Source organism: Myotis yumanensis, unplaced genomic scaffold (assembly GCF_028538775.1).
Source record: "Myotis yumanensis isolate MYYU_CA2020_CCGP unplaced genomic scaffold, mMyoYum1.0.hap1 SCAF_12, whole genome shotgun sequence".
Classification (NCBI taxonomy): domain Eukaryota; kingdom Metazoa; phylum Chordata; class Mammalia; order Chiroptera; family Vespertilionidae; genus Myotis; species Myotis yumanensis.
This window is the reverse complement of record NW_027223763.1, coordinates 17,260,076-17,388,323: the sequence shown is the minus strand read 5'-3', so window position 1 is coordinate 17,388,323 and position 128,248 is coordinate 17,260,076. Positions and strand designations below refer to the sequence as shown.

The following is a 128,248-nucleotide window of genomic DNA, read 5'->3' as shown; positions in this document are numbered from 1 at the left end:
AAATTCTCCATGGGCAATATGGAAATCTCATTTCTATATTCTCAGTATTTGGGGATGAATTCCATTCTGATCCAGGAGCCCAGAGCTATTCTGCCTCGTCACCCATCTTGAACTTTGGTTCCAATCTGTGTTGATCTTTCTCTTTTGGATCCAAAGGTTTTTCTACTGGATGAAAATAGTAGAAGAAAAATAAGGATAAGGATTCTTTCTCCATGGCAGACCCTCTTTGTTGGCTAACTGTGATAGGCAGAATAAGGCCCCCCAAGATGTCTAACCCCTGGATTAGGGGTGATATATTATGTTACATGTAAATATGTTATATCATATGAAGGAGGAATTAAGGTTGCATGTGGAATTAAGCTTGCTAAACAAGTGCTTCCTCCCCCAACTGACCACCCCCCTCCCCCATGAAATCACCAGCAAAGCAAGGACTTTGCCTTATACTTGAGTCTTACAGGAATGAGAATTTGAGGAGAGGATGGGCAGCCTGCAGCTCTTCCCCACAACTTAAATACTTATTTCTTTCTTCCTTTTCATCCTTACCTATGTGCCCTCACTGAGTCTTTACTTTAAAGTAACTGGTTTACACCCCACCATTATGTTCCCTTGAGTAGCTCTGTGTTCTTCCATCTCCGTGTTTCCTTCTTAAGTTTCATGCCTCAGCGTCTCCAGCACGGTGTTCACTCAGTATATTCCTCATGCTCTGTCCTGCGCCGTCCTCGCTTCATGCCTCGTCAATGTATTCTAGGTGCTGTGGGAAATCAAAGACGCTTCATGTGACATGGACCCTGCCTCACAGCCCACAGTCCTGGTGGAAGGTTACTAGATAACTCTGCTGCAAGGTGGGAAGTGCTACGGCTTTAAGAAAAGAATGGACAGGCTACGATGGGAGCTCAGTAGAGGGTGAGAGCTCACTTCCCATTTACAGAGAGGCCTCAGGGAGGCGGGACTTGTAAGCTATGCCTTGGAAAGTATGAATGGTTTAGAGATGTGAAGAAGCGGGTGGGTGGCATTTCAGGCACAGGAGGCTGCCAAAAAGTCCAGAGGGGTGATAAGGCTGGGTGTGTCCATGGAGAAGAATGAAGTCCAGCTTGGAGGAGGGATAGCATCACAGGTGGGAGAGTGAAAGATGAGACTAGAAATGTGGGTGGAGAGTTGTAAAGTCAGCAAAGGATTTGACCTTCCAGCCATAGTCAGTGGGAATCCTAAAAGTTAGCTGAGCAAAGAGTAAAGTCACCTGTGTTTTAAAAAACGTATAATAACCACTAAATTATTTCTAAAAGTTGGTACTCAGTAATTTAACTAAACTGTATAGACTGTGATCTAACTTCTGATAGCTCCCCATTTTTTAATCTAGCAATATGAAATTAAAGGGTGAGTAACGATCTATAGTGATGGGGATCAGAATAGTGCTTACCTTTTGGGTATTTGATGAGGCCAAAGGAAACTTTCGAGGGTGTTGAAAACGTTCTGTATCTTTATCTTTATATATATATATTTTTTTAATTGATTTTTTTACAGAGAGGAAGGGAGAGGGATAGAGAGTTAGAAACATCGATGAGAGAGAAACACCGATCAGCTGCCTCCTGCACACTCCCCACTGGGGATGTGCCCGCAACCAAGGTACATGCCCTTGACCGGAATCGAACCTGGGACCCCTGAGTCCGCAGGCTGAGGCTCTATCTGCTGAGCCAAACCAGTTAGGGCTGTATCTTGATCTTGAGCTGCACATTTGAGATCCGTGCATTTGACAGTATATTTGTTACATTTCAATACCTTTTTTAAAAGGTTGCTCACAAAGCAATAGTAATAATAAAGTAAAAAATAAAAAGGGCAAGTAAAGAAAGTGCAACATAGGTCCTGAAAGGCCCGGCCTAGGCATATCCCAGAGATCAAGGCTGGAAACAAAAATGCTACCCGGACCCATAGGCGCTGGCCTTTCTAAGCCCTGTGGTTGGAGAGAGATGGAGGAGGAGGAGGCAGCTTCCAGATGTGATAAGGGCTGCAGTGGAAATGACCTGGAAATAACATTTGGGAAGCCAGGGTCGCCACTGGTTCACAGGTCTATTCCCTTCTTTGGGCCTTAATTTCCCATCTGAACACTGAGGGAATCTATCAAGGTTGCCCCTGGGCATGGGGAGTTCAGTGACTTCCGCCCAGTTACTTTCTTTCTTTTTTAATTTTTTTTCTTTATTGATTAAGGTATTACATATGTGCCCTTATCCCCCCATTGTTCCCCCCGCCCCCACTCATGCCCTCACCCCCCTGGTGTCTGTGTCCATTGGTTAGGTTTATATGCATGCATACAAGTCCTTTGGTTGATCTCTCCCCCTTACCCCCACCCTCTCCTACCTTCCCTCTGAGGTTTAATGGTCTGATCAATGCTTCTCTGTCTCCGGATCTGTTTTTGTTCATCAGTTTATGTTGTTCATTATATTCCACAAATGAGTGAGATCATGTGATATTTATCTTTCTCTGACTGGCTTATTTCACTTAGCATAATGCTCTCCAGTTCCATCCATGCTGTTGCAAATGGTAAGAATTCCTTCTTTTTTTACAGCAGCGTAGTATTCCATTGTGTAGCTGTACCACAGTTTTCTAATCCACTCATCTGCTGATGCCACCCTGTTACTTTCTTTCTACAGAGTCTCAACCCCTCTGCCCCCAGCATGGGCTTGAAATGAATGCGCACCACTCTCCTTGCCTCATCTCTGGGACTTCTCCTGTCCTAAAATGCTGCAACACAGATCCCTGGATTCGGGGAACATCAACTACAGTCTCCTTAATTCCATTCCCTTCCCAGATAGTTCTGGTCATGCACTGGAGAGAAATTGCAGGTGGAAGTGACGCTGGGCTAAGAAGATCCACTACAGCCCTTTCTCCGAGGGAGGCCTGCCCTGGAGTACTGTTTAGAAAGTAGCTTTTAGAAAAAGCGTGGCTCAATAGGGTCAAGTAGGTTGTGTAATGCTGTGGAGCACAGGCAGAGTGAGGATGACACTCATCTTCTTATGGAGTCAGGTCTCAGATGGAAAGTAGTATTGGCAAGTGGCCCTTTCATAGGGGTTCTGCTGATCGCAGAAGCACTGGTCCCAATGCCTGGAGTTGCAGGCATTTCAGCATCCGCTGTCACCAGGGCAGGACAGTGATGAGAAGTAGAGGCAAAAGTAGGGATGGGAAGGGAAGAGGGGGCAGGCAGGTTCCTAGAAGAACGCCGAGATCTTGCAGCGCAGCCTGGCCATGGAGGGGTCATACTCCTGGGCAGATATTGCAGAGGAGGCACCACAGTTTCCCTGGCAACTACTTCTACCCTCGGGAGAGAAGTGCCTTCTCGCAGCTAAGCCAAATCCTGTGCTGAAGCCAAGGCCGCATCTGTTGGTAAAGTCTTCCATGCAGGTTGCTCACCAAAATGATGGTGTGGGCCCAAGCCTGGCATGGCTACACTAGAGGCTGTCTTTGGAGGGCACCGAGGTGAAGCCCCTCTCTCTATCAAGGAGGAAAATTAGGCTCAGAGGCAGGAAACAATATCATTCGTCTAAGCAAGTAGCCACACTAGTACTTGAAGCCAGGCCTTCTTATGCAAGGTGTTGTGATTAAGAGAACATCAGTTTAGAGCCAGACAATATGGGTTCTTAACATCATTCAGGCTCAGCTGCCCCCTTTGTTAAATGAAGACTATATTAGAATGTACCTCACGGGGTAGTTGTAATGCTTCAATGAAATAATAAATGAAATTCACTTTTAACACAATTGACTCACATACTGTATAGTAAGTGCTCAGTCTATGTTAGGTAATAAAAAAAAAACCACACACACTCTTTTCTCTACACATCTCACCCTCAATTCTTACCCCCAGATCAAACTACTAGGGAGATGATGTGGAGTTTTCCTACAGCTGATCAGGGACAGAAGAAAGAAGAGGGTCCCACTCCATAAGGCTCGCCTCTATCCATGTTTACACTGGGGTCACAAATTTGTTGTTTTGTTGTTGTTGTTAATCCTCACCTGAGGATATTTTTTTTCCATTGCTTTCTCAGAGAGAGTGGGAGGAAAGGGAGGGAGAGGGAGAAAGAGAAACATCGGTGTGAGAGAGACACATAAACTGGTTGCCTCCCACACTTGTCTTGATCAGGGATGGGGAGCGAACCTGCAACCCATGTATGTGCTCTTGAACGGGAATCAAACCTGGGATCCTTTGGTGCGTGGTGGACCAATGCTCTAACCACTGAGCACACCGGCCAGGACTGGGATCACAAATTTAAACATCCACAGAGAGCAGACAGGAATGTAAACAAGTAAAGCAGGCCAGGTGATGTGTAACTAACTGGAGGGTACAATTTGATGCTGGCCCCATAAAAATGCCTTTGCTTGCACTTCCTGTGATACGGAGGGCTGGTAGAACAGCCATCACGGACCCAGACATACTTGGAGTGATAAGAATGCCTGCAATGTTGTCTCTGGGAGGACACGTGGAGATTCTTGACTGATACCAACTATCAACGTTAGGTGTATCCCTCTTAACCATTGATCGGGGCTTCAATCTCATGGACACGGTGAACTGTATAATCAACAAGACATAAGAGTTCATCATTGACAGCTCAGAGGCAGATTTGTGACCACATGCAGAGATGTGTTGGTTAGTATGCACTTTAACTTTTTTTTATTCTTTTACACTACCTGATTTTTCTTTTTCTTTCAGTCTCACGAAAATAGCTCTTCTAGTTATATCTAGTTTCAGAACACTAATATATATTCACAAACACATTACATATTGCATTATATTATTATTGACTATAACATTTTAGTTTTATAATACAGGAAGTCAAAAGCTGTATATTATATAAATGCTCCACTGATCTCCCCGCCCACTTAGACCTCATGCACAAGGTCTCGTCATAACCCTGACCTGACAGAGCACCGTGATATACCTCTCCTGCCCGTGGGTGGGCTAGGCTGCCTAGAGCCAGGCAAAGGACGTCTTGCTGGATCTCAAGAGTTGTCCGTTTGCCAGAAGCTATCAAATCTCCTTTTAACATAACATGAGAGGAAGGTCTAATATAGATATTTTTAATGATCTCAACAAGTGGCCTCCAAATTTATCTTAGGATGGAAGCACTCTTTGATTTAAAAAATATTTCATTGTCCATTTAGATAAATAAAGTTGGTTCTCAGGTTGTAAAACCTGGCCCTGAAGTGTAGAGCAAAGAGGGAGTTCAATTGCTTTATGAGAACAGAAGGAGATTATTTTAGACTCCTAAGAGGAGACGACAGAAGCAAGATAAAAAGAGAGCAAAGGTAGAGGCCAGTGATGCAGTAAAATCCCCAGTGGGGAGAGAGCTGAATAGACTTTAAGAGGATCTCCAATACTCACATTTGAGTTGTTAGTATTGTTTTGACATAAACTCCTCCATCTCTCCAAGTTCTCAGCATCATTTGCTCCTCAAATAAAGAGCACGTGTGTAAGGGGGGAGGGCGGGGGGAGGAAAGTAGCTGTGTCATGTCAGAGATGGTCCATAATCTAAACCTGCTCAGCAGAAATATGATCTTAGAGTAGAGATGACCATGAGCAGGTAGGTTCCCCAAACATTTGCAAAAATCTGGGGAAGGCCATTGATTTCTACAAGTTATACTGTCAAATGGGGACTTTAGAGTATACTAAGTCTTGCGAGTCCGGTGACCCCACCTGACATCTTACAGTTATCCAAAACTTCACTGGCTATGTCTGTTTTTGCCTTTAAAATGAACTGGCATCATTCCTGTCTTTGGGGAAATGAATCTCCACATTGCTTAACTTACTTCCCAGAAACTAGTGGGAAAAGAGAAGAAATAAACAAAATTTCAAAGCCTCTGTCAACTCTAATGGTTCATTTTAAACAGAGCAAATTAAATAGGATTCAGTTTTGGGTTTGTTTTTTTTATCTGTAAAGTGTGGCTAATAGTAATAGCTTCTTCACGGGATTGTGGTGAAGATGAAGTGATCGATATATGTAAAGTATTTTAGAGGTGCCTAGAACACAGTAAATTCTATTTATGTTTATTATAATGATTATTAATGTTGTTGCCATTATTATGCTCAGGAGAATAAACAGAAGTGGTCTGGGAGGGGATTCTAAGAAGAAAGGACCCAGGACCTTCAGAAGCAGGGAGAGGGATGGGTCCAGGAAGTTGACTATATAACTCCCTATCCCCCATCACCTCAAACCTTCATACACATGGACCATAAAAAAAAAAATGCCCGTAGGAAATTTTGTGGGGCAGTTGCTGGGCAAAGAACCGAAGAACAGGAGCTGAGCTATGGAGTTCAGAAGAGAAAACAGCTCCAGGAGGTGGGATGTGAGACCAAGAGTGTTTACGGAGCTGGAACTTGAACTAAGAGCCAGAAATGACCAGGAGTCAGTAAACTTCCCAGGAATCTGCAAACATATTGGAAAGAACATTGAACTTCCCATTGAATATGGGATTAAAGAAATCATGCGACTGGGGGAAAACAACACACAAGTGATGAGCTCAGCTGACCTAAGATCACTTTAAAAATAGAATGTTCCTCTACTCAGAAAACTACAGGACATTGAAAAAAGAGATAGAGGAAGACATAAACAGATGGAAGAACATACCATGTTCTTGGATTGGTAGAATCAACATCATTAAAATGTCCATACTACCCAAAGCAATCTATACATTCAACGCACTTCCCATTAAAATACCAATGGCCTTCTTCACAGATCTAGAACGAACTCTCCAAAAATTCATCTGGAATAAAAAAAGACCCCGAATAGCTGCAACGATCCTGAGAAAGAACAAAGTAGGTGGGATCTCAATGCCAGATATCAAGCTGTATTACAAAGCCACTGTTCTCAAAACTGCCTGGTACTGGCACAAGAACAGGCATATAGATCAGTGGAATAGAATAGAGAGTCCAGAAATTAGCCCAAACCAATATGCTCAATTAATTTTTGACAAAGGAGGCATGAACATACAATGGAGCCAAGATAGTCTCTTCAATAAATGGTGTTGGGAAAATTGGACAGACATATGCAAGAAAATGAAACTAGACCACCAACTTACACCATACACAAGAATAAACTCAAAATGGATAAAGGACTTAAATGTACGACAGGAAACCATAAAAATTCTAGAAGAATACAAAGGCAACAAAATCTCAGACATATGCCAAAACAATTTCTTCACTGATACAGCTCCTAGGGCAGTTGAAACTAAAGAGAAAATGAACAAATGGGACTACATCAAAATAAAAAGCTTCTGCACAGCAAAAGAAACCATCAACAAAACAACAAGAAAACCCACCTCGTGGGAAAACATATTTGCCAACGTCATATCTGATAAGGGCTTAATCTCCAAAATTTATAGGGAACTCATACAACTTAACAAAAAGAGGATAAACAATCCAATCAAAAAATGGGCAAAGGATCTAAATAGACACCTTTCAAAAGAGGACATTCAGAAAGCCAAGAGACATATGAAAACATGCTCAAAGTCACTAATCATCCGAGAGATGCAAATCAAAACAACAATGAGGTACCATCTCACACCTGTCAGAATGGCCATCATCAACAAATCAACAAACGACAAGTGCTGGAGAGGATGTGGAGAAAAAGGAACACTTGTGCACTGCTGGTGGGAATGCAGACTGGTGCAGCCACTATGGAAGGCAGTATGGAGGTTCCTCAAAAAATTGGAAATGGAACTCCCATTTGACCCTGTGATCCCACTCCTAGGAATATATCCCAAGAAAACAGAAACACCAATCAGAAAGGATATATGCACCCAGATGTTCATAGCAGCACAATTCACCATAGCTAAGATCTGGAAACAGCCTAAGTGCCCATCAGTAGATGAATGGATTAGAAAACTGTGGTACATCTACACGATGGAATACTATGCTGCTGTTAAAAAGAAGGAACTCCTACCATTTGCAACATCATGGATGGAACTGGAGAGCATTATGCTAAGTGAAACAAGCCAGTCAATGAAGGAAAAATACCACATGATCTCACTCATTCATGGATAATAAAGACCATTACAAACTTTTGAACAATAATAGATACAGAGGCAGAGCTGCCTCAAACTGATTGTCAAACTGCAGTGGGAAGGCCAGAGAGAGTTGGGGGGCAGGAGGGAGGGGAGTAAGAGATCAACCGAAGGACTTGTATGCATGCATATAAGCATAACTAATGGACATAAGACACTGGGGGGTAAGGGAGGGTAGGGGTTTGCCAAGGGGGGGGGGGGGGGGAAGGATACTTATGTAATACCCTTTGTAATACTTTAAGCGAAAAATTAAAAAAAAAAAAAAAAAAAAAAAAAAATAGAATGTTCAAGAAAGTTAAGAAATAAGTTAAAAATATATTACCCTTCTGGGAAAAGGGGTTGCTTAAACACACATTTACAAGGTCCCTTCCAGCCTATAACCATTGAAATAAACAAAAATAATACCCAAATATAGAGAAGGTCCCGATCTCATACGTATTTAACAAATGGACCAGATACGATTCATTTTGTACCAAATTGAAAACTGCTGCTGGGAGTTGAAGCATTAGCATTCCAGCTGGTGAGTATTATGGTTATTGGTAGGAGACAAAATCCCAAGGGTCCCACTATTACTACCCAATACAGAGATGGGGTGGGTTGTTGTTCCTTGGGAGCCCCTCGACTAAAGTGAGAGGCTGTGGCTGGAAGAGGGAAAAGCCGCCGGGAACGCTGCTTCATTGTTGATGAGAAACCTAGAGGGTGAGGGCTCGGCCGAGGCTGCACAACTCTTGCTCTGACCTGGCCAGTCACTGAACTAGCTGTGTCGTTGGGCAGGGCCTGGGGGTGGAGGGAGGACGGAGTATGTGCTATCCGACAAAGCAAAATTCCCACTGGCATCTCCCTAACCAGGTGCCCCCTGCAATGGCTACCTTTTCCCAAAGTTGGGGTCAAACAGAAATTTGGAGACTCACCCAAATTTGGAGACTCATCACTGTTCCCCCAGCCAGGAGGACAAGGCCCCAAGCCAGGGAAGCTGCTCACAGCTATAGGATTTGTAACAACTTCTGAAAGAAACTCTAGCTGCCCAGATGATTACAGCAGCAGCAGCAGCAGCAGCAGCAGCAGCAGCAGCAGCATCAAATACAAATAATAATAAACAAATGAAATACGAGAGTCCAGAAATAGAACTTCACATGTATGGTCAAGTGATTTTTTGTTAAGGTGCCAAGGTAACTCCAATAAGGAAAGAATAGTCTTTGTGATAAATTACGCTATTGAAACTCCTTCCCTCACACTGTATATACCGCAACCTTTATCTCACACTACACTCAAAAATTAACCCAAAATGGATCATAGAATTAATGTAAGAGCCAAACTATAAATGCAAAAGCCAAAGCTACAAATCCTCTAAAAGAAAATATAGGAGAAAAAATTTGCACCCATGAGTCTTGACAAAAATTTCTTAGAAACGACAAAAAAGTACAAACTACACGCAAAAAAAGATAAATTAGACTTTATCAAAATTTAAAACTTCTGTGTGTTAAAAGATGCTGTTAAGAAAGCAACAGGCAGGGAGAAAATATTCATAATATGTATATTTTATCGGCCTCTGGTCATTACCTTGCTTGTCCTCCTCCCCCTCACCCCCCACGTTTGTGACTAGGAAATTACAAGCTAGGATACCACCCCTGAAAAAAGCACTTACATCCAGAATATCGAAAGAACTCTTCTAGCTCAATAACAATGATACAAGCAACTCAATTTTTAAAATATGCAAAGGTTTTAGCAAACACATTACAAAGAATAAATATGCATGGCCATTAAGCACATGAAAAGATCTTCAATATCAATAGTCACCAGGGAAATAAAAATTAAAGTCACAATAACATAATATCACATACCTACCAGAATGGCTAAAATAAAAATGATGGACAACACCAACTGTTGGAGAGAACACAGGAGACTGAGGACTCTCAGACACTACTAATAGGAAGGTAAAAAGCTGCAGACAATTTGGAAAATAGTTTTGCTGGTTCCTTATAAAGTTAAAGTTACAATATGACACAGCAATTTCACTACTAGTTATTCACCCAAGAAAAATATGTCCACACAATGATTTGAATAGGAACGTTCATAAGTGCTTTATTCATACTAGCCAAAAATTGGAAATAACCCAAATGTCCATCAAAGGTCAATGAACAAATAAATTGTGACATAGCCATACAAATTGTGACATATCCCTATTACCCAGCATTAAAAGGGCACAAGCTATTGATTTAGGCAACAAAGTGAAGGAATCTCAATAACATCCTGAGTTAAGGAAGCCAGACACAATAGTCTACACACAGTCTGATTCTATTCATGACAATCTAGCAAAGACAAATCTAATAGCAATGTCAGGAAGCAGACCAGTGGTGCTTGGGCAGGTGGTGGGTGGGTGGGGATTGACAGGGAAGCAGAAAGGAACTATTTGGGATGAGGGAAATGTTCCATATCTTGCTCACGGTGGTGGTTACATGGGTGTGCACATTTGGCAAAACCCATTAAACCATACACTTCAAATGGGGGCCTTTCATCGTATGCAAATATGCTTCAGTAAAGTTGACTTAATGCAAAAAAGAATAAATTGTTTTTATTGAAAAAATGACATAATATAAAAATAATATCTTTATGATGCTTTAGGAACCTGGACCGGCCAACCAAAGGCATGGTATGCAGGGAGGTGGGATACATGTACAATCACCTCCTCTTCCTAAAAAAATCATGGATGGGTGGTTAGAGTTTCAGATTCTGGTCAAGGTAAGGAGTTTACTCAGCAGGAACTGCTTGTTCTCTCCCCTGAAGGTGCAACAGAAATGTGAAGCAGGTGTCAGTAAACTCTAGAACCTAACGTAGTCCTTGAAGAGACAGAAGGTGGTTGGGTCCTGGTGAGGGAGGAAGATGGGTTTTGGAAGCCTAATCGTCATAAAAATAATACAAATACAAAGGCACGCTTCCACGTGAGAGAAGACTGTACAAGCGTGGCTGAAGTTTAACCTCTAGGTCTGTTCGGTTGGTCCTTCAAACCCAGCAGAGCAAGTGGCCCTGTTTACTTGCCAGACTTGGGCACCGCTAGACACGCAGGATTAACTCAGTTAGCAGTGACGCCAAGAGATCCCCAGGCCACCCCACAGAGCCAGAGGCGACGAGGAGGCCAAGTCTTTCTAACGCCAGAGTTCTGCCTGTATTTTCAGATCTTCGTTTCCACCTAGGCTCGGCTTTCACCTAGGACTAAGCAATTTAACGGAAGCAAAGGATTTTTCTAGGTCAGAAAGGTTCTGGGAAACTTTAAATAACCTTGCCTCTGGAGAGTACATTCTTGGCCTCTTTCCCTTGGCACGCATGCCCCACTTCAGGCTGCAGGAGAAGAAAGCCCTTTATCTTTTCCTAGACCTTTAGGCCTGAGTCATGCTGGAAGCCCTGTGAACAACTGCTTTGGGGGAGGAGGGGCTGCTTACGATTAGAGCAAGGTAAGACTGAGCGGGAGGATCAGTTGCTAGAAGTCCCTTATGGATGTATCCACAGAGCCTGTGGTGCAGTTTGTAATCAGCCCACAGAAATATAGTTTATAGAGGCAGAAATGACAAAACACTTCTGGTCTTTCTAGACACCTGTGAAGCTATCCTTGGGAGGTGAGGGCAAGAAGCAGATGGGAATGGCTTGATTGAGGAGTTTAAGAAGTTGTTTGCCTGCTTCATAGGGACACACTCCTTGCTTTTGGTGCCCATCACAGACTTCTGGTCTACAGGTGGAACTGGAGCCACTCGTAGAAAACCAAAACCGTGCAGACTAACATGACACATAAAAGTAGAGTTGGCACAGGAAGCACGAAGAGAAAACGTCAGAAGGCTCGTGAAGGTCCCAGCCACGTCTCAGATTCTCTTTCCTGCAGACTGGCCATCCAGGGGCGGTGGGGTAAGCGTGAGCCCAGGGCTGGCCCCCCAGATGTGTGGGAAAGCCAGGAGCTGCCCTCGCCGTTACTGCACTTGGTCAGACTGCTGTCTGCTGAATACTTCCCAATAAGCCCTCTGCTTTTATGTCATACACTTTGACTTCCTTTCCCTTTAGAGATTTTTCTGGGCCTCAAGGTGAGAAAGATCATGAGTCTGGAAATAAGACCAGAACTCTGGGGTTGCGTGACTAAAAATACGTACCTTTTCCTTCTCTGAACCTCATGGCCATGTTTTAAGACAGGAGGCTTTAGATACCCTCTCCCCGCCCCCCACGTCCATCTGAGGACATTTACAGCGCCCCATACACCCTTCAGCATAGCAACTATAGTATAATCACTTCATCTGTCTCCTCGACTACATTGAGAGCTCAGTCTGAGACGGATCATGGCTGTCTTATTCCTTCTTGTGTCCCCAGTAGAGTGATGTGCATATAGGTACAGGTATTCAAACGACATATGTTAAAGGAGAGAGGAAGGAAGGGAAGAGGGAGTGAAGAAGGGTAAGATATTACAGCCAGCCCCTGGGGGCCTATTTGCAGGAGGAGCCCTGAAAGTTGCTGCAAATTAGGAAGGAAGAAAGCTGCTGCTCTGCCATCCCTGTGAAGGGGAAATAAATGAGGCAAAAGGCAAGTGGCAAAACGAGATGTGGCCTAGATCTCCCGCAGGAGCTTCTGTCAACCTGAAGAAGCTGTTGGGACCACAATGTTGTGAATACCCGAGGCTGGTCCTCAGAAGGGGTTGGCAGAGCGGGGATGGGCGGGGGAGGGGGGTTGGCAGAGCGGTGGGGGGAGGGGGGTTTCTTCCAATGGTATCAGAGAGGCCTGCACCTGGCAGATGAGACTTGGTCAGAGCTTTGCCGTTTATACACATTTTCTTAATCTCAAAAGAACCCTGTAGAATTGGGAGGTCTCGTGGGGGTTGGAGAACAAGGCTGACATTAGCATAGGGCTGTGACTGGCAGGAGGGGCCCCAGCTAGTTGGAGGCCCCAGCATTCTCCCCCTACTGCAGTGTTTTGGAGGAGATTCTGGTACATCTTGTGGACAAAGAAAGGGATTCTAAGGAAAATAACCTCACAGACTGATCTAATCATAAATTTCTAACTAGGTAGGTCATGGGGAGTAGTTATGCCCCAGGCATATAACTTTAGTAAAGGTTTATCTTTGCCTTAAGTAGCCCTGTCCATTGTTTCTGGGCATCTACGTTAACACACCTCTGAAAGGCCTCTTTTCTGACCCCTCAAGAGAAAATGTTAGGGGCAGAAATGGAATACTGGGGACGAGCTATTAGTTATAAAAAATATTAACCATGCTCTGTTAACCGTGATTGCTTTGTTCTGATTAAAGACAGCACATTCTAACCTGGCTGGGAGTTATACACCCCCTGGGACCTGAGAGTCAACCTTGGACCTGGAAGTCAACCTTGGACCTGGGAGTTAACCTTGGAATGCGGTCCATCCACATTCAAGAATTGCCCGGGAATCAAACTGTGACCTCCTGGTTCATGGGTTGACACTAAACCACAGAGTCACAGATGAGCTAATGCTCAAAGACTGGGCTCCCCAATGGCTTTCGGGGGATGGGTCATATAGGGGGAAAACATTAATCATGGCGACTAAGGCAGTTAGGGTCATGGTTAGGGACCTGGTCTCTACTGATTGGTTGGCACTGGGGTAGGGGGTAGTTGACCATTGCATCTGGTCCTGATGCCAGCTATGGTGTTGCTTCATCTGGTTTCACCAATTTTCTAAGTCTGGAGCTGAAACACAACTGAGGCCTAGATGCTATCTCTACTTTGATTGAAACACTGTATCTGTGGTCAAGAGAACCCAGCTTTTGTTCCTAAGATAAATTGATTCTGACCAGAACCTCATTGTCCTGAGGGCTTGGTGATTAAGGGAGTGGATATGAAGGGGAAGACTGGGCTCCCCAATCATATCCATTTGGGGATGGGTGATATAGGGGGGAAATCATTAATGGGAGTTAGGGTCATGAAACGCTGTCTCTGTGGTCAATAGATCTGAGGCTTTGTTCCTAAGATGATTTGATGCTGACCAGAACCTCATTGTCTTGAGGGCTGATGATTAAGGGCCATGACGTGGAGAAGGGAGCAGGTGAGTCAGGGTGCTGGATGAGGCCAGTTTGAATTAAAAGGGGAGAAAGGAGAAAAGTTCATATGAAAGAAATGAAGTTTCTGCATGGTTACAAGGGGAAGCTGATGAACTTGGAATCTCAGGGTGTCTGAGCTTATCTGGCAGACACCTAGGGGTATAATCTGGGCTCTTGATTTTTCCAAAAAGAGGAAAACTGAGAGAGATTTACGATTAGATTATTTTTGCAATAACCCTGACCTCACACTTAAAACACGGAATCACTTACTCATATGAGGCCTTGCCCATGGGCTCATCCCAATTCTTACAGAAAGTATCCCTAACAGTAACATCCACATCAATGGTGGCTAACATTTCATTCCACTTCTTTCTGCCCACAGGGCAGGGACTACAAGGTGTTAGGTGCAAAATTTAAGGGGTAACAAAACTCAGTGTTAAACAAAAATCACAGGCCCAAAATGGCATCCCTTGTGCTAAAAGCCATGATACCAGATGTAGGTTTAATACCTAATCTAATGCATTTCCAACCCCTCCCAGAAACATAATTTTAATTGACTGGTTGTATTTTCTGGCCAAGCACCAGTAGGTAATCTGTCTTTTGAGCTCTCTCCATTCCCCCAACCCCCAAAATAGAAAGAAGAGGATGATAAAACCCTTCACATTCTCTTCCCCCAAAGAAAAGATGTCGGGGTCCCCAAATAACCATTTGTTTTCTTTCCCTAATAGCTCCCTGGCCCCACCCTGCTTCCTCTAAAAACCTTCCTGTCTTCTATGGGAAATTAACTTCGCCTGAAATAATCCACTCCTAGTCCCACTCCCTTTCTGCCAATAAAACCTTCCATTATGTACAACTCCTTGAGAGTTCTAGTTGCTAGATGCCATGCTGCCCAATTCATGAGTTGCTTCATTAAAGCCAGTTAGATCTTCAAATTGACTTGATTGAATTTTATTTGTTTAACATTATTGCAATCAATAACATGTTGATGCAATACTTTAAAAAAATCAAAATTGCAAAAAAATGTAGCCATCTATGGTGATAGATGTTCACTAGACTTATATGGCGACCATTTTGCAATATATAGACAGCAAATCATTGAGTTGTAGTGAGTGACTGAGGAGCCACAGAAGACCCAGGACCAAGCAGGAGAGAGGCCTGCAGGGATTCCCCTCCTGTTGAGCAACCCCTGGTAAAAGACCTGCTCCTAAAGCAAATACAACGCCATATGGCAACTGTATCTCAACTAAAAATTCAAAATTGATGCCCAAAAAAAGTCCACGATGAATAAACTACCAAAATTTTAAATAAAGGCGGGCTCTACTCCTGCACTTGCTCCGCCCTGCATGTGAGGACTTCCCTCACCTCCCCCTAGTTCTGGCTCTGACCAAACTCTTTCTCATTTTAGGGCCCTTGTACTTGCTATGCTCTCTCTCTGGACTATTCCTGCCGGACCTCTGCATGGGTGGCTCCTTTCCTTGTTTGGGTTTCTGCTCTGATGTTATTCCTCAGAAAGGCCTTCTCTTTTCTGACGTTGCTATTTAAAATCACTCATCTCCCCCCCTGCCCCTCCCCTGCACAGTTACACGCTATTCCATTAGTTTTTACTCTTTTTCAGAGCTTTTATCCCTATGAAATTATGTTATTTGTTTATGCATTTGCCAATGTTGCTTTAATGCCTAACACATAATTTATACTAAGAAAATATTAGTTGAATGAAGTCCTGAACGAAGCACCTGCCTATCAGATATCATGCTAAGTGCTTCACATGATCTCATCTAATCCTCTCACGAAGCCTCCGGGATAGGTTAGGTCACCACCGTTTCACAGATGAGTGGCCTGCAGCTTAGAGAGGTTAAGAGGCGTTCTCATTTTATGAGACATCAGGTCGCATAGCTAGGAAATGAGTGAAAGCTAAAATCATCTGGAATCTACTTCTTTTCACCACCTCTACTGCTCTCACCCATCCTTTGGGTTTCTTATTTCCCTTCCAAGGAGATTTAACTCGTTCATTTCCCAAATCACCTCTGCCTTTTTCACTGTACCATGTGAAAACAGTAACATCCAATAAGATCTTTCCTCTATTAAGGGAACGCCAACTGAGGTGTTGCATTCCCAGGGGGGCTCTAGTGTGATGCCTCTGTGGGCGGGGCTGCTCTCCCCACAGTCTGGGGTTGGGTCTGCCTTCTTCCTGCAAGTCCTGCCTCTAAGGAAGACGGTAACCAAACTCACTGTCCTGTCCCAAGTTCTTTACTCCAAACCACTTTTGTGACTCTGAGACCATGAACTGGGCACCTGGCCACTCGAGTTTGATGAGGAAGTAGCCACTGTGGGAAACAGATCCTATCTGTGCTAGAGCTCATTTCCTCTTTGGCCTCGTATACAAGGTGCTATGCTCTGGCTTCCTCAAGGTGTGTGTGTGTGTGTGTGTGTGTGTGTGTGTTTAAACAAATTTAGAGACCCTAAAATAATTCACTAGTAATTTCGTGTAACTAACACCACACTCCAGTTATAAGCATTTCCACCACCCCAATAAGATCTCTCATACCCAGTTATTGTTTATCCCCCATTCTAGCCCCAACCCCAGGCAACCACTAATCTGCTTTCTGCCTCTATGAATTGGCCTTTTCAGGACATTTTCTATCAATGGAAGGATTCAGTATGTGACCTTTTGTGTCTGGCGTCTTTCACGTAGCATGTCTTTGAGGTCCATCCATGTAACATGTATATATTTTGTTCCTTTTTTATTACTGAATGGTATTCCAGGTGTGTGGATTTGAGTGGGACAAAATGAGCAGCTCTGGCCAATGGCTCCCCTCTAGGTCTCCCTTCTGGAGAAGAATTCCAGCAGCCCTACTCACAGGGCCTCCTCCAGGTCTGAGTAACCTGCTCCAATTCTTTGTGGGAGGGCAAATCCACGCCACCTCATCTTACACGTGGATACATATTGCTTTAGTTATGTCCTCAACCCAGTGTCCCCTGGAAGTCCTGGGTCTCCCCTATTAGCCTGAAAGCTCTTTGTAGGGAGAAATCGGGTCCCTAATTGCTTCTATATCGCCTGTTTTCCAAGCACAGTGTGGGGCAGAAAGCAAGTGTGTGGTAGATACGTGTGAGGGATGCTTGTGAGTGAAGCAAGGATGCGGCAGGGACTGTGGGAAATCCCTCTGCTCCTTCCATCCCTCGGCCCCAGCAGCCTAGTGCCCTGTGTACTGAGCCATGAAGCACTGAGCGAGTCTGCGGAGGCCTGAGCCACAGCTCCCCTGAGGCCAGGGGCACAGACGTCTCTCCGGGCAGTTCTACCGAATATGCTAGAAAGAGCACAGCCTTGGGGAGGCAGCCGGCTAATGAGAAGCCACCGAGGGCTGAGGCCCGAGGGCCAAGCAGGAGGGAGGCCTGCGGGGGGGGTCCCTCCTGTGGGCACGGCTGGTTTGAAAGACCGGCTCCACAGGTCCTAACCATGACTCAGTTCCCACCTCACTTCCCCCATTTACGGGAAAGTCAGGGCATGTGGCCTGCTCGGAGGTTATCAGAAGGTAAGATGTCTCATAACTGCAGCTGGTTATTAGCCTTGACGGTGCCAAACCAGCATCATCACCAGCCACAGCGCATGACCTTCCTCCTCCACGTCTGTTCGGTTTCTCTTCCTGTCTGCTTCCTCTCCTCGGTGGGCAGCGCAGGTGGCCCAGGTCTACCAAACCCCACATCGTGAGCCCAGAGGGGAACCTTCATACACACCCTGCGCCCCCCCCCCCCCAGACCCCCCACCAGCCTGTCTGTCCCATGGAGATGAGCCATCCACCGTTTTGGGAGGTGGGAGCCAAGATGAAAGAACCAGGCCCCCAGACCGGACCACAAGCTGCTACGTCTCTTTCTTCTGGCCACATGTCTCTCTCTTTGGGCCAAAGTTAATTTGAGCCAACCTCTAACCAACGTCCTGAGGTCGATTTTCTTTCACTTTGATTTTTCTGGAAGTTTGTGCTTCCCCATTTCTGGTGCACAGCAAACCTGGGGGCCCTGGAGGCTGGGATGGGGGCAGAGTGTGAGCAACTTTAGGTCCCCGGGATGCTGCCCCTTCAGCCTCATCCTGGGCACAGTTCCCTGCATCGTGCAGATGTCATAGTGGGGAGAGGGGGCACCAGGGAAAATCCTTTGCTGTCACGTGCACCAGCTTGGGACTCTTCCCTCTCACGTGTTCCTCAGGATCCAGAGCGACAACCCAGATCACCGCCTTGTGGGGTGATCCTCATGGCTAACATTTATTGAGCATTTATTTAGTTTGACCAGGCATTATACCAGCCACTTTATCATCTCCTTTGATGCTATAACAAATCTACAAGGCATGTAATATTATTGCCTTCATCTTTAAAATGAAACAAAACAAAAAACAAAACAAAACAAAAAAACAGTGTTAGAAAGGTTATGCAAGTTGCCCCAAGTCACCAGCTAATGAGCGGTAGAGCTGGAATTCGAACCGAGGAAATGAGACTCCAAAGACTTACAATGTAAATGGATTTCATTTCTTTTTTTTTTCTTAACTTTGAAGTTTTGACTATAATCACTATACTGGGCATTAGCTTTCCAGGACTTATTTATCTGAGTTGCAAGTTTTTACCGTTAAACAACATAGCCCCAATTCCCCCAGCCCCAAGCCCCTGGTAATAGGAGTTCAAAAAAGCCCCATGTCCTCACCTCCTTTTCCATATCCCTTCCTACGCGGAGGGGTTGAGGACGGAGGGGAGCTCTGTAGGAGGGTTTCCTTTAAGGTCTAACCACTTGGGAGTCCTCTGCATGGAACCCGAGGCAGCTGTCTGCCCCCCCAGCCCCCATCCCCGGCTGAGGGGGCATATGTTCCTCCCAGCTAGAACCTGGCACCTGGCACTTACCATATCAGGGCCCCTATCTGTGCCCCTAGAATGACCCCAGCCTTCGGACGAGAAAGAAAAGCCTTCTCATTGGACCCTCAAATGAGCCAGCCTCCACCCAGCTCCCAGGGGCTCACGGTCTTGTGGGCGTAACAACTCTTCTCCACCCCGCATCTCCTCTGTCCACACCTGCTCCCTCTGGGAAGGCCCCTCCTGGGCATGGTCTGAGAGAGACCCTACCCTGAAGGAGACCAACCCTCGAACTACAGCCCCAAGGAGCATGATCTCACCACCGTCAGTCTCCTGCCCTCTGGCCACCTCCAGGGGGGCTGCCAGGATACCGCCAGGTTATCAACACCACCTGGCAGACCGCTACCCTCCACCTATGGGCCTGTAGGAAGTCCGGGTCACCTGTGCTTTTAATCTAAAAGTGAGGTACATGTAGGCACGCGGCCTACACATGCCCTTCTCAGCAGCCTTTTTCTTGGGGCAGAGCAGGAGTGGAAAATATGGTGCTTTTTTCATCCCCCTTTCAAACCCTGAGACCTAAACTCTTGTTCCTACCCCGTTAAACCCTTACCTCCACTTCCCACGTTCTCTAAAACCCTTTCAACTAGAAAAACTGCCAACAAGCAAACCGCCTTGTGCGCACGAGCCTGCTTGCACACCAGAGCTTATTTTTTCTGGTTACAAGAGTAAAATGTGTCCATTGTGCTTTGAGACGCCTAATGAAGATGGAGCTGACAGGCCCTGCTGATGGGCTGGATGTGGAGGGTGGGAGGAAGGGAGGGGTCGGGAACAATGCTGAGATTTCTGGCCTGAGCAGATGGAAGTAATGGGAGGAGGTTTCTAGTAGGCAACTCACAATTCCACATCCCGAAAAGGGGGTTACACTATCCATGAACAAATGAAGAGGAGCCCTAGCCGTTTTGGCTCAGTGGATAGAGTGTCAGCCTGAGGACTGAAGGGCCCAGGGTTCGATTCTGGTCAAGGGCACATGCCTGGGTTGTGGGCTCGATCCCCAGTAGGGTGCATGCAGGAGGCAGCCAATCAATGATTCTCTCATCATTGATGTTTCTATCTCTCTCTCCCTCTCTCTTCCTCTCTGAAATCAATAAAAAATATATATTTTTTTAAAAAAATGAAGAGGAGGCTTGGGAAGTGTGCCCCATCCCCTAGTATGGAGGAGAGAGGTCAGGAGGCAAGGGCGGGCTATGGGGCTCATGGACCCACTGTGTTTGCATCATCTCTGTCACTGCAGATGCACAGTGGTCAGTGGTCAGTGGTCAGTGGCCGGGAGCAGCTTCCCCGATGACAGGGGACTTCTGTGCCACGCCAACACCGCCAAGGGTGACCCTGAGTGGGGGCGGTGAAAGATTTAGAAAAGACAGACGAGAGAAGAAAAGCTGGGTCTCGGTGGGACACTGCTTCTCTGATGGAGAGACAGCATCACGGCCTACAAGCCGAGTCTTTATTTTATAGCAGATTCCACGAGGCAAGGTAAGGGCATGGTCAAGATGCTTACAACATCCTCATGGGTTTCCATCCTACTCAATTACATGCACCTGAACTCTATCAAGCCCAAATCACTCAGGCACGTGGGGCTGCGTGTTCAGACCATAGGTGCACGCTTACAACTACAGCTGTTGGCTATAATTGTGCTGGGAGGGCCCTGCCCTCCAAGCTGGGACTTGCACGTGGCCATGAGAAGACTGTGCCCTCTCATCAGTCCAAGGCTTGAACCTGTCCAAACACTGTAGCCTCTCTCCACAACTCCAATGACAGGGCACTCTGGGCAGCAGGGAGGCGGCTGCACACCGGCCCCCAGTGGTGCTTGAGCCGGAGAGAAAATATATGAGACAACGGGCTCCTGGTGCAGCTCTGCCACCAAATACAGAGAAGAAACCACGAAAGGCAAAGTCACCCAATGAGGGCAGCCCTCGGCCCAGCTCCCTGTTGGACCAGTCAAGTGATGAGTGGTAATGGTTTCCTCTTCCCAAGGAAATACCTGAAAAACAGGAATAACGCTAAGTGACGAAAATGCCAGGCAGGGATGAGTGGCGGGGGAAGCATCTCCGGGGCAGTAGGAACCTTCCAGCAGGGCCTTGCAAATTCGACCACAAAGCAGCCTCTTCTGAGTACAGGCAGTTTTGGGGAACCAATACAGTTGATGTGAGTTTTTCTGCCTGATGCTGGCATTAAGAAATGTCACTTCTTCCTTTCTATAAATAAGATCTATTTGCTCCGGGCCCTCACCCATTTGGTGAGCGGAATATTCCGTCTAAGTCACAGTTCAGATGCTCTCTCTCATCCCCACAGCTCCCTGCCTCACACTCACTCTGCACACAGAGGAGGCTGCGGCAACCCCAGGATTCAGGGTGTGACAGTGCAGAGAGGGGGAGGCAGCCCAGGACATGCATTAATGAAATCCGTTGAGATGGGGGCTCCTGGCTGTGGACTAACCCCCTCGGAGCCACCAGGTGTGAAACAGATTGATTTCCACAAAGAAAGCAGCAAATGAACTGGTGAGAAGAGAGGCAGGGCTGGTCTAGGCGCCTTAGGCTGTAGTCAGAGAGAGAGAGAGAGAGAGAGAGAGAGAGAGAGAGAGAATTGATGTGGGCCCATTAGGCTGCAGGCATTCCCTGTGAGTCGAACTCAGGGGAGGGGGATGCAGAGGAGACCCCCAAAGGCTCGGTGGCCCCAGGAGCTCGCCTCCTACCCAGGGCTCTGCATGCAGGCCTCATACCGTGCTCCTTCCTCCTGCATTCTCCTCAGACGCTCCTCCCCCACCTGAGGGCCTGGTCCACATTCAGACCTTGGCCTTGTGTCTCATCTCAGTTCTCCCCTTGACCCCATGGACTTGCTGTTTAGGCTCTTGGCTCTGCAGGCTCCCTCCTGCAGGATTCAAGCGCTGGTTCTCTCTTTCCTCACACCACCACCACAGGTTCTTCTCTGGCGGCCTCCAGGGAGCACGGCCTGGGATAAAGGCATACTACTCTCTCAAAAACCAAGTTTCTACAGTTGTCCTTGTTGGCCCTGCGGTCCCAATTTATCCCAACTTCCAGCTCATGCTTGACATGACAGCTCTGGCTGGCTGGGTCTCTCCTGGCCTGGCCTCACCCTGCCCTTTCCCTGCACCGTGGCAGGTCAATTCTCCAACAATTACAGGTTCTTCTTATTTAAATGAGGGAGAGAACAGGGTTGTTGTTTTGTTTTGTTTTTTCCCCAGGGCTGAGTTCCCCAGCTCAGAACTCATGTACCTATTATTAAGGGGAACCATCACGCCCCTAAGGCTAACAGCTCCCTCTGGTGGCAATGATGCAACTACCACTGAGGGCACTGAGCCATAGCAAATATTTTTGTGTTTGTTTGTAGGCACTGTTTAAGGTATTCTACATATATCAGTAATTTAATATTCACACCAATCCATTGAGAGAGGCATTATTAGTATCACCATTTTACAGATAAGGAAAAAGGCACAGAGAGATTAAGTAACTAGCCCAAGGTCACACAGCTAGTTAGGAACAAAGCCAGACTCTAAACCCAGAAAGTTTGGTTCTAAAGTTGGTGATTTAACCTCTGTACTACCTTGCCTTTCAAAACAAAAGGCATCCCTGGCTGGTGTGGCTCAGTTGGTTGGACGTTGTCCTGTGCACCAAGAGGTTGCTAGTTCAATTCCCGGTCAGGGTACATGCACAGGTTGTGGACTAGATCCCTGAAAGTAGGGGGGGGGCGGGGGGGAGTGCATGTGGGAGGCAGCTGATTGATGTTGTGCTCTCACATTGATGTTTCGCTCTTTTCCCTTCCCCTCTCTCTAAGAAATCAATAAACTGTTCTTTAAAAACACACACACCATTTGTCAAGTTTGACTGCTCCTGCCCAGTAACAAAATGAAGTTTGCCAATGAGCGTTGCCCTCACCAAAGGAAAAATCCAGTGTTTTTCATAAGAATAAAGTAGGGATACGGTATTAGAGTACATGTTTATTCCTGCTGAGGCCTTAAAATATCAAAGAACCCCACAACAAGACATCAAAACTTCTTTAACTTAATAGTTCCCAAACTCAATTCACTGTAGCGCATTGAGTTATTTTAATCAAATCTAAGACATCGTTATGGCAAAACACAGCATCGTTTTACATATCGCCAAGAAGGAAAAAAATGCCGTCAATGAAACTAAACGTCCTATTTATTATAAGACCTTGGAGATGTTAAAATGTGAAAAATAATTCATATCTTAGAATCAGTGAAATATGGTTGTATCAGTGTTGAGAGGGTGAAACAGGTCACTCCTATAGAGTGCCTAGAGCAGTGTTCGACACACAGTAGGAGCTCAGTAACTGTTAGCTATGAACATTATTACTGAAATGTCTTGGCTATTCCTATATTTAGGATTTAATTCCAGTACAGGTTGGAAGCCCTCTTCGGGGCGAAGAATTCTCTCGGGGCAGAATGGAAAAGTACAGGTTGAGTTGGTGAGCTGAGTGGTCAGAAAGACAGGCTGCGTGGAGCTGAGGTGACCACACTCTGCCCGTGACTGAAGGAGGGCCTGTAGGTTTGTCGGCCACAGTGGTCACAGTGTAGAGACACGCAGGAAATGAAGCAGCCCTACCTTCTGAAGCAAAGTCACAGCAGGAACAGCCTGGGAAAGAAGGTTTAAGAAACCTGTATTATTATCTTTAAAATGAGGCCGAGAATTAAAAACTTACCTGGTGGGAAAGGGTCCCTCACCATCTAAGAGAGAGTGATGACGGTCCTGAGGGAGCTGGGCATTGATGGAGTGATGGCACCACCAGGGAAGGAGCAGTAAGGCTGCCTCCTGATACTTCTGTACCCACCTCCCAAAGTTCTGTGCGGGACCCGTGTGTCCTCCAAGCCTTCGTACCCTTCTCCTACATCCCCTTTGGTTTCACATACATTGTCGTCTAGGACTTACTGTTCAGAACAAGGAGTTGGAACCCCAAGGCTCTCATGAAGAAGGCATGCCATCAGTCAGAGCAGATGACATGAGCAGGTGACATGAGCAGGTGACACATGCTAGACCATCCGCTTTCTGTTTCTCAGAAACCCACATTCGAGGAAGTGGTACCCACGTTGAGGAGACTTGTTGAAGAAAGCAGCTTCCTCCCTGGTCCTTGGGCTCCTCTCTGGCCCATAAAGTGGAATCCATCCCTTGTGAACTAATCCCAGGCCTGCATATGGTGGCAGGCCTGTTGGGGAGGCATGCCGGGACAGGGGCCAGAGTCAGCTTCTGGGTAGCTCCCTGTTGAGCAGGGAGCATCATGGGAAGAGCCAGGGCTGTGGCTTCTGTTTCTACTCAGCCTTTGGCTATGAGGTTTCCCGTTGAGTGGGGCTCAGAAAGGAGACAGCCTATGCTTCCTGTCCACCGACAATCAGGGCTCACCCAGATTTCCCCACCATCTCCTAACAAGCAGCATACATGTTGCATGTACAGTTCTCTCCCCCAAAAGAGAAAGGTGTAGAAAACTATGAAAGAAGTTGCCCAGCCGGCATGACTCAGTGGTTGACCATCAACCTATGAACCAGAAGGTCAGGGTTTGATTCCTGGTCAGGGCACATGCCCGGGTTGCAGTTTGATCCTGGTGTGGGGCGTGCAGGAGGCTGCCAGTCAATGATTCTCTCTCATCTTTGATATTTCTATCTCTCTCTCCCTCTCCCTTCCTCTCTGAAATCAATAAAAAAATATATTTAAAAAAGAAAACTATGAAAGAAGGGTCACCTGTGAATCAAGAGTTTTACGTAGAGCCTTTGGTGTTCATAGCTGACTTTGGTTAAATCTATTTTAGAATAATATGAGTAAATAAAATACTCAAAGCAAATCATTTTAAGACAGAATATCCTGATTCAAACCAATCTTGGGAAATGTCAGAGAGTTTACGTTCTCTTCTGCACAAATACTCTTTTCACATCTTGAAGTTCAGATTTATGATTTTCAAGCCTAAGGTCACCTTTGAAGTCTGAAGGCTATACAACAATAACTTCCCATCTCTTAAGGTTTCTCGCGAACACTAGAATTTCCACACACTCTCTGGAAGCTGTTCAGCGCACATCAAAGGGAGACTTTGATCAACAACATGGTGCTTCGGCCAAGGCCCAGCACTGTGGTTCATTTTCTTTTTTTAATATATTTTTATTGATTTCAGAGAGGATGGGAGAGGGAGGAGAGAGAAACATCAATGATGAGAATTATTAGTCAGCTGCCTCTTGCACGCCCCCTACTGGGGATCAAACCCAAAACCCAGGCATATGCCCTTGACCAGAATCGAACCCAGGACCAAACCAGTTGGGCCATTTTCTTTTTGACCAGGACAAGTGGGCAGGTGTGTGCATGCATTGATTGCATTGATTTCTTGGAGGAAGCTTTAACCAGAGACAGAAATCTACTATTGTGATTTACTAAACGTTTATTTAAATGAAAAGACTGGTTCCCAGTAATTTCCACTGAATTCTTTATTCTAAGTAAAACACCGGCTGTCACCATCACATTTTGCCCAAGCAACAGCAGACAGGGCACTCTACCCCAAATTCTCTTCTTGCTTTAGCTTTCTCATTTTTCTTTCCTTAGCACCGATAACCGGAACAGCGAGCTGAGTTTTTTTTTCCTGGGGTCGTGTCTTGCGACGCCAAAGAATGAGCTCCACGGACCAGAAGATTTAAGCAAAAGTGTGGAAAGTTTATTACAAGCAGAGTCAGACTCCCTGCATGGGGAGGGGAAGCCCAGTAATGGGCTGCCCCCTCAGGCCTTGTAGTCCAGGGTTTATCTGTGCTACAAGCCTGCTCTATGTCTATCTGTGTCGTCACCTGATTGATCCCCTCACTGTTCTTACCCAGCAAAGGGCCTGAACTTTCTCTGTTTCTGTGTGTGCGTACACCTTGTTGCTCCAGGCCCTCCCTTGTTTTCCCACGCCTCCTGTTCTGAGTTCTGCTTGGTTGGTTTCTGTGGTTAGGCTGCTCAAACTGCCATGTCGGCCTCTCATATGTTCTACCTGCCTTTGTTTCCCCACCAGACCCCTGCCCTGCCTGCCCGCGTTTCAAGTTAACCCTCTCAGCACCATCTTCCTTAAAATACTAGGTGTCCAACATGCATTCACCAACTCCTCTCCACAGCAAGATCTCTAAGGAGGAGATCAGTACCAGGCTGCTTGGAATTCTTGCTGGAGGAAAGATATGTGAGACGTCCACGACTCAAAGGTCAGGACATTGTCCTTCCGACCCCTCAAAAAGAAACACTGAAGAGGGAAAGTAGGCATTACCTTTAAGGATCAAAGGAATGCTGTATGTATGATCTTTTAAAAAAAAAATTGTAATTAATGACTTTGTTGAGGTATAATTTACATACCAAAAAATTCACCCATTTAAGATGGATGGCTTTGGTACATTTACAGAATTGCGCTTCCATCACCACAATCTAACTTGAGAATACGTCCATCACCCCAAAAAGAAACCTTGTGCTCCTTTACAGGGACTCCCCACTCTCTTCGTCTTTTGGCTGTGATGAATAATGCTGCCGTGAATGTTTGTATACATGATTTGTGTAGATATACGTTCTATTTCTCCTAGGACCTAGGTAGATACCTACGAGTGACATAATGAGGGATATTAACTTCCTATTTCTACTGTATCACAAACCAGTGGCTTAAAACGACACAAATGTATCTTAAAATTCTGGAGGCCAGAAGTCAGAATGGGTCTTATGGGCTAAGATCAAGGTGTCAGCCGAGCTCTGCTCCTTCTGGGAACCGGGGGATAACGCATTCCTTGCCTTTGCAGCTGCCCACATTCCTTGGCTCACGGCTCTTGTGATTACACTGGGCCCACGCAGTTAATCCAGGATAATCCCTTTACCTCAAAATCCTTCAGTTAATGGCATCTGTGGAAGTCCCCTTGGCCGGGTCAGGCAGTGTGTTCACAGATTCTGAGAATGAGAATGTGGACTCCTTTGGGGAGACCCTGGTCCTGTCTACCATGTTGGGCCGCATGGTAATTCTACAGGAAACATTTTGTGAAATTGCCAAACCGTGTTCCCTAGTGGCCGCACCATTTTACATCCCTATCAGCAATACACGAGGGTTCCAATTTTGGTGCATCCTCACCATCAGCTGCTGTTGTCCTTATTTGTTATTGCAGCCATCTGCGTGGGAAGGAGCTGGTCTCTCGGTGTGCCTTTGATCTGCATTTCCCTGATGGTGATAACGTGGAGGGTCTTCTCACGTGCCTAGGATGGTCTGTACCCATTTGGTCTGTTTCAATCAGGGCTTAGGACTGTGAGAACACAGAGATAAAATGCATCTCTAGCCTTCCTCAGGGTGCAGTCTCTCACCTTTCTCATTCCTCTTTTTTTTTTTTTTTAAGACTTTTTAAAAATTGATTTTTAGAGAAGGAGAGGAAGGGGGAGGGACAGAGAAAAAGAAACATCAATGTGAGAGATACGTCAATGGGCTGCCTCCTGCACATGGAGGCCACAACCCAGGTATATGCCCTGACCAGGAATCAAACCGGGACCTTTCGGTGCATGGGGACGATGCCCAACCGACTGAGCCACACCAGCCAGGGCCTCACCCACCTCTCTTATAGCCCTTGCACAATTCAGTGACATCTGTAAGCCAGTCCTGGGGCCCAGAATATAGAACCCTGGAGTACAGAGGAGTTGGACTGCCACCCTCAGTGTCAGGCCCTGTGTTCATGATTAGGTTCCCTCCTGTAAGCCAAGTCCTTTCCCAGGTTCCCAGTTTGGAAAGGTTGAGAACCTGACTGTAGTGTGATGACATTTCTCCATAGCAATCCTCGGGGGTGGAGTGGTGAGACCGCCTAAACCAGTGGTTCTCAACCTGTGGGTCACGACCCCTTTGGGGGGCGAACGACCCTTTCACAGGGGTCACCTAAGACCATCGGAAAACACATATATAATTACATATTGTTTTTGTGATTAATCACTATGCTTTAATTTGTAACAATGAAATTGGGGGTCACCACAACATGAGGAACTGTATTAAAGTGTCTCGGCATTAGGAAGGTTGAGAACCACTGGCCTAAACACTATCCTGTCCTTGACTTCTCAGAGCCCCTACGAGCCAGACAGGGAGGAGTCTCTCTCCAGCAGTGATGAATCCTTTGTCATCGATAGAAACGCAAGGCCCCTCACAATCGAAGGCACAGCAGAAGCGCTCACCCACACAGCACGTGAGAAAGGCCCAGCTCAGAACAATCTCTCCCTGCCCCTTCGCAAGCCTAATTTGCAGGCCAGACACACTCAGAGGATTCAGGCCGTTCTGGCCCCAAAATGACTCGTGTCAGTGCTTGAGAGATGTCATGTCTAATCAGGCCTCTCAGGCCTCAGTCACGGGAGAGGCAAATTCTCCTATTCCCCCCCCCCTCCCCCCCCCCCCCCCCCCCCCCCCCGCCATCGCCCACCTTCCATCCCTTTCTTCCTACTCTGTACTCCCTGGTCCCTACCTCCTCTCAGGCCCCACCCCCTCTCACTCTTCCTAAGGTTTTTTAGGGAGCCCTGAGGACCTCATGCTCAGCAAGAAGTGTACCACCCCAGTCTTAGACTGACCATCTGTTCCAGTTATTTTGGGGGGGTGGGGGGGTGGGGGGGGGCGGAGGTGATGGCATAAGACCACAAGGAAAGGCCATCTGGCCCGGGCCTGCTTCCTCATTGACACCAGCTGCCCCACAGCTGCCAGTACCGATGTCTGTGAGAAGGGAAAAAGCCCAAACCACTGTCCCCAGTTGAGTTCTGTTAAGTCTGAGTGATTTTTTAATATCTATCTATTGGGAACTAGAAAAGACTTTTGCCCCTTCGAACATTAGACTAGTGTTGCAAACTATTTAGGAAATCTATAATAATAAAAGTGTAATATGCTAATTAGACCAGAAGTCCTTCTGGATGACCTTCCGGACGAAGCCAGGGCTGTGAGGGAAGCCCGGGTCCTGGGTGCCAGAGGGAAGCCAGTGCCGGCAGCCAGGGGAAGGAAGGCCTACTCTTGCACGAATTTTGTGCATCGGGCCTCTAGTAGAACTAATAAGATGCTGCCATTAAATAATGCTTTTTATCACCAAAGAATAACAATAATGTGTTAACGTTTAATGACAGAGATTTAAACAAAATCTACCCTAAAGCAATCACGATGAACAAAACGGGATGAAACAGATAAGAAACCCAAGAGCTGTTTCTTTGGGAAAACAAAAAACAAACAAATTTCTGGCAAATCTAGTTATTAAAAAAAATAAGGCAACACAAATAATTACATTTATCCTAAGTTTAAAGGACTTAATTACTGACGTGAAGATTTAGAAATCATTAACAAAGACCATAAACTGCTGTGTGCTCAGGAATATGAAAGTCTCAATGAAATACACAATTCTTGCCTCTGCCAAGCTCCCCCTACCGCCCCCCCCCCCCACCGTGACACTCCCCCTCACGCCCCCAAAGCTTCACTCCTCACTTCAGCAGCCCCGAAGCAGGAAAGGTCTCTTAGAGCAAGGCCGTTGGCCTACACTTCCAGCTTGGCAGAGCTCTTTGACCCCTTTCTCCATCTAAAAATGCAAAAAGTTCAGGTTACCCTACAAACCTGAGGGCACAGTGCCGGTTCCTTTCAAGTATTGTTGACCTTGTCTCTATTCAAGCTGAACTGCAGCCCCGCTTCTAGCCCTAGTAGAAAGCCTAACTGAAAGGAAACGCTTGGGGAATGTGGAGACTAGAGGGCATAGAGCCCAGTGTTTAACCGGGAAAATAGTGGACTCTGTTACAGGAGAAAGTGAAGGGGTGAGGAGTGGGAAGGGTGGAAGTTGGGGAGAAGATAATAAATGCTCCATGGGAAAAGGTTCAACAACTTTGCACAGGCTAATCTGCTAATATTTTTTAAATATAGTCCCATCTTTTCTAAGTTTTAGTTGTATAACTTCTGGCTTTATATTTTCTGTAAATTAGAGATAATCACCACTTAGCCCACAGAATTATTAGGAGGAAGTAAGGTAACACATATGGAAGTGTTTTTGCAAAGAGCAAACCTTGATACCACGGTAGTGCAATAGAGGGTCTCACTGCTTATTTGGGGGTGAGAATGGACAATACACGACATTCAGCTTTCAAATGCAGCCATCACCCCTCACCTGTCACCATCCTCCTGTGTCGGTTCAGACACCCCTGAAGCTACCAGTGGGCTGCTGTGGGGTGAAGACCCGTCATAAGTCAGAAGGTCCGGGTTGTCCCAGCCAAGTTGGGGGAACACACTTTCAGTGCCCAGTAATCTCACAAGGACGTAAATAAAGGCAACAACGAGACCCTGTGTTTCCTTCAGGTACCCAGATTTTTAAAAAATATTTGTATTGATTTCAGAGAGAGGATGGGAGAGAGAGATAGAAACATTAATGATGGGAGAGAATCATTGACCGGCTGCCTCCTGCACACCCCACACTGGGGGATTGAGCCCGCCATCCGGGCATGTGGCCTGACTGGGAATCCAACTGTGACCTCCTGGTTCATAGGTCGACACTCAACCACTGAGCCACGCCAGCTGGGCTGCATCCCACATTCGTAATGACATGCCACACTTATCCCACCCGCTCCACTGTGAGCACCGCAACATACAGGGACTATTTCATGCTCAAATGCTTAGTCTGAATTTAGTGCCAGAAATGAAACCCTTGGGGAGAGAGTGGAGGCTGGGAAAGGAAGAACTAGACTTTCTTGAGTGCCTACTAACAGTCAGGAGAAGAGCTGGCCCCTTTCCCATGATCTCATGTGGCCCTCAGACGTGACTACGAGTTCAGTATTTTCATTTACTTCCAGGTAAAACAGGAAACTGAAGTTCGGTATTAGAATTGGAATTCCAACCCAGTGCTGGTACCAAGCTCATGATTTTCTGAGTAGGTGCAACCCAGGCTCTTCCCCTAAAAATACAAACGTAGAGCTCCATTCATCCAATCTCCCCTGACCACGGGCCAGAAAAGGGAAGGACTGTAGGACAGCAGATGTTGGAGCAGGACTCAGGATTCACAATAACAGGATGTGCTGGTGTGGCAGAGTTCTCTGTCCCCCTCCCGCCAGGCAGCTGCTCTTCTCTTGCCTGTTTACAGCTCAGGAAATGAAGTGGGGGAGGGGAAGGGGAGGAGACGAGGGGAAAATTGACAAGCAAGCAAACTCTAGGGCAGCGGTTCTCAACCTGTGGGTCGCGACCCCTTTGGCGGTCGAATGACCCTTTCACAGGGGTCGCCTAAGACCATCCTGCATATCAGATATTTACATTACGATTCACAACAGTAGCAACATTACAGTTATGAAGTAGCAACGAAAATAATTTTATGGTTGGGTCACAACATGAGGAACTGTATTTAAAGGGCCAAAAGGTTGAGAACCACTGCTCTAGGGGTTTCACTCAGCAGTGAGGTTCTCTCACATTTTGTTATCAGCAGGATAGAGACAATGTCAAGGTTGCGGCCAAGACGAGTGTGTAGATCAGGTCTCCCAGGGCCACACAAGGCTGCGCCATAGTAAGAACAGAACAGTCACGGGTGTTGGCTGAGCAACTTAAACAGAGCCTGAGGCACCAGCAGCGCTCCCTCACCCGCCCCCACCCCCCAGCTGCCGGTCCCCCGGCCCTCATTCCTCCATTTTTGATCCAAGGGACAGACTTCCGAGGTAGACATGCTTGGTTTAAATCCTGGTTCCACTGTGTCCCCTTAGAGAGTCGTGAGAAAAGTGTACATGAAGGACCAGCACTGGGTGGGGCCTACTCGCTTTCCTTGTCAGGGTAACGCTGACTTCAAATGCTTACAGCCTCCTTCCCCAGCCTCTGTTCAGGCTACCAGGATGTTCCACCAAAACATCCCATCTGACTTTTCCATAATCACAGAAATACAGATTTGAAAGAAAAAAAACAAGTGTATCATTGGACTTTAAACCTGTATTCTCCAGTCGCACCACACACCGATGGTGCACTGTTACTTAAAATGGTTTTGAAAGCCTCCAGTCCTTCTTGTGAGGTAGTTACCTTGCGGAATAGCACTTCGTGTACTACCGTAGGGGAAGGCGTGGGTTTCACTCACTTCAGTGTGAAGAGTCATTTCTCGCTTAGAGTTCCCCATCTTCTTGTCACAGCTGACTTTATTGCAGCCTTGGTCTGGGTGGCTTGGTTCAGTAAAAGTGGTTCCGCTTCTAGGGTAAACCCCAGATACATATTTTTTTTGACCATTGGTGACACTTAGCTCATTTACAATGTTGTGTAACCATCACCAGCGTCTACTTGCTGAATATTTTTCTCACCTCATACCCATCAAGCAGTCACTCCCTGTTCTCCTCCCCCTAGAGCAGTGGTTCTCAACCTTCTGGCCCTTTAAATACAGTTCCTCATGTTGTGACCCAACCATAAAATTATTTTCGTTGCTACTTCATAACTGTAATGTTGCTACTGTTATGAATCGTAATGTAAATATCTGATATGCAGGATGGTCTTAGGCGACCCCTGTGAAAGGGTCGTTCGACCGCCAAAGGGGTTGCGACCCACAGGTTGAGAACCGCTGACCCTGGCAGCCACTAATCTGCTTTCTGTACCTATGGATTGCCTATTCTGGGTATTTTATATAAATGGAATCATACAGATAGTGTATTGGGGTTTTTTTGTTGTTTTTTAAAAAATATATTTTATTGATTTTTCAGAGAGGAAGGGAGAGGGATAGAGAGTTAGAAACATCGATCAGTTGCCTCCTGCACACCCCCTATTGGTGATGTGCCCACAGCCAAGGTACATGCCCTTGACCAGAATTGAACCTGGGACCCTTCAGTCCACAGGCCGATGCTCTATCCACTGAGCCAAACCGGTTAGGGCCAGATAATGTATTGTTAAGAGCTAAGGATAACCATCTGACTGAGTGGTCCTGGCCTGGGCGGCCCCAGGCCAATCAAGATTGCCCAGGCCGCCCTAGCTGGTTTGCATCCTGGGTTCAATCCCCATCAAGGGCACGTTGCAGACTCAATTCCTGGCCCTGGTCAGGGCGTGTGCGGGAGGCAACCAATCGATGTGTCTCTCTCACATCGATGTTTCTTTTTTTTTTTTTAATATAATTTTATTGATTTCAGAGAGGAAGGGAGAGGGAAAGAGAGATAGAAACATCAATGATGAGAGAGAATCATTGATTGGCTGCCTCATATGCCCTGACCAGGGATTGAACTGAGGCACCTGGGTCATAGGTCAACACTCAACCACTGAGCCACATCAGCCAGACAAGAGCTTGTGTGAGGTGGAGAGGGAATCTCCCGTGGAGGAGAGATTTAAGCCGCAGGAGGAAGAATAACCACAAATGGTGGTGTCTCAGAAGGCAGAGGATGGAGCTGGGACAGGGATTCTCTGAGAGTGGATCGGCCCCAGCAGAAGAGTCTGGGGAGAAACCACCAGGCCCACCATCTGTCAAAGACATCTGGAAGGAGGGAGAGTCCTGGCAATGACGGTGGGGAGGAGAACATGGCAGGCGGAGGGCTCCTTGCCCACTGGCCTGGCCTCATATCACAATGACCTCCCAGAAGTGTCTTAGACAAGAAATTGGTGCAGAGCCAATGTCCCTCCCGGACTCCCTCACAGCTGTCCTAGAGGCAGACAACGCCTCTATGTGAGCGTTGTGTAAAGGGACAGTCCTGAGTGGAAAAGAGAGATTGGAGCAAGAGCCAGAAAACAGGATTCCGGACTCCCAAACTCTGGTTCCTACCCCTCCTAACAGGGCGACATCCCTCAGATGGAGCAGGCGCTAAGAGGCCGACCAAGTCAGCAGACAGAGGCAGTAACTAAAGTAAGTACATAGAGCATGTTTCTCAGGAAGAACAAACAATATCTCGTCATTTAAAATAAATAAATCTGCAGGCTTTGGGGTCATTAATTAGCCTGTCTCTGCAGGATATGCTTGCTGAGATTTGTTTGGCATCTCCAGGATCCTTGGCTCCATTTCCAATGAGGTTGCTCAAAAGCCAAGGCCAAGCCCCAGCAGAGAGGGAACTGTCACATCTCCTCTTGCAGAGTCACATGACACTGGTGACCAGGCACCCAAGGCTGGAGGACTCAGCAGGGCACAGGGACGGCTCCTCCTCAGCCTGCAGCATCAACTGAAGCCTCCATGGGCTCTGCCCGTCCTCCTCCGCCTCTGCCTCTCCAGGCCTCCGCTCGCCCGGCATTTACAGTCTAGCCTGATTCAATGCAAACTCTCCCCTCCTCTTCTATTGGGTCTCCTCACCCCAGCCCTGGTCATGTGACTCTGATGTGATTATGAGGATGGAGGTATAGGTCAAGGGAACGCTGCTAGTTCTCAGGGCTAATCACAGCCCTCGGGAGAATGAGAAAATGTGGGGCCACGTGCTTGTTTTCAAAGCCAGGGCCTTCTCTTGCCCCCCACAGTGCAAGCTTACAAGGAAAGGCTGTCCCTCCACACCTCAGAGGGTATTGCGTTGGGCGTTCTCAGAAAACTCGGAAGGGAAGCCAGGTTCTGGTGACAAAGAGGGGAAGTACACAATTTGGCCTTCCTCAGGACACCTGGCTCTACGAAAGGTGACTCACTGTCTTGGCGTACAAGCAAATTTGCTGGTTATTTTGTGCAACCACTGGTCCCTACCAGCTGCCACTCCAGGAGGACTCCCAGCACATCTGCGGTACAAAGAACATCTACCAGCCAATTTCCACTTTCCCCACCAAAGCCTGTTTTTGCTTCCGCTTTGGGTGGATTGCTTAAGCTCTGTGAAACCCGAGGCACCATGAGAAGAAAGGGAGACCGAATGCCACGCCAGTCATGTCATTGTCTCCAGTCCCTCAGCCCAAAGAGGCCTTTCCATCTTCAGAGCACACGCTCAACAGCGCCTGTTTCCCATGTCATCCATCGTACCCTTGGCCCACGTCGGGCGTCTGTGGGCATAGCGCTGGCTTCAAGCATGGTTCCTGCAGCCACCTGCTCCCAGCAGGATGGCCAGGCTTCCTGGAAGAGAATGTTCTCTACGCAAAGAAATATGAGCTAGGAAAAGTCATCCTCGGAGGGTAGGGGTTGGGCAGGCACTCGAGCTCTTGTGGCGTCCACAGGAGGCAGGCGTCTGCTGCCCAGACTTGAACACTATTCTCTCAAGTGCAAAAGAGAAACCATCGACCAGGTTGATTTCTTGCTCCTTCTCTGTGCGCCCGTCAACCTTTGATGACAAGATCATTTTTTATGCCCACTCGTATCAGACAGGAAAGACTCAACGAAGCTTTGTTATATGGATAAATGAAATGCACACTCAGGAATGTAGCAGTATTTGCCGAATTTCCCCCACAGCTTTAGAGAGATTTTATAAAATAGCCTTATCATTTCACAGGGCTGTATTAGGCCCCCTGACTTGGTTGACTTCACTTTTTTTAACTTGACAAAATGATCCTTTTGTTGTTGCTGTTAATTCTCACCCTAGGATATTTTTTCTCACTGATTTTTAGAAAGAGTGGAAGAGAGGGAAGGAGAGAGAGAAGCGTCGATGTGAGAGAGACACATTGATTGGTTAGCTCCCACCCTGACTGGGGCTGGGGATCCAACCTGCAACCCAGGTATGAACTCTTGACCGGGAATGAAACCTGAGATCCTTCGGTGCTCAGGCCACTGAGCAACACTGGCCAGGGTGATAAAATGCTTTGTAAATTCTAGATGGCTGCCACACATCTGCTTTTAAGACAGAAGAATGTGTGTGTGTGTGTGGTACACCCTTTATCAGCAAAGTAAAAGCTTCCCCGGAAACTCCCCTGGCAGACCTCACTGTAGTGGAATGGACTACCAGCGGTTCTCAACCTGTGGGTCACGACCCCTTTGGGGATCAAACGACCCTTTCACAGGGGTCGCCTAAGACCATCCTGCATATCAGATATTTACATTACGATTCATAACAGTAGCAACATTACAGTTATGAAGTAGCAACGAAAATAATTTTATGGTTGGGGGTCACAACATGAAGAACTGTATTTAAAGGGCCAAAAGGTTGAGAACCACTGGACTAGACAGTAAACCTGGTCCTCAGGGCAGCAAAGGAGGTTGGAAACTCTAGTGTTCATCTTCTCCAGCCTCTGTTGAAGAGGCAGAGGGGGTTTGGAAGGGTATAGAAGGAGTTAAGCTGAAAGTCTGCTGCAAATAGCTACACAATTTTTAAAAACAAAAGCACTGAAGGGGACGCTAGATCTGTTTGCTACTAAAATATATTATAAAACCACAGGATTCAGAGAAAATGAGAATTAGCCTAGAAACAGATCTTAGTATATTTAACACACCCCGACTGGGGGTTGAACCCATACCTGGCTATGTGCTCTGACCGGGAATCAAACTTGCTGACCCTTTGGTGCAGGAACCGATGCTCTAACCACGGAGCACACTGGCCAGGACTATATTCCTGTGTCAAGTTCACATTACTTTTATTACCGTTGCTTCATAGGGTTTAAAAGGGTGTTAAATAACTACAGGTCAAACAGGATGATGAGTGAGAAGCTGTTGGATTTGGACTTAGGCCCCCTGTGAGTAGTTTGCATGGGCAAATGGAGATGAATGCTAGATGTAGTGATGTTCAGGAATGAGAGGGAAGTATAGGCTGTGCTCTTGAAGAATGTGACACTGAGAAGATGGAAGGAGGGGGTGTGAAGGATTGAGTGGGAGGCAGGAAAAAGGAAAATGTTTTAGGGCCCAGGAAAGACTTGCACATTTGTGCCCAAAATGAAGAAGCCCGTGAAAAGAGACTGAAAACTGTTTGTTTATTAACATCTTTGCTATACACATCTTCCCAAAAGCACTTACCGGGTAAAACAATGTGATTATCATAAAATGGTGTTACTTGGTTTCAGTAGAAATGTGTGTTGCTATTAAGTTTGCTGTAGTCTCAACTCAACATTAAACAGTGTATTGAAAAAATAAATAAAGTCAATTCCTTTCTCCTCATTTGGGAAAAAAAAATAATGAATTTTTTCTCTGTTGAGTATGATCCTGGGAACAGACACCAAGGGAGGAAAGTGATGGAAAGCACTGGACTCCAAGGTATCACAGGGAGCCTGCTTCTTGGGCAGCAAGGTGGCAGCAGTGGTGGTACCTAGCATTGGCCGGGCCCCTTTTATTCTACTCCAGAGAGGAGAGTGGCTCAAGCTGTTCCCTGGGGCTCTGGGGCAGTGTTTTCCAAACTTGGCTGCACACTGGAATTTCCTAAGGAGTTTTTGTTTTGTGTTTTAATCTCAACGCCCAGATGGCCCTCCCGACCAATTAAACCAGAGTCACATGAGACCTGAGCATCAGTATTTTTTAAAGCTTCCCTGCTGGTTCCAATGTGCAGCAGAGGCTGCAAACCACCGATCCGGCGCTTCTGAATCAGCTGACAACGTAATGCTGTTTCTTGAGGCTGGCACACGAGAGCCTTGGCCAGGTCTAGCGTGAGGAGACAGCTAACCAAGACTCCATGTGCTGGGGGATATTCTCTGTGAGCTGATTTACTTAGGATAACCTTCTACTGGTACCTGGATTTGGGCTATTTTCCAAGATGTTTCTAACATGGGCAAGAATCAGAAAGGCATGAGAGTGTTCCCATAATGGGGAGCAGGGGAAAAATATGTTTATCGCAGGAAATGAAAGAGCAATTACTTCTGATATGGAGTTGAATGTGAGCATTTAATTGCTAAAAGCAAGAAAGGAGTCATTCACTTAGTTTCCTAAGAAGTGAATTCATTGAATGCTCTTTAAACCAATGGCCTAGCAGCATGTTAAAATTAACTGTAGTACAGACTGTTTTGACATACAAGCACCTAGCACAAACACATAGTCACACCCACCTCAAATCAAAGTTTGCAAAACTGAAAACATAGTTACCAGGAAACAAAATAAAACATGTTAAAACTTTAAAAAATATTTGTATTGATTTTTAGAGAGAGAAGAAGAGAGAGGGGGCGAGAAACATCAATGTGAGAGGGGCTGCCTCCTGCACGCCCCTTCCCAGGGATTGAGGCTGCAACTCGGTCATGTGCCCTGAACGGAATCGAACCGGCAGCCTGGCAGAGCACAGGATGATGCCCAACCAACTGAGCCAGACCGGCCAGGGCGAACATATTGAAATTTGAAAACTAGAACACTAGGGTGTCACCGTGACTTTTGAGAAGCAAATAGAAATATTTATGAGTGTTTGCTTTTTATTCCCTTAAGTCAGTCGTTTTGTGATCTCTTACCTAAAGAACAGAAAGTTGAGTTTATTGCCCCATGAACTCTCAAATAATGAGTGGGATCAATAGGCCAAAATCTAGGCCTAGGGAGCGACACTGACACCAGGGTTTGCCCTGGATATGTGTCTGGACTTTCATTTAATTAATTTGCTTCTTTCAGTGCCCATACCAATTTACTTATTTTCTGGTAAGGAAAACTTTTTTTTCCCCCCCAAATTGTCTAAGATTTCCACAATTACTTATTTTCCCAAGTGATCTTTTAAATTATTTGCTCACAGACTTTTCTGAAATGAAACAATCGGAGAGGACTTATAAGGAAAATGATGAGGGAAGTGAATGTTAACCCCCAAACCCTTTACCAACAAAAACGGGAATGAAAAAGAACTGGAAATAAGGAAAAGTACTTGAAGGATGGAGTAGCTCCGAAAACTGCATTATACTTAACACTCTGAAGAATGCAGCCAGATATAATGCCATCCTGAGAGAGTCCCATGACCTAACACCAATCTCTAACTCATGAGCACAGTGCAGGGCTGCAGGTCATGAGTGGAGGAAATTCCAAAGGGCCCCACCAGTGTGAGTTCTGGGGTCATGGGCAACAAAGAATAAGAAGCACTCCCCCTGGGAGCCCATCGTCGATTGCTAAGGGATGATGTGTTGCAATAGCTACGCCTTGCCAAGCACACCATATCTACTCTGTCATCGTTTCCTATCATTTTGGGGCCATGTCTAGAGGCAACGTTGCTCTTGCAGAGAGAGTCACAGCTGCTTACTTCCTGATTCAGGTCATGGGAAAGGCCTTTCCTCCCTTCGCAAAATGACTCCGTTATTGCAAAATATAGCCAGTTACTGATGAGCTAAAGTCCAGTCCTCCTCAAAATCTGCCACTAGCATTAGTCTTTCATGGCATCAGGAAATGCCCTTCACTCCCCAATTTTGTCCGGGTCTTCATGGGTGATTTAGGCAGAGGTTCTAATCATGAGTGACTGCACTGGAGGCCACTGTGGACCAGAGACGGTCATATAACAACTTGTCCACCCACGATGACAAAAATTCCCCAGAGCATATGTAATCATGGAACATGGTCCCGGTGTCAACAGTCATCTGCAGAGGCCAACGCTGACTCCAACGCTGGGGCTGCTCACAATATTGTTGGAATCCTTCCGATTGCCTCAGAGCCTGCAGCCCATTTTGGGGGGTATTCTGAGTCCACAATTAGAATCCTTTTCAGATTGCATTCGATTTTTGGAAATGGGTAGAAGCCATTTGCCACATACTCCGGTTTATAAAAGTCCAACTGGCTCAGTTTTAATGATACATATTTTATATACACGTATAATGTTTTCACCATACACCGACAAAGACAGAGAAAACTGTGAGGTAATATTGACATTCTTTCATAGCTCATAAACACATTCCAAAGGCAATCCACAAGGGACTTTTAAAGATTTCTTTAAACACTAGTAACATCACTGAAATAAATGTTCAGCCTTTCAGAGTAACTACTTAGAAGGAGAAATATAATTTCGATGAATATCTAGTATGGGTTTTATTTTTTTTGCGGGGGGGGTAGCCTCATTAGAGTTACAACTTGTGTATCAGCTATAACTCCTGTACCCCTACCTACCTCCTGTACCCCTTCAATACTCACCCAATCCAATGCACCAACTCCTTCATTTTTACTTTGGTAATGTCTCCTTGACATTTGGACCTTCCTCTCTAGTCCCTGGATTGCAATCATTAATGTCTCTCTTTTTGAAATGTCTTGCCTTGGTTCACATTCTTATGTTCCCCTCTCCCATCACTAGAACTTTCCTCCTAGTCTTCTCCACCTGACAAACCCCTAATAATCCTTCACAGTCCAGCTCAAACTCCCCCTGAGGAGCCTTGGCTGGCCTCCTGCTCTTCGTCCTTCTGCTCGTCACTGAACCACAGTGTAGTGTAGAAACTCCATCACCGAAGGCGATCAGTAAGCTACTTGCTGGGTGTTGTGAAATGAAGCCTTCACTGATTTCTCAATCACGGGGTAAGTTCAGGGTCAAAACAAGAGCAAATGACATCAGTTCATTTCAGTTTGGCAAGAGTTCCATTTGCTCAGAAGGAATGCTACATGAACACTGGATGGGACAGAACTTGACACTTCCAGTCTCATTCCTCTGAAAATGAATTAAGAAGCTTCCTGGGGACACTCAAAGGAGAAGGCACACAGCAAGACCTCCTTCAGATTTAAACAATATGACTCAGAGAGAAATGATCAATGGGGAGCCATCCATGAGACAGAGTAGTGTTAGGCAAGAAAATAAAAAAGTGCTACCTGGGTGTAGAGAGGAGGAAGGCACACGCTGCGTTGAGCTAGGGTGGAAATCACCCCTCGCCTTTAGAGAGTGAAAACTGTAGGCAGCTGTCTGATGTTCATCTGGCTTCCTACTCCGATGTTCCCAGAGAACACTTGTTGCTCCATTTTTGCTGGTGTGAGAAAATTCAAACACAGGTATGACCGCCAGAGAAGAACATCAGCAGACTTGTTGTGAATTGTCTGGTCATTTCCCCCCTTGCAGGAGGATCTTACAGTTTTTCCTTTAGATGTGTAAGGCTTGTACGTAGTAAACCTATTAACTCTTTGTTAACCATATTGATGGCAAACAAGTTTCCCCCCAAATGGTTAGACAGTTATTCCCACACTTCCCTAATAATCCATCATCCCCACTAATTTGAAATTGTCACCAAGGCTTGATAGTTAGCCGGGAGTATATGCACTTCTCCAAATGACAGACAGGCAGGCCCTTAAAGATGGGATCAAGGTTGGGCCCAGAGCAACTCCCAGACAATTGGACAATGACATCTAGGAAACTAGTAGTTTAAAAAAAACAAGCCAACCAACCAGCAAGACTTTTCCTGAGAATAATTTTTTAAAAATAATAATCTACACACTTTGGACTTAGAGTTTGTGATATAGATATTGAGTTTGGAACATTTCCGAAATTCAATATAATGCAGAGTCACTTAAGCAATGATTTCTCTTTCTGTGCATCAAATCCTATCCCTTTGTGGTAGGGATGGTTTAAAAAGCTTCCCTTTCACTCTAAGCATTCAGTCCAAACCTTATAAAAATAGATGTAAGTGACTCCAATGACCTATCACCACCCTTAGAATGGGGTTCCCGAGGAGCTGCCTCAGAATTAGACGGAAATCCACCGAGATCTGAGAATTATGGACCTTCTCGGTTTAAACGCTTGAAAATTCAGCGTAGCTCGGCATCCTCCCCTTTGGACTCTATTGAGTCTCAGGCTCTCATTTCGCTTAGAAAGTATCTGCTCAAAATAGGTTCTTTTTCCCGTTGTTCAGGTCAAACCATTGATTTTCCCTTCCATTTACCAGAAGGTAGCATGATGCCTGACCAAGCAAGCAAGTTTGCGAAGCAGAAATCATGTCTCGAAAAAGGTAAGTCCATCTGGAAACTTTATCAGAGTTTGCAGAAATGCAGGCTAATGCACGGCAGCAGACTAGAGGCAGTAGCAACCGCATGTTCTTGGGAAACTGGTGAACACAGCCCCGAGAAAAATGTTAAGATTTTGAGGGGGAACGTAACCAAATAATTATTTAGTGTATGTACTATAAATATATGTACATGAATAAATATACAATAAAAGCTGAGAACACTGAGAATTAACTGAAGAAGAGTGGTAGTTTCGGCTTGGTATATAAAAAAAGTATTTCACAATTACAGCATGTGGAATTGGCACCGAAATGGATCAGGAGAACAAAAAAGGAAGTTCAGAAATAGACTTTAGGACATAATTTAGTATGATTCAAATCACTAGGGGAAAAACTAACAATCAATGACTACTAACAGGACAACTGGCTAAACCATTTAGCAACAATTAAAAAAATATATATTCCCCCAACCCCACTCCTTATACTTAAATAAATTTCAGATGTTAAGTATTCTATTTTTAACTGCTGCATTATATTTCTCACCTTGAGATTGGAAGTTCTGAGCATGGCACCAAAGGCAAAATACGTAGGAAAAAGACTGATTAATTTGACTATACAAATTTAAAGTTTTTATGTGGCAATTTATGACACAAACAAGGTCAAGGGAAATGATAAACTAAGAAAATTTGTTTACAAAACACAGGGTGTCCCAAAATATATAAATATACACTTTGAATAATTATTAATTCCAATGAGCTAAATCTGAAAGAAACATCAATTGAGCTATCAGTTGTTGAAGTGTACATACATTTTTTGGGAGCCCCTGTATATGACAGCTAAGGGTGAAAATTACTATGATACAAAGGGCTTTTTCAAACCAATAAAAGACAAACATGCCAAGTACTGAAAAAAAAGAAAAGTCACCAAGACAGAATTACAAATGACCAATCCACATGAAAAATAGTCAAGAAAATACAAATAAAACACTGAAACAACATTTTCACCTACCAGATTAACGAAGATTAGAGATATCAGTAATGCCTAGTGGTGTTGAAGCTTTCTGCAGGTGAGAGTATAAACTTCCTGTGAGATTCCTCTGACAATATGTAGTAAATATAAAATGTAAATAGTGGTTTTCATTACAATTTCACTTCTAAGAAGTTAGCCTAAGTAATAATTGCATACAATTATGCAGACTTGTATAAGGATAATAAACATCTGGAAACATTCTAAGTGCCCAATAGAGTACTGATGAGATAAATTATGATTCAAACTTTTTAATGCAAGCATTATTAACACAGAGAATATGTTGATGAATGAAAGAAGCATACTACAAAACTACATGCATAGTTTGACCTCATTATGGGAAGAAGGAGAAAAAGGAGGAAGAGGAGGAGGAGGAGGAGGAAGAGGGAAGGGGGAAGAGAAAGAAGCAGAAGGAGGAGGAAAAAGCAGGAAGAGAAAAGGAAGGAAGGAAGGAAGGAAGGAAGGAAGGAAGGAAGGAAGGAAGGAAGGAAGGAAGAGAGGGAGGGGATAGTTTGGATATATAAAGACCTGACTCTCCCAAGAACCAAAAGGGCTGTCCAAAGGTTAGCTCAAGGTCTATGAAATCCCAGCAATGAGAACTAGGCTTGCAGTCAGAAGACTTGGCTCACAATTCAAGTCACGTATCTGTCTGAATCCATTTTCCATTCTAAATGATGGTAAACAATAACAGCATGTTGTGAGAATGAAGTGAAAGACCACGAACAAACAGAATCTAAGGTGGAGATAAATAAAAACTATGAGCCGCGCGCACATACACATACACACAATCAGCCAGGGAACAATGAGCTCTGTATCTGGGCAGCCCCCACTCTGGGTTCCTAGTCTAGAAGGGAGCTCAATACTGGATATTAGTGCCCACTTCTCCACACTGTCCCAAGACAACAACAGGGAAGGTCCTTCCGTCCTCCATTCCCACCGTGGGACCCAGCTTTATGTCTGGCACTCATTACCCAATTCCGGGTGCCACCTGACCTGTCCTTCGATAGAAGGACCCACATCTCCCAGGGAGACGAACTGTCAGTCTCCTAAGATGCCCTCCCCCCTTAATCAGGAATCCACTTGGGGGGAAAAGAGCAATATAGCGGTAAAGCTACCAGGCGACTTTAGAAAGCTGAAAGCTGCTTTCACATTTATGAGAAAGCTGTTAGGAGCGAACTGCAGAAAGATGGCACATCCTTTTCACAAATGCTCAGCACCTGCTTCTGTTAAGGATTAACACTGAGGGACTCTTACAATTTGGAACATCTAGAGGAAGTAGCAAAGTCCATGCTTTTGCTATCTTAGTAGTCTTGCCTGAACAGTTTTCATATTTCTGCACTATACCCAAAAGTGCATTTTACTTAATAGTTATTTTAACTAGAATTTTTTATGCTAAGCAAGTGGGATTTCCCAATGACAATTATGCTAAGTTTCCATGCGGACAACTGTAGCTTGTTCAGAAGTTAATTCTAGAGCTGGAAATTAGGGGGGCTACGAAAACATTTGTTGTTTACATAACCAGTATTAAAAAAAAAAAAAAGGAAGAGCCTGGCTGGCATGGCTCAGTGGTTGAGTGTCGACCTATGAGCCGGGAGGTCACGGTTCGATTCCCAGTCAGGGCACATGCCTAGGTTTCGGGCTCGATCCCCTGTATGGGGCGTGCAGAAGGCATGCTCATAATCTCTCTCTCTCTCTCTCTCTCTCTCTCTCTCTCTCCCTCCCTCCTTCCCTCCCTCCCTCCCTCTGTATCTGGGCAGCCCCTCCCCCTTCATCTCTGAAATTTAAAAAATTATTTTTAAAAAGGAAGAGGAGGAGAAGGAGGAGAAGGAAAGCCTTAGATTCTCGTTTGGGGCAGAGGAAAATCCTTATTCATCAGCGATCCTACCCTATATAATCACAATAATGTGTAATGATTCCAATTTTCATTCAAGCTGTGAAAACAGTATGAGTTTGAATTGTTGCACATAAAATGAAAAGTAGAAAGCTGTCTGCATCAGTCTATTGAGAGCTCTACTCTATAATTCACTTGAGACGAGAGCAGGAATAGTTCTAAACGTGGATCCCAAGTTGTAGTCTGAGGTAGTACTTCAGAGGATGAAGGACAATTATTTCTAATACTGCCCCGAACTGGCAGGGGCCAGGACTGACAGCTGGCACTGAACGCCCAAGTGCCGGGATATTACCTCCATCTCTCTGACTCCTCCCAAGGGCATGGATGCACCTGGGGCTGGAGCCCTCAGGGCGGAGCAACCTCATGGGCATTTTGCACCTGTTCCTATTGTCTGCTCATCTGCCTACAAGCCCAGGCTACTCAAATCTGTCCCTCACCAATAAGTGCAGGAAGCCGGTGGAGAACCCGCCAGCCCACCCTGTGGGCAAGGCTGTCCCTTTTCCTCAGGGCTGCAATGTTGCCCAATTCTAGGATCGTGTTCTTACATGCCGCACCCGGAGGTTGTGCAATATAGCTGTCCTCCCTTTGTCTCCCCCACGCTTCTTATTCTCCAGGCCTGGAAAGGGAGGGAGGAGGAGAAACCACTGTTACTTAGGGAAATCACGAGCCTCTGCTTTTCTTCTCCGTTGGCTTCTTACTGAGCCTTGGAGTTACATGTCAGTCAGGGAGGGAAGTTAAATACACATTCACTTTGGAAGTCAAATCTGCACTCCACCTGTCAACGCAGCATCGTCACAGTAGGCCCAGGACGGCCTCCACCTAGTGCGTCATGGTTCATGATAGAGAGGCAGCCGTAGTTGCTGTAGGTAAAAGGGATGATCGCGTTACCCACATTGTTCCCCCTCCCCTGGAAACACATGGATTCTGGCCATGGGCTTGATATTGTTCCAGCCCAGTGTTACTATGTGAATCTAAAAGGGGACACAGAGCATTTTTATGAGACCCTCATTAATAAAAATAATTAACCAACGCTGCTATAAATATTCATATTCAAGAGAATGGTCTAAATTCGCAGAATATTTTTCCTGAAACGAACACTTATGACTTTTGAATGCATAAGACTAATGGGACTGAATCAAACAGACATTGCCGGGAACATATACTTTCTAATTAGATGTCAATTAATTATAGGAAAAGGGCTGCTCTACAGTGTTTGACAAGTTGGCCTGGGTCAGTGATCGCTATCCTTTTCATGACCTTTTTCACAGTCAAATTCTAATCCAAACTTAAGTCCATCTCACCCAGCCGGTGTGGCTCAGTGGTTGAGCACTGACCTATGAACCAGGAAGTCACGGTTCAATTCCCAATCAGGGCACATGCTTGGGTTTCAGGCTTGATCCCCATTGTGGGGCATGCAGGAGACAGCCAGTCAATGATTTTCTCTCATCAGTGATGTTTTATTTCTCTCCTCCCTCCCTTCCTTTCTCTGAAATCAATGAAAATATATTTAAAACACACACACACACACACACACACACACGAACAAAAAAACTTAAGTCCATCTCATTGCTTATTGTAAAAGAATGGATTCCAAATTAATTAACAAAGATGCTATAAAAGAAGACACAGAGATCCTCTTGATTTCAATGTCTGGAGGAGCTGTCTCTCGGGCCTCACTCAGAGGAAGATGCAGGCCCAGCCCACGTGATCTGTAGCCCGTGGTCAATATTCCATCATATATCAAGCGTCTCAAGTTCATAGACACCAAACTGGTCGTGTATGTAGCAGGGGAGACGTCAGCAATTCCTGAGTTTCCTCCTTTTGGGGGGTTCCATAGTTACCATCTTGAATCCAGGAATGGGGCCAAGCTGGGAATGGAGAACGTCCACAGGCCCCCACACACCTGGATGGAAGCCACGCACCTGGATGGAAGGTGCTCTATGCAGACATCTGAGAAGCTGTCATAACATCTGCCGCAGCAGCAGTGCATCCGCCCCACGTAGCACCCATCTGCAATCAAGACATGGAGGAGGAAAGAATGTCCATTGGCACACTTTGGTTTTCCCATGGTGCATCCCTGTGAGCAGCCCAGGCACATTCATGAAGAGCTGCATGGGAGAGGAGCCACCACTCTGAGTGGCCAGGGCAGCCATCACTCACCTGGCTCTTCCCCTGGGACAGGAGGGCATCCCCACCACCCTAAGGTGCAGAGTTACTCATGCCGTTTGCCTGCTGAGTGTCCGTTGTGCCCAGGACAACCTCCACCCGTATCCCTTTGACCCTCTCAATCCCAGCCTCTTCATGACCCCAGCCCCATCCTCCCTCCGCTGCACTCATTTCTCAAAAACGGGCTCACATACCACACTGCTAAGAAGGAGAGGAACGCGAGCACCATCACGACAGCCACGGAGCCCAGCCCAACGCCTACCATCTGCTGCAGCGTGAGTGATGAATCTGTGGACAAAACCACACACTGAGCCCACAGTGCCCGGATCACGCCCGCCCAGGAGGCGCACAACCACCTGTGCCCACCCCGTTCTAACCCCACACTTGGCTCCATGTAACAAACCATCCCTGAAATGCCCAGAGAGCCTCCTGCCCCCTGGTTGGCCCTGAGGATGCAGCGCCTCAGGAAAACAGTCCCAGGGTATTTCTGAAAAGGAGGCATAAAACCAAGCCACACTCAAGTCACAAGGGAGGAAAAGACGGACCTTGGAGAGCATACAAATGCAGCACACTGTGTGCTTTGGTTGGTCCTCTCTCAAGTCAATTACACTGGCTAGACCAGCCGTGGGCAAACTACGGCCCGAGGGCCAGATCCGGCCCGTTTGAAATTAATAAAACTAAAAAAAAAAAGACCGTACCCTTTTATGTAATGATGTTTACTTTGAATTTATATTAGTTCACACAAACACTCCATCCATGCTTTTGTTCCAGCCCACTGGTCCAGTTTAAGAACCCATTGTGGCCCTCGAGTCAAAAAGTTTGCCCACCCCTGGGCTAGCCTTATGGGCAGTTTTCCTTTGCATTGAGGGAGAAGTCGTTTCGACATCACTTGGATTTTTTGCTCGAAAAATGATAGCTCCAATAGTTGAATAGAGCAAATCAATCCTGTCTGTTGGTAGAGGTATCTCTCATTTTCCCTATGCATCAGCAAGAGTGGTACCTCCCTGTTCTGCTCAGGTTCCCCTGGGGACAAAATAAGAACATTGATGTAAAAGCTCTTTGAAAGATGTTAATATTTCTATTTGGGGTGCATCACATGCCAACTTCCGGGAGATCCCTGGTTATAAACTGGAAAAGACCCACATGTGAGGTACACATTTGGGCCCAGTAACTGTCATGTTCAGTTACTGTCATGTTCTAAACTAGTGGTCATGTTTTAATTTGCAAGCACTTATTTAGCACTTACTACGTGCCAGACCCTGTTCTAATTACTTCCCCTAACCACCCAGTGGGTACTATTTTTTCACAGCAGCACCTAGACTAGCCTGTAAATAAATGGGAGAAAATGGGTGTACCCCAGGGGCCAAGAATTTGTGAGGCCATCTAGACCTCTGCCAATCACAATTATGAAGGTTTTATTTTATTTTTTAAATATATTGTTATTGATTTCAGAGGGGAAGGGAGGGGAAGAGAGAGAGAGAGAAACATTAGTGATGAGAGAGACTCATTGATTGGCTGCCTCATGCTCGCCCCACACTGGGGATTGAGCCCACAACCCAAGCATATGCCCTGACCAGGAATCGAACTGTGACCTCCTGGTTCATAAGTCGATGCTCAACCACTGAGCCACACCGGCTGGGTTAGGCTTATATCTTGATATAAATCTTATCTGGATTATTTAATTTGACAAGTACACCCCTACTATGCTTTGTTTTTCATCAAACTGTACTTCTGGTTCCCTATTAATCATTCAACCCAATTCCATAAATTCTGATTAAGCACCTAATGTGTGCTGGGTACTACTCCAGTTCTTCAAATGGTCTCCCTCCAGGGTAGGAAATCTGGTAAGAAAAGACAAGTGTACCATTGCTCTAAAGCAGGGGTGGGGAACATCTGGCCTGCGGGCCATATAAGGCCCATGAAATCATTTAGTCTAGCCTGCCAAGGCATTAGGGGTGAGTTAATTAAATGTTTGACCACAGATAGCAGGCTCATTTTTAAGTTGGTAATTTTGTATGGCCTGAGAATGATGTTATAAATATCCAAATGGCCCTTGGCAGAAAAAAGGTTCCCTACCCCTGCTCTGAAGTATAGCAGAATGGCTAAAGAGAGGAAGCGATAGAGATCCTGTCCCATCGAGCAAATAAAAAAAGCTTCAGGAAGAAGGTGGCACTTGATTTACATCTTGAAAAACAGGTGGGACTGTAATAAGGAGAGATTACTGGAAGGGTATAGGGCAATCCAGATGGAAGTAAGCATGTAATTGTATGAGCAAGACATTAAGGAGAGAAGGTAGGGGCCATATCCTGTGAGGACTGATATATAAGTTTGCATGAAGAAGAATGAGAGATGCAATTAGAAAGGTACGTTGGTGTCACACTGAGGCTTGGAAATAAAACTAAAAAGTCATGGAGAACTACGGAAAACTGTCAGGGGAAATAATAAAATCAGAGCTGAAGTCTAGAAATATGAGCCAGGTGGTGGCGCGCAGGCTAGGGAGAAGAGGGAAACCCTGAACACTTGTGATGGGAAATGAGATAGGAGGCTTTTCCAGTCGTCCATGCTGGGAAGTGAACACAGAGATGAAAATCAGAGAGGCATGCCCAGTCGTGCAAAATGTGGGTAGAAAGGGAAAGAGAAGTGACTGACTCAGAGGTTTCTGTCTGCAACTGAAGAATGTTCCCTGATTGCAGTTTATCATTTCCTATGTATTAAATGACCTCGCTTTGCGACTCAAGAAATCAGACTCACAGTCCTTTGTGGCTGGAAGGGATCGCAGAGATCTCGGAAAGAGGCCACTGAGAATCAGCCAAGTTAAATATCATTTCAAGCCATTCGGCTGATTAGTAGCAGATCTCGGGCAAGGAAGCCCAGGCCTTTGCGTTTCCCATCAAACCCACTGCTGGTTCCCTGGTAACCATCACAAAGCCTTTTTACGGGCAATTTGCGAAAGGTAAACATCATAATTCATGACTGGGCAAAGGAAAGAATGGGCCTTTTGCTTGGCATGAGCGAAATGGAACAATTTCTCCTTTTCACAGAAGAGATTGCCAGAGGTTAGTGTACAACACAGGTTAATTATGTACATAGAAAAATGTGTGCTAGCATTCCCCTCGGAATTTCAACATACCCATGGGTGTTCTATTACCTCCAGATCTTTCCAGTCGTTTGAATTCAAAGGTTCAAACTCGCTTTCAGTGTTGGTCCTTAATTTGAGAGGCGGGGGCCGGGGCGGGGGTGGGGGGAGACTGCCAAATGCCACTTAGATATTTCCAAAGCAAAGTCCTTCCTGTTTAACTTAATCATAGTAGAATGCAGCCAACTCGTTGGCTATTTCTTCTACCCAGTTTGAGTGTTTGCCAATCACAGTTGCTGAAAGCAGTGGCATCTGGAAGTTATCAATTCTATGTCTGTCCGGGATACTTGCACATCTCTATTCTTCTGAAAAAAGCACCTCTTTTCCTTGTGGCCACTCCATTCTCACCCTTAGCGCTTCAGGGAATGGACTGGCAGAGAAATGTCCCAGTGTTGAATGTATGGCTGTTTCCTGTGGCTTTCATTCAACTCCAAGAAAGGGAGCTTAGCCTGTCTGCACCCAGAAAGGAATAGCACACATCCTTGTTAAGCAAGGTCCTTATTATGCTGAGTGAAATAAGTCCCACAAAGAAGGACAAATTCTATACGAGCTCCCTTTTATGTAGAATCTAATGAAGCCAAATTCATCAAAACAGAGAATAGAATGGTGGTTGCCAAGGGGTGGGGGAAATGGGGAGATGTTGATGTAAGAGTACAAACTTCCAGTTATGAGATGTTCTGGGGATCTACTGCATGGCATGGTGACCATCGTTAACAATACTGTGTTGTAAACTGGAAAGTTGCTGGGAGAGTAGATTATATATACATATAGGTATATATATATGGTTATTTTGTGAGATGATGGAGGAGTTAAGTAACCTTATTGGGGTAGTCATTTCATAATACACACGTATACCAAATTATACACATTATACACCTCAAACTTATACGATGTCAGGCCAATTATATATCCATTCTATCTCAATAAAGCTGGAGATGAGAGAGCAAGAGAGAAGCCTTCACTCTCTGGCCATCCATAAGCCAAGATGGCTTGTGGTCAGGTACTACCCTTCCCAACTGAAAAACCAAGTCCTCCACCCTTGGTGAAGTTGGTGTGAGCAGAGACAAAAAGAGGAGAAATAAGCTGAGGGGATGAGCAGATAAATGAAGAAAGCCTAATTCCCCAGGTCCCTCTCAGGCATTTCCTGCTAAGTCCCCTCTAATGACAGGGTAGGAATCCCCCCGAAAGCAAGGTTACATCCGCTCTTCCTCACCACCCCAGCCTCTTGTTGTATGCTGCTCTGAAGGGACAGGATGCAAGGGGTTAAACTGATACTGCGGGCTACGGGCAGAATTCCTCAGGAAGTTGCTGGGACTCATAAACCACAGGGAAAGGGTCCATATTCAAAGGTCGTAAAGTTGACAAGATTTCTGGTACTAGCTATAAACTAATGGAATTCTGGGAATCAAGTCCCCTGGCTGGCTGCTGGGGAAATCCCAGCCTGGCAAACAAGGACCTGTCATGGCTTAATCCCTAAGGCAAGTCCCCACCTGGATAAGTGTGTGTAGGAAGCAGGAGGTTTAAACTGTACAGCACTCAGCGGAGCTCCTCCCAGCTCATCTCTTATGTGGCTTTGGAGGAAATAGACAAGGCTACTCCCCACCAGGCAGACCCAGGAAAAGACAGAGGCAGCCCAACCGACTGATCAAGTGACCCATTCTGCGGCCAGGGCAAGGGGCGCTTGCTTTTCCTCCCCAACATGAGGTGGTCATTGTTCTAGGCCCCCTGACTGTGCCCAGTACTGTAGCTTTTCCTCCTTTCTAAGTGAAAGTACTGATTGTTTTTCCTTTCATATTATATACTGTGGTTTGAGAATGGCAGCCGTTTAGTCATGGATTGCTAAACAGATCGTGAGAAGCACATCTGGATTTGATCAAGAGGAATGGAACCATGCCCGGGAATCTTGGTCTTGGAGCTGGAGGCAGTCAGAGACCCCCGTTTGAGTTATTTTCCACTAGGGTGCCACCTGTGGTTGTATGGCGGATCATTCCATCTCCTGAATGGAAGATGTCTTTCTTAATAGTATGTGTGTATGTATGTGTACATGCAAAGCAGCAAATGGCTGACAGCAATGGGCTGCTGTAGCTCTTTGTTGTTGTCTGCCAACATGTTTTTCTGTGCCTCTTTTCTGATGGGGATCATGTCCCTCTCCTACTGCAACGCTGATGGGGTTGTCTATCACATCGATCTGTCCCCAACCAGTCATATGAGTAAGCCCCAAACCCAAGACAGACCAATCATTGTACCCCATTCCTGTTTGCAGTGACTCATCCAACAGACAGTCACATACTCTAGGAGAAAAGGCGTTCCCTGAACTGAGGAACTTTCTGTGCCTACTGAGGCTGCTAAGGTGTGGTAGCTGGGGCCCATCCCTCCCTACCACATGGCTTATAGTGGAAGAAAATGATGCCAACTCATACTTAGAAACAGAGCAGAGACAAGAGACAGAAAGAGAGAATCCCACGCATGGTGCTGAGTCCCAAGTCCCAGTTCCTGGGGTCCTGGGGTTGCTGCTCTTATGGGAATTCCATAAACTCCCACCCTTAGACTCCCCTTCTTTTCAGCTTTCTGCTTAAGCTACTATGAGATGGGTTTCTGTCACCTGTGACCATTTCAAAAAAAAATCTCATTAACATACACTCGATGCTGCAGACTGGACATAGAGATGAGAACAGCGTTCGTAGCAGAAAAGGGTTTTACCTTTCACCTGAGCCCAAACTGCACAGGAGCATCTTCTCACCTGTAACGGCAAACACAGCAACATGTTTAAGCAGATGGCACAATCTGTCCGTCAGCACACCTCACTCTCCAAGTTTCAGCTCTTAATTTGAACTAGAACATCTTTGAAGTCTCATCTAGCTCCAACATATTACATCTCAGCCATGTGATCACCAGGTGTTCAGGGGACTGGCAAGTGACCCCAGGGATCACTTTGATAGCTTTCCATAGATCTCAGAAAGCACACCCTGTGGGTAAACAACAGGAATGGCAATAAGTTTCATTCCCCTTGTCAGCGCTGAGCAACTGGCACTGACCCACAGGAGAATGATGTTGAAAAGATTCTGAGGACAGATCCAGGCTCAGCAAGAAGTTTTGATGCACGTGATAGGCAAGGCTACTAGAACTCCTGGCACATAATACTTCGCCTATAATGATGACACTTATCTGGCAACCACATTTGCCCAAACAGTAGCCAAGAACCAGGAAGAAAGGGAAAAGAACATGTATGGTCCAACCTAGGTTGAGCCAGAGGTTGAGCCAGTGGTTGAGCGTCGACCTATGAACCAGATCACAGTTTGATTCTCGGTCAGGGCACATGCACAGGTTGCAGGCTCCATCCCAAGTAAAGGGTGTGTAGGAGGCAGTCGCTCAATGATTCTCTTTCATCATTGATGTTTCTCTCTCTCTCTTTTCCTCTCTAAAAGCAATAAAAATATATTTTAAAAAATTATTAAGATGGTACATTTTATTTTACCACAACTAAAATTAAATATTTTTTAAAATCACTACTATAATGTTCTGGAACTAGACGGTGGTGGGGGTTGCACAAGCTTGTGAATACACTAAAAACCACAGAATTTCACACTTTAAATGGGTCAATTACATGGTATGTGAATTTTATATCAACAAAGCAGTTTAAAAATGAGTAAGTCACTACTGATTTTAATATGACTATAACACTAATATATTTGAAACCCCTGGGGTAAGTAGTTGCAATTCAAATATGCAAGTCCACATATACATTTTTTCAAAGCCCCTCATCTCCTTTAGTATCCCTAAAAACAGGCACATGTTCCACTCAGCTGTATGAAAAGGAGGTAACAATGACATCACAGGAAAGCTTCCTATTGACTAAAATTTTTATCATAACCTCCCACTTTATCCCCTCTGTCATAGATTCAATGTTTGTCCCCCAAAATTCATCTGTTGAGCCCTAACCCCAATGTGATGATATTTGGAGGTAGGGTCTTTGAAACTTACAGAGTTCGACCATCACAATGTTTATTCCAGAAGACCTTCCATCCCTGGCTGACTGATCCAGGTCATTATATTTATTTATTATGTGATGAGTATTCAGTTCTACATCTCACGAAAGAACCACAGCTGGGGGAGCACAGCCTTTCTAAGGACAGGGGAGAGGAGAGTGGGGCCTGTGCAATAGCCACAGACGTGATGGACAGTAGGCAGGACTGAGCTTAATGTGCCCTCCCCCCAGCTTCCGGGAGAATGAGGGGAGGCTGCAGCCTGGCAGGAGAACGGGGAATTGACAAGAGATCTAGAAATTCCTCTCCAACTCGGGCTTCTGCAATGCACTTGAATGAGGGCGTCTGTGAAGCGTCAGAGGAAGAACCAAAACTGGATCAGTCCAAATGCAGGTCCAACCAGGTCCTCCAGGAAGTTGAGACTATCACCCTCCATAGAGGTTTCACCTGCCCATCCTTTACCAAGGCCAAGGGTTCAACACATTCTTATGGTTATTATGTGCAGTGTCCATCTCAAACACTGGAAAAACAAATGTTCAACCATTCAAATTTCACGTGAAGAAGAAAACAGTTCAGAAGAGCTTTTAAAGAAATATACCTTATTCCATTCGCTTGTGATTCGTAATATAATGCAATAATCATTCCCTGTTTTCAAGGGTGCATTATAATATTTCCCGTAATACAGCCTGTCTCCAATGGAGATCTCCATGGCATCATCTGGAACATGTCTGGCCAGTAGTTCTGCAGCCACATAGCCATCGGTATGAGAAGCATTGCTAAAGAATGAGGTCACCCCTTCAGAGTCACAAGAAAATGTGCTTTGGAGGGCCAGGGGAACCACCAACACCTGATAGGAACTGGAAGGAAAAAGAAAATGTCTATCAGACTCTTGCTTAGGGAGTCATGCATTCATTCATTCATAGTTGTTAAGCACTTGCAATGAGATAAGCACTTTTCTGAGCACTGGAGCTACAACACTGGACAGAAAAAAAGTCCTTGCCCATGTGAGATTTAGTCTGACTGCTCCAACAGTCAAAGGAACTCCAATTTTAACCTACAGCGTTATTGCCAGATGACACTGGGCGAGGGATGTCTTCATGTTCTGGCTACCGATGGACACCAAGGACATCTTTAACTTAGAGAAGTGGTTGTACACATCACCGCCCTGGACATACAAGCCATAAAGTTGATCTGATCAGCGATTTTTCACGTGGGCAAATAAAGCCCAGCTGTGGAAAGGGTGTAGTCGTCACGTGGAGGCTGGCTGTCCACAAGAGTTAATATACTAAGTCTGCAAAAAGGCTCCAGGAAATCACATGGTAACCGAACATGGAACTCATGTGACTTACATTCCCTGCAGCTCACGACTGATAGCAAAGTTCATGTGAAATCAATGAGAAGAAGGGCGAGCACAGTCACCATGGCTTCATCTCATCTGACAACATCCTGAAACAACCAGACTGGCCAAATGTCACATGTGTATTGTAAAACCGTTCCCTAACTGTGGGCACAGAAACACGTGAGCAATCAGATGTCATTTTGTCATGTGTATTTTTATTTATCCCCCCAAATAGAAAACCTGTCAGTGAAAGGAAGTCTAAGAATAAAATTTCACTGAGAATGAATCACGCCTTCCCTTTCGTTGCCCTCTCCTCAGTACATATCACCTGTCTCTGGTGCAGTAATTGTTTGAACATCTGCTTTCTCGATCAGGCTTGAGGGCAGGTATTTGAATGATTTACTCTCATATCTTTGCAACTCCTTACCCCGGTCTTTGGCTGTGACTGACTCCCCACTAATGTTTCCTGAGTTAAAACTTCAGTAAAGAGAGAAAAAACATGCATCAGCATCAGATATGATTACGGTAATTTCCAAAAGTCATTAGGCCACATAATTCTGTTTTACCCATAAATGCACACTTCCTGTTCCACATTCATAATGCCCCATCTCCTGCTTGCTAAAGGGCCATGAGTCACCGGGCTAAGGAAGGGGAGCCCTCCCCCACAGCAGGTGTTGGGTTTGGAAAGTCTCCATTCCAAACATCAGAGGTGTCCTCAGGGCCCTGATTTCCACAAAGTGTGGGTTCACTTTCGGGCCAAGTGTTTTCTACGAAAGGGACAAGCTCAAGCCTGCAGGGCAATGAGGTGTCACTGTCATCACCAGTAAACATTTACTCAGCGCCCACTGGCTACAAGGAAACACCTGTCACACACACTTTCCTGGGGGCTTGGAGGTTTCCCAGTGAATCATGGCTGCAGGGGAAAAAGTAAAAGTTGCAGCAGCTCCATCCTGTCCATAAGCGTATCTTCAAATCCCTCTCATCTTTCCACATAGGTGGTGCTGCTCAAGTGCAAACTCAAGGTTCTCCTGAACTATTTGACTGTGCATTGTCCATTAAAGGCACTATTCACGTGGCAGAAAGCAGTCTCCCCAGTTAGCATGGTCATAATCACCCGAGCTGCTTGATAATTACACAAACTTCTAGCCCCCCTGCCAGCACTACTGGTCAAAATCTCCAGGAGTTTCCCTCAGTGGGTAGAGCGTTGGCCAGAGGACCAAAGGGTCTCGGGTTCAATTCCTAGTCAAGGGCACATACCTCAGTTGCAGGTTTGGTCCCCAGTCCTGATTGGGGTGCATATAAGAGGCAACTAGTCGATGTGTCTCTCACGTTGATGTTTCTTTCTCTTTCTCTCTCTCTCTCTCTCTCTCTCTCTCTCTCTCTCCCTTCCTCCCTCCCCCTGCACCTCAGTCCTCCCTCCCACCCTCTCTCTAAAGATCAATGGGAAAAAAATATCCTTGGGTGAGGATTAAAAAAAATCTCCAGGAGATGACCCTGAGAATTTGTCTTGCTACTAACACCATCCAGGTGACTCCTGTGATCTGGCAAGTGTGGGAGACACCACCATTGAGAGAGCCCAGGAACAGGCCGCATCATCTACCCCAGGTCACCAAGCTAAGGAAGAAAGCCTCGGTCCCAGAGCCCCTGCTCCACCATGTGCCCCCAGCCACTGCCCTTTATCAATAATGCATCGCACACTGGCAAAGCTGCTACTCCCAGCTCAGATCAGACACAGCAGTCAGGCGGAGGACACCACCCCACTGGCCTGCTGGTAACTAGCCCTGATGATATTTGGGGAGCAGTTGGGGTTGTTTGGAACAGGATTGTTTTGGAAGGACTTTTCCCCTCTTTCTCAGCACACCCTCCCTTGAGTCACTGGAAGGACTTTTCCCCTCTTTGTCATCACCACCCTCCTTTGAATGACTCACAGATCTCCACTTCCTGTTTTGGAGGCACGGGCCTGCACAAGCCATAAGGGTAGACTGTCATTTGGCTTTTCTTTGTGCCTTGCATCATTATTTGTTCCAAATATCACATTTTCTCTTGCAAATGCTCTCAGGTAGTGATGTCACAACTTCTGTTGCCTTTATAACAACAGAATTACAGTGCATTCCAGTCACTTGTCAGGAATCAAGAAACAGAACAATTTAGGCAACATCCATCCCTGGAAAGACCTTTGAGCATTTATTGAACGTAAACTAATGGGAAGACAGAAGAAGCCTAAGTTTCATTATCAATGGACACACAAGTGTTCCCAGATGTTCTTTTTTATAGTATCTCATGCTTGGATTGGACTGACGGGTCAAGAGAGATAAAGCCATGTCCGTTAGGTCAAGCATGGCGAGGTATTGTTATCTCCTTGAGGTATGCCTGTGAGGCAGTTGCTCATCTCTCCAGGCAAACCTCTATCTTCCTCTCTTAAAAAGGGGATAATTCTGCTTTCGTGACCCTATCATGACCTTTGTAAATAAAATGCTTAATTGAACACAATGTAGTCCTCCAACCGAGGTAAATTAATTCCATCCTACTACTATCTGGGATTCCAGAAGCAGTCATTAACTATGTGGTATTTTGCCCATAACTCAATACATGAATGAATTAATAGAATTATCCAAATGACCTTTTCAGAAGCCACCCATCCTTAAATGAAGGAAAATATGTGCTGGTTTTGATAAATGTAATGATGCCCCTGATCCACCTCCATTAACAGATACACATGGAGATGTGAGTGTCAAGGATAATGCCTGACATGTCTCAGACTCCCAACCATTGCTTGTCCAATGATCAAAGAAATGGACTGAATTTCTTGACCTGAGCTGCCTAAATGCTGGTCTCTGGTCCTTTGGAAGTCTCTGTATTTGTTTGGAAGGGGACTGGTTGAAATTAAGGGTCCAGTCTGTACCCAACTACTCAGGTGCTGCCACCCGAAGATTCCAAAGCACTCCATGAGGAGTCCTGGGCAGCCCTGGGAAAGGGGCTGCTACTGACCTGATAGGCCCGTTGTTCTCCTTGGCTTTCCTCAGTTTCAGGCGTGGGAGAGGCCCTCCGTGCACCGTGAAAAAATCTACTTCCGGAAGGGGAGGCTCTGAAAACATGTTGAAAAGAAGAAAAGAGTACGATCAGAATAAGTAGAAGCAGGAAGAAAGTGGTCCTCGTGGGGCCAACAAAAGGATAAGTTTAATGTAAGAAGTGATGAGCATATTCGGGTACATGCTACAACATGGATGAATCTTGAAAACATTACCCTGAGTGAAATAAGCCGGACACAAAAGGACAAATACTGTATGATTCCACTTCTGTGAAATAGCTATAACAGGCGAATCCATAGACACAGGGAAGTAGGTTAGAAGTTGCCAAGGCCTGAGGAGGCTGGGTCAGGGAATGTGGAGTTATTGCTTATCGGTCAACAGAGTTTCTGGTTGGGGTGATAAAGACATTTTAGAAACAGGTAATGGTGATAACATTGTAAATGCACTTAATGCCAATGAATTGTGTACTGGAAAATGGTTAAAATGGTACATTTTATGTTACATATATTTTACCAGAATAAAGTAAGAAGCGATACCCGAGCACTGGCAGAGGGTGATGCTCCGGGCATTATCGTTCACTGGGTGGACAGGTCCCTATTTGGTGGAGAAGACCAGCACGTTAGACTTCTAGATCCTTTATAATCACATAGTTCTCTGTCTGTATTTTGCTTTCCCCGGCAATCAAACTCCCCAAATGGATTTTCCACTGGGAGGAGAATATACTAATTGTCTGACACCAGTGTTCTAGCATTTAACCAGAAGCTACCTTCATGTACCAGCTGCCATTCTGCCTTGTGGATGTATTGGCCACTAACCGAATGCACTAGACGTGTCCTGTACATGCCCCATCTCATTTAATCTTCTCAACAATGCTATTGAGTAAATGAGATTTACAGACAGAGGGAGGAAGAGAGAAAGAGAAGGAATAAAATATGAGTATCTCCCTTTCTGGCCCTAAACTCTGCCATAATGAAATCAAGGACTAGGAGGCCAAAACAGACACTATTTATCCAATTAGAATATACCTTTGAGGTAGAAATTCTCACCCCAAATTTTAATAAATAAAAATGTAGACCTTCCTAGATAGTTTTAAAAGCTCTATTGAAAATAGCAGATGGTACATCTACACGATGGAATACTATGCTGCTGTAAAAAAGAAGGAACTCTTACCATTTGCAATGGCATGGATGGAACTGGAGAGCATTATGCTAAGTGAAATAAGCCAGTCAATGAAGGAAAAATACCACATGATCTCACTCATTCATGGATAATAAAGACCATTATAAACTTATGAACAAAAATAAATACAGAGGCAGAGCTGCCTCAAACAGACTGTCAAACTGCAGCGGGAAGGCCGGGGAGGGTAGGGAGGCAGAAGCGGGGAGTAAGAGACCAACCGAAGGACTTTTATGCATGCATATAAGCATAACCAATGGACATAAGACACTGGGGGGTAGGGAAGGCCAGGGGATTGTCAAGGGCGGGGGGAAAAAAGGAGACATATGCAATACCCTTTGTAATACTTTAAGCAATAAAACAATTAAAAAAAAGAAGAATAACAGACAGTTTTGTAATCACAAGAGGCTTAGAGCTATGATAAAGTTATACACCTAGGCGAGGGGAGGAGGGAGCCTATGGCACACAGAAACAGCTATCTGCAAGAACAGGAGGTGAGAGGGTGTGGGCAGCACTTCAGTATGGCGGAGGATGAGTCCAACTGGGTAGAGGCAGGCCATAACGTAAGAGGTGTGGGTGGAGGTCAGATCTAAGTCCTAGAAATAAGAAGTCATTTAAAGATTCTTAGCAGACGCCTGCGTGGCTCAGTAGTTGAGCATCGACCTATGAACCTGGAGGTCACGGTTCGATTCCCAGTCAAGGCACATGCCTGGGTTGTGGGCTCCATCCCCAGTGTGGGGTGTGCAGGAGGCAGCCAATCAATGATTCTCTCTCATCATTGATGTCTCTATCTCTCTCTTCTCCTCCCTTCCTCTCTGAAATTTAAAAAAAAATAAGAACCTGACTGGTTTGGCTCAGTGGATAGAGCGTCGGCCTGCATACTGGAGGGTCCCAGGTTCGATTCCGGTCAAGGGCATGTACCTCGGTTGTGGGCACATCCTCAGTAGGGGGTGTGCAGGAGGCAGCTGATGGATGTTTCTCTCTCATCAATGTTTCTAGCTCTCTATCTCTCTCCCTTCCTCTCTATAAAAAATCAATAAAATATATATTTTTTAAAAGATTCTTAGCAGATGCATTTTTCAGAAGCACAATTTAGACAGCTCATTGGAAGATGAATTGGAAAAGAGCACGTGTACAGGCCATGTAAAATCTAGGTGAGCAGTGCTTGAGGTGTGAGGCAAGTGGTGGCATGGAGACTGAAGAAGAGGACCAGATGGGGAGAGATGGAACAGGAAGTGGTGGAGACAAGGCAGGGGAAGGAATCTGGGCTTGGGTTTTGGCCTCTGAGTCAGTGGTGACGACCTTCATCGAGGTCCAAGGGGAAAGTTCAGAAGCAGCTCCCTACTGGCCCTGTGAAGTTCGACGTGCTTGTGGGATTGTCCAGCAGCCAGTTGGAAACACACATCTGATTGCTTCTCGGCCTCTTGGCTAAGATCGAGTGTAGAAATACAGGTCCAGAGCTCAGCAGCACACTGTGGCGGTGCCATGGAGTCAGTCGTCAGTAGGAGAAGCTATGGTTATTCGGGGGACAGTATAAATGCATCTGAGAAAAGATGGGCCCAGAGGGAACCACTGGGCAACCCAGGCCTCTAGGACCAAGTGGAAGAGTGAGAGTCCCCGTAGCTTTTGTTACGCAGCGCTAAATCCGGGATTTCTTCCAATGTCACCAGGTATGGTCACTCGGATGATGTATGAAACCTGTGGAATTGCTGGGGACCCCAGGAGGCGACAATCAGGGCCTCACACAAAGGTGCTGAAGGTCTAGGTTGTTTCTAAGAGGCGTCCAGAAAGAGAGTCCATACTGACACTCCCGAGTGAGACCAGCTAGGTTCAGGGTAATGACCCGAAGCGGTGCAGGCAGTTGGCAAAGCCCCGGCCCATGCCCCACGGGAATGTGCCCCTTCCAGTTTGAGGCTTTCTGCCCCCAGCCCTCATGCTGCCACTGAGATGCCCTTCCGTTTGTGTTGTTCTGGTGTCTCGGTAAAGTTAAGTGGTTTTTATCACACATTTCCTGCTTTCCGCCCAGAGCGAGATGAACTCTTTTCTCTGTGAGAACCCTCCAGAGGCTCTTTTAAGTTATTCCTCTGTTTGATCTTCTCTGAGATGAAAACCCCTAATTCTACTAACCTTTTAAAACCACCCGTTCTCCCTTTCTCACCGCCCTCGCCCTCGGTAACAGCGGAACAAAGCGCTCGCTCGGCTCTGAAAGGCGCACCCACAGCGGAGCAGGAGGCCCTCCGAGGCTCAGCCCAGGGCCGCCCGCCGGCGCTGGATCTTCCGGTTCTGAATGTGCCACTACCATCAGGTTCATTCAGTCACCTGTGCTTTCTGCTCGGCCTGCGCTGGGCCTTCCCACCTGAGATTTCAACAGTCCGCACCACCTCTCCAATGTACACGCCTGAACTTCATCACGCTCATTCTCACTCAGCCACCTTTCGAGGTGAAAGAACGTTAACTTCTAGCCATTTTCCCCAAGGTCCTGTTCCCCATCCCCCCAGCTGCTGTGCTTGGCAGATTTGTTCTCCTTTCCGTTAGCCTCATGGCGGATTGAAACCCAATCAGATTCCAGGCAAGAAATGGGTGGTGTCTGCAGAGCGCAGTTCTTTCCTCTGGGCATCTAAGCGGGAGGACCCAGAAGGCGACCCTCACAGCCATTCCCAGGTGTTGACAACATCCAGCCCCTCCTAGAAGCAAAGGACAATCTGGGGCTGCTCTGTGGGAAAACTTGAAAGAGTGTGGAGGACAGCAATGAAGGAGAACTTGCCCTGGAAAATATTAAATATATTCTAAAATTACCATAATTGAAATAGTAAGATACAAGCACAGGGCAAGCAAAGGAACGAAAGAAGCTAGGACAGTCTTGAAAGAGACCCAAATAATTAAAAAAAAAATTTTTTTTAATAAAAAGATAATAAATAAAGAGACCCAAATAAATAAATGAAAGTAAATAAGTGTGTGACATGAATAGTCTTCCCAAAGGTGACAGGAAACTGGCTTATCATTTGGGGGGATACTACCATGTGAATTTAGCATTACACCACACATCCAAACCAATCCCAAATGGATCTAAGTTTAACCGTGAAAAGCAAAGATATTAAGAAGCACTAGAAAACAAGAATTAATCTGATTTCAGGGTAGGGAAGGCTTTTCTTGGCATGACCAGAGGCAGAAACCATAAAGGAATCGATGGAATTGATCACATGAAAATTTTAAAATGTCAAAAAGAATATTGAAAAGAAAATTGAAGTGTAAATAGCCTGGGGGTTGTGATAGGCGGAACAAAAGATTCATTTCATTAATGTAGACAAACTATAAAAATCCATAGAGAAAAGAGGTAATGTAAGGGCAAATGTGTTAAAATTCCTCTAAAACCCACCAAAATGAACTAAAAGAACCATAAACAGGAGAAAAATTTATTTGTACCAAAGTCCCAACATTATACTATGTAAACTTCAAGTAAGTGCAAGGAACTAATACACATAAACAAATATGCATAAATAAAGACACCACAGTTGTTCTTTTCTCATCCTTACCACCCCATAGAGATTTTGCCACCCACTCAAGGCAGGATCAATTGAAATTGATGGCAATAGGAGAACTGGCAGCTTACACCATAAGTCATCAGACATCACAAGGCTAGCTACATCTCCCCATCGATAAAGACTTGGCTCCCAGCAAGAAGAAACAATCTTTTTTTCATCTCTATATCTCCGTCAGCATTTAGCCCGGCTCGTTGTACATCACCGATCCATAAATGTCCGCTGAATTAAATTGTTAAGTGGCAGCATGCCCCTCCCCCACTCCTCTGCCCCACAGAAACCCTGGTTCTGGGTTCCTAGGAGTTCCCATCAGTAAGATTAAGTTTAGTGTAAGACACTCGGAAGGGAAATCCCATTCACTTTTCTTCTGGGAAATCAGTTGCTGCATTTTCCAGGGCCGACCCCCTTCCTTGCCTGACATTTCTGGTCAAATCCAAAAGTCCATGATGTTTCTGAAACAAAGCCACATCTTCGACAACCACATGTGCCTCAAACAAAACAACATATATGCTTCTGATATAAAAAACAAACAAAAACGTTCCCATTCACGTTTTCTAAAAGCCACCGAACGAACGGATTTCCACCTCACCCGCCCCCTCACCCCCTTTCAGGGCAACACGTGTCCCTGTCCTTCCGCACTCCTAGAACTTCAGACCTCTGCTGAAGTCAGCAGAACTGCAGCGCAGCTAGAGCCCTAGTTTTCATCCTATTCCCATCAGGAAGGTTTTGTTTAATGTAAGACACTCAGAAGAAAATTCATTCACTTTTCTTCTGGGAAATCAGCTGCTTTGCATTTTCCAGACCCAAATGCCTCGCCTAACATTTCTGGTAAAATTCAAAAGTTCACAATTTTACTAAAATAAAGCCACATCTTGGGCAGGCGTACCTCTTCGCATCAACATATAAGGTTCCCTTTTTTCCTCTTTTATAAAAGGGATGCCCCCCCCCCCCCCTTTCATGAGATCTTAACAGCTTGAATTTTTACACTTTTTTAAAATTGCAAATTCTTTAAAGTAGGGTAGAGTTGGAAAATACGCTGTTGTGGTCTCAATGAACTTAAGCAGCTCACCAGTGCTCCCTGGTGGCCATAAGCACAAATACAGAAGGAATTGAACCAACACTCAGGTACACACTACCCAAAATTTAACCAAAGATAACATTTTGTTTCAGACATCTTTGTAAGAAATAAAACAGTCACCGTTTCAGGCCCCTGAGCACCCCTCTCCAATTCCATGTCCTTCTTCCTCTCTTTCTTAAAGTTCATCACATAATGATAAAAAGGAATACTGTTCCTCTTTACCCAGGCCTAGCCACAGCTCCGTGGTGACTCTGTGCATCCAAATACCTTTATTTGAGATGTACCTGTTATCTGGGTTGTTAGAGAGATGAGCACGGGAAGGACAGAAGACCAAGCGTAAATGCTGACACTGTAGTTGGTACCCGGACGCAGGTCTAAGCACATCTCAGGAGCCTGGCTGCTGCTGGTGATATTAAAGGTGATTTCCTGGGCAAACTCCTCCTGATACCATCTCTGGCCCTGAATGCGGAGCTAGAACACAGACAAGTTTGCAGGTGAATCACGAGCTTGAAGGGCTAGATCTTTACCTTTCTCATGAACTCTCTTGCCCTTGACTCTAAAGTTCCTTCAAAACGTGAAATGCAGCAATAAGTAAAGATTAGAGTCGTCATACCACAAATATTGTAGTTAAATACTATCAGTGTGGTAAATATATTTTTATATCAAAATGCACAAAAGGTCGAGGGCCAAACACTGGCAACTTTCTCCTTCTTGTTCTCACATACACAATACATAGTTCAACGTGAAAGTCTATTGGCAAAATTTTAGAAGCAAAGTCGAAGAACATTTCCCTAGAAAGAAAATTAAGAATCTGACGTGAGGCCCTGGCTGGCGTGGCTCAGCAGTTAGAACCATCGGCCCACGCACCTGAGGGTCTTCGGATTGAGTCCTCGTCAAGGGATGCAGATTCGATCCCAGGCCCAGGTCAGGGCACATGAGGGAGGCAATCAATTGATGTTTCTCCTCTCTCACATCTCTCTCTCTCTCTCTCTCTCTCTCTCTCTCTCTCTCTCTCTCGTCTCCCTCCCTCCCTCCCTTCCACTCTCTAAAAAATCAATGGGAAAAATATCCTCAGGTGAGGATTAACAACAACAACAAAGATCTGAAGTAGGGCTTCTCCAAAGCAGGACGTGAATTAGGATACCCTCAGCTGGTCTGGTGAAACCTGGGAAGGGTTTTTCTCCTCTGCCCACCCCTTTCTGACATTCCCTATACTTTCCTGTAACATTCCAGTACCTGCGCCAACACACACACACACACACACACACACACACACACACACACACGCTTCTTTCTACTTAATTCCTTTTAGTAACAGCTCATCCCAGGATCTTTCACTTTCTTACTGACAACCACATCTATCTTCAAAAGTTCCCCTGGACGCTCTAGGCAACACATTCAGTCCCTTGTCAGGGACACTGGTGTGGAGAGTCACACACATGCACAAGCCTTTGGATTCCTCCTCGGATCCTGCCTGAACATCAACTCTGCTCACACCCAAAACACCTCTCCTGGCTTTCTCACCAGTCCCCAAGGTCACTCTTGTCAAAAATGCAGCAGAAGTGCCCATTTTATTGCTTCTGATTGTAACTGTCACTGTAATTCTCTTATTGGCAACGGCAGCTATGTAAGCAGATTTTTAGGTGCGTTGATATTTTTTAAACCTCCCACACAACACAAACACCCATCAACAGAGTAACTTTCAGTAACTCACTAAATACATTTCCTCTCTACCAGCTATCTTCATGTTTCTCCATCTCAAGCAGGTTTCATTAAATATTGAAGTGTTGCTGATGGTCTGTTTAACTGCAGGGAGAACAGAATGAGAAGTCATTGGACACCCTGTACAAAAATACTACCTTTTCATTTTCCAAGGGTAAGCATTTACATAGAATGATTTCAGCAGTATTTTAGTTTACAAATGAGTGGTAACACACTTTTATATTTATGTAAAATCAGCCCTAATGAAAGATGTAGGATTACAAGATGCCCAATCAGAGGATCCCTCTTAAAAATTATTTGAATCTGTCCTGCTGCTATGACTCAGAGGTTGAGCATCAACCTATAAACCAGGAGGTCATGGTTCATTCCCAGTCAGGGCACATACCTGGGGTTGTGGGCTCAATCCCCAGTAAGGGGTGTGCAGGAAGCAGCCGATCAATGATTCTCTCTCTCCCTTCCTCTCTCTGAAATCAATAAAATAAAATAAAAACATATTTTTTAAAAAAATATGATACTTTTTAAAAAACTATTTAAATGTCTAATTTTTCTGCAAACTCCCTTGGTTTACTTAAGTTAAAACAGCAACTCATTGTACCAGCTTTGGACAACATCACTTATACAAATAAGCATCAGTTTGCAATTCTGAGCTGAGGGCAACATTTCAGCCCTGAACTGAGAATCGCTCTGTGAGGGACTGAACATCCCTGTCGTAAGCAGTCAGACTTTTCATGAAGGAAAGGGCTTCTATTGGTTGGGCTTCCTCATCTCTTATGATCAAAGTACTTGTTGGCCTCTGCTCCGTTTCATGGTAATCAATCCAAAGTTAGTTCAGATCTAGTACAGTGTAACAAAGAAGCAACCTCCACCCCCAGCTTTTTAAAATAAAGACTACTTTTCAAAACTCTGATATCAGAGGTCTACCACCTTCAATAATTATCCCTGTCCCTAAAGTGAAAAAAAAAAGAGAGCAGGCTTGCTAAGAAGTTTCATAGGAACACTGTGATAATTAAGACGTGATAAAGACAACTCCCACAGCATCTGAAAAAGAAGTCTCATGGGAACCAAGCCTTTATGTGTAAGCCCCTGGCCCGACAGGTTCCTACGAATGAAGCCAAGTTGGTCAACGTGAGAGTTCTTTATGGACCGGGTGGCTTTGCCCAGAGAAAACCTGTCCCACGGGTCACATGCTATCCTCTAAATGTTGTAAGACCGAGTAAGTAAGAAGGTATAGATGATTCAGGATAACATACCTCACTTCTGGATAGAGAAGACAGTTTTAGAGATAAGTAATAGTGGCCCAAGGAACCTCACACTGATGACACATGCAAAAATGAAATAACTTCACTATTTAATCAGTTCCAGACTATACAAAAAGGTGGCAAGTTTCCCAGTTCATTCACTATGACTAGATAATCACACACCCAAACGGTACAAGGATGGCACAACCAATCACTGAACACACTATGCCAAACTCACTTATTACTATAAATACTAAAATCCAAAATAAAACATTAGCGAATAGGCAGTAAATTCAAAGTACAATACACTATGATCAAGAGAGAGTTATTCTGGGAATACAGAGATGATCATTATTGGGAAAGCTATTAATAGATGAAAAGAGAAAATAACATATGGTTATTTTTATAATTACAATGGTTAATACATTTAATATTTAGGATTAATACATTCCTAACTAAAAATCTTAGTAAACTAGGATTTAATTTGATAGAAACTCCTTAATTTAAAAGTGTTTATTAGAAGCCACCATGCTTATAAAACATTCTCAGTAAAACAATGAAGCAATTTCTAGTAAAGTTAAGAACAATACAAGGATGCATGGTCTCATAGCTATTAGTTAGCATTAGTCAGAAGATTCCAGACAATCAGAAAGAGGCAAGAAAAAAAATGAGCTATAAATACCAGTAAGAAAGAGAACAAATGACGCAACTGCCAGTAAATCTAAGAGAATCAACTGAAAAACAAATATAAAATGGCTTGAAAACAGAAAAACAAATATAGGAGTTTGGCAAAGTGCACACAACCACAAGAACATAGAAAAACTAATAGTTTCCTATATAGCTGCAAGAACAAGTATGGCAGGCTGAATAACGGCGCCCCCAAAGATGTCCACACCCTGGTCCCTGGAATCTGTGAGCATGCTACATCACCTGGCAAAAGGTCTTTGTAAATGTGATTAAGATGGGGAGATTTTCCGGAGATTTTCCTGGATTAGCCACATGAGCCCAAAGTAGTGACAAGGGTCCTGACAAGAGGAAGACAAGAAAAGCAGAGTAACTGGTTGGTGTGGCTCAGTGGGTTGAGCACCATCCTGTGCACCAGAAGGAGGTCTGCAGTTCAAATCCAGGTCAGGGCACATGCCCAGGTTTCAGGCTCAATCCCCAGTAGGGGGCGTGCAGGAAACAGCCAATCGATGTTTCTCTCTCACGTGGACTTTCTCTCTCTCTCTCTCTCTCTCTCTCTCTCTCTCTCTCTCGTCAATTAAAAAAGAAATAAAAAGGCCCTAGTCTGTTTGGCTCAGTGGATAGAGCGTCAGCCTGCAGACTGAAGGGTCCCAGGTTTGATTCCAGTCAAGGGCACATGCCCAGGTTTCAGTCTTGATCCCCAGTAGGTGGTGTGCAGGAGGCAGCCAATCAATGATTCTCTCATCATTAATGTTTCTATCTCGCTCTCCCTTTCCCTTCTTCTCTAAAATCAATAAAAATATATATTTTAAAAAAGAAATAAAAAGAAAATCCAGGTTAGAAAAAGATTTGTGGACAAAAGCAGAGGTTAAACTGATGAGCTTCAAAGATAGAGAATTCCACCAGGAATATAGGCAGGCTCCAGAAACTGGAAAGGGCAAAGAAATGGATTTTCCCTTTTTTATAAGGTAGTAAATTTGTGTTGTTTTAAGCCACTAAATTTGCAGTAACTTATACCAGCAATCAAAAAGTAAAACACCAAATAAAAGACAATAGAAAATTAAAAGATCCCTATTCACAAGAGAAGATACCATGAACAGCCCTGGCTGGATAGTTCAGTTAGTTAGAGCTAGAATGCCCAGGGAAGGCCCTCTGAGGATGTGATACATAAGTAGAGACCTGAAGGATGTGAGTGAATGAGCCACCAAGAATGGAGATAGAAGGGTCACACCGAGGGCTCCAAGGTCAAAGGCCCAGATGCAGGAATCAGTTGGGCACACACATTCAACAGAAAGCAATTACTGCTAAATTCCTTGGGGAAAATTCATGAGAACAGCAAAGGGAAAAGCTATTGAAAGAGGACACAGCAAGGTATCAGTACCTATTATAAAGGTATAACAGTGTTTCTCAACCTTTTTTCATTATAGTCCCATAAGCAGTCTTTTTTATTTTTAAAAAATATATTTTTATTGATTTCAGAGAGGAAGGGAGAGGGAGAGAAACATCAATGATGAGAATCACTGACTGGCTGCCCCCTGCATGCCCCCTACTGGGGATTGAGCCTGCAAGTATGTGCTCTTGGCCATAATCAAAACCCGGGACCCTTCAGTCTTCAGGCTGATGCTCTATCCACTGAGCCAAAGCAGCTAGGGCCATAAACACTCTTTTTTTTAACAGCATTTCTGTGGTGTTAGGGGCTAACACCACAGAAAATTGTGTTTCTTAGATATTGTGTGTATATTATGCTTCGTATATAAAAAGAATAATATTATTTTTTGCCCCTCAATAACTAATTTTTGCCCTCCTGGGGTGAATTTTGACCCCTGACGGCGGTATCACCCCCATTAAGAGTGCTACAATAATTAAACAGTTTGTAACTACTAAAGGTTTAAGTGAAATAAATAAAGCAACCCTGGCCTGTGTGTCCCAGTGGTTGAGCATCAACCTATGAACCTGGAGGTCACAGTTTGATTCCCAGTGAAGGCACATGCCCAGGCTCAATTCCCAGGAGACGGCGTGTAGGAGTGAGCCGATCAATGATTCTCTCTCATCATTGATGTTTCTATCTCTCTCCCTCTCCCTTCCTCTTTGAAATGAATAAAAAATATATTTAAAAATAAATAAATCGATCGATGAAACAAAATAGAATCCAGAAATCTATCTATGCATGGGAATTTATAAACAGTGGAATTTCAAATCAGTGGGAAATAAATTGAGTTGGGAAATAGTTATCCATAGAGATAAGCTAATATTGGACTCCCACATGGTGTTGGTTATGCACACGTAATGGTACAGTAGTGGTGGGTCTGTAATTCCTCCTGCTCACAGGAATGTGGGAGAGCAACTCTGGGCAAAATCAATCGTTACTGCCTCTGTACTCCCTTAGTACCTTGCAAATACCTCAATTGCATTTTGTTTGTTAATCCTCACCTGAGGATTTTTTTTTTTCATTGATTTATAGAGAGAATGGGAGGGACAGAGATTAGGAGGGGAAGAGAGAGAGAAACATCTATGTAAGAGAGACACATCGATTGGTTGTCTCCCACAACCACCCCGATTGGGGCCAGGGATCAAACCTGTAACCCAGGTAGATGCCTTTGACCAGAAATCGGACCCAAGACCCTTAGGTGCATGGGCCGATGCTCTAACAATTGAGCTACCGGCCAGGCCTCAATTACATTTCATGCATTGTATTACTGTTGATCCTTGTCTATCACCCCATTGAACTGAGAGCTCCTCCTTCATCGTGTCCAGGACAGTGGCAAGCACAGCATTTCCAGTCGTTTAAATGTAAACAATCAGCAATAAGGGAAAGGCTAAGCACCTCATATCATATTAACCCAACGGAACAGAGGTGCTCTGAATAAGACATAGTTTCTGCCCTTAATATGTATTTCATCTAGGAGAAGAGTTGCACCCTCTATCAGTATAACAAAACTACAAGAGAGGGCATAGCAAATGTCATAAGGTAAATGTAAGTAATAATTAACATTGGGTAGATGCTTATTGTGTATTAGGAATTGTGCTGGTTCTCCATAACCCATTCACTCTCACAGGTCTCTGAGACTCCAGATAGGAGAAAGGTACTGCTTCTGGGAAAGAAGAGAATTAAAAGGAAGGGCTTGGTGTCCTTGGGAGACTACGTGGTGATGAGGAAAAGGAACTCAGAGGGAAATGCAAGATTCCACAAGGCAAAAGAGAATCCCAGAATAGAATACACAATTCATCCCCACCCAATAAAAACACAACAAAAATATCCTCTAAAGAAACTGCACTTCACTCAATGACAGAAGAGGGCACTCTTAACCTAGAAATTTTATTAATCCTCTTAATTCCCAATTATGTCTAAGGAATTAATAGACATTAAGAAGAAACTTTATTACAAAGCCACTGTTCTCAAAACTGCCTGGTACTGGCACAAGAACAGACATATAGATCAATGGAATAGAATAGAGAAACCAGAAATCGACCCAAACCACTATGCTCAAATAATATTTGACAAAGGAGGCAAGAACATACAATGGAGTCAAGACAGTCTCTTTAATAAATAGTGTTGGGAAAATTGGACAGATACATGCAAAAAAATAAAACTAGACCACCAACTTACACCATACACAAAAATAAACTCAAAATGGATAAAGGACTTAAACATAAGACGGGAAACCATAAAAATACTAAAGGAATCACAGGCAGCAAAATCTCAGACATAAGCCAAAACAATTTCTTCACCGATACAGCTCCTAGGGCAATGGAAACTAAAGAGAAAATAAACAAATGGGACTACATCAAAAAAAAGCTTTTACACAACAAAAGAAACCATCAACAAAACAACAAGAAAGCCCACTGCATGGGAGAACATATTTGCCAATGTTATCACTGATACGGGTTTAATCTCCAACATTTACAGGGAACTCATACAACTTAAAAAAAGGAAGATAAACAACCCAATCAAAAAATGGGCAATGGACCTAAATAGATACTTTTCAAAAGAAGACATAAGGAAGGCCAAGAGACATCTGAAAACATGCTCAAAGTCACTAATCATCCAAGAGATGCAAATCAAAACGACAATGCGATACTATCTCACACCTGTCAGAATGGCTATCATCAACAAATCAACAAACAAGTGTTGGAGAGGATGTGGAGAAAAAGAAACCCTTTTGCACTGCTGGTGGGAATGCAGACTGGAGCAGCCACTGTGGAGAACAGTATGGAGCTTCCTCAAAAAACTAAAAATGGAACTCCCATTTGACCCCGTGATCCCACTTCTAGGAATATATCCCAAGAAGCCAGAAACACCAGTCAGAAAGGATATATGCACCCCTATGTTCATAGCAGCACAATTCACCATAGCTAAGATTTGGAAACAGCCTAAGTGCCCATCAGCAGATGAGTGGATTAAAAAACTGTGGTACATCTACACAATGGAATACTACGCTGCGATAAAAAAGAAGGAACTCTTGCCTTTTGCAACAGCTTGGATGGAACTGGTGAGCATTATGCTAAGTGAAATAAGCCAGTCAGAGAAAGATAAATACCACATGATCTCACTCATTTGTGGAATATAGAGAACAACATAGACTGATGAACAGGGACAGATCCAAAGACAGAGAAACAGCAATCAGATTATTAATCCCCAGAGGGAAAGTAGGGGAGGGTGGGGGTAAGGGGAAGAGATCAACCAAAGGACTTGTATGCATGCATATAAGCCAAACCAATGGACATGGACAACAGGGGGATGAAAGCATGAGTGGGGGGGTGGGGGGGATGATGAGGGTTAATGGGGGGGGGGATGAGGACACATTTGTAATTCCTTAACTAATAAAGAATTTAAAGATAAAAAAAATAAAAGCAAGAGAAAGGATATAATAAATATGAAAGCAAACATTAATGACTCAGAGTAGGAGTCAGCAACTTTTTTTCTACAGTCAGTTAGGAAATATTTCAGGCTTTCTGGGCCCGTGGTAGGCAAACTGCGGCTCTCGAGCCACATGTGGCTCTTTGGCCCCTTGAGTGTGGCTCTTCCTAAGCCTTAAGAGTACCCTAATTAAGTTAATAACAATGTACCTACCTATATAGTTTAAGTTTAAAAAATTTGGCTCTCAAAAGAAATTTCAATCGTTGTACTATTGATATTTGGCTCTGTTGACTAATGAGTTTGCCGACCACTGTTCTGGGCCATCAGCTCTGTCACAGCCACTCAACTCTGCCTTTGTAGCACAAAAGCAGTCACAGACAATACGTAAATGAATTCTTTATTTACCCCATGAGTATGGTCCTACCTAGCTGGATCTACAATATCACTATCTTTTTTCTTTCTTTTAATTACTTTCCCTGTTTTGTACACATTACAAATGATTGGGAATACCAAGCCAATTTCTGGCTTGACCAACTGCAAGTATGAACTTCTCAGGCTAATAGTTTGTAAGACAAGTAGGCAGACTTCAGACATAACTCCTCCAACAGAGAACAGTTATAATATTTATCATTTTGTGGGAAAATATGAGAAACAATGTTAAATTATTTGTGGCCTTTGACTATGTTTTGTTTGGACTTCAATTCTGTAAACAGGAATCAGTTATGGGGGATGTTTTATAAGGTCACTGTAGAGCTCAAATGATGCATGCAATTCGAAACCTGCATCATAAACTACCCTCAGGGTTTTCTACCAGGGAATAGAGAGAAGAGTGCTCTATCCCCCCTTCTTTTGATTTTAATTCACAGTGAATACCTGAGCTGTGGTCAAGGAAGCTGCTTTTCTCATTATTGGGCACATTCGTAGAATGCTGTGTGTGACAGTGGTTTTCTCCACACAGATGAAGTCAGAACCTCTTGGGTAGAATGTGGCTATCATCATCATTCTTTGTTTCCTCCTTTTTAATTAATTTATATATTAAATATATTTTTATTGATTTCAGAGAGGAAGGATAAGGAGCAAGAGATAGAAACATCAGTGATGAGCGAGAATCATTGATTGACTGCCTCCTGTACATCCCACACTGGGGATTGAGCCAGCAACCGGGTATATGATCTGGCCTGGAATTGAACCATGACCTCCTGGTTCATAGGTCAATACTCAACTAAACTACTGAGCCGTGCTGGCTGTTTTGTTTTTTTTTTAATTTCTTTTTAAAATTCTTTCTTGTTGAGAGTATTACAAATGCCCCTCTTCCCCCCTCCATTGCCCCACTCCACCAGGTTCCCACCCCACCCCTGGCCTTCATGGCACTATTGTCTGTGCCCATGGATTATGCATATATGCATATACATTCTTTGATTAGTCTTTCCGCTAAGAGCTGCAGTGAGTATGAGAGGGAGACCTCAGGAAGACAGGAGCAGGACCTATCCTCTTCTACTGTTTACCTTCAAAGGGGGCAGCCTCTATACCTGGTTGGCCATAAATTTGTCTGGGAAACCCCAGTAGATGAAAGAACAAAAGACCTCATAGAGATTTCTGTGTCTCTTCCCACTAGGGGGAGCTGTGGAGTTGATAGAGCTGGCCTCTCTGTGGCATCCTCACAAGGCCATGGGGCCTTTCTAAAGAACCTGACCTTCATTAGGCCACTGTTCTCTATGGGGGTTAATGCACTCACACATGGTCTGCTCAGGAGGCCTCTCTGTCCTGCCAGTGCTGACGTAGTGCAGCTCACATTTCTGATCCCCTGGAAGTTAGTTCTAGCTGTCTATAATGACTACCCTTAGGGCTCAGCTGCCTCAAGTTTGGGGTGAGAGATAGGAGGCTTCACAGAATATTAAATCCATCACTACAGGGGAGCTCTGAGTACAACAGTCCATTCCTGGTCTGTACCTCTATGAGCCAGCACCTCTGTGTGGAAGGGGAGAGGTGGTAAGTTTCAGGCACCCTCATCCCCAGACAAAGTTGGTAGTTTATTAGGACTAGAATCCACATCTCTTGACTCCCAGACTAGCATTCTTTGTGGTCCCCACATCGTACAATTTTCATATTTCGCCTGTGGTCCTGAGATACAGAACAGAGAGGCATGCAAACCTACCTGCAGGTGCAGTTGTTATCATTACTTGCACTGAGTGCTGCTCAGGCGATCCCAGCAGGGTGATATTCACTGTGTAATCAGTTGCCGGGTACAGGTCCAAACATACAACCGCAGCTCGTTCCCCCGTTGTGAAGTTAAATGATGCTGTGTGATAAAAATCACTCAGATACCACCTTCGACCCAGAATTTTAAACTGTCGTGAGATTAAAAGAAAGTATTGCATTACCTTTTCTGTTGGCTTGCAGCTATCTAGACTAGAAGCAAAATAACTATAAAGCAAGAAGTTTCCTTCTATTGGTTCTGACCCAGTTAGAAGTATGTTTAATGTAATAGCAATCTAACCTGGGGAAGAACTTTACAAAGCTGCCCTACCTAGTCTATGCAACTTCCCCCTCAAACAGCTACAGACTAAGCTTAGCATGCACAACTTCATCTCAGATGAGCAAGACGTCGGGCTATTCTAAGATGATCCCTTAATGCCTACCCAGTGAAGGAGATTGCCCTGAAGCTGTTGGGCAAAATTATTTTAAATTATTTTCATTCCTAAGAAATCCATAGATAAGCCTCAAGGAACAGTTTTTAAACTTATGAGAATGACTTCAAATTATGCATTCAAAGCAATTGTGCAATGTTACTTCACTTGTTCTTTTCTAGTTGAGCTCTGGTAAAAAAAAAAAAAAAAAAAAAAAAAGAGAGAGACAACAACAAAAAACCAATGATACCCCCTCCATCACCAAACTCAAGTTGCAGGTATAGCATAGGGACTTATAAGGGCAAATATATGTGAGGGTCCCAGAAGTAATGTAATGTGATCAACCCTTGAACGATCAGTGTGCTTTAGCTGGGTGTTCATGTGGTAAGTGTTTCCTTTGATGCTCATGTTATTGGCTATCCCACCCGCTATCCTTCCTCATCACTGTTATTCTTCCATAGTGATCCAACACTCATGGGAGAGTCCTCTCTCCCCAATTCCCAGCATTCTCTTGTGTAATTTAAATGTTTTTATACATAAGTCATCAAAACCTGGCCTCAGAGTACCTTGAGCTGAATGCTATGAAGTTCTTTCACTGAACTTTAGTGACTCAGATCCACAGTCACATCCTAGACTGTGTCATCATCAGAGTTGCTCCACCAACATCTCATAATCCCCTAATCGTCTGCACTGCTCACTCCCACTAGAGATGATCTCTCTCAAGAAATCCCTCAAAATTTCCTCACTCATAATTTTCTATCAAGTTCTAACCGGTTTTGCTCAGTGGTCACGTGATCAATTCCAGTCAAGGGCACATACTTCGGTTGCAGGCTTGATCCCCAGCCCTGGTTGGGGCACATGCAGGAAGCATCCAATTGATGTGTCTCTCTCACATCGATGTTTGTCTCTCTCTGTCTCTCCCTCTCCCTTCCACTCTCTCTAAAAATCAATGGAAAAATATCTTCAGGTGAGGATTAACAAAAACAAAAAAGAAACAAAAGATATAAAAGTAAGGAACTAGGATGGTAGAATGGACCTGAGAATTTGTAACTTTTGGCTGTCCAGGGTCCATCTGCTTGTTCTAATAGCACTGTGGCTTCCTATTGGGAAAGCACCACTTTAGTGTGAGCATGAAAGCATATGATTCTCAACAAATACTTCTGTCATCTTCAAAAAAAATTCTGTATTTTAAAATGCTTTTAGTTATTGTCATGTGTAGATGCTCTATCTTAAAGAAGCTGATTTTTGCCTGAGTGTGTCTGTGTTCATACCATACATACACAGTATGGGTTTTTCACTCAATATTTTGTTTTTGAGACTTATCCATGATGAATTATTTTGATCTAGTCTATTCATTTTTAGCACCTATATAATATTCAGTTTTATGACTATAGTATAAAATGGCTGAGTAGCAGTAATTTCAGATGATTCAACCAAACATCAAAATTCTCTATTTTCCAACTGATGAACTTTTATTTTCAATATTTTATTATTGTAAGCAATGATGTAATGAAAATCCAATTATATATCCCTTAAATGCAAGTCAAAAATGTCTCTAAGGTATATACAAAAAGTAGAATTGCTGGGTCTTAGGGTGTGAACAACTTCTTTATAACTATGTGGTATTTTCTTAACCACGTAGCTAACCAATTGTCTCAGAACCATTTATTTCTGTACTCGTGTGAAAGATCATTTTTTATCCTATATTAAATTATTTGGGTACTTGAATATGTTTCTAGGCCCAGTGTTCTCTCGAATATGAAAAATTGAATATTTCACTCACCTGTGTAAAATCCTTCAGTGCCTCCACATAGACATCAACATAAGATCAACACATAAAAGTACACAATACAGGGCTTTTCATGATCTGGCCACTGCTTAGACTTGTGCCTCATCTCTTCCCACTTCGCCTTAGTTTCTCTGTTCCCCAAGAGAGTCACGTTCTCTATTACTCAATTTGCAACTTTACTTGCCCAGTGTGCCCTTTCTCACCCTCACCCACCTCTTTAACTGGTTAATTCTTGCTCATTCTCCTTGATTCAACACCATCTTTACTTCTTGTTTTTAAAAAATTATACCTGGTCACACACACATATACACAATATCCTATTCATTTATTTACTTTTTATAAAATCACTCATTATGCCATATTGTAATGGTCTGTTTAATTGTATAATTAGTTTGAATTGGAATCTCCAGGTCCCAATACATGATACACTTTTGGTAAGTGATTAATTAATTAATTAATTTTAATTTAATACTTAGTCTACTCATTGCCAGATGATTTCCTAGGCACTGAAAATATGGCACAAAAATAACAAATCTCAGTTCCTGCCTGAACTTATTCATAATTTTACTTGAGATTTGTAATGCATAAAAAAGTCAAGTTAAATGAGGACCAATAGTCATGCAATAAGTGTCTTAAAAAACCCACATCTAAGTGTGAACTTAATAGCAAAATAAGCTGCAATTATTAAATGCACTAAATTATAATACATATAAAATACCAGACAGGGAAAATGATAGCAAGTCACCAAATAGGGTCTTCCTTCAATTTAGTCCCTCACTTGTATCCATCTCACATCTCATATCCATCGCTAGAAACAAAAATCAAACTGTCTAAAAGTTCATTTCATGTGTGGTTTCAAATTTTGAATCCTCACTTAGAGAGCACCCAAATTTTTAAGTGACCCAATTCTTTAATAAATAACATAAAAGATCTTACTTGGTACATTTGTTCTGATCCAACTTTCCTAGAATGCCTGTTCAATTTCAAACAAGTTTCATTAAATAGTGAGACATTGAAAATTCCATCATCTTCTAAGAGATCATCTTCTAAAAAATAAGAGAGAACATATGGAAAGGTTGCATCATCTTAGCAAAACGTATCGTGGCTAATTACAATGGAAATTTTGACATCTTAAGAGAGCCAATAGGATGTTTAACAGCAAGAGCATTGCATTTGGCTTCAAGTCCTGGCTCTACAACTTCTTAATTGTATGACCTTAGCTAACCCACTTAGCCCCTCTGAACCCGTTTCCTAATTTGTGAAATCAAGTCATCCAGTTTGCTTCTCTTACATCATAGGCTATTCAGAGTACCAAATGAAAAAAAAATGCATTTAAAAAAATTGCTGTAAGCTAATAAAGCTGTGGTATTTTTAGAAAGTTAATCCTATCACTTGGATGGTCCATAAGTAAAATGCCAAGTTTTAAGCATATAAATGGCCAGAAAAATCTGAGACTAGGAAAAAGGTGAATAAAGGCAAAGGCCATGGAATAGAACTCTCAGAGCGAGTGTTTCCAACCTAGAAGATGATGAGAAAGTAGGTGACTAGTGAGATGTTTGTTCTCACAGCAGACAGTATTTCAGGAGAGCTACTCATATGAGTACTAGGGCAGTAAAATAATCAGAAACAGACTTATTTCACCCACTATACAGAAAAAAAGTAATTTCATGCCTCCTGTAGTCGAATTCATTCCGTCAATGCTCCATTTTCTTAATGTAATCAAAAGAAGAGGTTGGTAATGAATAAAGAACTCACAAAGAGTCTGGGAGTACCACAGCTAATTTTCAAGGAAAAGCAAATTTCCTACCACACAAGCCTGCGTGTTTTCTACAAGTGAGAAAAACTTTGAATGTCTGTCAGAGGGAAGCTTTTTATAAACACCTTTTACGTATATTTCTCCCACAGGAGTCTCTGCTACCTAAGAAGTAATGATGATTACAGTAAATTATTCTACTCAAAATCAGAACTGTCCACAGAATTGTAACCGTCACGGGCATTTGCAGCACAAGGCAATTAGCTGGGAGAAAATATTCTTGGCTCTAACTGGAAATGTGGAAATACGGTTATGAGAGAGAATCTGAAGGCCTATCACGTGTTCTCCTTCATCTTCACAGCTTTTATGTCAAAGGTTTCCTAAGGACATCAGAAATAAAAACTGTCACATGTATGCAAATGACTTTGAGGCACATCAAATGTATGTTAAGAAATATCCCATGTGGTCAACGTGCACAAACAGAACATAAAGCAAAACTGCCATCTGCATAGCTCCCATCTCCATAGGATTTTCCCACTTACAGCCATTATCATCTGAATCCAGGGGATGATGGCAACGTGAATAAAGGCATCTGGTTCCCACTTCCCACTGCAATCCAGAGAGAAGTGACTGAGGATTGTAAAAATGGGTCAGAATTTGCATCTGGGTTGGGAAGAAGGGTGGGTTGCCGTACAAAAGGCAGAAACATGAAGACGGTTCAGCTTAGCACCGTGTGGAAGGGAACGGGAGGGAAAGAAAGACCCTGAGAGATACCGTGCAACATGCCTTCCAAGCAAAGGACATGGTCTCAAAGCCTCAAAGGATGGAACTGGAGGAGGAGCAGTGTCCACAGAGGTGGGAGCTGGAAGCTGGAACAGGCCACAGGACAATAAAGTGATGAATTCCCCATCTGCAGCCATTTATCCCAGGGGTTCCCAATCCTAACTGCGCATCAGAATCCCCCGGACATAGCAGATCTAAAGTAAAGGTTGAACATCTTTTCTTTTTCTTTTTTCTTTTTTTTTAATTCATCAAGCAATCTGATAGGCAGGCGGAGTAAACAGTATATGTACTAGTATTATCACTACTATTGATAATGATAGTCCCTCTTTAGCACACTGGAGATCTCCTAAGGGGAGGCCTAGAACCTGGAGGTTCCATCAGCCTGGGTTGGCAAAGGGAGAGACTTGGTTCTTTCCTGCCTTCATAGGCTGATCACAATGAAGCCAGGCAATGCTGAGCTGGCCCAAGAGTAACAACATTACCAATCAGAACAGCAAAGTGCTCAGAAATAAAGCTCAGGGCAGTGGGTTTTCTCATAGCTGCTCCCCAAAGGACACTAGATCATCCAACTTACAGTAAATCCTTCAAGATGAGATCCTTCAGTATGAGATAAGCATAGTAATATTATCCAATAAAAAGTAAGATCAAAGGTAATGGCATCTGTTTTAAAATATATATGTACATATATATATGTTTTTTTGAGTTTTATAAAGAAAACGGAAGGTAAAGAGAGAGAAAGAGAGAGATCAAGAGAAACATTGATGCAAGAGTGAAAAATCGGTCTGCTGTCTCCTGAACACCCCCTACCGAGGATCAATCTCACAACCCAGGCATGTGCCCCACTGAGGAATCAAACCTTCAACCCTTCAGTCAAGGGACAACGACGCCTAACCAACTGAGCCACACTGGCCAGGGCAATAGCATCCATTTTATCCAAAAAAAATGTCACACCTAATAAAACTTTTATCTTCCAAGAATCAATAATCCAGAAGGGGGTGGAGCCCATAAAATGGTCCTACAAAGAGCAAAAGGGAGATTGTGTTTAGAAGGCAAAGAATGAACATACTTCAAGGGGGAGAAATATCGAGCAAAATAATAACAAAGTTAGGCAACATGTGTTATATACTTTCAGTAAAAAAAATTTAAAGATGGGTTCAAACAGATAAAGGATGAAATAATAAGAAAGTGCACTAACAGAGGGGACATTGGTTAAGAGAGGCAGAAATAACAAGGGAACCGGATGAGATAAAGAAACAAAAGGAAACGAAAGTGCAACAACAGAATATAAAGTGCATTAGAAATGATAGCGATCAGAAAGGTCAATGCACATGTGCATGAATGCACACAGAGAACAAACGTGCCACATCCTCAGAAGACAGAGGAAAAAGACATGGACATAACACAAGAGAAAACGAAAGAACAATGCAGACAGACAAGCAATTCCACATAGGAGTACCTGAAGAGCCAAAAGGACAAATAAAATAAAATAAAATAAAATAAAAATAAAAACATAATAATCAGAGTTCTAATGAAAGAAAATGTTCCTAATGTGTAGATAGAACCAAATTCTGAAGATCCAAAGAACTCACAGGGTATGAGGAAAACTTAGTTTAAAAGAGAATAACATTTTTATTGGCCACGGCTGAAGTTTCATGAGAGAAGGGATTTCTGTCTCATTCACTATTGAACTCCCAATGCCTAAAACAATATCAAACGTGTAGTAGGTAGTCAATAAACATTTCCCATGTGTATGAATAAGTGATTAGCGTCGTGAATTTCACATATAAAGAAAGCCTCTATGTCATATGTGGAATCTAATGAACAAAATAAACTGATGAACAAAATAGATCCAGAGACGAAGAAGCATGGAACAGATTGCCAAATCTCAGAGGAAAGACTAGGGTGGGTGGGTGGGAACAGATCATCCAAAGAGCTTGTATGCATATATGCATAAACCATGGATACAGACAATAGTGTGGTGAAGGCCTGGGGTGGGGTGGGGGTGCGGGCTGTAAAGAGTCAATGGGGAAAAAAGGAGGACATCTGTAATACTTTCAACAATAAGGATTTAAAAAAGAAGGAAGAAAGGAAGGAAGGAAGGAAGGAAGGAAGGAAGGAAGGGAGGGAGGGAGGGAGGGAGGGAGGGAGGGAGGGAGGGAGGGAAGGGAAGGGAAGGGAGGGAGGGAGGGAGGGAGGGAAGGGAGGGAGGGAGGGAAGGGAGGGAGGGAGGGAGGGAGGGAGGAAGGAAGGGCTCTCTGATACCCAGGCGGAAAAATATGAGTATCTACATAAGATTTTTAAAATCACAGCCTTCTTCAAATTCCTCTTTTACAACTTTAAATTCCCACAGCCAATGTGAAATGCCTCCAGAATTCTGACCCAAAGATTATGGCCTAAGAATTTTATCTTCAGTCAGGCTCTCATTCACTTGTGAAGACAATAAAAAGACATTCTCAGAAAATCATGGGCTCAGAAAGTATCCCATTCCTCAGGGAGTAGAAGATAGAAATCACTGTGCAGAGAGATAAAATAAAGAAAAACAGAGAAACTTTGGTATGAAACGTTGGAATGCAGTAAACATTGAGACTGTTGAAACATATACCTGTTTAAATAATTGTTACAAATCAATATAAAAATGAACTCTTTGAAGATGTAATACATGTTAAAAGTAATTAGAAATGAGCTGGCAATAAAATGTTGTGTTTAAACAATAACAGAAGGGAAGCTAGAGGGGAAGAAATAAAAGGAAATAAAGAATACTAATTTCCACATCTTATTCAAGGAGAAGTTAACATTATTTCCATCTTAATGCTGGTAATCAGAGGAATACATATTCAAGTAGGCTTATTTTTGTTTTTGAATATGTATTGTAGAATTAAAGCAAAATCTATATTGTCTGAACCATTCAAAAAGAAACCCCCAAGCAGCAAAAAGAAAACAATGGACATAACAAAGTAGCATAAAAAAGAGTAAAATAAATAAGATGACAGAAGAAGAGAAAATTTTATCACAAACAACACTAATGTAAATTGCTTAACTACAAAAAATAATACTTTTCTCAAAAAGGTTTCTTCACATATGCAGCCTCCTAGCATACATCTCTAACAATGTTACCCACGTAGCTTTTAAGGAGAACAAAAGTGGGTGAAGGTGTATCGTGCAAACCATAGCACAGAGAAACCAAGAAAACAATATTACTAATCAAAGTATAATTCAAGGCAAACAATATTAAACAGGATAAAGTGAGCCATTTGTTACTAGTACCAGTAAAAGTTAGACTCTACAATTAAGATATCAGTCATGGCCGAAACCGGTTTGGCTCAGTGGATAGAGCGACGGCCTGCAGACTGAAAGGTCCCGGGTTCGATTCCGGTCAAGGTCATGTACCTGGGTTGCGGGCACATCCCCAGTAGGAGATGTGCAGGAGGCGGCTGATCGATGTTTCTCTCTCATCGATGTTTCTGACTCTCTATCTCTCTCCCTTCCTCTCTGTAAAAAATCAATAAAATATATTAAAAAAAAAAAAAAAGATATCAGTCATGAACATAAATATCAGGATATCAAAAGGTGTGAAACAAAAAAATTAGAATTTCTAAGAGAAATTGAGAAAAAATGGCAATCCAAGCAAGCAACAACAACAACAAAAATTAAAAACAAACAAACAGAAGACCTCGAAAATCTTATTAATAGAGTTCATTGAAACCTAGGACCACTCTACCTACAAGTAAACACTCTACTACCCACCACCAACCACAAAATTACAAAAATTGGCCAAAATTACAAAAATTAGCCAAAAGTTAGCCCCCTCAAAGTGTCAATAAATCCACCCAAAGAATATCAAAATGTAATTAAACTAGAAATCACAATAAAGTGCAGATGTCTTTAAAAATACCACTGGTATAACACATAATTAATCCTTCAATCAATGGGGAAGTCAAAATGGCAATTATATAGTGCATTGACAGTAAGGATAAAGAGACTATACATTAACACACTCATAAATAATTCTTAAATCAAAGGGAAAGTCAGAATAGCAATTATATCATGCCATTAAAGTAAGAATAAAGAGAACAGGTATCCATCCATACCTAAGGAATTCTGCCCAAGCTCAAATTAGGAAAGGAGAAAGAAGTATTAGAGACTATTATTATCAAATAGGAAAGAATGGAAATAAGTTGGATTATGCATTCAACTCAAAAATTTGGGAATAGAACAATATAATCAACTTAAGAGAAGCAGAAAGAATAAAATAATCAAAAATAAGGGAGAAATTAATGAGATAGAAAAAACAATGAAAAAAAACCTAAGTTTATTGGGGGGGGGGGGGAGTGGGCAGAAACAGTAGTAAAACAGACAATTCAAGCTAAACTAATCAATTTTTTAAAGAGAGAAAACAACAGAATTAGGAATAAGAATAACCTGGGGTTATACAACCTGTAATCCCAGAGCAGTTGTAAATAAATGTTCCAAATGATATCTGGCCAATATCTTTTAAAGCTCAACAAAATGGACACTTTTTAAAGAAAACATAAATTATCAAAATTGGCTCAAGAAAACGTAAGAAACAAACCAAAAATAATCATAGAAGAAACTGACAAAGTTATCAAAGAATTATATCCCCAAAGGGGTGAGACTTAAATAATCTTATGAGCAAATGTGTTCAACTTTAAAGAAAGGGAATAATTCAAAAATTATATAAACTTTTCTAGAGCATAAAAAACTATGGAAAACTTCCCAATTCATTTGAAGAGAACTAGCATAATCCTGATAATGAAATCAATAGTTAAATATACAGGATCTAGAAGAAAAAAATGATAAATCTTTACAAAAGTGCATAAATAAACAGGGAAGTATATATTGTGTAAATGTGGAAATGTACCTGTTTCCCATTGAGACAACTCAATCTAAATTCCAATTCTCACTAGATTAATTTGCAAATTTAATCCAACTCCACTTAAAATTTAAGACGGAGGAAAGCGGGCTGGAGACATTAAACATGTCAGCCATGGTCACCCAACTTCTCAAGGCAGAGTTAAGATGCAAAACCAGGTCTGTCTGACCCCAAAGAACATGCTTTCCTGGTGGAAATTAACTTGAAGAAGTAATAAGATATTAGTAAAAACAGCTGACTGACCCTGAACAGCAAACTGTCACTCTGACCGAACAATAAAAAATGAGTTTGAAGTCCTGGGATGTTCTTTTTAAAAAAACATATTCCTAATAAATCCATAGCAGTTTATTATTAATTTTGTACAAGCTTCTCTAGTTACCATATTAATTTTATAATATCTTTCCTTACATGTTATTGACTTAGAAAGAAATCATTTTGTTTTAGTCATATACAAGTACCCAGGGATCTAATTTGTATAATTCATAGTTGGCTTTATATTGTTAAGATTAGTAGTCATTTTTATTATTTCTACCAAATCTCTATCACTTCCCGTTCCTAGTGGCAGCAATAACTGAAGGCTGACGTATATTTTCTTAAGTGAAAACTATCTCAACTCCCCCCAAGTAAAAAATGACCCCAGTGACTTCTCCAGGTTTGCTTACAAAGTATTTAATTAGTCCTATCACCCTATAACTAGAATTATTTTTTTAAAACTTACAACTGTTAGAATCCTATATAATAAAAGCCTAATATGCAAATTGTTCCCTCGACTGGGAGTTTGACCTGGGGGGCGGGGCCAGCCAGCCAATCGCCTGCTGCCTCTCCCTGAAGCCCCTCCCCCGGCCACCCAATCGGCCCCGATTGGGGCTGGCAGTCAGGATGCACGAATTTGTGCACTGGTCCTCTAATGTTACTATAAAAATCTGTGTGATAACTATATGCGATGAGGTTTATTACTACTTCTCAAAGCTTCTTCCTGCCAATTTCTCTTTTCATCCAACACTTACCATCCTGCACCTGGGACTGCCTACGTCTATCCACTCGCCACGGTCAATGTGATTACCCAGCCCCGATCAGTCCTGGGGTCAGTTCCCATTTAATATGAAAGCCATTGGGTCAGTGTCCCTGGCTCCTCCTCTCATAGACAAGAGTCGGAAATGACTTTTGTCATTTCCAAAGAGCCATGTGGCCACCCTCTACTGCCTTGGGTAATTGAGAACTGACTGCGTCATCACCTCATGTTGTCCTCTTTTAAATGCCTTCTTATCACCTCCCACTTCAACCAGACGCCCAGCTGAGACACAATACATTGCACTTGGCATCACTAGTATAGGAATCCCTCCTGCTGGACATTCTCCTGGCTACCGATCTCAGAAAGCAACTCTGAACTCTCCTGCCCAGTTGATTCTGAAGCATATTTTCCCTACATCCTGTGTTTTGCATTTTCTGGGAGGAAATGAGACTTCACTTCTACCTACCTGCTGTCTGGAACCTGATGATGGCTGGCACGGAGCGTCTGGGAGGGGCAGTGGAGATGGTCACGGTGTAGTTGGTGCCTTGGTACAGGTCTAGGCACACTTGTGGGGTCCTGCTGTCTGCGGTCAGGTTGACTCTCTCCTCATGAACTGATTCTATCGGGTCTGCCCGGTGTCCTTTCACATGTACCTTTGCGAGGGGCAAAGACAAGAGAACCCACCATGACTCCAGTTAAAACGACCAAGAGAGATTTGATGGTGCTGGGTTCTTTTCTCCTACTGTTCCCTTTACACTGCACTGCTCCCCTGGGGGAGAGGGGGCAACAGGTAAACCTCTGCTATCAGGTATCTGATGATGAAGTCTGATCAGCCCAGTAACCAATAGGCCCTAAGAAGTGATATAAAATGAGGAGTCCCTCTAAGTGCCACCCCACACACAGATGACCGGCGATCAACCGAGAGTCACAGCTTGAAACCCGCTCCCTGCAACCTGTCACAGAGGCAGCAGCCACTTCTAGGCTGACACGGGGGGAGTGACGTACGAGTGCTTGGAAACAAGCTTTGATACCAAATATAAATACATCCCCACACATACAGCCTGTCCAATGACAAATATATTAAACACAAAATGTAAAAGTAAGATAATCCAGATATCTTTAAAAAAAACTGTTCCCGTTTTTAAAGGATGATGGATTTGGAGAGCAATTAGATTGAGAGATTCTTCCGGAAGCAAGCCCACTGCCTTGTGTCCCCCTGGATTCCCATTCCTGCACGGGAAGGAAAAAGGCCATCACTTTGCTTACCACATATACGGTCCTGGAGTTCATTCTTCCCGGGTGTATCTGCCACCTCACACAGGTGTCATTAAACACTGACACATCGTTAATTTCTATAATTATCTCTGAAACAGAAAAAGAGATAGTCCCCTCACAAAATGCATCAGTGGGTTTTGGGAAAATCCTAACAGCGACCATGTTGGAGAGCATGACTTCGTTTATCTGTCCAGCTAGTATCTGCTGCTCACCATTCAAGCTCTGATTTAGAAACCGAATCAGGCAAATCAAGCTACCCTAGGCCTGTCACCCCATTTATCTTCATCATGAATGATCCTGGCCCACGACCTGACTTGGAGGAAAAGGAAAGATTCCTGCTTGGGTGAGTATGGGTAAGAATTCCAACCTGTGGTCGATCCAACAGGCCACTGGATGCCACTGGCATTCTACTCGTGTGGGGTAGAAAGAGGCCCAGAGCTGCGCCCGGCCTCTCCCCTGGAGCTGCACAGGTAAGATCTGGTTCTGGCTCCTCATGCCACCGGCTGATGGAGCACACTTATTTCCAGGCCACTGCCGCTCCCCAGAGGGGAATGACATGCATCACCACTCAGGACCGTCCCTAAGGAGCAGGTTGGGGTAAACTCCATGAATTCTCACCAGGTCCCTGGATACTTCTGGGACTCCTTGAACTGTCGCTATTTAACCCTGACCTATCAGGAAGCCACCGATTCCTTTGAGTTGTTCTGCTTCTTTTAAATATTCTGCATGAATTTCCTGTAATGAATTTCGCAACGTGGGAAACCGTATCAGGGTCTTGGTTCCCTGAGGTAACACAGTTTCCAATGGCCCCAGTTACTACCTAAGAAGTTGTTCAGATGGGAAGAGGGCATAGCTTTTTACCTATTTAAAATCAAACCCCCTGCAGATAAGTAAAACTATCTCTATCAGTAGATGACATACTTTTGTCTATATTTAAAAAAATAAAAATTAGTCCACCAGTGTGGCTCAGTGGTTGAGCATCAACCCATGAACCAGGAGGTCATGATTTTATTCATGGTCAGGGCATATGCCCGGGTTGTGGGCTCCATCCCCAGTGGAGGGTGTGCAGGAGGCAGCCAGTCAATGATTCTCTCTTGTTAAGGTTTCGATCCCTCTCTTCCTCTCCTTCCTTTCTCTGAAATCAATAAAAACATATTTTTTAAGAAGTAAGATGACTGATCTCCTAATATTACTCATACACCACTCCAAAGGCAATTCCCAAATGGATTATAAAACAGATTTTGTTCATGGCAGCATCATCAAAATGAGGATATGGCTTCCCAAGGTGACTACTTTGAATAAGTGCATATTTGAATAAATTAAATGATGAGAGTTCTGCTATGTTTCCTTTCTTTTTTAATCTGTAGAGTCAGAAAATAAGCAGAACTAACATTGCTTAGAGTAGTGATTTCCTAAAGTATATATTTTAGGATGATTTTTTGGTTGTATTTAAATCAATTATTGCTTTGTATTAATTTTTGTGTGTATTAGAAAAAATAACACTCATGATATCAAATATCTTGCAAAATGTCCTTGATCAACAAATTTAAATTACAAATTTAAGTTTTAAATATAAATGGTTTTAAGAAAACTATTAAACAAATAATACTTTTGTTATAGCAAACATTGTCAAGGTGGCATACAAAAAATTCATGCTTGGAAAACACTGGCATAGGAGGGAGATGGTGGGCTTTCGAGGCTAATGGGCCTGAGTTCAAATCCTAACTCTGCCATTTGCTGAATGGTCCTGTGAAAGCTGTTTAACTCTCATGAGTCTCAGATTCCTCATCTATGAAATGAAAATAACATACTGAATCTCACAGGGTTTTTCTGAGGACAAAATGAACTCAAGCAGTGAGGCCTCTAGCAGAGGTCTGGGTGAGTAAGTTGGTATGCAGTCAATGATGGGTAGAATGCTGGATGGTCTAAACGTTATGCACATGTTCAAACAAACCCAGCCCTGTGGCTATTTACATAAATGAGCCCATTTATCCTGGATGACTATGCTTTTCCATCAGAAACATGTAGAACTTCAAGTGAGCATCACTGAGTTGAAGAGGAAGGTGGACAAAAAAACAAAACAAAATAAGGAACAGAGGCTACCAGGAGGCCTGGAGGCAGTTGGGAGTCGCTGCCAGAGTCAGGTTAGGGGGCTCAGAAAGGATCCCAGCAGATAAACAGTCTGTGTTCCAATAGAGATATTATTACCCCTCTGAGAGCCTGGAAGGAGTGAGCATCAACCTTATAATTATTAACCCACACTCTAAACATAAAAAGCCAAATGACCTGTGCAGAATGAAAGGCAGGATAGGCTTATCAAGAATGAATCAACCTCTTTGATCTTGAGGGAAACCAACTCACTGAACATCAAGCCTCCACCTGGGGTTTTTCCAGACACTAAAGCAGTTACCTAATTCTCAGCTGTCTGGAGTTTCCAGTCCAAACCAGCCTTTAAAAAAAAAAGTCCACCACCCTGCTCGGGTTCACACTCCATTAGAAACATGGACAGATGCATGCTACTGATGCAGAGTCAGAGAGCTCCAAAAAGATTTTAAACTGAAAACAACCGGGGTAAAATGAAGATGGATTCTTCCCCCCAATTTGGAACGAAACATTCAGTGTAAAAAGAGCCGGAAATGGAATGAAAACAGAGAACAGAGGAAGAGGGCAGTCAGAGGGTAGGCAGAAAAGTAGACGATGGGGGAAAAACCCAAAAGTGGCTCAATGGTTGAGCATCAACCTATGACCCAGGAGGTCATGGTTCAATTCTTGGTCAGGGCACATGCCGGGGTTACAGACTCAATCCCCAGTGCGGGGCATGCAGGAGGCAGCCAACAGATGATTTTCTTTCATTATTGATGTTTCTCTCTCTCTCTCTCCCTCTCCCTTCCTCTCTGAAATTTATATATATATATAATTTTTTTTTTTTTAAGTGAAGACTGAGGAAGGCAAACACCAAATATACAGAGGGAGCTGGGACGGAAGGGAAGGTATAAAGAAATGGGTGAAAAACAAGGAAAAGGAAAAAGAAGGGGGGGGGCAGCTGAGCAAGAGCCAGGGTAACCAGCTTCTCTCACTACGTTTCCAGACGCCTCTCCCACCTACCCACCCCGTGATCAAGTGCAGGGCACTATGAATTGATCAGCATGCAAATGGCCCCCTTTATCTGCGGAAATTGAATTTAGTTGCCAATCTTGATTGAGAGCTAGAGGCCTCCTCACAGAAAGATAACAGCTCTCAGGGAGAATGCCTTTTCTCTCTTTAAATCAAAGCTTGACTAACCCCATGGAAACAGCTGCAGCTGGAGCCACAGGCTCTGTGAAAGGTGGCAGGCTGAGGATGTAATTAAAATTAGCAGTTACATAACATGTTTGTTCTTCAAAGTGCCTACAAGCATCGGCTAATTAATAGCTTACTATGCCCCATGCAGACCCACTGGTTTTTCATGCAGTGACTAATCCTTGTACCCCCCGCCCCCCCCCCCCCCCCCTTGCATTCTGAATGGTGGAGGCAGAGCAGCTTAAGCAATAAAGCAAATGGCTGGGTCCAGAAGCCATGCCCCGCTCTCTTACCAAGGGACTCCCGTAGATAGCTCTGGGCTAGGAACGCGTCCCCAGATGTTGAATTCTGCACCTCATGAGGCAGCTGCCTCACTTTCTCCGAATAACTCTTAGAGGTGCTGTGGAAAATGCTATAATAGGTTGGAATGACCATTAAGACTGGAAACCTGGAGTCCTTGTTGTTAGTTATAGGCTTGTCTGCTTTTCTGTGCAGGTTGGGCAAGTCAGGGAGCCCTCTCTAGAGATCTCTGGGTTATTATCCACGCCGGCCCTCTGTTGTTTCTATGGTTGCAGTCTCTAGCCTACGTCCTCTTGTGTTTGTGTAGAGATGACTGAATGTGGAACTGCATGCCACAGACAGGGCCTCAGCAGTGGAGCTGAGTTCTCCATCTACACCAGGACTTGTAGAGGCCCACAAACACCTCGACTCTGTAAAACACTGTATGTACATGTGTATGTGCATCTCTTTGGAGAAAAGTCTGTTTACCCAATTGCCCTGTAAATTCCAAAGAGGCAGCATCTAGCAAAGTACCTCCTACATAGTGTATGCTACATAGATATCTATTGAATTGATAGATTTCATCAAATTTGTATCCCCAAACTGGTTATGAACTATTGCTCTATGGACAAATAATCACCAGCAGGTCACATTTTGCTTTCTCTGGCTAGACTTTCCTATGGAAAACTTTGATTGGCAAGACTCAAGACATCCTACCATAAATCTGCTGCAAGTCAAACCAGAGACCAGATGAAAACTATCTTGAGATTTCCACTCTTCCGCGCTTTGCCTTCGGAGCCAAGAAAGTCAACATTTAGAAATAGATGCCCAGAGTCATGCAGCCATTTGTCACACCCCCAGACCAACCATCACAAATGGTAAGAATCATTGCCTTTTCCCACCTTGTTTCTTAGAGGCACTAGTGGGAAATAAAGCATGTGGAAGCGCACATTTCTCATTCAGCAAGGCGAATCATTTCAGTAAAGACCTGACATGTGCACTGTGCTTTAAACTTTTCAAACTGCTCCCTGTAGATAATCTCATTTGATTCCCTCTCAATAACTCTTTGAAGAAGGGAGAGCAGACTTTATTTTCCCACTTTTAGAGGTGAGGAAACTCAGGGTTAGAGCAAATGATGCCTTACCAGATGGCACACAGCTTCATAGGTGGCACTGCTAGAATCTGAATTGAAGTCTCAAAATTCCTATTCACCAGGAATTCTATTTGGAGGTATATATATATATCCAAAAGAATTGAAAGAAGGATCTCAAAGAGGTATTTGCACACCTATGTGCATAGCAGCATTATTCATCATAGCCAAGAGGTGCAAGCAACACAAGTTGTCCATCAGTGAATGAATGGATAAATACAACATAATAGATACACAGTGGAATATTATTCAGCTTTCAAAAAAGAAGGCAATCTCACCACTTCTGACAACATGGATGAACCTGGAGGACATCATGCTAAGGGAAATAAGCCAGTCACAGAAGGGCAAATGTTACATGGTCTTGCTTATATGAGGTAATTAAATTAGTCAAACTCATAGAAACAGGAAGTAGAATGGTGGTGCCAGGGTCTGTGGGGAGGGGCAGTGGGGAGTTATTGTTTCATGGGCACAGAGTTTCAGTTTTGGAAGATGAAAAAGTCCTGGAGATAAGTTGCACAACAATGTGAAAATACTTGAAAAATGGGTAAATGGTAAATTAATGTTCTATGTATTTTACCACAAATAAACATTAAACACCTATTTTTCATGACATCACCTCTCTCTGAAAAGCTGTCAACATGGGCTAAATTAGGACTTTTAGGAACGGCCCCCTGAGAAAATGGTTCATAGAGAAAAATTCCTCAGCCAGCCAAGCCGAGGAGACAGGAGTCACTGTGATTTAACATGAGCTTCAAAAGGCGGCAGCATAAAATTTTCTATCCCAATCCACCCTCTAAATTTTCAGGATTTAGCTGACAAACTTAAAGCCAGGTGCCCACCCAGGTAAAGGGCATAGCCAGGCGCACGCAGTACACAGAGTGAGGCAGCAATCGAACAGCTTTAGGTTCCTTGCTCCCGCTGGCCATTCGCTTCTAGCAAACAGGAGCCCCGGGGAATAAAATCTATACCTGTGCATGTCAAAGTACTTTCTCTCCAGGTGCCTTTCTCTGTGCACACGGAAGTGATCTCGCCCCCACGGCTCTCGAAGCCGTCTTGACAGGCGTAGTGAGCCACACTGCCCAGGCTGGAGCTGTGATTCCCCACCAGGGACGCATGCTGCACTTCCGGAGGGCGGCCGCAGCTGATCTCTGCAAGGGGAGGCAGCACAGCACTCATCATGACCCCAAGTTCTACCCCCATAATTCATATTGTGGAAATAAACATTTAGCAATGATAGAGGCGACTCATGGGAAAAGAGAAAACACTGGTCCAATTGCAGGTATACAAAGTAAGATTGTTCAGAAGTGCAGAAATTTACAAACTCACATACATAAAAAAACCCCAATTATAAGATTATTTATATTATAGACTTCCTTGGTCAATGAAATAATCCATCTCAGGGTTCTTTTAAATATCAATACTTTCTGGTACCTTTTGCCATGCACCTTCAAATCATTAGCTCCTGAGTAGACAATAATGCAATTGTAGGAGTCTTGTTGCCAAATGAATACTTAATTATATATATATATATATATATATATATATATATATATATATATATAAAATCTCTGAACTTTTTAAAGCAAATAGGGGAAATATTTATAGGAAAAGAACATTACCATTTTAGACCCAGCCAAGAGCTACTTAACATAAGAGTAAAAGAAAGTCATGTTTAGATAATCTACAATTAGAAAAAAAAAATCCATGTGTATCTTTTCTGAAAAAAAAAAATTCAAAGCTAACAATGTAAAAAAAATTAATAATTTGAAAATGAAATTCCAAATTATTTTAACAAAATCTGAGCAGGGAGGGGAAGGGAAGAAATAAAACATGCTACATTTCTCATGTTGTAGTGAGGAGCTCATAGATACACTTTTATTCAAGAAAAAATAATAAATATAAAATACAAAATAAAATGGTCATAATAATTACAAAGGTAACCAATAGTCCTAGCTATACCTAAATGCAGAAAGAAAGAAAAATATGACATCTGGCATTCATTCTGATTTTTAGTTTTCTCCCCATCTGCAGAAAGACAAGAAAATCAAGCACTCCTAATATCTAGGTTTTTAAAACATCAGTCCATTCATTGAGATCAAGCATTCAAAATAGAGAAAAAGATATGATCTGTTTCCAACTCCTCATCAACTATTTTTAGCCTTAGAAATAGGTGGCTACTCTCAAATGAGCTTCTGACACAGAATTGGTGGATTTAATGGAATTCACTCTTCTCCATCTCATATGGATGCAGAACCCCAGAGTTATTTCCTTGAGGGAGGCCTCTCTCACCTTTTGTCATTGGAGTTATCTCAAAACCCTTAATACAACAGCTCAACCCACCTGTCCAGTCACCTGGCTCTGAGGTTTTTTTTAAAAAGAGTTAGTCTCTGGCCAGTGCAGATTCAAATCAAATCATCAGCAGTTATGGCACCAGAATGAGGTGGTCATTTCACAAATCCTCCAACCCTGCCTACCTCTCAAGTCCCATGTCTGCTCACAGAGATCTGTGTCCTGTTCATAGGTGTTTACCAAACACAAGAACTCCTGGCCCTCATCATGTTTTCCCAGCATCAAGCCTTTAGACACTTATCGGCCCAAAACATTCCAAGACATGAGTATATTTGTGTGTAAATGAGCAACCAACTGAACAGGTGGTTAATGTTTCATAAGACTGCCCAGTCATTGTTGACATCTAAAACATCTTCTAGTTTAAGCCAGGGTTCAGTTACACCAGGAAATAGGTGGAGCATCAGTGAAGACATTGAGGGTATAGGTTTATGCAGGTTTATTGGCCTTGAAGCTGGAATTCTAAACAGCACATTGGAGATGTTTGGGAGGGAACTCAGTGACAGATAGTTGGATTAGGGGAGAAGCACAGATACTAAAGGGGTAAGAGTGCAGAAGGTAAGCCCTAGCCAGTTTGGCTTAGTGGATAGCGTCGGCCTGCGAACTGAAAGGTCCCAGGTTCAATGCCGGGTTGTGGGCTCGATCCCCAGTGGGGGACTTGCAGGAGGCAGCCAATCTATGATTTTGGTTCAGTGGCTAGAGCGCCGGCCCATGGACTGAAGGGTCCCTGGTTCGATTTCAGTCAAGGGCATGTACGAGGTTGCAGGCTCAATCCCTGGTCAGGGCACATGCAGGAGGCAACCAATCGATGTCTCTTTCATACCAATGTTTTTCTCTCTCTCTCTGTCTCTCCCCTTCTTTTCTGCTCCCTCTAAAAATCAATAGGAAAATATATCCTTGGGTGGGGAATAACAAAAACAAGCAAACAAACAAATAAATAGCATTCATTGAAATCCTACTGAACACGGGTAGTTTATTAGATACATACTATCTTACTTATTCCTCACAGAAAACCCTGCAAGGTAGATGTGGTTTTTATTTTTTTCATGTAGTTTATAGATATGAAAATAGAGATCCTAACAGCTTAAGTCACAGTCAAAAGCCACACCCCTAATAAAAGACAGAGCCGTGTCCAAACCAAGGTTTGCGTGACCCCAAAGTCCAGATCCATTCAATCTGGGCAGCCTCACAGTGAAGGGGCCCACTCTAGGCCCTGACTGGGACTAATCTTGCAGGTGAGCTGATACCTCGGGGAAAAACGGCTGCATGAAGGAATATTTGAATCAGTCTGTGACAACTCCCTCTGCCCAATCTTGTCTCTAAGAATTCTCCCAGAGCAAAAGAGCTGCTGGAAATAGACTTCCTCTGCAGTTGTGTGACCCCCCTGAAGCTTTCTTGGTACTGATGTTTAACCCCATAGTATGGGGTGTGGCCTGTGTTTGGCCTGGAACATAACCCTGCCACAGATATTGTCAAACTCCCCACCCCCCTTAAGAGAGATGGCAGACACTGCCACTTCTACTCAGAACAAAAGATATGAGAAAGCAGGTGGCTCCTATTAAGAAATAATCAAAAATCAATCCAATGAGACTGCAATAGATAATGAAAATATAGTTCTACATGAAAACCCCAGAGCTCTCACCCTCACAAGGAAATACATCACTTAAATGGAGTTTTGAGCCCTGCAGTTGTGGTTCAGTGATTAGAGCACCAGCCTATGCACCAAAGGGTCACAGGTTCGATTCCCAGTTAAGGGCATGTACCTGGGTTGCAGGTTCAATCCTTGGCCCCAGTCAGGTGCAGAAGGCAACCAATCAATGTGTCTCTCTCACATGGATGCTTCTCTCTCCCCCACCCCCTTTCCAGTCTCTGTAAAATCAATGGAAAAAATATCCTCAGATGAGGTTTAACAAAAAGAATAACAATAAAATAATGATAAAAAACAGTTTCTATCCAAAGGAAAGAAAATAATAAGCAGCACAAATCTTGTGCTGCATATATGTTCATTAAAGCACACGTTTGTCTGGCTAATTATATTATTAAGCAACGTTTGGAACTGCATCAGGAATACAGTCCACTAATTATGAACATGGCTGGGAATATATCTTACTATCCTATTATCTGTGATTTTATTCAAATGACTGACTTCAAAACAGGTCTCCCTGGGGTGGGGAAGAGGGGATGTGCTGTGCCGGTTTGAAAGATCACATTTATATTGTAACTTTATTTCATATCTCGAAGGTGAAAATGTTTACCCACATGGCTAGCTTTTCTACTCTACCCGAGAAGATATTCCAGAAGGAAATCTGGCATCTAATCAATGACTCACTGTATCACCAACATCACCCACAGTGCCTGCTGCTTATCACGCAGTCAGCGCAATAAGGTGGCTGATGACAGAGCACACAGAGTAATAAAAGGCTTTAACCAAGACTGCTTTAGAGACCAATAAAGACCAAGCTGAGAAAGGAAAGGAAAAAGAGACCTATAAGGTCTATAAATTAAGGCAGGCATTTCGCCAACTGCTGGGGAAATGAACGATAGACCTATTCCACATACTGATCTTGACTGAAAAAAACACACAACCATCCCTGACAAATAAACTACTAGATGAAAAGCTTTGGCAAAGGAACAGAAACAAGGATGAAAACTGAAGAAAAATCCCATTAAAGTCAGTTGTCTTCTTTGCCCAGCAATAATAGAAGGAAGTCTCTAACCTTCTCAAATCAGAAGCTTTATGTAATACCTGGAAATTAGTATAATGTGGTAGGTTGTAAGGGTGACAGGCCAATTACACGAGGATCTATATTCATCCCCTGGATCCGATAATTCAGCACTTATACCTTATACTTTCTTCATTTATTTCATTTGTAAAAATTTTCTCTTCTCCTCTTAATGGTAAGCTTTTTGTGGGCTGTGTCTATATCCAATATTTTTCAATATCTCCTGTATTCATGTGAGTAATTAATATTGTGAACATTAATCTCTGTGACACTTATATGTAAAAAATATGCTAAAGAATGGGTCAAAGTTTAACTTTATGACACAGTTTCATGCATTTTATGGCATGTTCCAAATATAGTTTGACCCTCATTCTGGGATCACTTGGGCACTAAGTTACATATATCACCGATGTTGGGGGCTGACATCTAATGTCTCGATCTGTGGCAACTTGAACTTAGCAAATGTTATCATAACCATCAAAGGGAAATGGGAGGGTTTCAGTATGCCACAAAGCAGATCCTCCAGAGTAGCTTATTAACTGCTGACACTAAGCTAATGAGCTCATTAGCACCAAAAAAGCCCATTTGCCTTAGGCTGTGAAAGAAAAAAATATTTTTTGATGTACTCTGTATTCTAAAGTCTTCCACGAACTTAGCCTTGACTAACAATACATTTCCTTCAGATAGAGAAAGCTCATTTGGAGAAAAACAAAAGCTATTTCCATACTAGATACTATTTGTTGACAATAAATGTTATGTGTAATTCCCAAACAATTCCCATTACACATAACATTCATTGTCAACAAATAGTATCTAGTATGGAAATAGCTAGAATCTAAACCCTTCAGAAACTGCAGAGGAGGTTATCATAGGTAAAAACATGGGTGCTAGAAAGAGAAAAAAAGAGTTTATGAGCACATCTCTTATAAGGATCTTGCTTCTGTAGAAGTAACAATGGGGTTTGATACTGTGAGCTGTATATGTACCTTCTTTTTTAAAAAAAAAATCATTAAAATTCTTCATTTTAATGTTCCAGTTGTAAATAGACTATTTGAATCAAAAACCAATATATTAGGTAAAGTGAAAGCTGAAGAATTGTTGACCTTCCCACTTTATGAAAGGAAGTTTCAGAAAAATCTTGAAATTTATTTTATTTTTGTTAATCCTCACCCAAGAATATTTTTTCCATTGACTTGTAGACAGAGTGGAAAGGAGGGGGATGGAGACAGAAGAAGAGAAACACTGATGAGAGAGACACATCGATTGGTTGCCTCCCGCACATGCCCCAACCTGTGCCCCAAATGGGGCCAGGGATCAAGCCTTCAACTGAGGTTCGTGCCCTTGACAGGAATTGAACTGCCACAGGATAAACTGGGGCTGCAGTGCAAGAGTCAATACCACAGTATCTGCCTTTGTCTGCGCCACCTTTTGAGGGGGATTCAGGATGCATGCACAAACAAGGAAACAGTGACTCTAAAGGACACACTGGATCAGAAGGATTTAATTGACATTTATAGAACATTTCACCCAAAAAAGCAGAATATACATTCTTCTCAAGTGCACATGGATCCTTCACAAAGATAGACCACATGTTAGGACACAAAACAAATCTATACAAGTTCAAGAAGATTGAAATCATATCAGGCATCTTCTCAGATCACAGTGGAATGAAATTAGAAATCAACTACAGTAAAAACACCCAAAACATTAAAAAACTGGAGGCTAAATAGCATGTTTATTGAACAATGAATAGGTTACTAATGAGATCAAGAAAGAAATAAAAAACTTCCAGGAAACAAATGAAAATGAACACACAACAACCCCAAATCTCTGGAACACAGCAAAAGCAGTCTTGAGAGGGAAGTTCATAGCACTACAGGCATACCTCAAAAAAACAAGAAAAAGCAACAATAAACTATTTAACCCTACAGCTTAGAAAACTAGAAAGAGAACAATAAGAAAAGCCCAAAGTAGAAGGAAGGAGACAATAAGGATTAGAGCAGAAATAAATAACATAGAGACTAAAAAAAAAAAAAATACAAAAAAGCAATGAAACCAAAAGCTGGTTCTTTGAAAGGATAAGCAAAATTGAACCATTAGCCAGACTCATCAAGAAACAAAGAGAGAGGGCCCAAATAAATAAAATCAGAAACGAAAGTGGAGAAGTAACCACTGACATCATAGAATGCCACTGAATTGTACACTTACAAATGGTTCAAGTTTTATATTACATGTATTTTACTACAATTAAGAAATGTAAGGAGGTTGGTATGTCAAGTAGAGGAGGAGCATGTGCAAAGGCCCTGAAGCTAGTCAGAGTCCGGCATGTTGGCTGGGAAAGGGTGATGGGAGATGTAACTGCAGAAAAGACAAAAGGCCAAACCCCTGTTGGGTTCTGAGGCCATAGATAGGAGCTTGGATTTTATTCTAAATAAAGTGGCCATTCCCATGTTTTTAGAAGAGTTTTAAGCAAGGAGAGAGGAGCATTCAATTTATGTTTCAAGAGGTGCATTCCTGGGGAACGGGCTGGAGTGGGCAAGCCTCAAAGTGGATTCTTAAAAGGACAGTAAGAATTCCCAGCTCGAAAGGAAGATGTGGCCCGTAAGATAGGGGGCACATGTGGATGACAGATATCCGCTCTCACTGTGTGCCCACGCTGCAAACCACCCTTCCTCAATGGGCTCTTACACAGGAAGCAAACACCTCAAAGGGAAGAGCATCAACACCCCTGCCTCCCTGGAACCACCCATGCCCCCATGGGAACTGTCTTAGTCTTTGCCTATTCTCCTCACATAAATGTAGGTGTGCACCTGGATATCACGGTGGCGTAGCTGTCTTCTCTCCTCCCAGACTCCGGACTTTCTCAGTCACAGGATCTATCGCATAGAACATGAGACCCAGACTCCATTTTGTTGTTGATGATAACATGGTCCAAGTGATTCCCTCACCTTGCTCCTGGCTTGATTTTTTTTAGAAACCTACATTCTTTAAGCTGCCACGCACAACTTGCATCTTTTCTGAAAATTAAAAAAGTAGTAACTATAACAAAATGTAGGGAGTGCAAGGTAGAAATACTATCCTTTCAGCCACATATTTCCATCAAGTCCTACCTACGTCAGAAGAGGAGACCACAGCCCAGCCGGTGTGGCTCAGGGGCTGAGTGTCAACCTATGAACCAGGAGGTCGCAGTTTGATTCCCAGTTAGGGCACATGCCAGGGTTGCAGGCTCAATCCCCAGTAGGGGGCACTCAGGAGGCAGTCAATCAATGATTCTCTCTCATCATTGATGTTTCCATCTCTCTCTCCCTCTTCCTTCCTCTCTAAAATAAATAAAAATATGTGTTTTTTTTTAAAAGAAGAGGGGACCACAAGGGCCTGACATCCTTACTTCCAGCTCTGAGGCCCGCTGGGATGGGGGACCCATGTCACAGGCCCCCCTGCCAAGGCAGCACTGCCACCGGGGGACACAGGAACCTGGAAGAACATGAACAACAGGTCCACCAACTGTACCTTCTCTGTCGGGGAAGCCTGTTCTGGGACACAAACGCTGCCATCTGTAATCACAGCTGCTCCCTTCACAAGTACCTGCTCCTCCGCAGCACCCAAGTTCACAGTCAGCTTGTGTTCTTAGTGGAATTCCCAATTCCTGTGGCTTTATAACTCTGAGCTAAAAATACAGTGCTGGCTGGCACATGGCCCAGATTCTGGAGGCCCCACGCAGACTGCAGGGTAAGTAAGGAGGGGTGGGCTTAGAGAGGGGTAGGCACGGCTCTGAGAAGCCTCCGCCATGTGGTGACAGGGGGGAGGCGGAGGAAGGTGTCAGCAGGCAGAGAGCAGTTATTAGAGGAGGGAAAGAAGTGAAGATCTTCTAAATAACAGTTCTCAGAGGAATATAACAAGCACGCTCTAACCTTCTGTATCCTCAGTCCAATAATCCAGATGGAAATCCAATTTCCAAAGTAATACAAATTGTTTCAGATGGGGTTTCCTGTATAAATCCTTAGGGAGTTCTTTGAAATGCATTATGACACATTTTAATCTAAGTTCTGCATTTTAATTGATTTATTGAAAGGTGATAGAGCTAAAATATACTTTTAGAATTTCTTACACCTCAGGATGATAATTAACTATTAAAATGTGTTTCGAGCCTGAAATCACAAATCAGAGTAGCAAAAGGATTAACTCAGCCAAGCATGTCACTGAAGTTACTTAGTTATGCAATAAATTCAATGAAAACTGGGCTTTTTTATATGTTAAAAATTCCTTCAATACAGAAAGTACATTAGATATAAAAATCATCCAGGACCCACCCACCCCCAGTGCAAATTACCACTTGTTAACATTTTTTTAAACCTCATCCATTGATATATATATATTTTTTTTTAGAGATAATGGAGGGGAGGGAAGAGAGATGGAGAGAGAGACACAACATCAATTAGTTGCCTCCCATTTGCACCCAACCTGGGCCAGGGATCGAGGTATGTGCCCTTGACTGACAAACCCACGAGAAACATAACTTTTTTAAAAGTTGAAAAATAAAGGATGGAATTATCATTATTTGCAGATGAAGGAGGATATTATTCCTGGAAAATCAAAGAGAATTAACTGAAAACCTAGTAGGGGAGAAATAGGAATTATTGGGTTTATTCAATTCATTCACCACCCCAAGGAGAAATTTAAGAGAGAATATGAAAATCTCAACATGGTGTAAGCCGTGAACCTGAACCTTTTGAAAACTCACCTTGGCAATTTAATTTGGGGGACTCCCATGTGCCCAAGGCTGTGCAGCTTGAAACTATATCTTCAGGGCCACTGAAAAACCCTTCTTTGCAAGCATAACGAACCTGGCTGCCAGGCCCAGAGGTATAATTTCCTATAATATAGGCATCTGGGACCTCAGGAGGAGTGCCACAGTCTATTTCTGCAAATGAATTAATGTCAAATGCATTATTATGTGAATTTTCAAAATTCATCTCTACCTCTACCCCATTCCTCCTCCCTACACACACAGACCCCAGCCATAGGTTAAATAGGCTGGTTCATTTCCACATGACTTTTGGGCATGTTTCCAATGATTATCTCTCTTCAATCTTTTGACCCGCCAAAGGGAATAGCATCTATACCTGCACAAAGCGGAACGAATTCGGCAATCAACCTTCACTAACTCATACTAACTAAAGAGAATCCTAGTCCGATGAAGTGAAAATTTTAAATTGCAAAACACCTTATGATATATATGCCTTTATCATTTTCAGGGTCACTTTTGAGATGCTGGTCCCTACCAGATCAGCAGTGTTTTACAAGCTAACGTAATGGTTACCATCAAAATATCTATTAACTGCTACAAATCCCCAAAGTTTACTAATTTTAGCTTTTTAACATAGCCCCTTCTATCTTGATCAGGTTGTTACTTGCTTATTTCATAGGTTGTATAAATGTGCAAAGGAACTAGTAATATCCACCTACCCCCCCAACAGAGACCCACAGACAGAGGTGAGGGCTGCAGAAAGTCACCACCAACAGGAATGAACGCACTTTCCGATCTTGCATTCTTCAGCAGAAACCCACCTGTGCATGACGTGGCATCTCTGGTCGGGTGGAAAGGCTCGGGGCCACTGTCTGGCAAGTATCCATCCATACAGTAGCACTGGAAGCTCCCATGAGTGTTCACACACCGTCCACCTTGCCCACACAGGCCAGACACCTCACACTCATCTATGTCTTGAGACCCATCCCAAAGAGAACAGGGAGAGAAAAACAGAAAAAAGAAAAAATGAGGTGGGGGGGGATGACATTGTGACAACCATTTCTCACATTCTCAGTCTATGCTTACAAATGGACGCATTTGTGTGCAATAGTATCATGAATTTTATTTTACTTTTTAAGGGGTCTTCTCAGATATCCTTCACTAAGATGTGCTCAGAAGTACTTGTGACCTTGTTCTGGGGCTTTGTAAAAACCAACAGCCATCACCAATTTTCTGACACCAAATCAAATGAACAAAAAAAGAGCATGTGAATAAATGTCAGCCCTGGCTGGGTAGCTCAGTTGGTTGGAGCATCCCCCTGTACATCAAAAGGTGGTGTGTTTGATTCCTGGTCAGGGCAAGTAGGGGAGGCAACCCCATCGATGTTTCTCACACAGGTGTTTCTCTCTTTCTCTCTCTTCCTTCCTCTCTCTCAAATCAATAAAAACATATCCTCAGGTGAGGATTTAAAAATTCAGTTACTATAAAATAAGAATGGCCTTAATCTCATACTAAAAATATCTAAAGAACTCCAAATACAGAACAATTTATATAAGAGTGAAAAATGCTTTCAAAAATGAACATAGGATACCAAGACAGATAGTAAGGGGATATTTCAGAAAGATCTCACTAATTTTACCAAGATAACAGGGCCTTAAAACAGGCTTCGAGAAGGGTAAGCCAGGCTTCTTGGCAGACTCCCCCTGACTAAGGATTATGAGAAGTAGCAAGTACAGGGGTAAGAAAAACATACAGTAATTTTGACAGAAATACATTTTTTTCCAAAAAAAACTATGAACAGCATAATTTCATAAAAGAAGGAAGAAAATAATCTCAAAATTCTTTTAAATCTGTTTGTGATTTTACTGAAATTCACTATATTCTCCTTTTTCTTTGTTTGTTCTTTGGTCTTAGACCAATGAATACCTCATCACTCACTGATCATTGTTTGAGAACCAGCAATTCACTCAATTGCTGAAGGAGCCCATACAAGCTACCAATGTTTATTATTATCACTAGTGGCCCGGTGCACAAAATTCATGCACTGGGAGGGGGTGGGTGGTCCCTCAACCCAGCCTGCCCCCTCTCACATACTGGGAGCCCTCAGGGGATGTCCTACTGACAGCTTAGGCCTGCTCCCTGCTCCCCTTGGGGAGCGGGCCTAAGCCACAGTCTGGCCTCCCTTTGTGGGAGGCGACCGGGCTGATCAGGGGAAGGCATCAGCCCCATCACCCCGCTGCTGCAGCCACTGCCAGTCATCGCAGCCACCAAGGTGTTTTCATCAACACAGAATCCAGTCCCTTCATCATGAAGAAATGACAACTTTCTTTAGGCATTTTCAAGATGTGTCTTTCATAGGATATGATATTTCTTTATTATTATTTTTTTATCCTCACCTGAGGATATGTTTCCATTGATTTTTAGAGAATGTGGAAGAGAAAGGGAAAGACAGAGAGAAACATCAAAGTGAGAAGAACACTTTGATTGGTTGCCTCCTGCATGAGTGCTGACCTGGGCCCAGGCCAGGGAAGAGCCTGCAACCTAGGTACATGCCCTTGGTCAGAATTAAACCCAGACCCTGTGGTAGGCAGGCCGAGGCATTATCCACTGAGCCAAACCAGCTAGGGCAGGATATGATATTTCTTAGCCCCTCCAGCAGCAGACCTTCGTTTTTTTCCTCCAGGAGTGAGGTGGAAAAACCCTACATCACCTTCTTGGATTCTTATTACCCAAGTTACTAAGAATATTACCAGTGGCATACAGGGAGCTTAGCCAATGAGCGTCAAAAAGGTGTTTCCTCTGTAGTTCACACCGATCCCCAGCTCGGCCCCTGCCCAGGCCTAAGGCCTTAGTCCAGGTGTTAGGCCTGGGCAGGGGACTCCCAGCCCGTGCGATCGCCGGCTCCACCCCTGCCTGCCGATGGCAGGCTCCACCCCTCCCCAGGCCTCAGGCCTCTGGCTGGGGCGTTAGGCCTGGGCAGGGGACCCCCAGCCCTGTGTGATTGCCGGCTCCGCTCCTGCCCAGGCCTCAGGCTTCTGGCCGGGGCGATCACCGGCTCCGCCTCCCCAGGTGGCATCTGGCGCTGCCCGCCCCACCTCCCCGGTCCCCGATCTGCGGCCCGGATCCCGCGGGCGGCGTCTGGGGCTGCCCGCCCCACCTGCAGTATGCAAATTTAACGGCCATCTTTGTTGGGTTAATTTACATACTCTTCTGATTGGATGGTGGCAAAGGTATGGTCAATTAGCATCTTTGTCTTCTATTAGTGTAGATTATTATTATTATTATTGAATTTACTGGGGTGACATTGGTTAATAAAATTACATAGATTTCAGGGAAAAACTACCAATCCAGATCAACCTACACATTTAGTGCTTCAAACTTTAGGGAGCTGTTTGTGGGAGACTGTCTTCAAAGATGACTGGCAACAATTCTGCTTCTCCCTTTCTCACATGCCACCCCTCCCATCAAGAGTGTGTGGCTCCCTTGGGCTGGCCTTGGGACTTGCTTTGGCCAATAGGACAGGGCAGAAGTAACATTGTGCCTGCTCTGGACCTAACTCTGAAGACACCTGGCAGCTTTCTCTTTCTCTCTTAGAACCCAGTGGCCATGCTGTTAGGAAATCCAGGCTGTTATACTTGGAGCCCACTCAGAGAGGCCCTAGGATGAGACACCATATGAAGAGAGGCCCACATAGAGGAGAACTGACCATCAGCACAAAGGCCCTAGATGTGTGAGAGGCCTTCTCTTACCTACCAGCCCAGGCCAGCCACCAGCTGAATGTATCTACACAAGTGATAAAACTACCTAGCCGCGGAATTGTGAGAAATAACAAATTGCTGTTTTAAGCCACTAAATTTGGGAGTCAGGAGACTAGAATTATGTAGTAATAGATAATTAAGAGATGCAGAAGTCCAAACAAGATTAAGAAGAAACTGTGTCAATAAAAAACAATGAGGTTTTGAAAATTAAAAACAAAATATCAATGCCAAAAATAAAAACTCAATCAATGGGGGCATTGAATAATAGCTCAGTCAATGCTGAAAAATAAATGTGCAAATTCCAACTTGAGGAATTCTCCAAAAACACATAGAAAAATAAATTATGTGAGACAGAGTACAGAACAAAAAAAACATGAAGATGAATCTAAAATACTTAATATCTGTTTAACTTTTTAGATTATACTTTTTATACTATTCTGCATTCCTTTTTACCATCTCCCCTCCCACCCCATTCCACTTGGCAACCATCAGTATTCATTTAAGAGGAATTGCAGAAGAGAATGGAGTAAATGTATAAGAATATTTTTTAAAATCCTCAGTTTGTGTATTCAAATCCAAATAGCTTTTACAACTGACAGGTCTGAATGTTAAAAAAATGAAAGTAATTCTGAATTTCATAGAATAAGGGAAGAATGTATAACCCCCCGAGGGAAAGGAACAGTAATATATAGGGAAAAGAGAGCCCATCTGACCTAGGACTTCTTGTCTGAAACACTAAATGCTAGATAGCAAAGGAGTAATGTTACAGAGTTCTAAGAAAAATGGAGCAAAACATCATGCTGTATTTAAACAAAGGAATGACCTTTCAGACCATGAGTGATACCAGGTATCAGCACTGACATTTCTTTTCTGGAAAAGATTTTGAGAAAATACTGGAGCCAGCAAAAAAACATCAGAATAAACAATGTCAAGAAAGAGAAAGACAGAATAAAACACAACAAGGAGTACTGAGAAATGAAACAAGTAAAACTTAGGGTTCAATAATTGTTGATAATAAAATCATGATACTTTTGGCAATTGTTAAGAAAGGATTCCCAAAATAAAAATACCATAAAATAGCCCTGGCCTCAGTTGGTTGAGTGTCATCGGTGCACCAAAAGGTCGCCAGTTGGATTCCCAGTTAGGGCATATGCCAGGTTTTGGTGTGGTCCCCGGATGAGGTGCATACGGGAGGCAATCGATCGATGTTTCTCTCTCACATTAATGTTTCTCTCTCTTTCCCTCTCCCTTCTTTTCTCTCTCTAAAATCAATAAGAACATTTTTTAAAAAATAAATAACATAAAATAAGTTCATCGCTTCTCAGCCTTTTGGCTAAGATCAAGTGTAGTAAAATAAGTTCAATCTCAATCTAGGACAAACTTTAGAGATGATTTCAACACTGCAGAATACAACATATGTTTCTAGATTTGATCCATCATTTTAGCTTCTCAAGATTTTTTTATCCCATGGAGGAATTTGTACAGTATATATGTATAGCTTTGTCACAGAAATCATTTTCCAGCCTGTCCACCTGCTCTAGACTCCTCAACAGATAGTGGGAATCAATGGTTGTCTTTTTTATTTTTTTAGTCGAGTTCTAAAAATAAACAGTACAAATAACTACAGAGCAAAAATGTGGCTAAGCAGTCGTGGTATGGAAAATACTTGGAGTTCCTCGGTACTGATCAGCGCCGAATAGAAGTCACTACAGTCATTAGTCAGTTTGCTTTGTGTACAGTCATTCAACCTCATAACAATAATCATTATGCCCAGCTGGTGTGGCTCAGGAGGTCATGGTTTGAGTCCCAGGCAGGGCATATGCCCAGGTTGTGAGCTTAAGCCCCAGAAGGGAGCATCCAGGAGGCAGCCGATCAATGATTCTCTCTCATCACTGATGTTTCTCTCTCTCTCCCTCTCCCTCTCTCTGAAGTCAATAAAGACATATTAAAAAATAATCATTATGACTGTTAATAACTATTCCTGCATGTCATCTTACACATACCAGGCATTGTTCTAAGCTCTCATTATTTATTACTGATTACTTCCGTCTTATTTAGTCTTCAAAATAACCTGGTGAGGCATATGCTATTGTTGCCCCCATGTTATAGATGAAGCACCTGAAGTTGAATAATTGGACTTACTGTAAATCAGGAAGGTAAGTAGCGGGAAGCCAGATATCTGGCTCCAGAGACCATTTTTTAAAAATATATATTTTTATTGATTTCAGAGAAAAAGGAAGAGGGAGAGAGAGATAGAAACATCAATGATGAGAGAGAACTACTGATTGGCTGCCTTCTGCAGGCCCCACGCTGGGGATCGAGCCCAAACCCGGGCATGTGCCCTTCACCAGAATCGAACCCGGGACCTTTCAGTCTGCAGGCCAATGCTCTACCTACTGAGCCAATCCGGCTAGGGCAATTGGTACCTAATTTTTTTAAACCCACCTAATTTAATCCTGCAACACTGGGCTTCTGCAATCATGTGGCGGGGAATTTGCTACCTAAAACAACAGGATATTATCAGATGTCTTTTCTGAAGGAATGTGCTCATTTGTGTCAAGAATAGATCAAATGGACCCTTGGAGGGATCTTTACCTCGGTACAGGTCAAGAGGGAGAATGCATCAGAGCATCAGAACCTGTGGTTCTTGGTGAGTAAGAAGCCATGTTCTCCTCTCCCTTTCTTTTCCCTGGAAACCTTTAAATAATAAAGCTTTTAAGCAGTCATTAGGTCTGTACAAACCCATCTTAGAATCAGCAGTCTCTTCCTGCCTTTTCTCTTCATTACTATTCAAAGATTTTCTAAGAAAACCAAAGAGCTATACTATCATGGCAGGATGTAAGTAGAGGTCAGATAATACAGGGGCCACTGAAAATTAGGAGGATTTTGCCCACCCCATTGTATTTGACCAACATATGCCCAGAAAACTGACCCCTAAGCTACTGAGGTTCCAAAAGTTACACTCCTCACTTATTCCTGTGGGAGGTGGGTCCACAGCCCTAATAGGAGCAGCACTCTGACCTCCCGGGAGCCAGCATCACGGTGCCCAGCCCCTGGGACCTTAGGGGACAATGTGCACAAGCTGGTACATGCCAGAGTCACCCCAAGAACAAACAGCCCATCTGGGTTACAGGAACCTGCAGGTGACACACTATCTCTGAGGGCCCCTCCTTGTTATTTATTATGAAAATGTTCAAACACACAGAACAAGAAAAGGAACATTACTGCCCGGAGACATGGCTCAGTGGTTGAGCATCAACCTATGAACCAAGAAGTCACGGTTCAATTCCCAGTCAAGGCACATGCCTGGGTTGCAGTCTTGATCCCCAGTGTCAGCTGTGCCGGAGGCATCCAATCAATGATTCTCTCTCATCATTGATGCTTCTATCTCTCTCTCTATCTCCCTTTTTCTGTGAAATCAATAAAAATATTTTTTAAAAAGTAAAAGGAACATTACACTGAACTCCCATAGACCCACACCCCCAAGAATGAACAATTATTTACATTTAAAGTACCTTACAGATCTAATAACACGAGGTACTTCATAATAATATCCCAGATACTTCAGCATGTGTCTCCCCAAATAAGAATATTATCCTAAATGCCACTGTTATCCCATCTAATAAAATTAACAATAATTCTCTAATACGAACTAATACTCAGGCCATGTCCAAATCTCACTCCTATGCCCTGTCTGGTATTGCTTGGCGGTCAGCCTGCACATTGAAGGGTCTCAGGTTTGATTCCCAGTCAAGGTCACGTACCTGGGCTGCAGGTTCAATCCCTGACCCCACTTGGGCCGCATGCGGGAAGCAACCAATCAATCTCTCTCTCTCTCTCTATTCCTCCCTCCCTTCCACTCTCTCTAAAAATCAATGGAAAAAAATATCCTCAGGTGAGGATTAACAAAACAAAAACAAATTTTCTTACAGGAGAGTCCCTCCCTTACATCACACCAGTCCTGGCCCTGCCCTCTCCCTTCGCCAAATCCTGGACACTGTCCTGCCACCACCCAGTTGCCATCACCACAGCCCACTTCTGAGTACCTGTGCAAAAGGTGCCATCGTTGGGAATGAATGTCTTGTTGTTGTTTGTGGCTCGATACCCTTCTAGGCAGATGCAATAAAAGCCTCCGAGCGTGTTGTGGCAAGATGTGTGGTTCCCACAGACCACAGTAGCCCCAAATTGGCACTCGTTTTTATCTGTTGATACATTGAGACAACATCCAGGAAAGGCCATCCGTCCATACCATGTTCAATAACCCCCTGTCCTGTGCTGTGGACTCGGGACTCAATATTCTGGGACATATTCCCCAGCCTCTTTCCCTGGCACTGTGCTCCTCCGACTATAGGACGTGGGCCCCTCGGAGTCATGCGCCAGGTATGTATGAAACCACGAGAGAAAGCCAACATCCCCATCCTGAAATCCGTCTTATTTGAAGATTGGGAGGAGGGGGTTCTTTTTTACACTTTAAAAGATCTTGTCTTAGTCCTGGGGAAATATATCCAGCAGAATCCCAGGTTCCCAGCTGAGCCATTCTTCTTGCTTTCTTCATGAAAGCCAGAGGGGGACAATTTTATGTGCAGTGATTAACTGGAAAAACTGTTACTTCTGAGTTACCAGGAAACACAAAGGTATGAGCGCTTTAGCCTCACCGGGGAGCAGGGCTACTGTTGTGGCAGGAGCAGCTCCTGCAAATGGTCAGCCACCCATGTGAATGGTATTCGTTGCCCAGTGAGGCGGAGCTGGAGTGTGGGATGCTTGATGAGTCCACAGAAGCTGCCCTGAGCATTTTGAATTCAATAGTTTCACATCAATGCAAAATGAAAGTAACCCTCCCTCCCGTCTGCCCTCAGGCCCAGGAGTCAGCAAACTTGCTGTAAAGGGCCAGTCACAGGCCCCTGGTTACCACTGTTCGGCCATGCTTTTGGAGCCTGAAAGCAGCCATAGACAATAGGTAACAAACAAACAAACAAACAAATAAATAAATAAGCAATGTGATTGTGAAAGCTCGTATCTGTGAAGTAGAACATGACTTTTTGAACTTTAGGGAGAAAAAAAAAATACAAAGATAGCACAACAAAGTTGTGTACACTGCCAGTCCACAACCTCAAGGCAAAACCATCAATGCTTTCACTGCATGTAGCAAGATTGCCGGGAGGAATCTGTGATTATAGTAGCACTCACCATAGTAAGTTGCTGTGAAACGCTCCCTCTCTCTGAATTGGACTTGAACCTGGCCGTTGTCTCACTCTCATGGCATGGTAGATAACACGAGGTAAAAAAATAATCTCAAGTGCTTCTGGCTTAAAGGTCTTTATGTTCTTTTAAGTCACCCAGGACTCCAAAAGGTCATAACCACACACAATATGGAGGAAGGATTCTGCTTGACATAAAACTCAAAGCAACGGTATTTCATCAATTAGCCAAAAAGTCTAATAGGCAATTGTGTTTTGTTTTTTCTCATGATACTAATATAAGTAGTTTTATATCAAAACAACCAGAGAAATTAAGAAAACTCAACACTGACTTAAGTTACTAAGTTAAATTCAAGACCTGAAACACATTTCAAATATGTAGTAGGCCAGAGAGTTTCCAGAAATTCAAGTTCAATGCCCTCTAACATGAGGGATACTTCCTTGGAAACCCTAGAGACAGGATATATCCAAACACTAAAACAAAGAGTTATTATAACTGACAAAACTTCTTGTACCAAAATCAGTGAAAAAAAAATAGCAATGTTTTCCTCCCAAGGACATCAACTCTTTAACACTAGAGAATCTTATTTCTTGGTTCCTTCAACTTTTCAACTTAATACAGGATTCAGAACTTACCAATACACTGAGTCCTCCCATTGCCCACAAATCCATATTTGCAAATACACATCTTCTTCCCGTCTCTTTCCTTGCAGGTGGCATGTTCGTGGCACGTGGCACAGATGTCTAAACCTGAATCACAGATTGTATATTTCAGAAAAATAAAAATTCAATCATCTCCTCCAGACGAATCATATTTTGGGTAGTAAACATTTATGACAGAGAACCAAAATTTAAATACCAAAATTAAAAAGGAACTGACCCCTTCCCTACTCATTGCCCACAGAGTAAAATGCAAATTCTACCTGGCAATCAAGGCTCTTAACGGCCTGACTCTAGGCTAGCTCCTCCAACTTCACCCTTACCAAACCCAAACCATACACGGTATTCTCTGGGGAAAAGACCGATTCGTCTTTCCCATACATGCTATCCACTCCTACTTCTGTTAGAATGCCTATCCCACCCAGCCAGCTTGGCTCAGCGGTTGAGCATCGACCTATAAACCAGGAGATTGGGGCACATCCGGGGTTGCGGGCTCGAGCCCCAGTGTGGGGCATGCAAGAGGCAACCCATCAATGATTCTTTCTCATCATTTGTACACATATATACAAAAAAAAAAAATGCCTATTCCTCCATCTCTGTCCAGCCTAGCACCTATTCCTATTTCAAGACCCAACTTAAACCTCATATTCTCCCTGACATCTTCCCCATTCCCTCATTCTTGAAGCAAATTAAATGTATCTTCCTCTGTGTTTCCCTAACACCTGTATATTCTCCCATCAACCACGTTAATTTGTCATTATACTCGGTTCCAGCGCTGTCTTCCCAGCTTGGAATTATGAAATGATGACGTAATTTGCCCATATGTCTTTATTTGTACAGTGTAAACATTCTATTTTTATTGACCAACTGAAAAGAGGAACCTATCATCCTACTTGCTATATACTTCAAACAGCAAATGGAGGGTAGAAAACCTTCTCTATTACCCTATCCATTTTCCTTTCAGGGAAAAAGTGAATGTGTTTACAATGCCAGTGAGATAACAGCAGGGTCCCAGCAGGATGACCAGATCCCAGTTACTTAGATAAGCAGCAAAACTGTTTGGGGCTAAAACTCCTGAAACATCCAAATCTATCAGATGGTGATACATGGCCCAAGATAAAACAAGAATTTCTACCCGAAGCTGCTGAGCTATCGTGTTGCACAATCAGTGTCTGTAATTTCAGGAGTGGCCCTGTAAGGAGAACCTTGCGCATGGAATTTCATCTCGGTCTTGGCCCCATTACTCCCCTGGTAATAAAGACTTAGCCTTCGGGCCGGGCCGCTCCAGGCAGGAAACCAACTGAGACAGGGAGATTTCTCAATACTCTTAACCATGCTTGCTTGCCTTTTTTTTTTTTTTTTAAACAAAAGATAACACAGAAACGAGACAAACCACCACTTATTACTAATACCAAATTAACCATGGAATTTTTTTAAAAATTTATCAGATCCAGACCATAAAGGAAAATACAACAAATCTGTCACAGGTAGAAATTGTAGAAGTCCTACTATCTGACTACCATGTAATAATATCATAAAACTCCAAAATAAAACATAAGACTAGCGCCCCCATAAGAAATCCTACTTGCAACTACAGAACACTCTCCCAAATAATTCTTGGGACAAAGAGGATATAAAAATTGAAATGTTTACTACCGAATATAAAAAGTTGTCTACTCTAGAAAATTTGAGTTTTACATGTCTTTATGCTTTAAAAGAGAGAAAGCAAAGCAGACAGTCAGGGAAAACACACACCCTAGAATTTTAATGCAGGAAGCTTAAAAAAGATGAAAAAACAAAATAGAGGTTTATGGGGGGAGGGTTAGGATTTAGTGAAAATAAAAACGATGTTAAAAATTAGAAAATATATTCAAATTCATTTCAAAAAAATCTTTCCCAAAAAGTCAGTGCATCATAAAGACCAGTAAAGTAGTCAAAACTCAAGTAAGACTGGGGAGGGAGTAAAAAAGAGCATGCACAAACTTAGGAATCAGAAAGAGCTTATAACAAAATACATAAAACATTTCTTTAAAATATGTTTTTATTGATTTCAGAGAGAGGAAGGGGGAGAGGGAGAGAGAGAGAGAAACATCAATGATGACAGAAAATCATTGATCAGCTGCCTCGGGCACGCCCCCTACTGGGAATCATGCCCCTAAGCCCACAACCTGGGAATCGAACCATGACCTCCTGGTTCATAGGTTGACACTCAACTACTGAGCCACACCTGCTGGACCATAAAACATTTTTTAAAATTACAAATGAAAGACTTCCAGTTAAATACCACAGATTTAATACACTCTCAACCCCACCCCCACAAAATGACAACAAGGACTAGGAAGGTGTGGACCCTGGGAGGAAAGATGATAGCAGACGAAGGATATTAACAATATTTCAGAAGATGGAAAAAGTGGACATATGGGAATTGCCTGAGAGAGGAAGAACTAAAAGCAACTCCCGAAAAACTCAGGAATTAGGGTCACTGAGTACCTCAGAAGGGAGAGGACTGAAAGTTCAAGGAACTGCATGGAAATATGTCTAGGGCAGGGGTCCCCAAACTTTTTAAACAGGGGGCCAGTTCACTGTCCCTCAGACCATTGGAGGGCCGGACTATAGTTTAAAAAAAAACTATGAACAAATTCCTATGCACACTGCACATATCTTATTTTGAAGTAAAAAAACAAAACGGGAACAAATACAATATTTGTATTTGCATGTGGCCCACAGGCCATAGTTTGAGGACCCCTGATCTACCCAGATCCCCCTCACCAACCCAGGCATCAGATGGAGTTTTACAACGAGGAGAAAATGGACCAGAAAAGCTCCTGAAAACAGAGATGACAGACAAAGCCCAAGTGAGAATGAGCCTCCTACATATGGGTTAAATATATGTAAACATTTTGACACATAATATTTTAAAACAGTTCCTTAGGGACACTGTCAGTTCTCATCACATGCAACCAAAATTCTGGAAGTACTTTTAAAATAGTGGATCCTGCCCTGGCCGGTTTGGTTCAGTGGATGGAGCAGTGGCCTAAGGACTGAAAGGTCCCGGGTTCGATTCAGGTCAAGGGCGTATGCCTAGGCCAGGTTGTGGGCTTGGTCTCCATTCAGGGGTATGCATAGGCAGTCAATCAATGATTCTCTCTCATTATTGATGTTTCTATCTCTCTCTCCCTCTCCCTTCCTCTCTGAAATCAATAAAAATATTTAAAAATAAATAAATAAAATAAAATAAAATAATGGATCCTGGGTCAAGTTCATGGTCCCAGTTGTGATCTACCAAAAAGTGACGAACATTCTCCCCAGTGTGTGTGTACAGTGCAATAATAGATATAAACACCAACTAATAAAACCAACCAAAAAATGGTAAGATGTTTGATTTTTTTTCTTATATGGTATGCTTGTCATAAAGATGGCAGCATTTATATACATCCAGTTCCATTTGTTAATCCTCACCTGAGAATACTTTTTCCATCGAGTTTTTTAGAGAGTGGAAGAGAGAGAGAAACATCAATGTGAAAGACACATCGATTGGTTGCCACCTGCATGCACCCCAACCAGAGAGGGGATTGAGCCTGCAACCCAGGTATGTGCCCTTAACCGGAAATCGAACCCATGACCCTCTGTTGTGCAGGTCGATGCTCTAACCACTGAGTCGCGCCAGCCAGGGCCAGAAACTTTTATCATGTGGAAAATGATTGCTATGTATAACTGCTGAGTGAACCGAATAAACACACACAAGAAGTTAAGAAACAAGTCCCACCAATTCAGACAAAGAGAGTCCCATCTGAATTTGTCAAGGACAGAATCTAAAGTATTTTTAAATAAACTTAATTAAGTTCAAGTTCATTCAATAGATAGAACCAGACAAGCAAAATATGGCCCTGTAGGAAGGCAGCCAGGTATAGAGGAAAGTGCTGGACTTGAGTTGGAACTGGATCCTGAGTCCAATTCATGTGTGACCTTTAGCAAATCACTTAATCTCCCCGAATCTCAGTTTCTTCATCTGTAAAACAAGGGCTTTGGGCTTCTCGGATTTTAAAATGCATTCAAATGACCTGAGGATCTTGTTAAACTGCAGGCTGTGATTCAGTTGGTCTGGGGTGGGGCCCTATATATTGCATTTCTACCAAGCTCCCATTTGAGTAGCTGGGTTAAATGGCCCCTGAAGTCCTTTCCCTCTAATGTTCTGACACTTCATCCTCAGGATGCCTGTTTTAAAGGCCCATTAAGAATAATTTAGCATAAGTGTAACTCCAAGGACAGTACCTGGTTTGTTTGGCTCAATAAATGTTTGTTCCCCATACTGGCAAAAAAGACAAACTGTATGCTAGGCTACCAAAGACTTCTCAGCCACAATTAGCACAGTCTGCACAGCCTTATAGGGTGGTCGTCTGAGTTCAAATGCCTGAAGGACCAAGTAACCTCTTGGGGAAAAAAACTTGTCCTAAAGGAAAAGGGCAACCCCAGCCATTGTGGCTCAGTGGTTGAGCGTCAACCAATGAATCGGGAGGTCACAGTTCAATTCCTGGTCAGAGCACATGCCTGGATTATGGGCTAGATCTCTGGTGTAGGGCGTGCAGGAGGCAGCTGATCGATCGATGATTCTCTATCATCATTAATGTTTCTATCTCTCTCTCCCTCTGCCTTCCTCTCTCTCTAAATAAAAAAAATATATATTTTAAAAAGAATCACCTGGAATTAGGGTGACAAAACTGTCTTGGTTTTAATACTAAAAGTCCTGTGTCCTGGGAAACCCCTCAGTTCGGTACAAATCAAGACAGTGGGTCATCCTACCTGGAGAGCTCATTAAAACAGAAGCAATCCCCAGAGATTCGGATTCAGTAAGAGTGGGGTGGGCTCTGAGAATGTGCATTTCCGACAAGCTCCCAGGTGGGCCACACTATGAGTTGTGCTGCAAGGCTAGCTCAACCTCAGGATGTGGGTCAGAATCCTGGGAAAGGAAAAGTAATACTGAAGAAGTCTTTCACCAAGTCTCAACTGATGCAAAGCATAGCACTGGGAGCAATGTGACAGAGAGAAGAACCCCAGGAAGAGGAGCCCTCCAGGCCAACAGAAAGAGCACTGTGAGTTTGCTATAACCTGATTCACTTCACTTCTCCACGCTGCAGGGACCAAGACAGTTTTAGCCACATCCAACACAGAGAGGTTGACACCAAGGCTGGCATCTTCTCTCTTGCTCCCTAATGACCGTACACTGTCCGTCCTCCAGTTTAGTCTGTGTTGTGAGAACTATAAATGCTATATGAGCTCTAAAGCGCTAGACTGAGGTCATTTACATAAATATTTATGTCTCTTTCTGTAGATATTGTTATTATTGTTAGAAACAAGTCACACAAGATGCAGTGCCTGGTATTGGTCAGTCATTAAGAGCAGGGTTAAGAGAGAGATTAGTTGGGCTACAGTCCTAACGCTGCCACTTGCTAGTTGTGGAATCCGTAATAATCCCTGTGCCTCAGTTTCCTATAAATCTGTAAGATGAGGATAATAACAAACCTGGTTGTTGTGAGAATTAGAGTAAATGAGTTAATACATGAAAAGCAATTAGAATATGTTAGGCATTATTATAACCACCACTCAACAACTCTTTGTTAATGAATAAATGACAGCTAGCCAATTTTACTAATGAAGAGAGTTGATAAATAACTGCATTGATGCAAAAACCCAAAAAAGGAACATTTTTGTGTGAACAGATGCCTACCTGTTCATGGGGCTGATACTCTAGGAACCATAATATCTTATTTTATATAACTCCCTGCCTACCCCACATCCCCCCAATCTCCTGGATAACACCTAACTCAGAAGTTGGAGGTTCAGCCTCCGGGGGCTTTCGGCGCTGCTCACCGCTCCCTCCTCTCCACCGCACACCAAGTAAACCCACACCTCGGAGGGAATGGTGGCTTCCAGCCCAAGCAAGCTCCTCTCGCTCCTGATTTCAATACCAAGCAAGTATTTAAAGGTACTTCTGAAATAACAGCAGGTGGACTTTGACAATACAAAGGGAAGGAGGTAGTTTAAAAGCACAAATGGAGTGCTTGCATTTGAAGCTTAACCTAATCCCCAGCCATTCACAGTTAGACCAACAAAGGCACAGCACAACCTCCTGAGATCCTGAATCTCAAACTTATGGAGCCATGTGGAAACCAATGAAATGACCCGAGGAAAGAAGCAAAGGAGGCACCAAACTCCAGGAAGAGAAAGCATCTCCCATCTTCAACAACATGGAGTAAAACTGCATTGCTCTTAAGAAACTGCATCAAATTCCAGAAAGCAAAGGAACCTCACATACTCTCCTCTCCAGCATCCCTAACAGAAACAAGTAAAAGCATAGCCTCTGCTTTCAATCCTCCAAAACAGAGAGCACTCTACTCTTCCAAGCAATGGAATACTTACAGGGCAATGTGAACCAGATGGTATTTCCCTTCTCAACCCAACCCATGACTGACATTGCCTACAAGAACCCATAACCTTTCCTCCCATAAAATGGTTATAGGGCCCTCGGCTTCCTTTCTGTCTACTTTCCCCTTTGACCAAGAACCACTTGCAGTGGGGCTATGAGGGAGCAGAAACTTGTTTAACATGATCCTTTCTCCTTTTTGTCCAAACACTCCTTTCCTTAATCATTAATCCCTTAGGTTAGGACAGTGGTCGGCAAACTCATTAGTCAACAGAGCCAAATATCAACAGTACAACGATTGAAATTTCTTTTGAGAGCCAAATTTTTTAAACTTAAACTATATCGGTAGGTACATTGTTATTAACTTAATTAGGGTACTCCTAAGCTGGCCTTTGCTAAAAACATCCTCAATCTGATTGAGGTACGTTCGCTGAGGTCTACCCCTTCCAACTCACCCATCCACACTCGTCTTGTATACTTGTTTCAGATAGACGAGTGTGGATGGGAGAGTTGGAAGGGGTCTACCTCAGCGAACGTACCTCAAAACAACGTACCTCCCCGCCCATTGATTTCAGAGAGAAAGGGAGAGGGAGAGAGAGATAGAAACATCAATGATGAGAGAGAACCACTGATCGGCTGCCTCCTGCATGCCCCACACTGGGGATCTGTACTGGGTGTCTGTGAGCTCCCCTGGATGACAGGCCATGATGGCGATCTTCGTGGGCTCTAATCCTGCTCCCTTACTTGGAGCCACTGTAAGTCACTCCAAAACAATTCACTCCCTGTTTTCCCTCTTTCCTCTGCTTCCCGCTCCAAAGAGTGAATATGCTGCTGTGATTCATGATAACGGAGTGAAGGCCAAGCCAATGAAATACATGAGTAGTAAAGTCAGGTGCACTTTTTACAGAACATCTTCCCTAACCCTCTCCACCATTGCTCCCCCAAGATTTTCAAGGCCTCTGCCCATCCTCCTCTGGCCTTCCAAACCCCAGCCAGGCCTGAGCCAACAAGTCCCCCAGCCACTCCCACACTCAGAGCAATGCCAGAGAAAGGTTAAGAAACAGGACTGACTGGTTCCACCCATCCTTACCAGGCCTAACCTCTCTATTCCCCTCAGGCTTGACACCCCACCCACCCACCAACCAACACCCTCCTGCTCCACCAGCTATGCTCTCACACTTTGCTCACACAGGCCATCTGACTGGCTCCCCCAGTCTCTCCTCACTGATCTTCTCGCCAAAACATCTTTAATAACAATTAAATGCAATTCAGTGAGAGACGGAACACACAAATGGACAATGGTCAGGCCATCTATAAAAATAGAACTCTGACCGACAATCTATAGCAATCAGCCCAGGAAGTTAAACCACGACCTCTTTAGCAATCAGTCCCAAATGGCCAGGGCTTAATAACAGCCAACTTCCCTAATTTTTGCTCCTGCCCCGCCCCAGCATTTCAATTTAGGACCAATTAGGGGAAGCCAAATATGCTCCCCTAACCAATCATATAGGACTCCTGTTGGTAGTGTTACTGGAAAGGGGACCTGACCCTCAGCTGGTCTGCCTGGGGCCAGCAGGTAGGGTGTGGATTCTTGATTTTGTGTAGGAAAATTTTCACAAGTCCAGGTGGATTTTAGAGGGTGTTTATTAAAGCTGGGGACAGTGAATCAAGGAAGGGCTAGGATAACAGGAGGGACTAGGTGGGGAAATGAGAAGTCAGACTAAGAAGTCAGAAGAGGAGGCCTTGGAACAGGTTCAGGGGACTTGCTTGTGACAAACTGCCCCATCCATTGCTGCCCTGGTTGCAAGCCTCATGGGGTCCTTTAGTGTTTAGGAGATGTGGGAGGGAAAGTCTGTGCTGGGACCTTGGTTTTGAGGGTTTTAAAGGCTGGGAGTTTAAGGGAAGTTTTAGGGGAGGATCTCAATAGAATATTCATCAGTTTTATGCTGATGTACCAAAATGAGATTTATTCTCTTAACTTCATTGGGTATGATTGGCAAATGGCAATAATTGGATCTATGCTCTCTCCCTCCCTGAGCAGGGTGATTTAAGCTATTTACCCTGTGGTTGGGGAGAAGTGCAAACCATTTACTTTTAAGTGTCCTTAATTTAGGGAAGATGGGATTTACTACACGGCTGCAACCTGCTGTTTAACTATCTGCCTCAGTTTCCCTATTCTGGCTTACTAGCCTGGCTCAGCAATAAGCCGCCTCCAGCTTCCCCCTGTCAACATCCAACGAGGGCACACCTGAAGACGTCCCCTTTGTTCCACTAGAACAGCGGTTCTCAACCTGTGGGTCGAACGACCCTTTCACAGAGGTCGCCTAAGACCATCGGAAAACACATATATAATTACATATTGTTTTGTGGTTAATCACTATACTTTAATTATGTTCAATTTGTAACAATGAAATTGGGGGTTACCACAACATGAGGAACTCTATTAAAGGGTCGAGGCATTAGGAAGGTTGAGAACCACTGCACTAGAAAGTTTTACACTCCCCTGCCTGCCTTTGAGTCTCTGACAAATGTGATGGCGGCTATAGTAAGCTCTGACTAAATTGCCGTGCCTTTTCTTATTTGAGTGGTCTTCATTTATTTCCATATCAGGTTCCTAACACAAGCCACGGTCCCTACTCACAAGGAGCTCTTAACAATTACACTGGTGTAAGTGTCTAGAGGACCATAGAAATGTGTATGTGAATAGTGTGTGCCCCATACAAATATGGTACAGAGGGTAGGCATGGGCATGGTGTCTCTGGTACTGCAAAGGGACCACAGAACACCAGGGGGCTTCCAGGGAGTCAGGACAGCAGGGTTGGTTTGGAAATATGAATAGATTCACTGAGGAGACAGCTGTGGGGAAAGGGGCGAGCAGTTCTCCATTCTTCCCCTTCTGTCCCCTTCCTGAAACTAAGCTTTCTCACTTGTAGGCCAACTTTGCCTATCAACCTGCTCCAGGGAATATCTCATTTACTTTTGCATCTTTATTTTCTTCCTTTCTACTAAACAATGCCCCTAAGTCTAAAATGTTCTGAGTCTGCTTTACCACCTTCAACCCCCCACAAAAACATTGCTGAACTGACCTGGCCAGCCCCACTAAAGGCTACCTTCCATTTCCTTCTCTTCTTTAAAGAGCACTCGCTCTGCAGCCAAGTCTCTGTACCCTCTAGAGTAGGATTTTCAACCTTTTTCATCTTATGGCACAGATAAACGAATTACTAAAATTCTGCAGCACACCAAAAAATATATTTTTGGCCAATCTGACCCCAAAAGATTAGGCATAATTTTGACTCACTCCCACCAGATGGCTACTGTTGTGTTGGCCGTTGTCATTCTTTTATTGGACAATCTAAGGGGAAAGAGGTCAGTGTCCCTGACTAAATAGTCAGCTATTCCCTGTTTTAAAAAGTCTTGTGGCACACGGGTTGAAAATCACTGCTCTAGAGCCCTTTGTCTCTGACTCACACCCTCACTGATCTGCTGGAGCTGGCTCACCTCAGACCTGCGTCACCAAATCCAAAGCTTTCTTCTTCTCCATCTCTACCCCCTTGGATTTTCCTCCCCCCGGTTTCCTTGATGCTCTGCTAACCCCGTCTTCCTCCTACCTTTGTAGCTGCTGCTCTTTCCCCTCTACAGTCATCTACCATCTAAATTTGATTTCCCCCCAAAATCTGTCCTTGGTCCTCTAACTCTTATTAACCATCGGCTCCAAGTGACCATCAAGTCTACATCATTTGCAGACATCTCCTGTCACTGTCTTAACTCCCTACTGATTTAACCCGAAAGCCCTAACATCACCTCCAATCCAGGTTATCTAAAACAACTAGTCAGCCAGAGATGAAAACTAGAGGAGCCTGATGATGTCATTAACCAAGCCAGGAACTACACAGCTCCCAAACTTAAGTGAGATAATAAACTGCCCTATTAAAAAACACACACACATATATAATAAAACAACTAGTCATCTTTCTTCCCAAATCTTTTTGCTCCTCCTAGAGAACTATAGACCCAAGTCACCCACTCCGCAACCTCTACTGTCATCTTTCATCTTCTGTTCCCTTGTACCTTCATGTCTGTTAGTAAGTCCTTCCGGATCCACTTCCCCCTGACCATCTACATTCAGTCCCCTTCTCCTGCTGTCACACTGTGAAGCCAGTCCTTAGAATTCTAGGCCAGCTACTGCAACAACTTCCTCAATGGCTCTATGGCTCCAGTCATTCCCCACTTTGTCCACTATATAGAAACCTGCTCTTAATAAAATCAGATTCTCCAAGGTTGTAAAGGAAGGGAGAATGCCTACATAAGGAGAGAAGGTTCAATCAGGCAACCCTGACTTCTATTTCCCAAAATTCATCCCACAGCCTTTAAGTACTTGCAGATGGATGACCTGAGAAAGTTACTTTGTTCAACCATCTTAGCCCAAGAATTCGATGAGACTACTGTATATTGGACAGTTTGCTAGTCTAGAGAGTCTTAACATAAAGATTCTAACAGGGGGGAGGGGGGGAATGGAAGGATGTAGAAGAGGGTAAAGGAGAGATAAATGGTTTATGCACACTGCCATGGGAGACCACCTTAAGGAAGGAAGTTAGAAAGCCTACGAGAGCACCGGATGTACAAAAATGGCCACTTCAGAAGGTTGAGCCATCAAGAGAAATACCCACTAGTGATGGTAAAAGTCCCAAATAAAATTTGGGGGACAGGAATCTGAGCTGCAAAGCACCCCACTTTCTCCTTACATAGAAGTTCCTTCCACTTCAGGATCAGTGTTCGGTTTTATTAAGGAAGTCAGTGGGTTTCCTTATAGCCACTTTTTATATCACTCTGTACATACACCTGCAATGACTTCCAATGGTTTCCCACCACCCAGAAACAACTAGGTCTCAATGCCGCAGCGGGCCCCTTACGGCACTCTGCCTTCTGGTTCAATCCAACCTGCTTTCCCAGCCATCTCCTGCAAACCAATCAGAACTGCTGGGCCCTGCTCTTGCTTCCTGCCCCTGCCCCTCCGTCTGGAATTCATGGTTCTATACGTATTTGTGGAGTGCTCACTGTGCCTCTGCCATGAGCTGGGGTGCCTTTCTCTCATTTTCCCTTATCCAAATATCACCAATCTTAGTAGGTCTGGTTAAAGGGTCGCCTCGCCCATGACGCCACGATTCCTCAGCTAGAAGTAATCTCTCTTTCCTCTGACCACCCCCACCTTCTCAAAGCACCTATGGCATCTGCCTTCTCTTATAGTTGTTTGGGTAAATGCCCCCTCCCCTACATGTCTGAACTCAACACTGCGTTTGAAGGTGGTGGTGGAGGGGGAACTAACTACTCCAATTGCCTGGAAATGGACTATTTGCTTGTCTGTCACCTGCAGGAGATGAACTCGTTGAGGTTCAGCATAAAGACCTCATCACAGCCTCTACAGGGAAACAAAGGCCATCTGTTGAATGAATGAATGAATGACTGAATGAATGCTTTCTTCCTGTAAACTTTATACTTTATTCTCACCATATGAGCACCTTACCGCATCATCTAGGTGAAAAAATTAAAAGGTAGAAAGTAAATTGCTTCTAGGATTTGTTGTGCAAAAGCTACTGCAGAGCCAGCAGCGTGACAGTGCAGCGGGAACGCCCTCCCAGGCCGGGCAGCTCACCCTGGGGCGCCGCTACCGCCCAGCCCCCAGCTCCCCTCAGCCCCTCGGGGGCGCGGGCAAGGCCGTCTCCAAACAGGTCTGCCCGGCGGCTCCGGGATGGGGCGGGAAGGCCGGGGCGGGGAGCCCCTCCTGCTTCTCTGAGCCCCGCCTTCCCGATCCCCAACGGCCAGGGCAGCCCCACCTGCGCCCCACGCCCGAGCCTGCGCGGGTCCGGCCCAGGGGCGGGGAAGTGCGCCTCGGGCGCGCCCAGCCTCGTGGAGGCCCCGCCGGCGCCCCGGGGGCCTCGAGCGGCGCCCGCGCCCGTCCGCACTCACCGTCGGCGCCCCGCGCTCCGGTCGCGCCGCGGGCCAGGCCTAGCAACAGCAGCAGCGACAGCAGGCGGCGCGGCGGGTGGCCCGCGCCCCGGGGACCCCGGCCCATGCCGCCGCCGCGTCCCTCCTGGCGCCCGCGTCTCCTCCTGGGCCCGAGGCGCCGAGATAAGGCGGCGGGCGCCGCGGGGAGGGGGCCGGCCCGGCCGCTTCCGGCGCGGCGCTGCGGAGCGGAGAGCGCCCGCGGGGTCCCGGGGAGGCGGCGGTCCGGCCTGCGCCCTCCGCGGACGCTCCTTCATTCACGCGCTCCTTCTCTCCTTCGTGCACCTGCCGGGCGCGCGGAGGCCCTGGGGACGCACAGGGGCAGAGACAGGGGCCGGCCCTCGGGGCGCGTAGGTTCCAACAGTGCGAGCAGCCGCCCGGCAGAGAGCGGCCCAGCTGAGCAGAGGGTCCCGACGGTGCCAGAGGGAACGGCCATCGCGCCCTGACATCCAAGCCGGTCGGGGGCTCAGGGAGGCACCCCGGGATGGCAAAGGGAGTTGGAGGGACAGAAGGAGCAGGAATCTTGTGGGAAGTGGGAGACCTGGGTGAGTGGCTGGAGCTCAAGGGCAAGAGTTTGTTGTGCAAAAGTACAACAAAGGGCGAGAAGGCGCTGGCCCGGGCGACCAGGTGCCAAGACCTTAAACTTTGGGCGACAGAGTTGTGGTGGGCGAGGGGCTGGCAGGAGGTCCCGCTGCTCCGGGAAGTCAGCTAAACCCCTGAGGATGAGAGGAACGTGGGAGCAGAAACTAAGCAGGTGAGAAAGGCATATGCAGAGATGGTGACAGGGTACAGTATTCTAGATGCTTGGAGAGAGGCATCAAGATGCAAATAAATAAGACCTCATAAGCCAAGTAAAGGGGGTTTCGGAGAAGCTGTAACTCGATTTTAAGCTGAGTGACTGCATCAGGAAAGTCTCCCCGAGTCCGCTCTGGAGGGCTGGGATTGGGGCTGGGGAGGCAGGGAGAGCAGCCTGGCGCGGCCGCAGGAATCCAGGCAGGAGAGGACTTGCCCAGGAGCAGGCACTGGCCACGAGGATGGAGAGGAGTGGCGACTGAGAGCGGTAGTGAGGAATGCACTGGATTTTATGAGCAGTAGAATGGAGGAGAAGGAAAGAGGCATAGCCGATGTCACCTAGATTTCTGGTTTGGGTAACTGGATTGATGGTGGTGGGAGTCACTGAGACAGATCCAAAAGGCGTTGTTATGAGTTGGGACGGGCAGAGGCCGCAGGGGAAGAAGAAATAAGTTCCAGTTTGAAGGCTTTGAACTTGTGATGTCTGTGGGTCTCTCCAAGAGCAAGGGCCCCCACTACTTCACCCAGATCCTCACTTGCTTTCTCTCTCTACCATGAGCCTGATCTAAATCTAACCACCCGTGAACACACCCATATAAGGGCTAAACTTGTTGTGCAGCCTTAAAAAGAAGTAGTTAAAAATAAACTTCCTGGCCTCCTTTGTAGCAGGCTTTCTTATTAATTACTTTTTTTTTGTTCCTCGAAGATAAGAGCCTGCTTGGAGGAGTAAGAGACGGACAGTGCGGGTATGGTAGCCTGTCTCCTGTTAGACCATTTTTTTTGTTAAACTCAGTTCTCTGTGAACTTAGAAATCATGTAATTTTTTCAACAACAACAAAAAAAATACATTAATTTAATAAATTTGTAAACCAACCTATATCTCTTCTGCCATGCCCTCCTGCAGAATAAATAAATTTAAATGTATTTGTGAGTGAGTGTGTTCATTGGTGGTGATGTTAAGAAAAATTGTCCAAAACTTAGAAATGGCCGTGGGCAAAAGAGATGGTTTGCATGTCTTTCCAGGGGGGTGCTGGGTGTTGTCTAGTGGCCTTTCCGGAGATTATCTGATTCTATAGGGTTGTGTGCCTTTGATGGACTTTCTATGGGTGAGGCTGCTTTATAACTCTGTAGGGTAGAAGTTAACGTGCAGAAAGTTGATGATAATGCAAAAGATTCTTGGCCATAGCAATGCAAATGCATCTTTTCAAATAGAGATATAAATTATTTCTGCCAGGTAAAAATAAGATAAACCTAACAATTAGATTTTGTCCTATATGATATTAACCAGTTAATCAATTTTGCATCTATTAGCTAACTTTATCATTCCTGACTGAATATATATATATATATATATATATATATATATATATATATGATTATACTCATTTGAGGTATTTAGAGTAGTCAAATTCATAGACAGAAAGTAGAGGAGTGGTTGCCAGGGGCTGGGGAAAGAGGGGAATGGGTAGAGAGTTTCAGTTTTGCCAGATGAAAAGATTTCTGTGGATGGATAATGTTGATGGCTGCAAAATAATGTGATTTTACTTAATGCCACTAAACTGTACACTTAAAAATGGTTAAATGGTAAAAAAAAAAAAAATCAAAACAAAAAAAGTTAGGTGCCAGTTTTTATTTTACCACACTGGCACTAATATATAGGACTTTCCAACTCAATTTTGGATCCTGGCCAATCAGAATTACAAGGAAAGTTCCCTTGGAAAGCCCCATCCCCCAACCCCTGAGACCAAGTGGGTGAGATTCTAAGAGAGCCCCTGTGGGCTGTGAGGCAGCCAGGGGTGGGGAGGGAGAGGACAGGCAAAAGGAAGGTGAACACTAGTCCGGTATCTCCAGGCTTTCCCCCAGGCTGCCCTTCTGGGTCTGCTTACAGTGTGAAGTGTGGGGTTTGCCCAGTGGGTTTCCATGTGGGTATAAGGCCAGAAGAAAAAAGGAACAAGAGATCTGGATACCAAATATCCTGGAACTTTCCTGAAAAAAAATTCCCTAGCAGGTCATGGCACTCCTGACCAGAAATGATGTACAGCTTTTCCCAGAGGATGGCTTGAGAATACTACTTAGCAGGCTTACAAATTGTAAATAAATGGCTCATATGTGGGTATTTCAGGAATGGCTTGCATATCTCATTGTAATGAGTTTGATATGCTCTGGTATTGGACGCTTGGCTTGAAGTTTGCATTAAGAGGAATGATTTAAATGTTTGAAACCCTTGAAAAAATAATAATAAATGTTTTAAGGTTGGGAAAAAAATGTTTGAAGCCTTTGAATTATGTTGGTTGAAAACTGTGTGTTTGATAGATAAACGTGAGTCTCTCTGTGTAATAGCCCACTCCATGCTCACACACACCTGTTCCCCGGTTGACATGAAAGGACCATGCTGGCCCTTCCACAACGGAGTCTTCATCTCAAGCAGCTTTATCCACACTGACCTGGGGACCCATCTCCACAGAGAAGTGCCCACTGAAGACTGTCTCTAAGTCAAGCGAAGGCACGCTTCTCACTCTTAGATGCTCCATGACTCCCAGACACGTGAGAAACAGTAGGATTGCTCGGCCTTTTCTAACATGCCTCCCCCGAAGACACAAACCGAACGCCCTGCCTGGAGTTCGTGTGCAGAACTTGGGTAGCAAATACATTCTTGGCCCCTGCACACGTGGCTGTGCTGCAAGCGGTGCTATCAACATTTCGCCCACCCCAAACCAGTGTTCTCAGCAAAGCAAAACAAATGTGGATGGGAAGTGGCAGCTCAGTAGAGCAGGGAAGACCCCTGGCCCTCCCCACTTCCTCAGTAATGCCATCCCTCCTCACAGACTCCCTCTGCTCCCACCAGCAGAAGCTGGAAGAACAGAAGATTTGGAGTTGGGAGCAAATTTCAGACACTCCAACAGACTCAGGTTCAGGGAGCAGCTGGCATAGTACTCACCAGTCCTCCCCCTACCTCAGGAGGTGGGAACACCAAGTGAGACTAGGGCTCTGTCACCCAGTTTGTCACACACACACACACACACACACACACACACACACACACACAGAGTCACTTGACTCACTTGAGGAAACCTCAGCTGTTGGTCTGTTTGTTCCACAAACTCTAAAAGGAAGCCTTGCTGACAGCCCATTTCCGGGCCCACAAACAACTCAAGGACCCTTGCAGCTACCCACAGGCCCGAGGAGAAATGGGGCACACCCAGCAATGACCAGCACAATTGCTGAGGAACCCCAGAACAGCTGTGAAGGCTGATTCACCTAGACTTTCCTTGGTACATACCAGCTGACAGTGAAGACCCACATTATTGACCTTGACAAACAGTGCAATCTTCAAAATTCAGTTATTTTATTCAGTTATTTTACAATGGAACTTAGCTATAGGTTGTATTGGTTTCTTTGCTTGCTGCTGGTGTTGTGTGTGTGTGTGTGTGTGTGTGTGTGTGTGAGTGTGTGTGTGTGTGTGTGTGTGTGTTCTCCTCTTTCCCCTCTACCTCTTTCTTCATCTTTTTCTGGTACATCTTTGAGTACCTCTTTCAGAAAGTATGTCCGGATGGTAAACTTTCAAATTTTGCATGTCCAAATATATCTTGAATTTGCTCTCATAATTTACTTGTAGATTAATTGAGTATAGAATTCTGAATTTAAAATAATTAAAGGGTAGGTTAATGGAGTCTAGATTTCTGGGTCCAAAATAATTTTCTTTCTGGATTTTGAGTTCCAGCACTAGTGTTACAGATACAGATCACAGGCTCATTTGGTTATAAATTCCTTTCCAGTGATGTGTGTCCCATGCTTCCCACACCAAGCTTTGGGGATTTTCTCTTTATCCTTGGAATTCAGAAATTTCATGCGAATATAGTTTTTCATTATTCTTGCCCAGCACTCATTGGTCCCTTTGAGTTTGTAGATTTGAGCTTTTCTTCAGCAGAGACTTTTCCCCCTTTTGGCTCTTTGATAATTTCATTCTCTCAATTCTTTCTATTTATTACTTCTGGAACTTGAGTGGCAGTTCCTAAAAATTTGCCTCTAGTCTTCCTGATTCAATATTTATCTTATTCCCTTCTTTGCCTTTATTCACTGAATGTGGGAGACTACCCTCACTCAATCTTCCTGTTAACTAATGTGATCTTCATCTGTACCTACTCTGCTCTTCCATCTGTTGATTTTCTTTTTTAATTTGGGAAATCATGGTTTTAATTTCCAAGAATTCAGTTTCTTTTATAGAATGCTTTTTATTTCTGTAGGTGTGATAAATTCTTGAATTCCTCTGAGTAGGCCAACTATTGCATTTCAAAGTTCTTTCCTCTCCTGCTCATTAGGAGG

The 128,248-nt window shown here is 43.9% G+C and overlaps 1 protein-coding gene and 1 pseudogene across 3 annotated transcripts; one reads left to right on the top strand and one right to left on the bottom strand.

Moving 5' to 3' along the window:
• Positions 1 to 44,938: 44,938 nt before the first annotated feature.
• SUSD1 (sushi domain containing 1) lies at positions 44,939 to 123,235 on the bottom strand. 3 transcript variants are annotated; one of them, XM_070430880.1, is made up of 17 exons: positions 123,098 to 123,235; positions 110,689 to 110,802; positions 108,901 to 109,056; positions 101,918 to 102,070; positions 101,091 to 101,270; positions 92,249 to 92,428; positions 86,564 to 86,661; positions 85,764 to 85,950; positions 77,795 to 77,904; positions 74,598 to 74,790; positions 65,655 to 65,746; positions 64,225 to 64,411; positions 58,107 to 58,203; positions 54,378 to 54,636; positions 52,497 to 52,536; positions 46,855 to 46,948; positions 44,939 to 46,504 (listed from the first exon to the last, which is right to left on the bottom strand). In XM_070430880.1, coding segments are annotated over exons 1-17 (2,247 nt in total). In that variant the 5' UTR covers positions 123,204 to 123,235; the 3' UTR covers positions 44,939 to 46,503. The 3 variants fall into 3 exon arrangements, with proteins under 3 accessions (XP_070286981.1, XP_070286982.1, XP_070286983.1); XM_070430881.1 differs by lacking the exons at positions 92,249 to 92,428; positions 101,091 to 101,270; XM_070430882.1 differs by lacking the exons at positions 44,939 to 46,504; positions 46,855 to 46,948; positions 52,497 to 52,536; positions 54,378 to 54,636 and adding an exon at positions 56,969 to 57,202.
• On the top strand, positions 106,168 to 106,304 carry LOC139021364 (U2 spliceosomal RNA; annotated as a pseudogene).
• Positions 123,236 to 128,248: the final 5,013 nt, after the last annotated feature.

What these genes read in the sequence shown, in the direction of transcription:
- SUSD1 (XM_070430880.1), bottom strand. Translation starts at nt 123,203, where the DNA reads ATGGGCCGGGGTCCCCGGGGCGCGGGCCACCCGCCGCGCCGCCTGCTG. An exon ending in CGGAGCGCGGGGCGCCGACG is followed by an intron (nt 110,803 to 123,097) that starts GTGAGTGCGGAC and finishes TCTGTGATTCAG; the next exon opens with GTTTAGACATCTGTGCCACG. An exon ending in ACTCCAGGACCGTATATGTG is followed by an intron (nt 85,951 to 86,563) that starts GTAAGCAAAGTG and finishes CCCCTCGCAAAG; the next exon opens with GTACATGTGAAAGGACACCG.